At 34.3% G+C, this 141913-nt stretch overlaps 19 protein-coding genes and 2 long non-coding RNA genes across 26 annotated transcripts; 9 read left to right on the top strand and 12 right to left on the bottom strand.

Annotated features, from left to right (window-relative positions):
• The first annotated feature begins 22184 nt into the window (after positions 1 to 22184).
• Positions 22185 to 54964, top strand: LOC106624360 (transcription factor SPT20 homolog). Its single transcript, XM_014244088.3, has 4 exons — positions 22185 to 22571; positions 53279 to 53710; positions 53787 to 54120; positions 54186 to 54964. The coding sequence occupies exons 1-4, from the start codon at positions 22567 to 22569 to the stop codon at positions 54600 to 54602; spliced, it is 1188 nt and encodes a 395-aa protein (XP_014099563.1). The 5' UTR covers positions 22185 to 22566; the 3' UTR covers positions 54603 to 54964.
• On the bottom strand, positions 54773 to 55935 carry LOC106624562 (uncharacterized). Of its 2 annotated transcripts, none has more exons than XR_004976509.2 (3): positions 55768 to 55935; positions 55611 to 55700; positions 54773 to 55539 (listed from the first exon to the last, which is right to left on the bottom strand). It is a non-coding gene; the product is annotated as an uncharacterized lncRNA (long non-coding RNA). The 2 variants fall into 2 exon arrangements; XR_001331031.3 differs by having other exon boundaries at positions 55607 to 55700; positions 55768 to 55934.
• A 2726-nt stretch (positions 55936 to 58661) lies between these two features.
• On the top strand, positions 58662 to 60627 carry eIF2Bgamma (eukaryotic translation initiation factor 2B subunit gamma). Its single transcript, XM_014244037.3, has 7 exons — positions 58662 to 58914; positions 58971 to 59118; positions 59192 to 59552; positions 59611 to 59757; positions 59819 to 59995; positions 60137 to 60363; positions 60442 to 60627. The coding sequence occupies exons 1-7, from the start codon at positions 58758 to 58760 to the stop codon at positions 60605 to 60607; spliced, it is 1383 nt and encodes a 460-aa protein (XP_014099512.2). The 5' UTR covers positions 58662 to 58757; the 3' UTR covers positions 60608 to 60627.
• A 405-nt stretch (positions 60628 to 61032) lies between these two features.
• LOC106625243 (protein FAM185A) lies at positions 61033 to 62511 on the top strand. The gene is made up of 3 exons (XM_014245069.3): positions 61033 to 61722; positions 61784 to 61967; positions 62027 to 62511. The coding sequence occupies exons 1-3, from the start codon at positions 61135 to 61137 to the stop codon at positions 62383 to 62385; spliced, it is 1131 nt and encodes a 376-aa protein (XP_014100544.2). The 5' UTR covers positions 61033 to 61134; the 3' UTR covers positions 62386 to 62511.
• LOC106625259 (uncharacterized) lies at positions 62494 to 64231 on the bottom strand. Of its 2 annotated transcripts, XM_070108185.1 has the most exons (3): positions 64212 to 64231; positions 62940 to 64130; positions 62494 to 62873 (listed from the first exon to the last, which is right to left on the bottom strand). In XM_070108185.1, exons 2-3 carry the CDS (start codon positions 64092 to 64094, stop codon positions 62520 to 62522), a joined length of 1509 nt encoding a protein of 502 aa, XP_069964286.1. In that variant the 5' UTR covers positions 64095 to 64130; positions 64212 to 64231; the 3' UTR covers positions 62494 to 62519. The 2 variants fall into 2 exon arrangements, with proteins under 2 accessions (XP_069964286.1, XP_014100561.2); XM_014245086.3 differs by lacking the exon at positions 64212 to 64231 and having other exon boundaries at positions 62940 to 64189.
• Positions 64232 to 64421: 190 nt separating this feature from the next.
• On the top strand, positions 64422 to 66417 carry LOC106625023 (peptidyl-prolyl cis-trans isomerase sig-7). Its single transcript, XM_014244828.3, has 2 exons — positions 64422 to 64891; positions 65093 to 66417. Exons 1-2 carry the CDS (start codon positions 64498 to 64500, stop codon positions 66394 to 66396), a joined length of 1698 nt encoding a protein of 565 aa, XP_014100303.2. The 5' UTR covers positions 64422 to 64497; the 3' UTR covers positions 66397 to 66417.
• Positions 66387 to 67176, bottom strand: LOC106625044 (complex III assembly factor LYRM7). Its single transcript, XM_014244844.3, has 4 exons — positions 67020 to 67176; positions 66816 to 66959; positions 66682 to 66763; positions 66387 to 66626 (listed from the first exon to the last, which is right to left on the bottom strand). Exons 1-4 carry the CDS (start codon positions 67038 to 67040, stop codon positions 66484 to 66486), a joined length of 390 nt encoding a protein of 129 aa, XP_014100319.2. The 5' UTR covers positions 67041 to 67176; the 3' UTR covers positions 66387 to 66483.
• Positions 67177 to 67261: 85 nt separating this feature from the next.
• On the top strand, positions 67262 to 68732 carry LOC118679675 (uncharacterized). Of its 3 annotated transcripts, none has more exons than XM_070108187.1 (2): positions 67262 to 67506; positions 67698 to 68732. In XM_070108187.1, the coding sequence occupies exon 2, from the start codon at positions 67778 to 67780 to the stop codon at positions 68045 to 68047; it is 270 nt and encodes an 89-aa protein (XP_069964288.1). In that variant the 5' UTR covers positions 67262 to 67506; positions 67698 to 67777; the 3' UTR covers positions 68048 to 68732. The 3 variants fall into 3 exon arrangements, with proteins under 3 accessions (XP_069964288.1, XP_014100358.1, XP_014100341.1); XM_014244883.3 differs by having other exon boundaries at positions 67262 to 67431; XM_014244866.3 differs by having other exon boundaries at positions 67446 to 67563.
• On the top strand, positions 68658 to 69999 carry Mvk (Mevalonate kinase). Its single transcript, XM_070108186.1, has one exon. The coding sequence runs from the start codon at positions 68658 to 68660 to the stop codon at positions 69834 to 69836; it is 1179 nt and encodes a 392-aa protein (XP_069964287.1). The 3' UTR covers positions 69837 to 69999.
• Positions 70000 to 70007: 8 nt separating this feature from the next.
• On the bottom strand, positions 70008 to 70755 carry spt4 (Transcription elongation factor subunit spt4). Its single transcript, XM_014244855.3, has 3 exons — positions 70600 to 70755; positions 70379 to 70541; positions 70008 to 70269 (listed from the first exon to the last, which is right to left on the bottom strand). The coding sequence occupies exons 1-3, from the start codon at positions 70666 to 70668 to the stop codon at positions 70151 to 70153; spliced, it is 351 nt and encodes a 116-aa protein (XP_014100330.1). The 5' UTR covers positions 70669 to 70755; the 3' UTR covers positions 70008 to 70150.
• Positions 70756 to 71412: 657 nt separating this feature from the next.
• Positions 71413 to 74225, top strand: Nup54 (nuclear pore complex protein Nup54). Of its 2 annotated transcripts, XM_014243724.3 has the most exons (7): positions 71414 to 71660; positions 72164 to 72280; positions 72334 to 72603; positions 72671 to 73040; positions 73115 to 73676; positions 73747 to 73866; positions 73939 to 74225. In XM_014243724.3, the coding sequence occupies exons 1-7, from the start codon at positions 71606 to 71608 to the stop codon at positions 74158 to 74160; spliced, it is 1716 nt and encodes a 571-aa protein (XP_014099199.2). In that variant the 5' UTR covers positions 71414 to 71605; the 3' UTR covers positions 74161 to 74225. The 2 variants fall into 2 exon arrangements, with proteins under 2 accessions (XP_014099208.2, XP_014099199.2); XM_014243733.3 differs by lacking the exon at positions 72164 to 72280 and having other exon boundaries at positions 71413 to 71660.
• Positions 71533 to 72156, bottom strand: LOC138856988 (uncharacterized). The gene is made up of 2 exons (XR_011395968.1): positions 71892 to 72156; positions 71533 to 71835 (listed from the first exon to the last, which is right to left on the bottom strand). It is a non-coding gene; the product is annotated as an uncharacterized lncRNA (long non-coding RNA).
• Positions 74226 to 75171: 946 nt separating the features above from the next.
• Positions 75172 to 76654, top strand: LOC106624107 (uncharacterized). The gene has a single exon (XM_070108190.1). The coding sequence runs from the start codon at positions 75845 to 75847 to the stop codon at positions 76514 to 76516; it is 672 nt and encodes a 223-aa protein (XP_069964291.1). The 5' UTR covers positions 75172 to 75844; the 3' UTR covers positions 76517 to 76654.
• Positions 76514 to 78676, bottom strand: Dera (deoxyribose-phosphate aldolase). The gene is made up of 3 exons (XM_014243779.3): positions 77886 to 78676; positions 77238 to 77824; positions 76514 to 77177 (listed from the first exon to the last, which is right to left on the bottom strand). The coding sequence occupies exons 1-3, from the start codon at positions 77911 to 77913 to the stop codon at positions 76839 to 76841; spliced, it is 954 nt and encodes a 317-aa protein (XP_014099254.2). The 5' UTR covers positions 77914 to 78676; the 3' UTR covers positions 76514 to 76838.
• Positions 78677 to 78827: 151 nt separating this feature from the next.
• LOC106625125 (putative ATPase N2B) lies at positions 78828 to 81296 on the bottom strand. The gene is made up of 5 exons (XM_070108188.1): positions 80659 to 81296; positions 80149 to 80582; positions 79867 to 80038; positions 79540 to 79803; positions 78828 to 79468 (listed from the first exon to the last, which is right to left on the bottom strand). The coding sequence occupies exons 1-5, from the start codon at positions 81061 to 81063 to the stop codon at positions 79346 to 79348; spliced, it is 1398 nt and encodes a 465-aa protein (XP_069964289.1). The 5' UTR covers positions 81064 to 81296; the 3' UTR covers positions 78828 to 79345.
• A 1098-nt stretch (positions 81297 to 82394) lies between these two features.
• Positions 82395 to 85838, bottom strand: LOC106623900 (uncharacterized). The gene is made up of 3 exons (XM_070108471.1): positions 85155 to 85838; positions 83270 to 85093; positions 82395 to 83215 (listed from the first exon to the last, which is right to left on the bottom strand). The coding sequence occupies exons 2-3, from the start codon at positions 83781 to 83783 to the stop codon at positions 82395 to 82397; spliced, it is 1335 nt and encodes a 444-aa protein (XP_069964572.1). The 5' UTR covers positions 83784 to 85093; positions 85155 to 85838.
• Positions 85839 to 86200: 362 nt separating this feature from the next.
• On the top strand, positions 86201 to 87514 carry LOC106625134 (MORN repeat-containing protein 5). Its single transcript, XM_014244951.3, has one exon. It carries the CDS (start codon positions 86297 to 86299, stop codon positions 87197 to 87199), a length of 903 nt encoding a protein of 300 aa, XP_014100426.2. The 5' UTR covers positions 86201 to 86296; the 3' UTR covers positions 87200 to 87514.
• A 5494-nt stretch (positions 87515 to 93008) lies between these two features.
• On the bottom strand, positions 93009 to 94372 carry Cpr49Ah (cuticular protein 49Ah). Its single transcript, XM_014244186.3, has 2 exons — positions 94143 to 94372; positions 93009 to 93987 (listed from the first exon to the last, which is right to left on the bottom strand). The coding sequence occupies exons 1-2, from the start codon at positions 94152 to 94154 to the stop codon at positions 93418 to 93420; spliced, it is 582 nt and encodes a 193-aa protein (XP_014099661.1). The 5' UTR covers positions 94155 to 94372; the 3' UTR covers positions 93009 to 93417.
• Positions 94373 to 109756: 15384 nt separating this feature from the next.
• Cpr49Ag (Cuticular protein 49Ag) lies at positions 109757 to 112763 on the bottom strand. The gene is made up of 2 exons (XM_014244274.3): positions 112379 to 112763; positions 109757 to 110270 (listed from the first exon to the last, which is right to left on the bottom strand). Exons 1-2 carry the CDS (start codon positions 112546 to 112548, stop codon positions 110033 to 110035), a joined length of 408 nt encoding a protein of 135 aa, XP_014099749.2. The 5' UTR covers positions 112549 to 112763; the 3' UTR covers positions 109757 to 110032.
• Positions 112764 to 118222: 5459 nt separating this feature from the next.
• On the bottom strand, positions 118223 to 122045 carry Cpr49Af (Cuticular protein 49Af). Its single transcript, XM_014244198.3, has 2 exons — positions 121799 to 122045; positions 118223 to 118741 (listed from the first exon to the last, which is right to left on the bottom strand). The coding sequence occupies exons 1-2, from the start codon at positions 121909 to 121911 to the stop codon at positions 118468 to 118470; spliced, it is 387 nt and encodes a 128-aa protein (XP_014099673.1). The 5' UTR covers positions 121912 to 122045; the 3' UTR covers positions 118223 to 118467.
• A 7331-nt stretch (positions 122046 to 129376) lies between these two features.
• On the bottom strand, positions 129377 to 141629 carry Cpr49Ae (Cuticular protein 49Ae). Its single transcript, XM_014243910.3, has 3 exons — positions 141477 to 141629; positions 134344 to 134474; positions 129377 to 130857 (listed from the first exon to the last, which is right to left on the bottom strand). Exons 1-3 carry the CDS (start codon positions 141483 to 141485, stop codon positions 130590 to 130592), a joined length of 408 nt encoding a protein of 135 aa, XP_014099385.1. The 5' UTR covers positions 141486 to 141629; the 3' UTR covers positions 129377 to 130589.
• Positions 141630 to 141913: the final 284 nt, after the last annotated feature.

Consider the following 141913-nt stretch of genomic DNA (forward strand, 5'->3'; position numbering starts at 1 on the left):
CACCTTGTGACCAAAAACTGTCTAAATCGAACCAAAACTGTTCAAGCCCCTAAGTACTAAATATGTGGACCCTAGTGCCTATAGTTGATCTTCTACCGAAAATATCAGTCAATCCACAAAGAAATCTCAAACGAGTATACCATTTGACTTTGCGAGGGTATAAAATGTTCGGTTACATTCGAACTTAGCCCTTCCTTACTTGTTTTTAATACAATTTTAGCTAACGCGAAGTAAAATATAACAATAAAACTAAGTGAGCCTATGACCTATAATGCAAGTTAATAAATAACCAAATTATATTATAATTCATTCAGAATTTCGTCGAATAATGAATGTTGAACTCTTTCGCAATATTTTTAATTATACATGTTTGCCAACAAGAAGGTATTTAGTCGACTTTGATCCTTGCAAGTTGAGAGAGTTTAAAATGTTCGGTTACCCCGGAACTTAGCCCTTCCTTAGTTGTTTTATCGTTCAATCGCATAAATACCGAAATATCTACTTTAACGTCAAGTAAACGTATTTAAGTTATTTATATTATTAATCGACGTTAAAGTAGATATTTCGGTATTTGAGGTTTATTTATGCGATTGAACGATAAAGCACGGGATGGGGTACAATGGACTTATGCTACCAAACCACATTAAACTAAAATGAAATAATTCCATTATTTTATAAAAACATCTCAAATTCTGATACTTACATACATATGTATATACGGTGCAAAATCAACCAGAGGTATTCGTTGCGTTGGGTGCATGGAGCGTCGCGGCTGCATGAACAGTTTTCTTTAATTTTTGGTAGTAAGACACACTGTAGTAAGAGGAATCCACTCAACTAATTTGACCGATACGTACAGTGTAAAGTCGACCAGAAATGTAAAGATTTACGTATGTATATTTGGAGATCGTGAGTCGATTTCGTTTCTTGTTATTATTATTTTTTTTCACTTTTTGGTGGCTGGGATGAGATATAGACTAGTTTCAGACTGCTTGGATAATAATTGATTTTTTTTATTGTAAACATAGATAATCTAACAGGATTCAAAATATCGTTAAAGGCGAAGTTGACGCAGTTGGGGATTAACCAGTTATATAGTCCTCGCTCCTGTGCAGTTTTTAAATTAGTTTTTAAAGTTATTGTAACGGAGTATTTCAGCTAATGGTAGTTTTTAACATCATAAAATACTTAATCGATATGTACCATATAGGCTTATATTATAAGTATCAAAATATTGAGAATGATGAGAACTACTTCTGGAACATAGTTGAATCGATCCTTAACTTCGCCTACCATTGGACGTGAACAGCATTGTCTAGACGAAAAATATCAGTACAACGATTTTGCTCAAAATATGGTATATGAGGATTTGCGTTTTGGATTGTTCGAAATTTAGACGTAAGAAATATAATATTTTCATATTTTTCATTGAATGCACAGTTATTTTTTATAAACTTGTTACAGTACAAAGATGATTCCACCGGCCCATAAACCATACCTAAGCGTTGTTTTTTCTGGCTGATATGGTAGCACTTGAATGTCTACAGGTTGCTCTTCTTCCCAAATGCGGCAATTTTGCTTGTTTACATACCCATTAAGCCAGAAATGGGCCTCATCGCTGAACAATCTTCTGAATGAATCTTCTTGGTAATTTTCAAAAGCCCATAAAGGGAAGAGGGAAGGTCCAGCGGATTCAGTTCTTGCACAAGCTGTATGTTGTATGCTTTCAATTAAAGATCTCGACGCAAAATGCGTCAAGTCCTTCCATATGTCAGTTCGAGTTGCTGCGAACGGGGCCGAATCGACTCTCCACGGTCTTTGTGTACACTGTCAGCTATGGCCGTTATATTTTCTTCACTGCGTGCTGGAAATGGTATATTCGGTCGAATTTTATTCAATAATGAATGCAAAAATTGGTAGCAGCGAACAAGAACACAAAACGTGGCACCCGAGCACGAGCGGCACGGTCCTTTCGTCTTTTCTCGTCGTCCCGTTGCTCATAAAAAACCGGTTTTGGGCGACAAAAGAGTCAGTGTTTGAACTGGCACTTGTTATTTATTTATTTTTTTTGTTATTTATTTTATTGATACCCTAAATATACTTATAGAGGGGCCAGGATACCGTTTGCTAATTATATTATAGTTCCAAAAGTCAGTATCTTTCATATTCGAAATGGTGCCCAAGGTTGGAAAATACTCCAAAGTGATATTCCACGTTTTGGTTGAAAGAATATATGTACATATATATTTCACGGTGTATTTACTTACAAATATCTGAAAAATATAGTTAGGTTAAAAGTTAAAGGTGCTCACCAAACTTGTCCGCTAAGTTTGTGATCTTTTTTCACTAATTCGCTCAAGTTAGTTAACTACTTCGTAGCTTCGATTTATTTTATAATGATTACCGAGATACTAAAATCTGAATAGTTCTATACTAGGCACTCATTAAATTTTGTAAGCTCGAGACGACTATTTGAAAAAGTATTTTCTAGTCGCTCGGAACTTGTCGCGAAGTGGTACTATGCCTACATAACAAGGCATCCGCATAGGCTCCATCCTCTGAAATCACACCACTTGAGTCCAAATTACCTTTCGGTACTAAAAATTGCAAATGCTAAACACGTAAGTTACTTCAACTAACTGCTCATGAGTTCATTCAAGCCCCTTTCGAGCTAAATTTACTGCCTTTGGAATTCATCCACAAACAATGGCTCAAAATATGCAAACTGTTGCATGTACCCGTGTGTGTGAAATCTAACTGCACATTTAAAGCACTCAATATATATGTGTGTGCTACCGTTTATTTTAATTTTCAACATCAATGATATTTATTGTATTGTTTGAAATTACAGCTGCCAGAGCATGCAATGCCAGCGTCAGCAGCCAAACCCAACGCTGCAGCGGTCAGGCACCTATCCGCTAGCGTGTGCGCATAAGTCGTTACGGCGGACAACTAACACATTGGCTAAAAAACGCCAGTCCATTAACGCAGCTGTCAGTGGGGCCGGTAAGTAGTTAACAGAAATCAGTTCAATTTGCCGCGGCACGCAGCATTTCGGGGTGCGCTCACGCAAATGCGTCACTTGGTCCATTAATTTCAATTCAAGGCTACTACGTTTATTGTACCTATGCTACATATACATACATACATACGAGGACGGTCCGATAAGTACTTAGTTTTACAATCCCGATGACGCAGCGCAGTCGCGAGGCCACTTCCCAGTGTTTAATGCTGTTTGAACTCAATCCAAAGAAATTTTCGCTTAGTTTTCTGACCGTTCATTGAACGTAGACCCATTGACACACATTAAAGACTAAAGAAAAGTCGAAACGGTGGATTTTACTCAATAAACCTGGTCCGAGAAAGGTGAATACTCTCAATTCCCTTAATAGCCTCCGCAAAGGTTATTACTACCGTTTTCTGGGACTAACAAGGTGAGATCAACTATCTGTAGAAATGCGAACAGTATTCTACTATGACATTTTTTCTAGCTGATTCAACGCTGAAATGCAGAAAACCTGACCTGGGGCACCGACTCACACCTCCACCGTTGTCATGATCAAATTAGGCTACGATATGTTACCCTATCCGCCATGTTTTACAGATTTGGCCTTGAGCGGCTGTCGAATGGGCAATTTATTGCCGCCTCAGAGGTCTAATTTTCAGACCAGAGAATGCATTTTCAGACGGTTTAAAAAAGTTGAAGCATGTATTGGTCATGTATTTTACTAAAAAGATACTATGTTGAGAAAATACGCCATTTTAAAATGTTTGTTATTGTTTTGTAGGCGAAGTACTTATCGGACCGCCCTCATACATACTTAGTTTATGTTTGGAATTTAACTGTTTTTGTATGCATTGAAGCTAACTGAAATAAATGAAATCTTAACATTTTTAGTGGCGTTATGTATGTGAAAATGTAATATTGTTGTGTTATTTGTTTCTTCTATCGACGGCCATCACATGCTGTACGCGTCTATGTTGGGCTAAGTTCATTGTTTCACATTGTTTTATTTGCTCGTAAGTAATGTTTAACGCAACTGCATAACAATGAAGTCAAATATGTTTCTTTTTATTAGCTACATTTCATCTAAATATGTGTCTATGCATGTTTGTACATATATATTTCGCACTTGTCAGTCAGTTTGTTTCATCTGCTTTTTCTAAGCTGATAATTTGCACCCGTTAATTACTTTGCTTAACAACATACTATTTATGTAAATAATTCAGTTTCACTTTTGTCTTTAGAAACCGAAAATCCAAGCATTTAGTGCCGTTATGGACGTCTAACGGTAATTGTTTACATTCAATAATTAGGTCAATTACGTACACGCATGTATAAGATGCACAAGAACAAAAACACTTTAACCTCGGCTGTACTAAAGCTACATATGTATAATACCCTTCATAGGTGCATTTCTTATAGCATAATAGGGTATAAAAAAAACAATATCTTGATTGGTTTGGTTGGTCAGTTCGTAAGGCAGCTATATGCTATTGTAGTCCGATCCGAGCAATGCCTTCAGAGTTTATACCGTTGCCTGATACAATAATCCATGCCATATGTGAAGATATCGTATGAAATACAAAAGATTTCCTAGCAAAGACTTTATTTTAATTGTTCAGTTTGTATTGCAGCTATAAGGTATAGTCGTCCGATATCGGCGGTTCCGACAAATTAGCAGCTTTCTGGAAAGGGAAGAACGTGTGCAAAATTACAGACTAGTCTGTTGCAAAAACTGACTAGTCTGTTGCGTATATACAGACGGACGAACAGACAGGCGAACATGGCAAAATCAACTCACCTCATCATGTTAAGCATTTATACATAAATATATATTAGTGTGGAGCGAAAAAAATTTTTTTTTTTTTGCTTAGTCTGAGGGTAAAATTTGTAGATTATATAAATAGAAAATTTTTGGAATATACAATTTTTTTTTAACATCAAGAGGCTTTTGAGTTAACATTTTTTTAGACAAAAAAAATTATTTTTTGGTTTCAACTCTTCACATTTATATAAAAATTACCGAATGTTGACGGTTTTTGACTCAAAATTTAATTTAACGCTTAAGCAAAGCATGTTGTCGTTTAAGACTTATTTTTAAACCTGTTGCTACAGAGTATAATAGTTTTGTTCACCTAACGGTTGTTTGTATCACCTAAAACTAATCGAGTTAGATATAGGGTTATGTATATATAAATGATCAGGATGAAGAGACGAGTTTAAAACCGGGTGACTGTCTGTCCGACCGTCCGTCTGTCCGTCCGTCCGTGCATGCTCTAACTTGAGTAAAAATTGAGATATCTTTATGAAACTTGGTAGACATATTTCATGGTACCGTGAGACGGTTGGTATTGCAGATGTGCGTAATCGGACCACTGCCACGCCCACAAAACGCCATTAATCAAAAACAAATAAATTGCCATAACTAAGTTCCGCAATAAGATATAAGACTGTTATTTGGTACACAGGATCACATTATTGAGGAGCATCTGCAGTTAAGTTTTTTTTTTTTTAAAGTGGGCGTGGTCCCGCCTCTAATAGGTTTAATGTGCATATCTCCTAAACCGCTAATGCTATATTAACAAAATTCACTAGAAGCAAATGTTTTAGCACTTCTATTGACGGTGTGTAGTTGAAATCGGGTTGCAACTCCGCCCACTCCCCATATAACGGTACTGTTAAAAACTACTAAAAGCGCGATAAATCAAGCACTAAACACGCCAAAAACATTAAATTTTATCTCTGGGATGGTATGAGATGACTTTATAGGAACCGCGTTCAAAATTAGACATTGGGCGTGGCACAGCCCACTTTTCGCTGAAAACCCATATCTTGGGATCTGATTAACCGATTTCAACCAAATTCGGTGCATAACGTTCTTTTCATATTTCTATGTTATACTGCGAAAATTGGCGAAATCGGACTACAACCACGCCTACTTCCCATATAACACCATTTTAAATTCCATCTGATTCTTTCACTTTCCACTATGCAAATCAGGCAACAATGACTGTATCGGGATAAAACTTTGCGTGAATAATTCGATTAAAATATGCCACCTTGTGGCCAAAAATTGTCTAAATCGAACCAAATCTGTTCAAGCCCCTAAGTACTAAATATGTGGACCCCAGTGCCTATAGTTGACCTACCGAAAATATCAGTCAATCCACAAAGAAATCTCAAACGAGTATACTATTTGACTTTGCGAGAGTATAAAATGTTCGGTTACATCCGAACTTAGCCCTTCCTTACTTGTTAAGTTTATAACTTTTAATTGGCCAGAAAGAGGACTCTCCACAGCTACTAGAACACTTATCAAACATTTTTTACGAAATAAAAATTATTTTTTTTCGCTCCACCCTAATATATATATAGAGTATTACAAACTTCGTGGTAAACTTAATATACCCTGTTCAGGGTGTAATTAAATTGAACGAATAAATTAAAATAAAACCAGCCCGATTCCATTCCTGTTGGGTAAGGAATAATGACTATTCAGTAAAAACATGAACACGATAAGTCTCATTTTGTAGGATTTTAGGATTTGATATATAAAAGGGCAGAATTATATCTGCGTAATACACGGTCGAGCAAAGGACATATTCCAAATCATTCCATATATATATGACTCGTATATACAAAAATGATTCGTCACGTTGTTTGACCGGGGTAAACTTCTAAAATACTGAACCGATTTTAGTAAAATTTAGCACACTGTGTTCAGTTTGATCTTAAAAGATAAGATAGTTTATATCTCAATTTTAAATATTTTATTACTTCAAAAAATAAAAATATAATTACAACACATAGCTATGCAAGAGTATTCGTATTTTTTATATACTCACATATGTATGTATTGTATATAGATTAGACTGATTGTATAATCACGGTTAAACCTCAAGTTCAATTCATTGGATCCTTATACTGGCAATAACGTTTTGTCTTTATTTGTAAATAATATTTTCATAGCCACTGCAAAGCGCGGTCGGATAATCTAGTACATATATGATCAAAAATGCCATTAGTTACATGAGTCTTTGCGACTAATCGCGGTTTCATCCCGCACTTGTGCCTTTTTTGGATGATATTTGCTTATATACATATTATTTGTTTGTACATACTTATTAAATTTACATAATAATTCTGGATATCTTGTGATATAATTTACACACACATATGTATATATGTAGATTATCTCATTTTATTAGACTCTTTAGAGGTAAGTTTAATTATTGTTTACTTTTTATAGACCATTGGATTGGATTTTGTCTGTTAATTTTTGAGGCGTTGTTGCATATTTTGCAATCTGTCTACCCACTTGTCCATTTGTTTGCTTGTCAGACTTTCATGTCTAATGATCTGCTAGCCAAGTTTTGCTAGCCAAGATCGTGGCTGACCTCACTTGCTTCCCAACTGCGAGCTTGTAATGCTGTTATTATTTTACCGAAATAATGCACGTTCAAAGAATTTCAATGTTTATTGAAGGTTTGATAATAATAATACACAGCTTAAAAAATATGCGATTCAACATTGTATAGCTAAAATGGGCGGATCTACGTGGGAGGCCTTGAATGAAATAGAAATGAATGTGCATAGTCATATATCTTAATTTTTGGGACAAAGTTTTTATATTTGGTATCCCAAGTTTTAGCATAGGATGGAAAAGCTAATACTGCAATCTACCGTTATATACTCAGTTGCTGATTAATTGATTTCATTTTATATACTGTTTATATTTTATTTTAAGAATGTTGATCCAAATTCGCAGCTTAGATCAAAATAAAGCAAATAATGGAGTATTAGGTCAAAATAAGAAACAAACACTTAAGCAGTTCAGTAACCTTTTAGTGAAGTAGAGAAGAGTCAGGTCTTACAAATATATGATATATCTCTAATTTAGTTTGAAATGGTGTGGACAGTGGACTGTCCAAAATATTTACATATAGACAATGAAAACTCAGTACTATTGTAGTAGTCAATACGTGTTATTTATTAAATTACTTTGGGGTAGTGCGTATATTAAACAGATTCAAAAAAAACAGATACTCTTATGTTAGAACTGGCGTTAGTGAGCTGCTTCGTGGTGTACGATTGAGATTCACTATGTATAACAATTGGTTTATTGGACTTAGTGCAGCCACTTGAAGATCCTTCCAGCCTTCGATCTAAGTCAAGTGAAAAACTTAACCAAATTTTGAAAACTTAATTCAAATATTCTTCTTCTTCTTTGACAATGCAACTGTGAGTCGATCTGGGCCGAGAACACAAAACTTATACGAGGTGTGTTCAAAGGAAAAGGTGAATTTTGAATTTTTTTTGAAAAGTACTTATTTATTCATCAGTATCTATTTTGTCCCCTTGATTGCTTTCAAGCAACTTTGGAGATAATACACTCGTGCCAATACTTTTTCCAATCCTTCTGAAATGCACTTTTCGGTATGGCCATTAGCTCTTTCTTCGATTCTGACTTGATCTCATCAATTGTGGCAAAACGCTTTCCTTTCATTGGCTTCTTTAGTTTTAGAAATTGGAAAAAGTCGCAGGGAGCCAAATCTGGTGAACACGGTGGCTGAGTGAGGCATGATTACGGTTTTGCTTTTGGCTCCTGAACGATACTAATGCTACATTGCTTTTGCCCAAAATTAAGCAATTTCGAAACGAACTTCGCTGCCTCACGTTTTTTGCACAAAACATTCAAGAAAATTTAATGGCATGAGCCGATTGATATGCCAACATCCTCTGCAACTTCCTAATAGTGATTATACAATTTTCAAGAATTTCACTGTTTCGATGTTCTTTACGCTTGTTGACGTGGTCATACCTCTTGGATGCTCATCGTCATCAGCATCTTCTCGATCTTCTGTAAAGCGTTTGTATCACTTATAAACCCTTTTTTGAGACAAAGTGGACTCACCAAATACCACAGTCAACATTTCAATTGCCTTAGAGCACTTTATTCCATTTTTAACGCAAAATTTAATACATGTTCTTTGATCCATTTCTATCAAAAGTCAAAAATCGAAGAGCACACAAAAACGTGACTAACCATACAAATATATGTGTCTGATTATAACAAAACCAAAATATCGATAATCGAATGTTCACAACCCGCAAAAAAGCAAAATTCACCTTTTCCTTTGAACACACCTCGTACATCCCAAGTGTTGACTTATGCATTTGTTCCTTCAATTGAATGCTTAATAAGACAGGAGTAATAAGAGACTTTTAGAACGTAATTTTTGTTCGCAGAGAGAGAGATTTGCTTCTCATTTTGCTTACCGATCCCAAAGTAGCAACTGTTGGCAAGATTTATTCTACGCTTGTTGGTAGTTTTAAAGTTAACGCAATAGTCTGGCCATATAGAATTCTTGCTGAAATAATATGAATTAAATAAGGTAGTTCCCAAGAGGCAAAGAATATTTATTTGTGTGCGACCTACAGGTCTTACCCTCGTTCACCACAAGATCAACCGTTATTCCTTTCTTTTTCAAAGCTGAGCTGACTGAGCTGTTGTTAAGGCCTACGATGACAATGGCATCTGAGTATCCCTTTTAGTAGCATTGTTCTGTTAGAGTAGACAGGGATAATGCGGTTCAGATTAGCAGCGCGTATCACATTTTACAGCATTATATTGAAGAAGGAGCGCAAGAGAGAATCACCCTGTCTTAAACCTCGTCTGGTGTCGAAAGGCTCGAAGATGTCCTTCCCGATTTTGACGGCGCTGATTGTGGTGCTCAGCGTAATTCTGCATAACCGTATGAATTTCGCAAGAATATCAAATATAGACATGGCGTGGAATAGGCAGCTTCTGTCAGTGCTATCGAAAGTGGCTTTATAATAGACTTAAAGACGATTGGTGTTGATATCTTGTTCAAGCGTCTTCTCCAGGATTTGACGTATTGTAAAAGTCTGGTCCGGTGGATTTGCCAGATATTCCAATGCCAGGTCCAATCAGTTTATTTGAAATGTGCTTAAGTCTTCCCAATACTGTCGAAATAATCTTCTATGAAATGTTAAGAAGGTTCATCCCAGGAGAATTACTTAGGGGTCTCCTTCTTGTGCTTAGGGCAGAGTAGACTCATATTACAATCATTGGGCAGGTATTCGTCCGACCAAATCCTACTTAGCAGCTGGAAGATGCGTCTTTTCAGCTCCTCGTTAAATATTTTATATTTGCTCGCGAATAGGTTTCTTCAACTCACCTGAACACTGGGTTGATGTTGAAAAGTTTGCTCTCAAAGTATCGTCAATAAAAAAAGTTCATAGGTAATACTATTTGGTCTGTTAGCTGGGGGCTGGGCTGTCTGCCTGCCTCATAGTCTAGACATTGCCCCTTTTGAATACTACTTGTTCCAGTCGATGTAGAATGGTTCAGAACAGAATATCAAAAACTCAAAAAAGGTGCAGTCCGTTTGGGATGGAATCCACAAAATGCCAGATAGCAAAATGTTATAACTTTAGATGGGCAATACAACTGCACATGTTTTTTTTAAATAAACGTTCAAATTAAAAAAAAAAAACAAGAAAAAACGTTAACTTGCACCAAAGCTATAATACCCTTCACAAATACAAAGGCTCCTTACAAGAACTTGATTCCGATCGTTCAATTTGTAAGGCGGCTATATGATATAGTGATCTGATCTGAAAAATTTCTGCACAGAATACATTGTTGCCTTAAACAACAACTCGTGCCTAATTTCATGAAGATACCTCGTCAAATAAAAAAGTTCATACGACCTATACAATTTCTTCGAAAATTACATTATTGCCTAAGAAAATAACTCATGCCAAATTTCGTAAAGATATTACATCAAATAAAAATGTTTCCCATACAAGTACTTGATTCCGATTGTTCAATTTGTATGGCAGCTATATGCTAAAGTGAGAAAAGGACAGTTGAAAAATTTCAGATCGATAGCTTAAAAACTGAGGGACTAGTTTGCATATATACAGACAGACGGACAGACAGATCATGCTGATCATTTATGTATACAAGTATATTTTATAGGGTCTCCGATGTTTCCTTCTTGGTGTTACAAACTTCGAGTCAAACTTAATATATGTACACTGTTCAGGGTATAATGAGTACGAATATATTTATAGACCTAATAATATTATTTTTTCACATTTCTTTATTTATTAGATCTGCTTGGTCTAAGGTATTTTGCTAATACGTTGCTCTTTAGAAGGCTGGTAGATCTCTTCTTTTTAAGCGGGTGTTTACATGATTGTAGCAAGGTATTGGATAATGAATATGGATGTTACCTGAGTTTAATTTGGTTTTTTTATTCTGCTGTCCTCTGCTTCTGTCTTTACCATAGGAATACCGAAATATTTGTGAATGTTTTCATTTCGAATGAACCATGGTAAACCCGTTATCGCTCTAAGGCTTTTTGACTAGGACCCCACATTTAAATACCTTACATCCAAATCGACACTATACCAGAGCTTGTATAATAAAACTTTGTTGTCAAGGCCAATTTTGAAATTTATTTAAAAGCAGCTTTTATTTTCGCGCTAGTTATTTTGCTGGATATATGTTTCCTCCTTATGAGCCTTCTGTCCAAGTGCCTGATAAGTTACATCATTTGCTTGTGGTACTAAAATATTATTCATTTTAAACTTGACGCTCTGATGGCACATTTATTACGACATACTAGCACTGTGTTATCCGTAAAGGTAGTTGTCAATATATTATTATCTGTTGGAATATCTGCTGTATGCCAGATATATAGAGTTCGGTTTAGGACACTGCCAGCCATTATCGGCCGTTGCTCCGATATGAAATTGCTAATATAACAGTAAATTTGCTTTTTTGAATAAGACAATATTGTTTTAAAGTTATATAAAATTCCGTCGTGTTACACCTTATCGAATGCCTCGAACCGAATTGGTGTGTTGGAATTATCTTATTTTCATGGACGAAATGAGACATCTTTGTTAGTAACACCTTTTCGAATATGGCTGTGTTAAGTTTTGCCCGGGTTAGTCCATCATGATGATCTGCGACTTTTTCCATGAATTTGGATAATGCAAATATTTTTAATGAGTAGTGTTCAAAGGTTTTATATACAGTAAGACACTAGGTCACTGTCCTAAATTGTAAGTATAACAAAATATTTTATTAGTATGGCAAATGAAAACACAAAAACTTATTTGTCTTTATTCAATTTGGCATTCATTCCATTTAAATCAATATGTGCAGGCAAATTACGTTCACTTTGTTAATATAAAATAATAATGTTCATTGATCCTAATAGCTAGCACTCGTCACTTTTGATTTTTAAAAACTTTGTCGCTTTTGGTAATTTTTCGTTTGCAATTAGCTTTAATACTCCAGCGATGGTAAGAATAATAGACTGAAGGATATATGACAGTATATGCATAAGTAAAATCTTTTAATGAAATTTCAAAACCCAACATAATCGTAATTTGTTTCGCTGTTAAAAACTCATTTGTTGCGGAATGCGGATTTCGGCACTGCATATTCGGCTATACATATAAACACTAGTATGTATTAAGTCATATACCATATCTGAATGTACAACATATAAGTATCAATCAATGAGAGCTGGAAGTATTAGAATAAAAAATTCTAATTAACCTTGAGGGACGTAGAATATGTCAACTATTATATAATATAATTTGATTAAATTTGAGCTAATTTCAATTTAGAAATAGCTTTAGTGGCTGGCATTAAATATAATTTGCTTTAATTGGGTAATAAGATTTATTAGTAAATGTGTTTTTGACTGACCACATCATTAGGAATGATGTGTACATATGTTCCAGTAAGTTAAGTGCTCAGTATATTTATGAGCATGGCTATTTCACATTATAAAGTGCATTATGTTGGTCACTACAACAATATAGCACAATAATGCACAATAGTTAGTAGACATTTGACGTAATTTGGCAACTTCATAATTATTAAGACACTTAAAGCCGTCAGCAATGACACTGTGTGACGAGACGAAAGCTTAATTTATGGCAAATTTAATAGAGCATTAAGTCTAATTGGTTAAGCTGGGCATTTCATTACGAACTGCGGTTATATATGTATATATGTATATAATATTTTCATTTTGTATATTTATACTCATATGTATGGAAAGAAATAACATATGCAACTGTGGCCTTTTTGAAATCTCTTTCACTTCCTTTTACTTTTAGCAACAAATAATTTCAACACATGTATGTACAATAGATATGTACATTTGTATGTATGTATGAGCGAGTATGCTACTATTAGTGCATTAACTTTGAACGTTCACATATTTCACACAGTGACAGTGGCACTCTGGGTAATTATGACATAATTAGCCATTTTAATTGAGGCGTAGTTGGTTATGGCGTTAAGGCTAACGCGTGGTTATGGATAATGCAGCAGCAATGCAAAAATTAATAAGCTATTGCTCTTGAATGGCATATCTAAAATTATATACACGAGACAGAGTAATTTGGTGAAAGTGATATTAATGTTAGTGAGAAGCAATAGGTAGGGTGAGAATATTACATTAAATCTTTAAATACATAAACAAATGTTTTTAAACAAGTTGTAGATTGATTATTTGTTATCAATAACTCTAAGATAAGTGCTAATGTTGCAATTGAGCTCATAGCTCACAGCGAATAGATTCTATGAGAAGCTTTTTCTTGCAACCTTCTCTGCTGGAGGGCATGTGCAAACATTTTTTCTTTTATGATATATTTTCACGAAATTTGGCATGCATTGTTGTCTAAACCAACGGTATAATCTTCGAAAAAAAAAGTTATAGATTGTTTCACTATAACATATAGCTGCAGTACAGACTGAATGATCAAAATAAAGTCCATCAATTGAAAAATTTTGTATCTGACGAGATATTTTCACGAAATTTGGCATTGATTATTGTCCAAGGCAAAATCAAGTTCTTGTATGGAACTTTTTTTTAACTCCCCAAAGATCATGCAAGCAAAATTATTATAATACAGGGTGCACCAAAAAATCGTGTGTGTGTGTTTTTTATACACAGCAGTGATGAAACGCAATGTAAATTTGGTGTTATAGAGTTATTCAATTGAGAATAAAGGCCACATCTCTGGAATAAACATCTCAGAAAGTCCCTCGCTTAGGTCAATGAGCTATTGAATCAGGTTTGGTCTAAAACGTCTACTAATTTATCGCAAAAGTAATCAGTCGTTATGTATTATTATAAAAAGTATAAACGTATATAACAACTATAAATGTAGCGGCAAATAGCAGGTAATACTGCAAATTTTTCAAAATATATGGACCAAATTCATTTTTTGTTGACATAAGAACTTGGCTGTTTTTATACTTTCATATATTATCATTATATGCATTCTAGTATACAATAAAGAAGTAGATCCCATAAATTTATTTATCAATTTCCTAACGGCGATTTTTAGCCCGCTCGATATTGTAAAGACTTCCCGGGTTTCCATAACGCGCTCTTGAAAACTTCAACAAAATAGGTTCCGAAGCCAATAGGAAATATACATACAGATATATACGTACGTATAATAATTTCTTCATAACTATTACCACGTTTAAAAACCGATTCATATTCAATCGCACTGCCCGAAATACTCTGGTTCATTTTGTCAATGCAGCGCGCACTCTCACAGATATATAGGATTTTCTCCGATATTTATATATATATGTATATGTATATCACCAATTTATTATAGTATTTCCGAGTGCATGAAATGTGTTTAGTAAACATAAATATATATATTTTCTAGCGAGTTATTCGCCATTTCCCAACTGATAAAGATGATTAAACTGGACGGCTACGCTTTACACTATAACTCAACTCAATAAATATTTAAATTCATATTTAAATAAAGTGAACCCCAGTAAAGAAACAGAAAAGTTTTGAGATTTATATTTAACCCTACAACTATCGCGATTAGGTCAAAAATAAAGCTCTAACTTAATTATTTGTATTTTCAATATCTAAAGCTCTAAAGAACATATAAATTGAGTTTCATCGATCATCACATCATCGCTTTACTGGAAAATAATCGTGCAGTGAATATTAATGAACTCTTATGGTGTAACATGGAAAAAATAATAATAAAAAGAATTGAAAATCCAATAATTTAACCCTGAACGTCGAGAATAAGCAATGATAAAGTAGGTTACGCACAAACCACTCCAAGTCACTCAAAATGCTATGGTACTAGAAAAAATACAACCGAAAGAGAACGGAAGAAAAAAAAGAAGGAATAAAACACCAAAGTAAATAACAGTAATTAAGAAATAAAAAGCGACAACTTAAAAAACAAACATAATTGCTTTCCGTAGCGACATTTGTAACGGCGACATTCATTCATGACATTTCTTTCGATCCAAAAACCAAAAGCACACACGTACATGCAAATTTGGGTGCATAATGTACTAGTGCAGCAAAGACCGCGAGTCTGACGTCCAATCCACTCACACACACAGTCACGCATGAATGAGACTTGAATGATTTGTGGCTTTTGCCACAACGATGTTTGACGCGGCTAAAGTATTTTGGGAGCCAAAAGTTGGTCGAACATTCACCGCAAATACGTGTTGCTGCTTCAACGGCTGTTAACGGTTGTTTGTATCACCTAAAACTAATCGAGTTAGATATAGGATTATGTATATATATTTAAATGATCAGGAAGAGACGAATTGAAATCCGGGTGACTATCTGTCCGTCCGTCCGTCTGTCCAGGCTGTAACTTGAGTAAAAATTGATATATCTAAATGAAACTTGGTACACAAGTTTCTTGGTACCGTGAGACGGTTGGTACTGCAGATGGACGTAATCGGACCACAGCCACGCCCACAAAACGTCATTAATCAAAAACAAATAAATTGCCAAAAATAAGCTACACAATAAGATACAAGACTGATATTTGGTATACAGGATCACACTAAGGAAGGACATCTGCAGATTAAATTTGTTTTAAAATGTGGGCGTGGTCCGCCCCCTAATAGGTTTAATGTGCATATCTCCTAAACCGCTAAAGCTGTTATAACAAAATTCACTGAGAACAAATGTTTTTAGCATTTCTATCGACAGTGTGAAAATGAGTGAAAATAGTTGAAATCGGGTGACAACCCTGCCCGCTCCCCATATAACGGTACTGTTTAAAACTACTAAAAGCGCAATAAATCAAGCACTAAACACGCCAGAGACATTACATTTTATCTCTGGGATGGTATGAAATGACTTTATAGGAAGCGCGTTCAAAAATAGGTAATGGGCGTGGCACCGCCCACTTTTAGATGAAAACCCATATCTTGGGATCTGCTTAACTGATTTCAACCAAATTCAATGCATAACATTCTTCTCATATTTCTATGTTATAGTGCGAAAATGGGCGAAATCGGCCCGAACTTAGAACTTCTTTAGTTGTTCTATCTATTTTATTATTTTTATGAATATGTAATTGAAAATATCGATTTATGACAATGTCTAACTGCAGTCCTAAGCACAGACATATATGTATGTATTTGTGTATTTTTATGCACTTCTTTTGGGTGTTTTGTGTGAAAAAAACGCTGTCACTGAGCAGCTATACCTGTATGCAACATATCCATATAAGAGCATGTGCGTTCGACTTGGAAGAATTAAGGGAATGAAACAGCAAAATATTGCGTGCTATTGGAATATGAATTTGTATATATTGTATGTACATATTATTGCGTATTCTTTAAGGTGGTTCTTACAGTATCAAAATAACTACTTTTAGTACTTTTTATAACTACTTATAGGCTTCAAAATATTTTTTTGTGTTCTGGGATGGCCTTCGCGGTTTTTATGCTCTTTTTGTTACGGCACATTTTTGAGGCGCCATCCGCTAGACCGTTGGACAATTTCGACGTAATATTCATATACCCAAGTCTCGCCACCAATAATAATCCATTTGATGCACGTAGGGTCCTTAGCTGGGTTGTCAAACATCCCTTTTGCAAAAGATTCAGCTATTGTGGTACCAATCTAGGATTGACACGCTTCATAAAACATTATCCAAAATGTCTTGAGCCTATACATAAAAGATGTTGAGATCCTTTACTCATTTTGATCGGATTATAAATTTCGATACTAAATTGAGACCATCCCATTAGTTTGACTTTTTGGATAAACTAAAATTAATTACTTTCCACTATAAATAAGTTAGTTTTTGCTCTGATATGATCTAAATGACAGGTATGAATTTAAAATATATGAAAAGGATACGATATATAAAAATTCTGACATATGAAAATAACATTTTGACAGTGTCTATGGTGAATGCAAACGTCAGAAATTTTACTACTCAAGAGCTAGTTAAATTTTGAAAATAAACAAGGCTCACGCAACAAAGAAGCAACGGAACGGAAATATAAAAATAATATAAGCAGCTGACATGGAAATATTATGTTATTAATTTGAAAACAATATGCATTTAAGTGTATTATTATTTTTTCTATTCAAGAGACAAATGCTGTAGATGACTTTATTTAACTGAAAAACTACAAACTTCAATAAGAAATAAAAGTAAGGAAAAAAAAGATTTATATTTTCAGTGATCCAGGATCCATGTGATGTGTCAATAGAAAAGATTAGCAACAAAAATATAAAGGCCAACTCTGTTATAAGACACATAATAAAAGTTATCTCTTACGATAGCCTTAGGGACTTGTTAAAAGTCGGTAATAGAAGCAAAAAGTTACCGATCGATACGTAGTCAAAGATTAATGTGATATCTTCAAATATTATAGTATGGAAATGGTGTTCAGACTTATATGTTTACAACGGTTAATGATCACCCTAAAATGTATATTATCGCCTTTCAATGAATCTGTTACTGCCACTAGTTGCGATTTATAAAACGTGATTGCGATTCGCTATGATACACATGACTCCGAAATGCAACCGTGCAAGTCCATAAAATTCCTTTTATGAATCAATTGCAAATTCATAGGAAAACCAGAAAAAACGTTAGCTTTGGTTGCACGGAAGCTATAATACCCTTTACAAATACCAAAGATTCGATACAAGTATTGAATTTTAATCGGCCACTGTGTATATGTTATAGTGATATTGCCTCCGGCAAAAATCGATGCCAAATTTCGTGAAGATATCTTGCCAACTAAAAAATTTTTCCATACAAAGACTGACTTTTGATTGCTCAGTTTCTTTGGCAGCTAAATATATGCTAAAGTGGTCCGATATCGACGTTTCCGACAAATGAGCAACTTCTTTAGGAGAAAAAGAGGTGTGAAAATTTGCATACCGATATCCTAAAAAATGGGAGACTTATTCACGTATACCAAATACAAACAGACAGATGGATATGGCTAAATCGATTCAATTTGTCTTGCTGATCATTTGTATATATATTCAATAGTGTCTCCGACATTTCCTTTCAGATGTTACAAACTTCGGGGCAATCTTAATACAGCCTGTTTGGGGTATAAAAACTAAGCAAAAATCGAAATATGTAAATTGCGCTTGTATATTTTACTTTTTCACATATAAATTTCACATATATCGCACCAAATATTTTGCCAATGATAAATGCCGTCATTCAAATGAAAAAAATATATACAAATAAATATAGCATGCAACGCCCAAACGAGTAGCAACGGTCAGTGCACGCGCCACACAATAACGCGCACAACAACAACAATCAGCAGCGAGCAATGCAAGCCAGTCTCAACAGCTGTACGGCGAAGGCTGCCGATGTTTGTTACACTTGCCGTGGCAGGAGAATCTTTGTGGGATGCAATTGTAAACTAATACCGTATTCACACTCAGCGAGCAGTGCTGAAATCACGCCTCAATGAGCTGCTGAGTGAAAGTGCAATGGACAATGGTGAGCTGTGAATGTCGGCTGGTGAATTGTTGCAACAGCTGCGGCAAAAACACTCGCAGAAGCATCTTAGTGTTGCACAAGTGGACTAACAGCAAAAATTCCGGCTGCCGCACGCCTCAATGAACTGTTGTGCGCGATATAAAAGCGAAAGTAGACACCACACACGAATGGTAACGGTAACAAGAATATTATTGCCGCTTAACGCATTTGAATGTTGAGTGCAATGGACGTATAATGCCACGTCTTTGTTTTATAATATTCAAAATATATAAATTTGAATAAGAAACATGTGAATTTTCTTTTTTTATCTATTATATAACCTTTTTACTAATATTTCTCCAGATATCTATTAGTAAATCGCTCTTAACTAACAGCATATCAATATCTAATATAACCTCCACCTTCTCGCAATTACTGGTTTTAAAACGATATCTCGTTGATATTGTCGGCGCAAAATGAGCGGCACAAAAAAATACGAAAATAGCAAGTGAAGCATCAGCGCATCTTCGTGTTGCTTTGGTAGACAGCATATATTGTCTAAGCAAGTTATTGCACTATCGCCGCCGTGGGTGCCTTGGATGCCTGTAGGCAGCAACGTGGCACCATATCGCATCAAGTCAACGGAGTAGAAGCGGCGCTGCTGCCTATTTTAAATAAATACACGCTAATATATGAAATTGCTGGTATATACAATGTATGTATGTATGTATGTGAAAATGTATGGAAATACACCTTGTGCAGTAATACTGTGTAACAACAACTACGCAAGAGTCGGTAATAAAACAAATGCTCATTGCAAAAATATAAAACAAAGAATAGAAAAATGAATTCATGGAGGCAAACCACTGAAGGCTGAGAAAATCAACAAGTAAAATCTGGAAAATGAACACTCACACAGCTAAAACACATGAATGTGCCCATATTGTTGCAAATGATCAGACATCTTAAGGTTTTTAGCGCAAAACCTGTATTTTGCGCCTCCCGCAAGCACAGCGACAGCGCATCTAATAACACATTTATATGCAAATACAGTTAGTCGTTCGCTTAAATGTTGTTATTTTAACTTATTAATTGGTTTAATGGTTTACTTTAATCGCTGCGCTGTGCTCAAGAGTTCTTGCACATTTTGCTCATCAAACCAACGAGTTTGTAGCATTGAGTAATTAGCATTAAATTTATTATATTTATTTAAAAAAAAAAATGCTGAATTAACTAAACGATTATGTTTAATTGTTTTCATATGTTATTTAACATCTACGTAGATAGTATCATTATTTCTTAAGAATTATAGCCAAATGATCGTTTACGTTCTTAATTCTATAGCAAAAATATACCTTAATTTGTTCATCATAAGCGCGGCACATACTAGGAAATAGAAATAAGAAATTTAGAGATAAACCCGCCATCTTAAACTAAAGAAATTATAATCTCTGGAAGCATTAAAAGAGCATATGTTAAAGACAAACTTCCTTTATTTTTCATGCAATCAGTTTTGCATCGAATCGTCACTGAGATGAAAAATGGATTTAAACGGAGAAAATTATGGGTTAATCCGGGACAACTATCAACATCGACTGCAAAAACAGATCGATTTGGTAAGAAGGTAGTGATCTGTATTTGGTGGGATCAGAAGGGTGTGGTATTTCATGAACTTCTAAACCTGGTGAAACTGTTAATACTAATCGCTACAGATAACAAATGATCAATTTGAATCAGGCATTGATCCAAAAACGAACAGAATGAGCCAGAAGACACGGCAAAGTAATACAATGCACCTGTACACAAAGCAAAATCGGTTCAGCATACTATCAAAGTACTTTTCGTCGTATTAACCAGAATTATCCCCTTCCGATTACCATTTGTTTTCATCGATGGGCCACGCATTGGCTGAGCAGCACTTCGATTTCTACGCAGAAGTCAAAAATTGGGTGTCTGAATAATTTTCTTTAAAAGATGAACATTTTTATTGGCATGGTATCCACAATTTGCCACAAAAATTTGTAAAAAGCAATTGTGAATACTTCAAATAATTTTTTTTTTACTTTCCAATTCATTATTAGTATTTCATTTTCACAAAAAAACCATCATTTCATACCGAAATTTTGAGATTATTTGTAAGAATTATTTACTTAGTGTAATCGGCAAATCTTTAAACCCATTTATCTCGTAACACCGTTTTCATAGTATATTTCTTCGAAACGGATATATTTAGATATAGATATAGATATAGATATAGATATAGATATAGATATAGATATAGATATAGATATAGATATAGATATAGATATAGATATAGATATAGATATAGATATAGATATAGATATAGATATAGATATAGATATAGATATAGATATAGATATAGATGTACTACGCTGACTTTATCTGGTATTTATACATAGCTCGCAGAAAAGAAACAAAACACCTCAAGTCTTGCAGTATTGCTAATCTATTTACCAACCATACACATGGTAAAATTCAAAATATTAGGCAAATTCAATAATTATTTTCAAATCTCTCTTTGACGGCAGTAGAATATCGCACTCTTTTTAAACAGATAACTTTTTAACCAATTCATTAATTTTTTTTCAACTATATTAATCTCACTATTGTTAGTCACTGTACTACTAAATTGCTTAATCTAAACCAAAATTATGATTCCAATTAAATAATAACTTAATTATTTCCTTTTTCCATTGTAGCGGCTTCAAATATATCAGGTATACATATTAATTTGTATCAACATTAATTTTATTAATTTATTTGCTATAATCAGTTTTTTCCAAAATATTTTAAAAACCAAGCACGGTTCAAGGCTTTGAATTTGACATGCAATACAAATTAGAATTAGTTGAAACTAAATTATACAATATTATTAAGAACGTTAACACTTAACGTAAAAGAACCGGAACGAAATATTACAAAATAGAATCGGAAATAGGAAGCGCAATCCACACTAATATATTACTTAAGATACATAAATAACAAATATTACATATTTAAATTTTTCACATATAATTCACTTCTAACACCCGCTTATAAACGCAACTACAATTAAACCACATTAATAAAAAAGCTCCATGGGTTAAGAGCGAAACAAACATAAACCACTCAAATATTTGAGTACAACTTTTGAAGAATTTTTACAAAATCCAGCGCAAAATTTAAACACCTTCTCAAGCGCCGAACGCTGACCCGGCAACATAAAATTGCATGTAATATGCCGCAACATCGAAACTTCCACTCAAAATGCCACTCAAGAGCGCTATGATATCTTTTGCGCTTAGACCACTCGCTCTGCAATTTTACGGTATAAAATATAAGTTTTTCAAAGAAAGTAAGTCATTTAGGTATTCGAGCTCGCGCGTTGAAAACAAAAGTCCAAAACTAACGGACTACGGCATAAGCATTAACGGTTTTAGTGTACCACAAGAAACGAAGTAATCACAGTGTACTTGCATACGAATAGCATAAAGCAATCAAAGAAACAACAAAAGTGAGAATTTGGTTGTTGAAAAGTTACAAAAATTTAAAAATAAAAAACAAAAACAATAAAATAAACGTGCCTTACAATACATTTCACACAAAAACAATACGTTTTCCGGTTCTTTAAAGACCCAACAGCGCTTCAAGGAACGGAAAAGGCCAGCTCTTTAGTTCGCCTTAGTCGATACGCAGCCTTTGTTAGCCCGAAAACTTGGAATAAATCACGAACAACAATGCAGTAAGTGTGAATTATTTATGCAGTTAACAAATCTCCAGCGAAAAACAAATACAACAAATGAATGAACTAAAGAAATACACCAGTGTAGCGTCTCCTAAATAAAAGCTAAGAAAACTCCTTTGTGATTATTCTGCAAAAACACACACCCATAGAGATGGCTTGCACTGGTCTATGTGTGTGTGTGTGTGTGGCAAAACTACAATTGTGGCTTTTGATGGCGTGGTGGCAAAATCGCTATTGTGATTACGTCTTCGAAGCGCGACTTGCGACTTTGATTGTGTCTGAGGTTGTTGCAAAGTCAATTGTTGCCGCTGATTTTTGTGAGTCATGACAGACCCAAGAGCAGTTACTAATTGTCGGTTATTGTCTGCTTTTCATGGCTGCTGTGCCCTGTTGAGTTTGCACTTTTGTTGCCATATACGAGTATATTGATGCTGTTCTTATAGCTATTGTTGTTGTTGTTGCTATTAGTGGCAGTAGTTGCGTCGATGACGGTGATGTTAGCACCAGTGGCAGCTGGCAGCTTGCCTATGACCTGCACTGCCCGCCTATTTATTAAATTGGCTATCAACTCATACATACATACATACAAATATCTGGCAATCAATCTCTCAGTCAGACAGACTACATTAGTCACAAATTGCATTTTGTCTAATTTTTCACTTTCTTGGAGGCAATGTAGGTTTTTTTGTTTTAATTCAAGTGATTAGCTCAGTCAATTTGCTTTGATGATTGTTCTGAGCATATTTGCATTTAAATAACTGTTGGGTGTTATTGTATTTTTACAATTTAGCCCCAAGTAAAATTGTTTTTATTTAAATTTTATTAGGTGGGTTTATGACTAAGACTAATAAGTCAAATGTATTTCGGTTGGTAGATTTTAATAAATATTAAAATAAAATTACGTGTCTAGTCTATCAAAAATTATATTTTTATTAATAGGATATTAAGTATTTGGCTTGAAAATTCGGCCTGAATTTTGATATCGACGTGGAATTGATCCAATATTAAAATTTAATATTGTTTACGAATCGGTAAAATCCTTGCCGCTTACGTCCGCTTTGGACAACTCTCAACTCTCTTGAGCCGATTGCCGATTGGATTCATTTGTGTAATCATGTGCTCATGTTTCATCCTTCTTCCAGTGGCGCAGAAATTTGTTCTTATTGCATTTGATCCATATCAAATCATCTTTTGAAAGTCGAACATATGTATAAATCACAATTACTTGAGCTTTCCTAATGTATGAGTATTGTAGCGTCACTGCCTTTTGATGTCTTCTAAATGGAGCGCCGCACTTGTACTGGTACAGTTATGATGAAATTAAGCAAAACTGTTTGACTATTTGACCGTTGAATGTACTCATGGAGATTCGCCTTAACCTTATCAAGCGATTTTTTTTTGCAACAATTGCTTTTTTTTCAATTTTTGTATCCACTGTAAAATACCAGAGACGACATCGTTTTGAGGCCAATAACTTGAGAACGATTTGAGTAAATGTCATGAAACTTTGACTGTATTTTAGATAATATTAGTGCTCTAAAACAAGTGTATAAGAGATACATGTTTTGTTTGTGCGTCGATAGTTCGGTCAGGCCATAATTAATTTTAGCCGATACAGTCTTCTTATTATATCCTAAACAGAGTATATTAAGCTTCCCACGAAGTTTTTAACACCCAGAAAGGAACGTTGGATACCCTATAAAATATATACGTAAATGATCAGCGGGACGAACTGAGCTGATTTAGCTATGTACGTCTGTCTATATATATTATTGCGATATGAAATCTATGAAATTTCGCAAATGTCTTTTTGTCTCCAAGAAGCTGCTCATTTTTCGGAACCGCCACTATAGCATATACCATAAATAAGTGGCATACAAACTAAACGATCAAAATTAAGTTCTTGCTAAGAAAACTTTTGTCCAAAAAAACGCTATATATATATTTGAAGAAAGTTTCCAAATCGAATTACTATAGCAAATAGCAAATCTGTTAAAATGAGACATTAATATTAGAACTTGCTTATTTTTGGATACGCAGTCAACAATTTAAGCATCCAATAATGCACCACTTTTGTTTAGGAAGTCTGCTGTTTAAAATCGAATACAAAACATTGAATCAAGAAAAATCATTTTAACACCCTCATCAATGTTTTTCGCGGAGTCCTCCTTTACCAACTGGCCGTCGTTTTGGGGAACTGATCGATATAAAAAATTGTGATTATAGTAGGAATACGGATTAGAAGTCATAAAAGATATAACGCGGTTACAAACACCTAATTAGTAAAATAAATTGGGGCAATTCAAACAGCAACGTGAAAACTGTATTATAAGAGTACATAATTTTCGAATGCGTAATCTTCTATGATGAGATTAAAAATGTATATTTGATTGAAAAGCATTTGATTGACTGCTTTCAGCTTGATTAGCTTAAAATGCTTTTCCATACAAATGCAATAATTATACCCAAGGGGAGACTGCACCAATTTAATAACACTTATTCTTAAATATTATTTCGCTTAATAGCTTTCGTTCCACTTCCATTGTGTAAAATTAATACAGCTATTGAATGAGTAGTGATTTTCAAATTCAATATTTCTTCCCATTCGTTCTCCATACATTAAAACCACAAAGCTTTAATTTACTGAATAACTGAGATTTATTGAAAAAATATTGAAATTCACTGAAAGAGCACCAACAATAACCTCGTACCCTTACACGTACTGGGGTCCAGGTAATGGGTTACTCATTCTTGCGCACTTATTTTGGCTAGCAACCAAAATGTGGCTGCACCCGATAAAAGAAAAGAAAAAATATGATTGTTGGTATGTGTTGATATCAATTTATAAACGACCTTCAATTTGATGCCAAATATGCGTGCAAAAAGTGTTGGGTCATAACCGTTTGTTTTTATTTGTTATTGCATTGTAAATTGGGTTAAACATTTGTGCACGTATAATAGCGCTTACACAAACAATGATAGACACTTTGTCGATTATAACGGAAAATAAATTGTTGTAAAGTGTTTACGCTTATGGAGCCGTAATATGCAATATAACTTGTATATTGAGCAATATTTTGTAATATATTTTAATGCTTATTTTTGTTTATGTATTTTTGTGTAATATATTTGTTAGTTTTTGTATATTTTTGCACATTTTTTTGCAATTTGCTTTTATTTTTGCCACTATGCGCGCTTTACCTACTAGTCAAAAAATAATTTAAAGGAAATATTTTTTAACAATTTAAAGAACAATTTCGTCTTTGTTATATAATTCTTAGTTAACTGTTTATTAATGCCAAGATGTGTAGTACACAATTTTTAATCTAAAATGTGTGCGCATTCAATTAATTTCATAACGTTGCCGAAGTGAAGTTATTCCATTTTCCATTCGACTGCGGTCAAGGTAAATCGTGTTCGCCTTTTGAAAAGTTGTTTTTACCGATTACCGATTAAATTGTATGCCACAATATTGATTATAAAAATATGTAATATTAAAGTGAATATATTAATTTTGTAATGGTATAGTTTAAATTAGTATTATAAAAGGTGTGAACATTATATCGATTTAAAAAAAGAATTCACTTTTATGTAAAAATGATTCTAACCGTTAGGCCTTTTAAGTTTAAAGAACGCAGATTTGCCTTGACTCTAAATTTAGTTAAGCAATAAAAGGGTATTTAGAGTACTCACGTGTCGGAAAACCAGTCGTTTTATTCTTGTGCCGAATAACCAAACGTAATATGTCATATATCGCAAGGAAGAAAAGCCGCAGTCCACGTCTAATCCAAGCAAGAAATACTTAGCTTTATCAAAACAATTATATTAACGAAATACCAATAAATTCTTAATTGATAACCTTATAATAATTATGTATGTTAGAAATTCAGTCAAATCTGGGGAGTAGTTAATTAGTGCTTACTTGGAACTCACTTGAACTTGCGCTCATGTACTTGTGCAACCTCCCTTCTAAAAACCTCCCTGCTAAACGGTATCACCATTGACAGGCGGTACAAAGTTTGTCACGTCATCTGTTGACACACCATATAAAGTTCACTTTGTTTAAATAATTATAATACTAGTTATGTAAGTATGTAAAGCAACAACACAAATCAGTGAGTTCAAAATTCTTTCACCGCTGGCTTTCGACTGTAACTGAGCTGAATAAAAAATTTATCATATCCTCAGCCACATTAAGGTGGTAAAATTTGATGTGACAATTTTACGCCCCTATTATGTAGGTCTATTGTCGCAAGTATAGTAGCCGCTCGGCAACCATTATCTGCTACGAAGAGTATCACAAGCAACAGAGTCAAGTCAGGCGACATTTTTTACATATGATGTATTACCACCATCCCTTGTTATGGTATACTGAAACGTCAAATTAAGACAACTTTTCGAAATCACTTGCCAACAGTATATATATTTTTTTATTTGTTCCCAAATGTTAATGATTAAATAACTAAAACTTATTTTCATAACATTTTACCTGATAAATGTTTTTCATGAATTTTCAATGTCCATACATGAAAAGACATATGATGGATGATGGAATTAATAGGTATTTAAATTTCAGAAATGGTAAGGATAAGATAATAGCTAATAATAGTCAATTTAAAATAGATATGAGCATATTGACTTATGATTTCTGTGGTCGTCATGATTTTCCATTTCTTTCTGACTCATTTTTCACTGGCGAATTCTGGTACAAATGTTGTACGCATTTACACGTATATAATAAATTTTCACACAAATAATACGAATTCAAAACTATTGACATTGACACCGACAACTATACACCAGTTGCCTTACATAATAGGGGTATTGAAATTGGAAAAATACTTTATTTTGAATTTTACTAGAATTTATTAATAACCTGTGTAAACTCTTTACAAAGAACAAAAAACAAAAACCACTTTACGAGCCCATTTTCAAACGAATATTTTTTCATTTATGAAATTGGGTTGTACCACAAACTTTACTACTACTGAGATAACATGGCTAATGAATAGTCAAACTAAAAGCAAAATTTCGTATTTGCGTTTACTTTTGACTTATTTTTCAGAGTGTTACATATAATTTGTATTAAATAACAGTAGCGTGGAAAAAGTGGAGCAATAAATATTTGCAGACCACTGGCTAATCACCAACGTGCGGTATGACATGTGTTATGCTTTTTGGTGATAATTAACACAATCCTCATGCCGCCATAGTCATTAGCAACATCAATAACTCTCAAAGAAAAATATTTACTCTGAATTTTTTTATTTTCGGATTAATTATAAAATTTTTCCGAAGGCATATTTCGCAACGGCGCACTATTTTACGCAGTATTCGGCCCGAGTAGGCCAGCATCAACGGTAATATAATATGAAAGGTTTATATAATAAATTTTTTGCAGAAGTAGCCAATATGTGGCATAAGTTGGAGGCATTAAAACGACATACTTGCGCGCAGCTAACACATTATTCGAAAAATGGTAATAAAAGGCAATTGTGGCAACCAAGTCACGCCTCAAATGCTTGTAGAGCCTATATAGACAATCATATATGAATAGAGCCAAGGAGCAAATTATAGGTAACTATGTGCAAGCATCGACGCGCTGCGTAAGCTTGACAGTTTTCAATTGAAAGTGATCACTTGCGTTCACGCAACGCTTGAGCTCAATTTCGTTGCTCTGATGCCGTAAAGTTGTCTTTCAAATCCTGCTTATGTGCGTATGCGCAACTGTATGGATAGAAGTACATATATATTAATAAGAAACCGCTTGCAACATTACAGCCATTGCTACGTGCATATTTATGTACTTGTAAACGGGTATGTGTGTGTTTGAAAGACGATTTAAGATAAGTGCCGCACGTATTGGCTTGTGATACACAATTAATATCCATACACATTCCTATAAATATTGGGGTACATACCCAGTGGTAAAGTGAACTTCTTTCATGATTTTATAGTTTGTAAATATTTTAACTAGCATTTATCAAACGATTTCATCTTCAACTTAGTAATATCAGTTATAATTAATCAATTTCGGCCTAGTTTGATGCTCCAATGCATAAACTTTTTTAATTTTTACAACAAATTCTCTGGTTATAAGATTATCAAAAGTGGTTATTTCTTACAAATGTTAAATCTTATTTGGTGTTATTTCTTCCTAGTGCCGATGCTTAAATACCGCTTTCATCTGCATTGACCACTGATTCGTGGGAAGGGTTATTATTTATTGAGTCATAAGACATTTGTAGAGATAAGTTGGAGGCCTACTCTATTCTATTTCATTTTTTATACAATAGTACAAACCGAGACTTTGGAACTCTATATACGCTGATATGGCCTTTACGTTATATAGAAACATCAATAAGATAATTTTGATGATTCTTTAAAACCAAAATTAGATGTTTCGAAAGTTCCTTATACTGGACGACTACTGTACTTACATTTGTATTGACTCCACATCTTTCGACTGGTACATTGTGAGTTCAAGCCACAGTTTAGACACCATTTAAATTTTTAGGAAACTATGACCCAATTATTTGAGTGATTTTCTTACTTGAAGATAAAATAATGTGTCATAGGCAAACGAAAACTTGAAGTACCTTTCATTTATCTTGAAAAGTTAAAATTGGTACCACCAATGAGAGAAATAACTGTACTAAGTACCCACACAATTATTTTCATCATTTAGAAGTTATAATTTCAGAGCTATACTTGTTGAACAACTTTGAAATGAAAAAGAGCTACTGTTAGCAAAGCCCATGTTGGCTTTAACTGTTACTATGGTCAGAAAATATGTAGATTACTAATTTATCTCTCAAAAATCAATCTAAGAAAACACGGGAAACATCAATAAGATAAACTTCTTATCACCTATTTTAGTGACCTATATTTGCTAAGAAATCGTAAATTAGAAAAGAGTTTGCGTAATCCTTCATGCATTCTAGATTCATCTTCACAAAACTAAAAAAAAGCTCACACAAAAGCTAAAAACAATTTACTATAATTATTTAGGCTGAAAACTGGCACTAACAGCTCAAATCGCACTAGTACTAAACCAAAAGTAGACTAAACCGTTAATTTTTTCTCTGCTGGGTACAACTTATTTGTAAATCTTAGCGCCGTAATTTATTTACAAACTGTTGTTGTTGTGAGTGTTGCGCAGCATTTTTGCAGACATGCGTAACACAGCGCCACCGCCTATTCAACTTTTCGGCTTTTTGTTTTGACTTGCAATGAGACGGATCACATTTAACCTAAGCGCTGAGGCATTGTCACAGCCCCTTAAAGTGGTTTCAGCTCACTCTTGGTTCAACCGATGCATTTATATGCAAGTGCCAGTCGCCATTCACCACCTGTCAAGTGTGGAAGTATGTGTGTATGTATGCGTGTGTGTGCACCGCATTGCCTCTCGGCGCTGCTTTGATTTTCTTTCCATTTATGTTCGGGTACTCACCCCCCTGCCCCGCCCGCTGTAGTGATTGAGCACGCACTTGTGGTGGCTAAAATTTCAATGCAACATAATATTGTGACTTGATTTCATGCAACACATGCGTGGCTAACATAACAAGCTATGAACATGTGAAAGACAATGCGCAAGGTAAACAAAACCCGGGCAATTGGAAGAAATATGGCGAAAAAGAGAAAGAGTCGTCATGCAACTGGCAAATCTAGCAATTCAAATGCAATTTGCCTTTTTTATACAAACATTTTCAACAATTACGGTTTTGTTTTTTCATTTATATTTATGCACACTAAATGTTATTTTGCAGTCTCATGGCTGTTTTCTGTGGCTTTTCGAAAGGCGTTTTCAAGTTTAATTTTTGCTTACTGTTGTTTTTTCTTTTTTTGAGGAGTTTATATAGTTAATTGTTGCACTGCTGTTATGCCTGGTGTAAATTCCTTGTCTCATTTGGCAGCAATGAGATGGCCCCAATTTTGTTACTTTTAATTTTTATTTTACAGACTAATCACTCGCCACAAATTATATATAGTGCTGCCATCTAACATATGTATTGAAAAGTACATTGTTGTATTTGTGTTAATGTGCCAGTAAACTCCTTTGCCATTTTTGGCCTCCACAAATTTTTTGACCTGAAAAATATGGTATATTTTGCTATGTAAAAACTCATAAAGCCTCTTTTACAATTATAAGTAATATAATAAGCAATAATTGGAAGCGCCATAAATATAACAAAATTTGTTAAATATGATTAATAATTTTAAAAGTTGTTTATATGTATATACAAGTATACCTACAAAGTGTGAAATCATATTCCCGGAGCATTAACTGTAAGTACTTGTGAAACTCAAAATAGCTTTTAATTAATAATAGTTTGCTGGAGATAATTCCAATACAATACACGACTCGAAAAAGTCGTCAGAAGTTTTTTTATATTTATGGATTTTAGTTATTTAAATTCAATTTTATTACTCAATTATTTTGTCGACATGCCGATTCATCACGCAATGATTTTATTTGAGTGAAAGGCATAAAATACAAAATTGTTTGGATTTATATCCAGACAAGCAAGGAACTGCTTGACTACTACTTGCTGAAAAACCCAATAAAACACTTTTATAGGCGTGAATTATATTTCCGGATATACCTTATGTTACAATATTCTGGAATTCAGAACTACTAAGATAATATAACCATGAAGACAGAATGGTGGATCAAAAAGGCAAGTTTGATATACTTTTTTGAAAGAGAGTTTGAAGAAAGCGAAGTAGAAAGTTTTATAGATTCTATTGAATTCTTTATAAGCTTACTTTTTCCGATAAATCCATGAGGAAAACGCCTTTAAGAAGTGTTAACAAAACAGTTAAAGTAGGCAGGGCAATAAAAAACTACACATACAATGTCGACGACGCAAGAAGAAAGCAAAATAAGATCTGCTAGATAAAAGATTAAAATAATAAACATACGTCTTAAATAGAGGGAATTATCTATTAATTTCTCATAAAAACGGTGAACACCTTTTGAACGTATTTAAGGGGCACACCTAATGTGTCAGCCTAAGAGGCGGCTTTTGTGAAATAAAAAAACAACTACTGGACCAAAAATATGTATTTTAATAATACACAGCAAAATTTTTTAAGAACAAAATTCATTTTTTTTTCGAGTTACACACGATTTCCAATGGCGGTAAAAAGGCTCCTCCACTGCTAGAGTGATTTTGAATATCACCGTGGATGAAACCAAAAAAAAGTATTTTACGGAAGATATTGTCTGTACGCTAATGTACAGAAAAATAACAAAAATTCAGTTTTGTCCTGCTAAAATTCGATTTTGGATCAGATAAAAAAACTGGTAGGTCATTGTATGGCAAATTATATACAAAACATGCAGAAAAAAATTGATAGTGTTTGGATCTTTGAGTAAATTTGAATAAATTTCCGAGTAAATTTGAATGAAAATATATTATATAATTAAAAATAACTTATTATATTTCGTCAAATTAAGCATTGTCCAATTACTTTCGACGGAGGAGAAAGATAGTAAAAGAGTGTTGTACCTTACGAGTGTTGTTTTAATTACTGGAAAGCATTTCAAGATTTTAAGTTGGCAGTCCGAGTTTTTAAAATATTTTCTCAATTCTCCTGTTCGGGATTCTTGGGATTAACATTTTATTTTTTTCTATTTCAATATACCAGATTTTCATTTTTAAGTTTTAGCCTGATTTTTGGAATAAAAAGTTTATTTTTAACTTTTCCATCCGATATTTCGGATTAGGAATTTTAAAAGATTCAATTATCTTCTTAATGCAAGATTTGCAACCCTTTCCAGTATTTGCAACTCTTTCCAGTCCAAATTTACTTCCAAACCATGCATTTAGTATTATTAATTTCATTTTTATCCATTTTTCATAATAGCTGCCATTAGTTTTCAATTTAAAATCTCTTTTTGTATTATTATTATATAGTAATATTGCAGGAATTCTTGTTAAGGTCATACAGAAATAAAATAAAAACCAATCACCACACCAAATAAGTTTTGATTGTCAGCTTTGTTATTGTTTTATTTCTGCCGTGGCCATAAAAAAATCAAAGCAACTGCCAATCATAAATATTAGGCACAACCACGCCGCTCAAATGGTGTTAAGCACCTTCAACATATGAAAATAAACATTTTAAATACATTGCTTCTCTCTTAGCTAATTATTCACATAAATATGTATGTACTGGTACTTGCAGTTACACATATGAGTACCAGTACTTACATACTTAAGTGAATTCATGATGTACGTGAAGTTTAATCGAAACAACTTGAAAAGCTTTTGATTTTTAAATTAGCTCTTATAGCTAATCCGCGAATATTCCCACGGCTGAAAGCTTTACATCAAAGTGTGAATGTGTATATGCACTTATAATAAGTAGGTATATAACATGTTTCTGTATTCTAAAAGTTGATGAGAAAATTCATATAAAGCAATCATTATTATTTTGCTACTTTACGAGCTGAGAATTGCTGCCGCAGCTGCTGATACATAAGAAATTAGTTGCAAAGCCAAATGTGCAAAATGTAATTATGAAGAATTTACTAATACTTAGAGATTGCAATGTACTTATGAATGTTTGCAAATAGTTTTTTTTGTGTTGAATTGTTTTTTTTTTTGTTAGATTTTGGCGCGAGTAGGATAACTAATTGACTAATTTGAAAGTAGGTCGGTGGCCAAGAAAATGGGATATGATTGCCTAATGGGTTGCTGTAGAGAAAACCATATATATATATATATATGAATATAAAGGGTTTTCCAATAAGAGTAAGTAACATCATTTAAATGGTAACCACAACTTCTTTTGCAGGAACGAATTTGATGAACCCAAATTTTTAAGTTCTTTTTCCACTAAATCAAGTGGTATGTCGTGAATAGCACTTTCAATATAGACTTCTAAAGCTTGAAGAACGTCTGGCTTATTGCTAAAGACCAATGACTTCAAATAACCCCACCAGAAGTAGTCTAATGGTGTTAAATCGCAAATTCCAAGGCAAAATCAGCAAATTCACTATGTTTACGGTGGTCAAAGTGCTTTAGTTCTTGAGTGAGAAAAATTTTATTCGGATGCAAGCCCAAATCCTTTCTCAAAATCCGCCAGGTTGTGGTTTAAGACAGTCCCAATTCTTGAGAACGTCTTGGAATAGACTAATTGCGGTCTTCAACAACACTCACGACTCAGTGAAAGCAATGGTTTACCCACAAGGTCATGAGAGCGATAGCAAAATATAAAAAAAAATACAAAATTGCTTAGAAAATTATATATTGACATAAAAAAATGTCAGAAATATGTATATTCAGAATATAGGAGGCAAGCATGAAAAAATGTATAAATTTGTATATACATATATCTTTATTTATTTAATATTGTTTGCATAATTTTTTTTATAATTATTTGCCACAGTCGAGTACAGGAAAATAAAAGAAGATAATTCAAGCATTAAGAAAAAAGTTGTAATTATATTTATGCACTAAGATAAGAGAGTTAGGTTTAAATAAAATGAGATATTACTCTAGTAAATTGTTTAAACTCTTTAAAAACTGAAAGGTGTGTTATGTAATAAATAATCTGTTAATATTTTTTTAATCCCAATGGAGCAATGATCTTGTTTTCAACATATAATCGTTTATACACACATATTAGCAGACGTCAACACAGTTTAATGTGCAATCAGCTAGTCAATTATTTCAAGTTCGTTGCTTAAGTCTTTTGTTCACGCTTAATGATTATGTTAATACATACTTATTTTTTTATAAACTTGTAAACAATTAGCGCGGCTTAACACATCTAAATATCTAATTTTTTTAATTAAAGTAGTAAAATGAAAATATTACAAGCTTAAAAGCATTACGCACGCTTTATTTAAGACAGCATACATGCTAGCATGACAAATCAAATGAACTTGAAAAGAGGGAGAGGTTGCATATACTTACATATGCATATAAAAAACACTATATACTTTTATTTTAGAAAATATTTTAAAATAGTATTATCAATTTTCGTAATTTCAGTAATTCTACTATTAAACTTGACGAAAGTAGGGGAGATTTCAATAAAGAAGTAGTTAGATATTTAATTGTTAACGCCATTTTACAATTACAAACTGAATTTAAAAATATTTTAAAATTGTATCGTAGCTTTACAACAGAAATTATTGTAACAAAATAAATAACGGTTGATAAATATAATTATTTTCTTTGACGTTAAATGGCAATTATTATGCGTATTAGACTCCAGCTTGAAACTTTTCAGATAGAAATTACTATGTTTACGTTGAAATTCCAATTTTAAATTATGAAGAAATCACATAATAGTAATATAATAATTTTATTTCTTTGACATTGCTTTAAATGCATATAAACGAAAATTATTGTTATAGCAAGACAAGAATGAATAGGATGGGGTTATAACAATGTGCGTTTTCATATAGCGGTAGTGTTTAAAACGTACAAATCGGTGGAAAAGATATTATAGTTGTATAATTATATAGTAGTTTGTCTTATAATATTGGGCGTATAACCTTATATTTTTATGGTTTTTTTAAATTTACACGTTTATTCACAAAAAACATGTACAGTAGTATTATTGAAAGAATTGCTTATCTGAAACTACAATATTTGAATATCTTTCGGGAAATTTTTGAATTCCATCTGCGACGGGTTGGCGGCCAAGAATGAATCAAGCCCATTTTTGATACAATCTGCGGATGTGAACCGCATTCCGAAGAGGGTGTTCTGCATTGACCGAAACAAGTTGTAGTCAGAAAGGGAAGATCTAGGTTGTAGGACGGGTGTGCCAAAACTTCCCAGGTTGTTTTTCGAATATTTTTTTACCCAGAGGCGGCCCGAGAAAATTTAATGCCCTAGATGAACCCCAAATTTGACCCCCCTTCTAAGCCTATTTTGCTTTAACAACAAAATTTATAACTTTTGAAAGTTTATGTTCGTTGAAATATATTTTTTCTGATAGGATAAAATGTTTATGTTACTATGGAAATTTTTGTCCGAAAACGCAAAAAAAACCACTATCGATTCGCTTTTTTTATTTCATTTACCCATTATTTCGTAGAAGTAGCTATTTAGTGGGTTAATTTTTTGCAGTTTTTGAGAAAATTTACCATAGTAATGTATATAATGTTTATACTACCAGTAAGAAGAAAATTCAATAATAAAAAAGCCTACTGACTTTTTAACAAAGTTTTATATTTTGACGTGAGAATTTTTAATTGAAAAGGATTTTTTTCGATGTTAGGTCAAAAAACCGTAAAATTTGGTTCTATATTTTCTATAAATTTGGCTATTTCACTTTTTTCTTAAAGTTTTGTCGGAAATCGGGATAAACCGTTTTTAACCTCTATAAACTTAACCACGCCCTTCCCCTGATTTTTCCGACCTCAGATCGCTCATTAATTATTTTTTTCTTCATGGTTGTTATTTTATCTTTCATTTCCGGTGGGTTTCATCCTACTATGATATTTTTTGTTTGCAAAAATAATCTACCCTGATCTACTGTTTTAAGCAATTTTTCTGCCAATTACTTGTACTTCCTTTAATACAAGTACAACTGATGCATCTAAATTCGTCAATCCACCGAGAATTGATAACGTTTCTAACATTTCATTGTTCAAAATGGCTGTTAATGTAAAAGACAATGCAGTATCAATAACGCCAAATTATAAATTAATTTTTAAATTTTCTTTGGCATCGCAAATTGGCTTATAATTGAACTGTTTTTTCTAGTTTCTCAAGCGAACTGGTGTTGTGTCTGGTTCGAATCATCGACGCATAGCAGCGTACACCATGCAACAACAACCACTGGTTGCTACTATTTACGGATTAATCAATACTCCGGTTGTTGTTTATAATTTGTATTAGAATGCGGAAGTATGAAATATGATTTTTGTATATTATATACGAATGAAATAAATAAAGTAATTTTGTAAATTATTTTATATATTATTTGAATAAAATATAAAAAGTAAATAAACAAAAAAATTAAATATGTAAAAAAAAAATGCCAAATTGCCGCCCTAGGCATCATGAATATTCCGCTTTGCGATTGATTTGACTTCTTTTTGTAGCGTTCAAGCAGCAATTCTGGCATATAAAATCGTCTCCCAACTTTGGCTCCATTCAATATGTAGCCGGCTGCTTTTAAACGTTTTGAAATGGCTGTTTTAGTGACTACCAAAAATTCTGCGAGGTTTTCTTGTGTTTGGCAACATTCTTCATCGAGCAATGCCTCCAGTTTCTCATCTCATTGAATGAGTAAAATATTAAAAACAAGTAAGGAAGGGCTAAGTTCGGATGTAACCGAACATTTTATACTCTCGCAAAGTCAAATGGTATACTCGTTTGAGATTTCTTTGTGGATTGACTGATATTTTCGGTAGAAGGTCAACTATAGGCACTGGGGTCCACATATTTAGTACTTAGGGGTTTGAACAGTTTTGGTTCGATTTAGACAATTTTTGGCCGCAAGGTGGCATACTTTAATTGCATTATTCAGTTTTACCCCGATATAATTATTGTTACCTGATTTGCATAGTGGAAAGTGAAAGAATCAGATGGAATTTAAAATGGTGTTATATGGGAAATAGGCGTGGGAGTAGTCCGATTTCACCCATTTTCGCACTATGACATAGAAACATGAAAAGAACGTTATGCACCAAATTTGGTTGAAATCGGTTTAGGAGATCTCAAGATATGGGTTTTCACCTAAAAGTGGGCGGTGCCACGCCCACTGACTAATTTTGAACGCGGTTCCTATAAAGCCAATTTATACCATCTCAGAGATAAAATTTAATGTCTCTGGCGTGTTTAGTGCTTGATTTATCGCGCTTTTAGTAGTTTTTAACAGTACCGTTATATGGGGAGTGGGCGAAGTTGCCACCCGATTTCAACTATTTTCACACATAGAAGTGCTAAAAACATTTGCTTCTAGTGAATTTTGTTATTATAGCATTAGGGGTTTAGGAGATATGCACATTAAACCTATTAGAGGCGGGACCACGCCCACTTTTTAAAAAAAGTTTTAACTGCAGATGCCCCTCCTTAATGTGATCCTGTGTACCAAATAACAGTCTTGTATATTATTGCGGAGCTTAGTTATGGCAAGTTATTTGTTTTTGACTAATGGCGTTTTGTGGGCGTGGCAGTGGTCCGATTACGCCCATCTGCAATACCAACCGTCTCACGGTACCAAGAAACATGTCTACCAAGTTTCATAAAGATATCTCAATTTTTACTCAAGTTAGAGCTTGCACGGACGGACGGACGGACGGACGGACAGACAGTCACCCGGATTTCAACTCGTCTCCTCATCCTGATCATTTATATATACATAACCCTATATCTAACTCGATTAGTTTTGGGTGATACAAACAACCGTTAGGTGAACAAAACTATTATACTCTGTAGCAACAGGTTGCGAGAGTATAAAAAGATGCAAAAGGGCCATAGTTTTCAAACGCATGTTCTGAATAGTGGAACACTGGTATAATAACCAAGTTACGCCATCTCTTGAAAACCCGCATTATTATAGTTATAGACCCGATAATTCTATTGGCGTTTCACCATTACTACTTTCATATAATGACATTTTGAATATCGACCCCTTGTTTAATTTGTCAATAGAAAAATATATTGAGACTAAAACTAATATCCTGATCATATATAAAGCACTATTATTTAAAAACTAAGTGTATAGGGTTACTATACCTTACCGTAACCTCTTTTTTAGTCTTGCTTGTTTTGATCAAAATACGTCTAACCCAAATTTTTCTATACTCGCTTTGGCAACAATAATTTCACAAATAGTACTCACATGAGATTCTTAATGAAGTTTTTAACAATATCAACATATTTATAAAAGGCAACAGTCCGTTCTAACTTATTCTCTACCTTTTGCCATTGAAATTTGGTCTTATACAAAGTACATACTCGATTTAAACATTTCATATTTGCTTTTATTTCTCCCAACTAATATCAATATATATATTATATATATAAGCAATTATTTTAAATAAAACGACTTTATTTTGTTAAGAAAATATTTCAAATTCATTCAAAAAATGTTAAATTATTTATTCTAATCTGAAACTGAACCTGCCTAAGTTTTGCTTTTTGAATGAGACTTAAAAACATTGAAGTAAACTCAAACTTTGCTATGAAGTATTTATACAAATATAAAAAATTGATGACATTATGTAATATTATGCGTACTTAAGTTAACTCAAAGTTATTGCCAATCATTTACCCCCCACAATAATGTCATTTATCTCATCTCAATTCACCAATTGTGTAACGACAAACTTAAACTCTTGAGTTTACCGCATGGACGAAACAAACTAAGTATCTGTTACATTTATATGCAACACAGGCATGTAAACACATACGTAGGCATAATGCTAGAAATGATAGCGAACACGTAACTTGCGAAACACAAGGAAGTATCAAGTTGATATGATAAACTGCCAGACCGCAGTGGTAAACCCACACCGAAAATCTAAAGCAAAAGCCACCAGCAACACAATGTCCAACTTTTATAGAAAATGAATCTAAGACACCACTATTAATGCAGCTAAGATCACTTGTTTCGCAAATTGTTAAACACATACATACATACAAATATGCATTCGCTGCTTTTGCCATTCAACGGCGTCAATGGTGAGTGATGTAATTACGCTTTGCAGTCGCAATTTTCACTTAACCCACATTTCTATTACGCTTCTATTTTAGAGCGACGAAAAGTCAAATGCAAAATGCAGACATTATTGTCGACGCCGATGGCACCGCCTATTAAAAAGCGCTAATGCAAATTTACATACATTTTTGATACATCATAAATTAGTATGCATACATTAGTTACGCATAGGAGCGCATAATAATTCATAGGAGTGCATAGGAACGCCTATTATCGCACAAGAGCACATAGTAACACATAGAAACACATAGGAGCGCATTTGTGCGCAAATCGCTTTATTTAGTAATGTAAGCCATTGCATTATTGATGGCCGGTCTGCGCTTCGATCGCTGTTGCGGTGACGCACATTATGTGGTTCACTAGGAAATGCATGTGGCACACTCGGCTGGCAAAGAAACTCAAAGCAAACAGCAAAATTTATAAAACGAAAACATAAAACGGCAGAAAACAAAAACCAAAATGTTGCAAGCGAAAATCACGTCAGCATTCCGATTACGGCAACACATCGGTGTGCTGTTGTTGCTTGCAACTTCCAACTTACACTCACATGTCACACTCTCAAGCATAACACATGCACTTTCTTTGGTGTTCAGCCCATTTACCGTTGCTGCAGCGATGCGATTGTGGTCAAGCGGGTTTTTTCGCCCATTCTGCATGCAATCCCCAGCGATTTTGGCTAAACTTAGTGACTCGTTTGCCGTCCAGATTGGCAAAATCGCAATGGCTGCTTTTAATTAACCCAGTAATGACAAACTCATTGACGTCAGCGCAGCGAAAAATAACACAGTTTCAACCACTAGTTGAGTGGCGTTGTGTGCATTACAACATTTTGTCCAGCAAAAATTAAAAAAGAAAAACAAAACTCACAATAAATTGTCTGCCATAAATTATGCACATCAAGCTTCATTTATTGATTTATAACAAATAAATATGTATAAATATGTAAGCAGCCGCATATATAATTATAAAGCGCTAGTTATTATTGCTGTTGCATACGGCGCAGTTGTATTCGAATGTATACAATTTCCTTAATGATTTTTGTTGTTGCTGTTGTGCGCTTGCGCGCTTGATTTTTCAATTGCGCCGCGTACATTTGACCTTTTACTTTGACTGCCAAATGCGTCGAGCGGCGTTGCAAAGGTGAAGCATGGTGCATCTTCACAAACAATGCGAGACGTTTGAAATTTCAAGCAAATATATATATATATAGCTATGTGTAAAATGCGCAGCTAAACATGGATGATTTATTTAATTTTAATTTTTTTAAATACACCCAGCTGGGATTTGCTTCCTTAAATAGTAATATGGCATATTGAGAACAGTTTTTTTCGAAAACGTTTAAAATGCATATTTTGCACTACGTTTTCGATTTGAGATTATTGGAATCATTTTTTATCAGTTATAATATAATAAATATTTCCTTATAATTACAAGGTATTCTTTTTCGTAGGATTCCAAATTTGGTGTTACATTCTCTATTGCTTAAAATATGAAATTTAATGGTTTCTGCTAATTTAATGAGATAATACGTGTTCGCGGATATTTTTTCTTTAAATATACGATCTATCAAACCTCTTCGGGATTCTCCCTAATCACATACTTTTTAATATCAAACCTCGGTTTCAACTGCTAATTTCTAGTTATTTTATTTATTATTTACATAATTAACCTACTTACCAAACGAACTCCGATATACGAGTAAAAAAATAGTATTTATACAGGCAAACTTTTTCAAATTAATTTAATTCTTGATTCTTTAAGTGCTGTGAAAATAAAAAAAATAAAAATCGTTTATTTTTCATATTCCGATAAGCTATACCTTTAAAAATCATATATATATTTAAATATATGTCATATCACAAATATATTTAAATATACATACAGTTTATTTTTAATTCGCAAAAATCGCTTTTTTTGGCTGTCATATTAGGTACGCCTCTTAATTAGTTATAAGGACTATAGTTTATGAAAATGAGAAAAGTGCAAAAAAATTTCATTTTCAGCATAATTTAATATATTTACTATAAAAAATATTGAAACCAATTAAAAATTTGGCAATTTTACATAAAATTCGGCCGATGTAAAAATATTTCTAAATATAAAATTTTATACAACTCTCTATCAAACAAATGTGTATATAATTAATTGAAATTTTTTTATTATAGAACACTAATTTACAATTTTTTAAAGCGTTATAATATTTTGAAACAAATAATCAATTTAAAATCTTAGTTTTGTGTTTCAATTACTTAGTTAAAAGCATAATTAACTTAATATATAAAAACTTAATTAATTAACTGATATATAAAAAAAATTGAATTAACACTTGAATAATATTTTTTTTTTTGTAATCCCCAGAATGTAAATTAAAAATAATTTTTAACTTTTTATTCACAATTACCAAATTTAAAAATAAAAAAATTTTAATCCTGAATACAGGAATTAAAAATAAAAAATTCATGCCAACAGTAAATAAGGGCTAAGTTCAGGTGTAACCAAACATTTCATACATACAAGGATCTAAGGCGGTGGAATACATTCAGGTATTATTTTAAAGGCCATAGACTCCTAAACATAACATCAATGGGAGCATAGAAATGGAAGGGCTGATTGCATTAAGTTTTCGCCCAATTTCATCCATTTTAGGCACAAAGATACACTGTTATTAGAAAAATACGCTTTAATAGGAATAAAGTCAACTAGAAGTTCGAAATTCTTTATATTAGGTATATGGATGGAAGTATTAACCCGATTCAACCCATTAGTGACACAAGGGTATATTATAATCAAAAACACATTTTTTCCGAATTTCAATTATATATATATATAATCTCACACATTGACCGATATTTTCGACAGACATAGGCTCTAAGGTCCACATTTCCGGTATCTTGCAGCCTGAATAGATATGATCCGAATTTGACAATTTTTAGACCTGAGATGGCATACCTTAAAGGAAATATTCGTGCAAATTTGTATCCCGAAAGTGAAAACACTAGATGAAATTTAAAGTTGTATATATTGAATGTAGGCGTGGTTACTGTCAGATTGTGCCTATTTTCATAAGGTATATTTTCATGTACCGAATTTGGTTGAGATCGGTGGAGTAGGTTCGGAGATATGTTGTTTCACCTAAATGTGGACAATGCCACGCACATTGTTCAATTTTAATACCTGCTCCTATAAAGCCCTTTTGTGACATCTCGGTTATAAACTTAAATGTCTCTGAAGCATAGTTATTGATTTATCGCAGTTTTAGTAGTTTTTAACATTTCCCGATATATTTATAATATTCCAGTTTGCCAATTTATGCCTTCAACAGGAATCAGTGAATTGTGCATAGATACATACATATATTTATCGATAAGTGATTATCGATCAGTTAGCGTGGTTCTCTTCTAATCCTGGGCATTTTAGAAATTAACTACGATATACTTATATATATCCACATTTAATACATAGAAAAAAACACCTTGTTAGTTTCTCTTTGGACTTCTGAAAAAGTTGCTTTATTTCTATACAAAGCAAGCTAAAACAAAATACTCTGGACTCAGCAAAACATGCTTGTCTTTCAATAACTGGAGCTATATTTTCATAGCAAGTTGGAGCAGGAACTCTCTTCGATCCTGGAATTTAAATAGCATATATTCGCAAATTAACTTTCTCAGTGCAACAAAAACAACCTGTTAACATTAGCGCCGTTATTATCGAGCGCTCCCTTCCCACCCGCAAACCTGAGCTTCATGAAAGTAAAAGTTGCATTAACAAGTCATAAGTATCGTAGCGTTGCCGCCTCTGCAAACTTTCTTTTCGCTCTCGTGTTAGCGGCGGTTTTGTTACAAATTTGACTATTTTTATTTGCATGTTTGCATGTAATGGGTTCAATTACGTATTACGCCGTTAAAGCAGCAATAGTAAATCGTAACAATGCAGTGTTTTACGTCAACTTGCAGCTTTTTACCCGATTGGCTACCAGTTTTGGATTACAACATTCGTCAGCTCAGGCATACTTATTGATTAACATGCTGTCTCGGTCAATGAACGTCCGCTTAACGTCGAGTAATACTCGTATTTAAATACATAAATAGATTAATATATATTTTAACTGTATACTCACCCAGACTTTATGTTGCTGGTAATAATTATGTGTATTTAACTGGCGGTCAAAGACATTGATATCCGCGGACAACTTTTGTTGTTGCTACAATTCTTATTAATTTTACCGTTGCATAGCTTAATAATTTAACATTTAACTAAATAAGCGATTAAAGTCGTAAATATAAGTAAGTCAAATTTAATTTAATTTTGAATGAATTAAAATTTAACTGATAATTGCTTGTTGAAGAGCTTCTGATAAAAATATATTAAATATCTTGTGCATTTTCAACAGCATTAATTTCCAATAAATTTATTTTTATGATCTAACGATATATAAAGTAAATTTAAGAAAAAACAATTAGGCTATTCACATCAGCTCTTTTCTGCATTTTTTTCTAACTAAAAGGTCTCCCAAATGCGTTAGAAACTTCTGAAGAAGACAATACAAAAAATAAATTTCGAGACCACGTTCGTTTTTTGTCATTTAATATCTATCTTCATAGTAGGCTAGCCTCAGAGCACTTTTAGTAATATTTTTCATAGTTACGAAATAAATACTATTTCTAATAAATTCTACTCCGTGATACGTACTTATGCATATAGTCATAATTTCTCCTAGTAGTATTCAGCACGTGGCACGAGCCCGGCAACTCGAGTCGGACAATTTTCTGCATTCTCTTTCATATCACATTTTCAAATTCTTGTACGCTTCATTTTCGCTAATTATTATCCGTGTTCATCCTTTTCTAAAATGTTTCTATTATATTTTCATATTACATACAAAAAATAGATAATAAACTTCAAATTTCTCAACATATTGCAAATATTCGTTTGGAACCGAGCGCGATTGCAACCATGGAAATAACTTACAATGAAAATAAATGCCGAGTTTCGTAGCAGTGAACTGTTAAGGCTAAGTTATGCATACATGTCATAGCATTGTCATATGTTACATGAGTACTGTCACATAAAGAACCTGTTTAATAGGTTTTGCATGTATTCGATTACGGAATGCAGGGCATAAAATAGAAGTCTGTTGAACTTAAATTTCTATGCTACGTGACATTTCATATCCTTGATCTCTCTTTTCTCTCATTGCGTTTGTTGTGGCACTTCATTTTGATAATCCACATTTGCGTGCTCTCACAAACATTAAAAAACAAACGTGTTATGTATGCATATCTGGGCCTTTACAAACAAGAATACAAAGCGTGTTACCCGAGCACGATTCGGTGACCTTGTTTGGGCGGCAAAAGTCTTCGTGTGTGAACTCAGTCTAAATTTTCAAAATATCAGTTAACATATGTATGTACAGATCAAGCGAACAACCAAATTATTGAATAATCAAACATAATTGAAATGTAAATACTTATTTCTAAGATGAGGTATTGCAGTGATTTTTTGAAATCAAAAAATTTGTATTTACAATTTTTTTACCAAAATTGCCAACAGAGTGAGATTTTTAGAAGATATTATATATTTCAGTTTCTCAAAGTGAGACCTCAGGGTTAAGTACCTTGTTATAGCCCCTACCATGTTGCTCAATTTTTCTTTCTTTTGGCTTTTGCTCACTATCCACAGAATCACAAAGTAATTTTCGGGTACACACTGTTGTGGTGGTATTTCAAGACTTGAAGTCACCCTCCACTATCCATTGCTTCAAGCAACGTTTGAAGAAGCTGAAAGGTAATGGATGCAATTTAACTGTTGACCGAAGCCATATTGTTGGGAATATAGTTCGCTGGGTAAACAAGTAAATATTTTACATAATATAATGAAAGTTTTAACGTCGGCTGGATAACTTCATACTAGTGTACCATAAATGATGACATCGTTGAAAGTTTATTTAAAATAATATTACATTCAGGCATTTCATTGTCAGAACCAAATTTTTGTAAAAATAACCCGGAGAACATTGCCAATGAATAACCGATAGTTGGCCTGCAGGGTATTTTTAAGAAAATGCAGTTCACTGAGATTCTAACCACAATCGCTTTACATTATTAGTGATGACTAATTGAAAGTTGTATTTGAAATAGGTAATAAATTTGATAAGTAACAGGTCACTTTTTACACCGTCTAGTGGCGTTAATATGTTACCATAGAAAAATTGTCTCCTTTGGAGAAACGAAAATTCTTTCGATATTTCTCAAACGATATTGCATAACCTAAAACTGACTATTTGGACCGACTTTTGTATCAAAACTATCTTTCGGAAATATTTTTTCAAACATTCTCTGGTCGTCTGATGCCAGTTTATGGTGCCGAAATCATCGCTTTATACTTGTAGCTCAATATGCTCGAAAATGCGCATCAAAAAAACTAACTTCTAAGTCAAATTCATTAAAAATATAGCCCAATTAAATTGTAAAGGACCAAATGAAAAGAAAATATCTCGAATATAAAATACGAGTATTTTTTACTTTTCAAAGTTAATTAGTGTTTTCTTAAAAGATGACACACCCTGTATAGCGTCAATTTCTATATTCACCTATTTTTTTGCTGGCAGATGTGCGAATATGCGTTATAGTCGGTCAACTTTTTAACGTCCCACAAAAAAATTATAAGCAGCGACACTTTTTACACGTTTAAACATTATCTTCCATAGTTTCTAATTTACAACCACTAATACGCATTTTACGCTTACAGCTATATTAATAAACGCCCACAAGTTCGCTGCTGAAATCTTTAGTAAAATGCAAAACTTTAGAACTATGGCGCATATTGCAACACATTTCTCGCACATTTCTCGCACATATGTGGCATATGTACGTATGTATGTACACACACTTTAAACTAAACAGCAAACTTTATGCAGCCATAAATCTCGAAACGCTGAACTCACACAGCGCACTTGTTGTCGTAAATCTCAACATCTTTACAACTCAGTTGATGAGCTTATATTTGGCGTATAAATAAGCGGTATTGCCTCGCATTCCCAAGCCAAACGTATGTTCCAATATGAACCGTAAATTTTTCACACCATAGAGCACTGCCATCATCATTTCAATTTGCGCACTTCACACACACACACACACATGGATACACACCAACTGAATGCGCGACTGCTGTCTGGAAGTCTTCAGCCCACACTTCAGAGCTTTACTAAAGCGCGAGTATGTTTGTAGATAAGCATAAAGTATAGGAATAAACACATGTGGATATTTTAACATCTTCTCATACATGCATTTACATATATTTGTTGGGTAGTCAGTCTCATGTTGCACCTTCCGCTCTGAAATAAAGTTGAAAACGTGACAAAAAGTAAAAAACAAGTCATAAAACTATGTCAAACAGTTATTGTCTGTTATAAAATCCATATGCATATTTATAGGGTGTTTTTAAAGATGTAAAGTTGTTAACAGTTTTGCTCTATATAAGTTTGCAAAATATAAGTCTTTTGAAATCCTTCGGTCTAATTTTGTAACATTTGTTCCAGCATGAGCAGCCTTATCTCGGCAATAACGCAGCGAATGTTGATTTTCGGTTCAAAGACCTTTGATGTAACGTCGAACACAAATTCTTATATGGAAAACTGTTTTATTGTATTTGACGAGGTAGTATCTTCACGAAATTTGGTATATATTATTTTGTAAGGCATCGCTACAATCTCCGGACATATTCTTCAGATCGAAACCCTATAGCATAAAAAAAGCACCTGGTTAGGGTAGTATAGCTACGGTACAGTAATTTTTTCTTGTTTTTTTAATTTTTATTTAATTGCCCATTAAGGCAGTTATCTTTCTCATGGCTCAAGCTAAACACGAGTTTCATAAAAAAAATTTTCGATTTGTTTATGTTTTTTGACAAGTTAAGTCTTTCTAAGTGGGTTTACTTAATTATCATAGATCACTTGATACGAACTTATCTCATTTCTTCTCAAAAACGCGTTCTCTGATTGCTTAAGTTGGGTCTACAATAATGTCAAATCAGAGAACTTTAAACTTCTGGTATTACAAAAGCCGAGATGTCAAAAATAAATCCGGTAAAGCTGACAAAGTCAGTGCGAAATTTAATTGCAAGAAATAATACAACTATAAGTGGCAAATCGGTTATACTCTTTCATATATTTTAAGTAGTATATATGAGTGGTAAAAGTCTGAATACTTGGTAAGGCGCTAAGCTTAATAGTAGTGGAACTTGCGAAATATCAAGGGTAATTTTTAAAAGGCACTATCTAATTATTTTTTGCCAGTGACACAAGAAATAAAAAATCAAATTTAACAGCTCGCTCAAGAAATTTAGTGTTTCGTAACATAGGATTTAGGAAAATGTACTAAGAATGTGAGTAAATGTTAAACACATGAGTTTACTTTGACAGCTATCCCTCTAGAAAATCTATACCTCCTAAAAAAACATCCTTTATATACATATATGCAGTTGAATGTAGCTAAGCAACCGAAATTCGTAACAGTACATGTACAGAATTTATTGTTTATATATGCACACATGGAATGTAGATAGATATTGAAAACCACATTTAGCCCTCGCGCAACTACAGTCTTCGCCGTTTTCTACTCTCAATGTGCGCTCATTCATATGATGGTAGCCTCTTCAATTATATGCTAGGTGTGTGTGTGTATGCATGAACCCAATTGGCAGTGAAGCTCTAATGTGGCACAACGTGTGCAAGAGCGTCTAGCTGTGCCAGTGTCACTTCCCACTTTTCACTAGACACTGCAAACTACTGCACCACAACGCCAACAACGTTTTCGATTACATAATCATATCGACGACCGCTTGAATCCTACTCAACGTGAAGTTATCATGTTTACTTGTATCTTTACTTTTTACTTACTTCTTGCTTTTTCTATTTGGTTTTCGTGTTTAGCTTTCTGAAGATGTTTAAGTGTTTGGTATGCTCGTTTTGGCGCATCTTCTGTGTATTCGTCATTCCTTTTCGACTTGTTCCCCTGCCAATCTAACTGCCTGCTGAAGCTCCAAAGTTCGCAAGCGTAAATTTTCCCGCGTACTTTTTTTACTCGTATTGTTTTCGTATTTTTCGTATGTGTACGTGCTTTACAATATGTACTGTGATGCTTAAAAATAAGCAAAACATTCATGTATATCGTTATTTTTATTCACGTACATATGCACTTAAACTTTATTAAATAATTTCGTATGTGTGCAATTCAATTGTTACTTTAGTTGTTGTTCGGCGCATTTTCGAAATTTTCCCATATCATAAAGTAGTTTCATTGATTGCATGGTATTGTATGGGTTGCAAGTATAAATAAAGCAGATGATGCTCTTCAAGCCAGGATGAAGTTTACGAATGCTTCAAGAAAGTTATATACAAATGGAAGTCAGTATTTACAGTGGCTTATAGTTAGATAAGACAGATTTTGTTTTTTATTTGAGCTTAAAACCATTAATTCAAAATCTAATCTATACAATTTTGCATTAATTTGTGACACGGTGAGACCGTGGGTTGTAAGCTCCCGTGGCACCCGCTTTGTCGCATACCCAAAATATTCAAATATGATACATGCAGCAGGTTCTTTTGATATTCAGGGATATTGTGGAATTCAAGACAGATTTCCATAGTTGTCAGAATTGCAAACCAATTCTGATTTTCAATGGCGTCAACGAATGTGATTGGATTTTCGTCTTTTCGAACATATGCAAAACTAATATTCGAATCAGCTGTTTACTATTGTGACAAAACTTCCATATGAATAAATTTGGAAGCGTTTGATACACATATTTGAAATACCTAATAAAGTCAACTAAAGTTTACAAGGAGTTCCGTTATTTTAGCTCCTCTTTTATTGGAAGAAAAAAGCAACGAAAAAATTAAAAGTAAGATACTTGTATTAAAAGATCACAGTAATCCACTTAATGCACCAGGGGAATTGCATGTGAAATTTGGCTTGCATTTACTTGTATGTTTGTAAACATGCTTACTTTACAGATTTATATCAAATTATCGACTTAATAAAGATGCATTTGGGTGTTAAATTATGTTTATTAGTTTTGTAAATCCTCTTAAAATATCCATAAACTCAATAAGTATGACATTTTGTGTTTTCTTATGTTTTCCTCTATAGAAATAACGATAAATTAGATTGTAACAATAATATAAATTATTTTCTTAACTTACATTTCAAATCTGTCAGCGAAGATCTCTCTCCAAAACCGCTACAATTTCTGTTTCGAACGACAAAACAATAATCTGAATGTCTGAATTCACGACACCTACTACATTTTTTTATCGGTCTCAATTCGGATTCTATCAACAACTATCACATACTAAACACCCCTGATTGTTAGAGTGTCGTCTGTTTAGATTAACTGCATTAACTTTACAGTCATACAAAAGCATTTCGTAGCTTTTTTTGATATTTTCCTGTATAAAATCAAACCACTAACCAATGGTTATTTCGGCTAGCGTGAAGCCCGGATAGCCTTCATTCAACTACTTTTAGGGTACCATTAACACCCGAATTTTCGTGTCATACAGTTTTATCAAAATAACGAAACTAGTGCCAACAAAATACAAAATCTCACATACTACACAGTTATGAAATACGAGACTTTTAAAGATTAGAACAAAATTTTCAATTCAAGTAGTACTTTTTTCTGTTACTGACATTCTGAAAGTCTGGCTGGTTTATGTGATGTCAAATTGTTTTTCAGACAAGTGGTTTTCAAGAAGAAATAAAAATGAAATAAAATTAATTTAATGTTATGACCAAGTATTTAGCTTATTGCATAAATATAAGGGGAGACCAAATTTGTTACCACTTTTTGCAGCAATTAGGTCCATATGTCCATATCCTCAATTGTCAATGGCGTCAATTGTCTCGGGCTTATCTGCGTAGATAAGTGACTTCATATAACCCCACAAAATATAGTTTAGTAGTGTTAAGTCGCTCGATCTTTGAGGCCACGCCACAGGCACACGACGCGAGATAATGCGCACACCAAAAGTTTCCTTCAATAAATTTATTGTTTCGTTGACTGTATATCTTCATTTTTAAAGAAATATGCACCATATCACCCATTCTAACAAAAGTGAGTTTCATCGCTTGAAAAGAATTTGTTTGATGAAAATGGGGTTTGGCGGCCATCTCGTTTTGACCCTCTTCACCGAACGTGCGATAAGCTTGATGATCGTTCGGCTACAATTCTTGCACGAGTTGAATTTTATAAGCTCGCAAACCAAAATCTTTTTGCAAAGTTTTCCATAAAGTGGATACTCCGCTCCACATTCACTAAAATAGCATGTCGTACATTAACGACTTTCTTCGCCGAAAAAATTTATAAAATTTAGGTTAAAATAAATGTATGTAGATTTCTCTTGTACATATCTATTTCTCCATTTTGTGCGTATGCAGTCTGATATTTTAATGGTCTATATTATAAAATACTCGACTACGAAGCGTTTTAAATTAATCAGTGATATTATAACCAGACCATAAACGACCACTCCGTATAATAATTTTTGAAAGTCTTGCTCCCGTACTCTAGCTAATTAATACTTCGAATTTCATTTGGCAGCACAATGTATTTAAAATGAATGTCCATTAGACATGTTGCACAAGTTCAACATAACAATAACCCTAACCACGCCCTAAAAACAAATTTGCATTTGAATTATATTTTTCTCTTTTGTGATATATTCACTGTCATAAGCCATCATAACTTTCTTTTACTGCATGAAATAAACAAATGAAATTTGTATGCACGACATATTTTCTGGTATACCTAGTATCCACAAATAAGTGGAATCTATTAAAATTGCTAACCTAAGTAGCTGTATAGGTGGAATATGTGACTGTCGACGGTTCAGTTGTGGACTCGAAAGCGGATCGAAACAATTTTTGCCAAACATTTTAGAATTTCGAAATATTTTTCCGACCTGAAAAATCTTCTGATGAAAATTCAGCAGTTATTCTTAGGTGACTTCGAATATGTGGATATAAAAAAGCCACCAAATCGATTTCGAACAAGAAAAAACGTTAACTTCGGTTGCGTCGAAGCTATAATACAAAAACAAAGGCCCCTTACAAGAACTTGATTCCGAACGTTCAATTTGTATGACAGCTATATGATATAGTGATCTGATCTGACCAATTTCTGTGGAGAATAATTTGTTGCCTTAAGCAATAACTCGTGCCTAATTTCGTGAAGATATCTCGTCAAATAAAAAATGTTCCATGCAAGCACTTTACTCCGATCGTTCAGTTAATATGGCAGCTATATGCTATAGTCATCCGATCCATACAATTTCTTCGGAGATTAGATTAATGCTTTAAATAATAATACATGCCAAATTTCGTGAAGATACCTCGTCAAATTAAAGAGTTTTCCATACAAGCACTTCATTCCGATTGTTCAGTTTGTATAGCAGCTATATGCTATAGTCATCCGATCTGAATAATTTCTTCGGAGATTACATTGTTGCCTTAACTAATAATCCGTGCCAAATTTCGTGAAGATACCTCGTCAAATGAAACAGTTTTCCATACAAGCACTTGATTCCGATTGTTCAGTTTGTATGGCAGCTATATGCTATAGTGATCCGATATCGGCGGTTCCGACAAATGAGCAGCTTCTTTGTGAGAAAAGTACAGGTGCAAAATTTCAGATCGATATCTCAAAAACTGAGGGACTAGTTCGCGTATATACAGACGGACGGACAGACGGACGGACAGACAGACGGACATGGCTAAATCAACTCAGCTCGTCACGGTGATCATTTATATATATACTTTATATGGTCTCCGACGTTTCCTTCTGGGTGTTACAAACTTCGTGGCAAAATTAATATACCCTGTTCAGGGTATAAAAAGACTGCACCAGGCATCTATCTGACGGTTAACAAAAGATATTTACGTTTAAGATTATGAACAACTGATTATATGATAAATTTGTATTATAAATTATTTGAGTGGTGAGTCGCAATTTTAGATGTTTTATGTACTATTGCCATCCCTTATAACAGTATATTGATATGTCAAATGTGTTAATTATGGGGTATGAATACGTTGAATATATTTGAAAAAATATGTATACTTTATTTTTCAACTACAGCGTGTTATAAAAATAACGAACTTTTTGGATATAGAATACAATGCACAATATATCATCTTTGAAAGTTATTATTTATACAAAATAGGTAGCATTGGACTCAATACAATGTTTGGAACGATCAGCTAACGTGTGCACAGGTTTCTTATGTCATTTATAGGAATGTTCTTGAGCCCGTCTTTAAATGGCTGGGATATCATCATAAAATACTTCCTACGTGTTGGTTTTCAGTTTTTGGAAATACCAAATAGTCATATGGTGGTAGATCAAATAAATACAGAGGGTGGTTGTTGAGAGAACTCCGTTATTACATTAAAAGCTGTTTCACTTTTTTGGTCTTCATTTAATTTATGTAGTATGTAGTTTCAGTTAAAATTTCCAAATAGTGATTTTACTCGTATTTTATCCCTCAGCTAACATTCTCGTAGTGAAATTTGCATCGGCACCAGCAATTTCACGGACTTTTTACACCAATTCATAACAGTTATTAGCTTCTGGACAACCTGGCCTTTAATCGTCATTTAAATCCTCACGACCATTTTTAAATCGTGTAAACCACGTAAAAACTTGAGTACGACTCATGCAATCATCAAAATACATTCTTTTAATAAATTCGTATATCTTAGCGATTTCTTTTTAAAACTTTAAAAGGGGGCCACAAATTCAAAACAAATTTTATAGTTATATTAAAAAAAAAAAATTTCTTTACTTCTTCGATTTATTATTTTATCTACAAGTATGTATGTATAGTTCATTTATTTTTCGTTGTTATTCAACATACATTAGTGTACTAAATTGTTTATTGGTTATATTTGTTTTTTAACCAAACACAATTTTCATTGTTCTGATTTTTTATTTACCAATTTTAGCTTACGACTTATTCTGCTAGTCTCCGCGACATGCTTATTGGGCAGCGCGTACTCTGCTGCCAGCAGTGACGTGCTTGCCTCAGCTACTACCGCCAAACCGCAAGGCTTCGCTGCACGCTCCATTGAAGCGACCGATGAGGAGGATGAATTTGAATCACAAGCGCAGACGCATTTAGCTTACCGACAACAACAGCAGCCACAACAAATACAACAACGTCAATTGTACGACTATAGTCAGTCAGAGGAAGATCAGGAGGAGGCGCCACGACAAATCTATCAAAATCGAAATGTGAAACAGCAGAGTAATTACCTGAAGCAGAATAAAAAACCAACCAGCGAGGAGGAAAGTGAAGAGGAGGTAGAAGAGGAGCCGGACCGATTGTCACAACTGTTGGCTAAGTCATCGTTCAATTGCAACACAAAAAACTCTGGGTTGGTTTTTTTTTTTAGATTTTTGAAATAAATTTAATATTTTCATTCATAACTATTCTGTTTGCCGCTTCTGCAGCTATTACGCCGACGAGTCTCTCAACTGTGAAGTATTCCATTACTGCCAAGACAACCAACGCCATTCCTGGATCTGTCCGGAGGGCTTTACCTTTCATCAAATCCACCTCATCTGTATGCCGCCATCGCATGACAATATCTGTCAGCAATCGTCAAAATATCACATCGTCAACGATTACCTCTACAAACCAATCAATCTTCAGGAACACCAAAGTAAACCAAACGTAACCCTGCGCTACTCAGAACGTTACTACCCCGAGAACTACTATGAAAACGAGCGTTACGAAGATGAAGAGGAGGCGCCACGTCAACGTGTCAATTATCAGCGTCAACCTGTGAGTATCCAAAAAAATTAATCTAATTAAATTATTATAATAAAATATATTTTTTACATAACCAGGTTCAAGTGGGTTTCCAGCAGCAGCAGCAGCAACAACCTATCTACCAACAACCCCGCCAACAAGTGCAACAGGTGCGCCATCAACCCGTCCATCAACAGTCACAGCCTCAACAGCAGCAAACAACCGCTTACCGCAAACCAGTTGCCGCCGCAACAACGACTCAGCCACAGCAGCAACAACAGCACCCCATTCAACAACGGCCCATCGCACAAACGATTGCACCACTAGTTACACCGAGCCCTTACAGATTCTTCACGGCTGCATCTCCTCTGCAACATGCCGTGCCACAGCCACAAGTATACCGTACACCAGAGGAGATTAACATTTCACTGTTACAGCGTCGCCCACAACTCTTCGTCGCCACCTCGACGCCGCGGTACTATGAGGACGATTACTTATACGAACGTAGAAAGTAAAGTTGACAAATTAAAGTCGAACTCGCTACCTTTCTATTCAACTGTAGTTTCTCCACACTCTTGCTTACGGTAATGCTATCATATTTATCTTGTACAGTAATTGCAATCTGAATTGTATTCAAAGCGCAAATCTAACACTTCGATCCTAATCTAGCTTTAAACATTAAGTCTAACGAATTGTAAACAATTTTTATTTTTACTCCTTCTTAGTTATTTACTGTTATAACATCTATGTATGTATATGCATGTATATAACGAATTCGAAAGTCGTCCCAAAAATCGAATTATATGTGTACCTTAATATGAATGGTTATTTGTACTTTTGTAAACATAAATTAAATTAAATATGTAAAAATACTAAACTTGTGTAATTGTTCTGGGCAATGCAATGGATTTGTATTGATAACAAGCGGACACGTCAGCGGATTTTAGAAACCTGGAAAAGGGTCAGTAAATGATTCGGTTCTTGGTTTGAGAAGGGTAATTGCAAAATATTGTCAATACTTGGATGCTGGTGAATTTTCTTCTATCTTTTTCTTCGATTGCGAGTGTCAAAAATTGGTTTAACAAACATTAACGAAAAAGGCTAACAACATTTTGTGTTGGCAGATCGCCAATTAAGCAAGATAACTGAGAGAGTAGGAATATTGGTCTGAAAATACCGCGTCAACATTATCCTGTTTCAAATATTAGGCAGAGGAAAACTTTCGGCTTGATGTATGCCGCACGTGCAAAGGTGGGACCACTTTAAAACATTGTTTAACATTATTTAAGCGCAAGGGTTTTTGTGTCGTTTTGTGACTGGTACACAGCAAAGACTAAGAAATAGTCCTGTCAGTGAACTTCACTCGGTTAGTTGTGATGTCGAAAACTTCAGTAGCCGGGCAGTCATTTTAATCGAATAAGGAGGTTATCGCCATCACGGAGGTGAAGACTTCTAGAAAGCGTTTTTTCAGAAATAAATCATCGTTTTTCTTTAGTATGCAAATACTGTCGGTACATACTTACACATATATGTACTCTGCATGAGGAGCAGTTTCTCGCCTGATACGTTCATCGAAATGGGCCAAATGCGTAAGTGAGTTTCAAGCCACATATCTTAGCCGTAAAAATGTTCAAAAATACTCGGTTAATGAATGTTACTGTCAAGTACTTATTACATTACCTTGCTTCACAACTTCACGCCAGCCTCCACCCATTTTGCAGCACTGCATGGGGTCTTTTACTATTTTTTGTCAAATATTATAGTCCCTGAGAACGACACTAAAGTCTAAGGTTTGCGATGTCTTTTCATTCAATATATTCGATTTCGATTCAACATATGTAAATGCCGTTCTTTGAGCGTTTACGTTTATGTGTCATTACAACGAGGTTATTTCATTACACAGAGTACTACTCGTGGCGGCTAATATAATATATAAATATATATGATAATATGTCGAACAAGGATTCTGAAAGGATTCTGACACCGTTGTTTCATTACCATAGTTGATGACTTTTTCTTTTTGGCATGCTGTTCTTAGCTGAGGCTAATATGGCTACATTTTAGTTGAGGGCTGTTATGGCTGGCGCTCTCTGAAACGCTGGGTTTCTCTCACTTGATAATAAAACTAACAAGTACTCCTTGAGATTATTGCGTTTGCTATCCCTTTGCGTCATAAACGCCCAGATAGTTCTTCGCTTAAATCAAAAACCATCCAGACGATCCTCGTAGCGTTAGACTTGCCAAAAGCCTTTGACACTGTCTATCACACAATGCTACTTGACATAGAACAATCCACGCTCCCTCCAGGCCTGAAGAAGTGGCCCGCAACCACCTGAGCGGTTGGCAATCATCCGTACTGTTTCAAGGTCAAAACTCCAAATTAAGAAGAATTATACTGGTGTTTTGGACAAAGAAGTACAGACTGAATCTTAACATTACAATCGATGCCGTAAAAATTCCGAAAAATGTTGTTTGCAACATACATACATGGCAATTGGCCTCCGGGTCATAAACTACTCCGCACTGATATGGTCAAATGGATGTAGTGAAACGCAGACGAAGATGCTTCAGACGTGTCAGAATACTGCACTTCGGACTACTACAGGATGTCTTTCGATGTCTGCGGTTGAACATTTGCACTGCGATGCCCGCATGCTTCCGGTTAAGGAGCTTCTCTCCAAGCAGTTTCTGCTATGATGTGTTCGAAGAAACCATCTTTGCAGTCGTCTGCTTGAAGCGGAGCACCCTTCTAGGAACAACAATAGGTCCTTTTCTTAATTACGTCGACGATATTGAACAGTACGCCGACCAGACTTCGGACGTAACTACAACCACAGTGGAGCCATTAACAGTGAATGACGTACTTGGAGTCAAACCACCACACATTAAAGACGAAGAACTCGAGCTGCCACGAAAATCCAGAGTAACCCTTGCGCAAATTCAATCCCGACACACCAAATATATGTTCAGCGTGCAACGAGTACCCACATGACTCTAGCCACCTCTTTGCATACCCAGCGAACCCCACTCATATAGCACCGTTCTCCCTATGGTCCGACACCTTTGAAATAGCACGTTTCCTGCACCTACCTTTTGAAGTCATGACAACCCGAACCTTACCACCCAAACGAGGATTAAATCTCCACTACAATAACAACAACCATTCGGGTCAGCAATTTCCACTGATCAGTAATCATTAACCTCTCGCCACAAGTACTTTGACATCTTGGCTGAGGGAAGGGCTCGTGTGGTAACGTCTACATTAGATAATAGATAACTTCACCTCAGCTTAAGGGGACACGAGAAGGTGACTAATGTTTTTGTTCAATTTTGTGTATAATGAAATGTGTCCAGTATAAAATTTCCACAGGTTTTCGGGGATGAAATGGGTATAGGCGAATAGAGGAGATCCTCCAGATCAAGAATAGCCGTGGGAAACTTATAGTTTTAGAGAAAATTTCAACTATTTAAAGTACGCATTTTTTCGATTTTTAACAAATGATACACTTATTTTTTTCACTTTTATATTCACTAATTCGTTTATACACATTTATTTTACATTAGGTAAATGCAGTGCAAAAATAGTTTAATTCAATATTTAAATTATTGCTAAATTCTATTACAGGAATCCAAAAATAAAAATAATAAACTATTAGAGAGCATTGAAATTAAGGATTATGTTATACCCTCTATGACAATGTTACTTTTTCTTGTAGAAATTCTTTTTGCATTGGCGGCCTTCGGTTGCGCTTAAAAAAAAAATAACCCTGGTCGGTCCAACACCGGGGTGTACCAAGGTCTTTTTGCGTTAAACTCCTTTTTGCGTTGCCGGCCTTCGTCCACGCTTCAAAAAAATAACCCTGGTCGGTCCAAACCCTCGTGGTGTACCAAATTTTTTTTGCGCAGAACTTCTTTCTGGCCAGGTTAACATCGGGGTTTATCAAGTGAAGGAAACTAAAAAAATTATTAGTGCCCATCAACAATTATGTTTCCTGTATTTAGGGTATAATCTCTCTTTTTATTTTATTTTTCTTCGTTTGCAAAATATATTAGTATGGCAACACTGGCTATTTGACATTTACAACACTTTTGTTATTGTCAAAATTAATAAAATTGAAAAATGATTTAAATATTGAAATACAGCTATTTTTGCATCATATAATATAAAATAAATGTCTGGATATAAAAATGAAAAATATAAGGGTATAATTCATACAAAATCGAAAAAATACGGACTTTAAATAGTTGAAATTTTCTACTTTAAACGTAAATATCTCAAAAACTATAAGTTTCTCACTGCTATATCTATTTATATATTCTTGATCCCTTGAATCTCCTCTATCCGCCCATACTAACTTTATTTCCAAAAGCCTAGGTATAAAATACTAAAGCCGATCCAATCTTTGGCTAATTCCAATTTCTCTATTTTTCTTAATTAGAAATATATTTCATAGTAACATCTCGTTGGAAACAATCTAACGTTAATACTATAGTACTTAAAATGAACACACCTAATATTGAATTATCAAACCACCTTAACATCCTAATTTTGTTAAGTCAAGTGATAACAGATGATTTTGACAGTTTGATATTTTGGCTATTTAGCATTTGGCAAAAGCGATCATTAAATCGAGTTTATAATTCGGTAATAGAAAACTTATAAAATTACCATGGTTACACAAGAATTTCAAGCTGTGGTCCTAGCGGCTGGCCGAGGTTCACGTCTGCCTGAAGTGTTGACTGATTCGCCGAAATGCCTGTTGCCAATCGGTCCATACCCATTATTATGGTACCCATTGAATATGCTCCAACAGCATAACTTTCAAGGTAAAATATATGCGAATATTTTTATTTTAATTATTATTGTTGTTTTGTTTTAAAAGATGTAATTGTTGTGGTTCTGGAAAATGAGCGTTCGGAAATACAACAAGCACTAGAACGAACTCCACTAAAGATAAAAATTGACTTTGTGGCTATTGATAATGACAGCGATTTTGGCACCGCCGACAGCTTGCGGATAATACACGATAAGTAAGTAATATAGGGGAAATAGTTAAGTACAACTTAAAATTACTGACTTATAAAAACATTTTTTTTTTTGCAGAATTAAGTCTGATTTTTTGGTGTTATCTTGCGACATTGTATCAAACGTAAGTTTGTATCCCCTAATAAACAAATTTCGCCAGCACGATGCTGCCTTGACAGCCTTACTATTCAAAAGTGGATTTGAGTCGGATGTTACGTTGCCCGGACCGAAATCAAAACATAAACCTGAACGTGATCTTATCGGTATTCATCCTGATTCTAATCGCTTGCTATTTCTTGCTTCAACAAGCGATTTTGAAGAAGTAATGAGCGTAAACGCTCATTTGTTGCGAAAGAATGGAAAAATAACGATATTCTCTAGGTTGGTAGATTCTCATATATATGTAATGAAAAAATGGACAATTGATTTCCTTCTTAAGGTAAGTTTATCGGTAATGGTCTTATGAACAATTAAAATTAAAATTCAAATATTTATAGAAAGAAAACTTTTCAACACTTAAAGGCGAATTCTTACCGTATATCATTAAAAAGCAAATGTCTAAAAAACCGGGGAGTTCAGCTGCCGCCCCAGATATGCAATCGGAAGTGGGAGTTACAATAAAATTAGAAAATGATATATTTCATGTCAGTGTGCCACTTTAACTACAACACGCATATTTTAATTCAGCATTATTATTTCTTTCAGTATGCTTCGCACACACATCTAGAACAACGTATACAGAAAGCTACACTCTTTAACGATTCTCGAATCAAGGAGCCATACAATGGTGATTTAATTCGCTGTTATGCTGTTGTGGCACCTAAAGAGAGTATTGGTGTGCGTGTGAATACTACCCTAAGCTTTTTCGCAATTAATCAAAAGGTAAAATAGAAAATAATTATTTTGTATTAATTTAATAATATAAAATTTACATTTATCTGTTCCAACAAAAAACAAACTTAATCTAAAAATTACATTTATCTTTTTATAATAACCGGTATAAACTCTGTGATTCCTTTTTAGATTTTCAATATTTGGCCACAATTTTTCAACGATCAGGAACACTTGCTAATTTCATCAAATGCTGTCATAAACTCAACTCAAATGAAGGAAATCGCAGTCGGAGATAGTGCGAAATTGTCAGAGAAAACATCACTTAATTTTAGTGTTTTTGGTGCTAATTGCACAATCAATCCGAAAAATATTATAAACAAATCTATTATAATGACAAGCGCTATTATAGAGGAAGGGTGAGTTTCCATTTCATGAAACTAATTCCATATACTCTTATATTTATTTACATATATTTATTATTTTTTGCCATTTAGTTGTAATATTGAGAATAGCATCGTTGGAAGCAGAGCTGTAGTTAAACGCGGGTGCGTACTGAAAAACTGCTTAATTGGACCAAGTTACGCAGTAGAAGAGGGTACGAAGAGAGAAAATCAACATTTAACAAATGCTGATGGATTTATGGAGATTGATATACAATAAAAATGAGACTTTCTATGTAATGAATACTATTTTTTATTAATTCCTCAATGTATATAATTTTTACGAAGACTTGCAGTAGTAAAACAAATCACATCTGCAGTAGAAGTGCTATACATATATGCAAAACTGTGTACAGTATTCATCTTTTGTTGGTAGTTATTGATGAAACTTAAATTTTACAACAATTTTTTTTTTACCAGCCTATCTAACTTTAAATGACAAGTAGCTTATTTGAGCTTTTTTTTATTTATTAGTGACCAAAAAAAACCGTTTTATATCTTTCGAATGTATGGTTAGAAAGAAAGAAGAAGAAAAAAAGAAAAACTGCATAATGAGAATAATATGGGATTAGCTTTCACCTGTCAAATATTTATTTTTGTTTTGTTGACCAAATTCTATATTCTACTTTCTTTTCCTCTTTATTCTATAATTTCAATAAACAAACGTTTCTTTTTATTGAATAGCAGCTGATTAGACGTTAGTGATTTTAACTATTTAAATAGGTTCTTTTATCCATTCAATAGGAAATGCTGTTGATTCATCGGCTGTCGCCGCTAATGCGAACCACTAAAGTCCGATTGTATGGCAACAAATACATAAAACCAAATAAAATGAGTAATATGTTGTCAGGAAATCCACCCAGTAAACAAGTGCATCAGGAAACTATGCGCTACATTTATCCATTTGCGCGAATTAATGTACGCTCCGACATTTATTTGCAAGTTAAGGCTGCCGACGTGCATGAGTACCCGGATGCCAATGTGCTAATCGCCGAATTGCATGGTGGACACGCTCGTAATTGTCCTGTTAACATGCACGTTGATGTGAGTGAAGATGAAAGGCTAGTAAATATTGCAATAAATAAAACTGCAAACGCCTTTGATTTCCATTGCAATCTGGAAATACCCATTCGCGCGGATTTGCATATTGAGGGTCTTGATAGCGTTACAGTGCGGAATATCTTCAGTTCAGAAATTACAGTTCGAGCGCAAAAAAATATAGACACCAAAGAGTTACGAGCAGATAATATAACTCTAGACAGTGCTGGTGGAAATATATCTTGCAAAGGTATGCTCTTGGGCAAAGTTACAGTGGTGGAGACAAAGGAGTTAGGAGTAGGTGAACCGAATAATAAAAAAATGTGAATAATAATTTAAATATATTATAATGTTTTAGAATATTTCATTTGAGAAGTTGCAGGGTGATCAGTTAAGCTGTAAGACAGATGCTGGTAGCATCTCTACAAACTCCTGCTATGTGGAAGAGTCCAAATTTGTAACCAATACCGGTTCTTTACAATTAAAAAATGTCCACAAAAGAACTGAAGTGGATGTTCAAAAAAGTGGAGAACTCAATATGAGTAAGTTATACTCTTTACTTATAAAAGCGCAATCTAAAGTTTAACTACTGCTCTTCCAGCTGGTGTTCATGGTAATCTTACGGTGCGCACCAACGGTGGAAAATTAAATCTGCAGCTCTCCGAATTGGCTGGAGAAAACGTTGTTAAGGCAAACGGAATCGAACAAGCTGTTATTAACATTTCCGAGTGTATTGAAGAACAGTCCAACATTGAAGTTACATCCCGTGCCGTAGTACTTGATGGTTCACTTTCGCATTTAAAGGATTGTGTGATTAACAAAGATACACTTTTTCGCAACCCAAAAACTACAAATGCGTTAAGCAATTTGATTGTAAATAGTACTGGCGCAGTTAAACTTGGCAAGCTATCTTGGATGGAGTCCCTACGCGGGCAACTAAACAAATCAGGACAGAAATAGTCAGAAAATAATTATATAGAAAACAGTAAATATATGATGATACTCCACAATTTTAGTGATGTATAGTAAGTTAAGTTGTTCATTAAATTAGTAACATATAGCACCGGCTTAATCAATTCTGAATAATGAGATTTTTATTGCTGTAAATTTTCTAGTACATTTCGTATTTTTAAATAGCATCGCTTTGATGGTTGATTATTATCGCCAATGCTAAGGGTACTTTGCAAATTCCTCATATTGTCGTCAAGATTTTCTTTCAAAGCATTTTCCAACTGTTGATCAGTAGCAGCATTAATCACACGAACTATCATATTGAGTATTGTTAGGTAACCGGTTTCAAAATTAAATTCATCGTCCTTAAATGCAATATCTTCAAAATCATTTCCCGGTGGTGTCTTTCGTGCAAGCCTCTCATTTTCCAATCTTAATAAATTCCAAATACTAATTGTATATATCAGGCATCTTTCATCAAAAGGGTCTCCTAGGGACTAAATAATTTTGCATATTAGGTATTTTACGTACAAGTATATTAAATTTAAGTTTCTTAAACAAACCTCAAAGATGTCATTGATGCTTTCCAAAAGATCTTGTTCCTGATTGGTCAAGTGCTCTATATACTTAGGATTGCATAGAGGCTCGAGAATACAACCTAAGCAGTCCATTAGTGACTCAATATGTGGAAAATAACTATTTTGTGACAGGTTATCATACTGCGTTAATATACAGTGTATGTTGAGGAAAATCTGCATTAAATTGTGCGTACTCTGTGTAAGCACAATCGTGCTTTCGACATCACCGTTATCATCATCATGAATTTCATGCAACTCCGCATTATCTCGCCTCGGTAATAGCGCTAGGAAAGCTTCTGTAGTGGCTTTTATTAAAGATGCATTGACAAATAACTGCTCAAATGTTGGCAATAACACTGTATTATCAGAATCGTCATCATAATTATTTTTAGGTACTTTTTGATTAGGTTCAATAAGGGCAAATTTTGCTAGTATCGCATTTAGAGTTTCGATTGTTTGACGAAGAAGTTGCTCGTTTATGGAATTACTTAATATAAATATAATATTTTTAATGAAATCGGGACAAAGGGATATATGTTGATACCAATGCAAAGCAGTGCCACGATCTGCATGTATTAGCACAACAGAAAATAGTCGAGTGAGTTGAAGAAGTGTTGGTGAATCGGAGCAATTGGTTAAATCTAGAAGCGTTTGAACCAGCGATGTATCATTAACAAGTGCATCACGAGATTCTTTAAAATTACACATGTTTCCCAATATGCCTACCAATATTTCAACTAATCGTTTATCATTTGTTGCAAATATGCAATCGGCAAAGAGTTCCAATACATTATGCTCCAGTAGCAGTTGCACAACATCCTCTTCAATTGTCATATCCCAAATTGTACACAGGTCATTTTCAAAACTATCATTTTCGGAAAGCTCTTTTTCCAATTTGGTCAGTTTCAGCAACGTCGAAAGCACAAAACGTTCACTGTACAATGTAGTACCAATAGCATCGCCGCGTATAACTGCTAAGTCCGCTTCAATATGATCACTACAATCAGGATGTACAGAAAGGTTGCAAGTCTCACCCTTGATTGAATTATGATTGTTTTCGGGTTGATTCACTAAACCATCTTGGACTTGTATTTTTTTCGAAAGTGTTAGCGAACTTTCAATTGTATTATCTTTTTCCATTTATAAGCTTTTATGTGTTTTATTTATTTATTTTTTCTAAAAACAAATGAAATTTAAATGTTTTGTTATTATGATAGTTTTGTTGTTTTGATATGAAAATTATGGTCTATGGATTACCCTGTTTGTAAATTGCACTGTCTTATTGTTCGCCATAAACCATACGTAATAATCTTAAATTAAACCTTTTTAGAATGGTCTTTGGAATATTTTAAGACTGAATTTTTAATGGTTTAATAATTTTTTTTAACTAAAATTAAACTAAATTAAAGTTAAAATTACAAAAATATTTTTTGTACACCTTGTGTTTCGTTCCTCACAATGTCTTGCATATTATCAACGTTGATATTATGTTTACTTACATTGTGATTCGTTGATTGCTCAAAAACCTAGAAATTAATGAAAAATGTCTGTTGTAATAGAAACCACAGTAGGCGATATAACTGTTGATCTATTTGTGGATGAGCGCCCGATTTCGTGTCTTAACTTCATTAAGCTGTGTAAATTTAAATACTACAATTATAATCTTTTCCACACAATTGAACGTGGATTTATTGCACAGACCGGTGATCCTACTGGCGTAGGCAATGGCGGTAATTCTATTTGGGGTGAAGTTGATGGTCTTGATAAAAGATTTTTTGAAGCTGAAACCATACCAAAGATTTATCACTCTTCAGCCGGTCTCTTGTCGCTCGTTTCTGCAGGCAAAAATTTAATCGGATCTCAATTCTTTTTCACTTTAGCGCCAAATTTATCTTCATTAGATGGTATACATTGTGTTATTGGCGAAGTTGTAGAGGGTAAGAAATAGATAGTATGTCTATATTTTAAGTGGTTTTGTTATTTACATTTTAAAAATGTTATTGAACCTTCCGTGGACATATTCCATTGTAAATCTTCACCTTCTTGTTAACATAACGCAAAATTAGAATTTCAAATATGAAATAAATGAATGAATGAACAAATTAAAATACTTACATACAACATTTATCCTATTTCAGGACATGAAACACTTCGAAAAATTAATGAGGCCATTGTCGATGACAACTTTCGACCTTATCAAGATATTCGCATAACTCATACAGTTATTTTAGAAGATCCTTTCCCAGATCCAAGTAACTTTTTATTACCAAGTCGTTCTCCATCTCCTACACCACAACGTTTGCAAAATGGTCGTATTGCTGCAGATGAAGATATTGACGATACAGACGGGAAAACTGTCGAAGAATGGCAAGAGATGCTTGCGGAGCGGGAAGCAAAAGCGCGAGCAACTATCCTGGAGATAGTTGGAGATTTACCTGATGCAGAAATGGCACCACCTGAGAATGTGCTTTTCGTTTGCAAATTAAATCCAGTCACTACTGACGACGATTTAGAAATTATTTTTAGCCGTTTTGGAAAAGTAAAAAATTGTGAAGTAATTCGAGATAAAAAATCAGGCGACTCACTTCAATATGCATTTGTTGAGTTCGAAGATCAGAAATCTTGTGAAGCAGCTTATTTTAAAATGGACAATGTTCTAATTGACGACCGTCGGATTCATGTTGACTTTTCACAATCTGTTGCAAAAGTGAAATGGCATGGAAAGGGCCGCGGGGTGGAAGGTTCCTTGAAACGAAGTGAATTTGACAACTTACGGGAACCCAACAAAAAACATAGAATGGATGATTGCGATCGAAAAGAGGCTGGTCGAGAGCGTTCAAAGAGAAATAATTCAATAGAGCGCAGATTGGCCCGAGAAGAACGCCATCGTGTACAAAGGGAAAAGGATGAAAGACGAGAAAATAGTTACAGATATGAGCGAGAAAATAGTTCACACCGAAGGAAAAGCCGATATTATGAAAATGTAGAACGTGAACAGGGACCGTCACGAGATCGTTATAGGCGATCACGTAGCCGTAGTGGGGGGCGATCTAAAAGATATTATCCAGTTAGAGAACGACACGATAGGTATATCGAATCAAAGAACTATAAACATCATTTCGAAAAATCTAAGCAGCGAGAATATTCAGATCACAAAAGTAGTGGAAAGCAATTAGACAGAAAACGACAAAATGAAAAGAATGAAAATGGTTCTAGAAAACCAAAAGCAAAATCGGAGCGAAGAAGAAAAGATAGCACATCCTCAAGTTCTGACAGCGAAAGCTCAAGTAATGAGTCATCTAGTATGGATACTGGAAGTAGCAGTGATATTTCTAGTGACACATCTGACGATAGAAAACGGCAAAGACAAAAAAATAAAATAGTGAAAAAGAAAAAAACTAACAGCGAGTCACACCAAAGTAAAAGCAGATATAGGAAATAATACAGTTATTAATTACTATTATATATTGTTATTATTTTCACATGGATTTTAAAGATAACTAGGTTTCGATACTTGGGATTTATTGATTCAGTTTTTAGAAGGGCTTTGCCCTCCACAACAGCCGCCCATAGAATTTCCTTTACGATTTCGGGAGGTTGGCTTCTCAATTATAGCATCTGGATTGAAAACAACGTTGTCCAATCGTGTCGTTTCTTCCGTGATACGTAATTCTAAAAATTTAAAATTTTTAGCATTTTTTGTTTTGTAGTTAATGTGTAATCTTACTATATACTCCTTCTTTTTCCTGAACGGCTTGTATAACACTTGTGCGCAGTTCATTGTCAACGTCATGGGCCAGTTGTATCATCTAAGATATAGAAGTGTACACTTAATGATAGAATAAAATTGCGTTTTCACACCTTTTTTATTTCCTCCTCATTTTTTTCGTTTTGATTTTTCCGAAACTGGTCATTTATTTCTTTACGCCCGGCTTTCAACGTAAGCTCGTCTCCTTGGAACACGAATTGCCTTGTGCGATGTAATTTCTTAAACGCTCTTAAGGCCTATTGACAACGTATAATTTTGTTACTTTTAGCATTGTTTTCTAAAATATATTCACTTACTTCTCGTCGAAGTTGCGACATATTATAATTTCAACTAAAAATTTATATTTATATAAACTTAATTTAACACTTCATCCTTGTTAACACCACACTTGACTTAAGTAAATACATCTGCGTATCAGCTGATAACACAGGGTGTTGTTTAAAATACGTTTAGTATAGAAACATTTATTTTGTGGCGATTTTAGGTTTTTTTCAAAAGAAAATATACCTATGTTATACATAATCTTAATCAAATTTTCATCTTTAAAGTTAAATCATAATCGTCCAAGAAGACTTTGTTCATTGTTTGTTTGCTGACTTGAACTAAAATTTTCTATAAAAAGGTATCAATTTCGAGTCTCGATTCACAGCTGTCTGACAATTTTTCGGTAAAAAAAAGTTCCTGCCCACGGCGCGCAATAAACGGAAGGTAAATGTGATAAAAAAAACCAAATAACCTGAAATATTAGTTTCGTTTGCTCATTGTAGTCAATTGTAAATGTTGGTACGTATATGCCTGCACAGATTTTTGCATAAATTTGTAAGACAGCAAAGGCTGTAGGTAATTTCTATTCAAGCATAGAACTGCTGCATTAATAACTACTTATATACAAACATATGTAATATTTATATACCAACATACGGCCTGTTTATATAAATATGATGAGAAATAATAAAATACACTCGTTTGGTTAGTCTTTCAGGTAACTACCGATACCAAACTCGTAACAGTTGCGAGAAGTTTAAGCCAATTTGTTGCTTGAACTGAAATTAAAATGAGTAAATATACGTCAAAGTATTTGGAAAACAAACTAGCGGATAAATTGGGAGCGTTATACGTAAATGCGATCGACGAATCAGACGGCTGTGGTGGTAAATTCAGTGTGACTATTGTTTCGGAGGCATTCCGTGGTAAGACATTGCTGCAGAAACATCGTTTAGTGAATAGTGCTCTAGCAGAGGAACTAAAGGAAATTCACGCATTCTCTCAAAAATCATACACACCCGAAGAGTGGGAAAAAGTGCAACAGAGTTTGAAGCGCTAATGAAAATGTATTATTTTTATCAGAGCTCTATATGTTTTTTATCTAAATGATCTTATAATAACTACTCAGCGAGAAACAGTAGTAAAAAGCAAGTAATTTTATTAAGCTCAAACTTTGTTGGAAAAACAAAACCAGCGAATATTGATTAAAGCTAAAAAACCGGAAATCATCTACATAAGTATATACTGCGCAGAAAGTGAAAGTATATTAAACAACTACATACATAAATCTATATATACCAGTTAAACGTAGGTAAGACAGCGCATGCGCACATAATTCAAGAGTTGTGTAATTTCAACTAAAACGTTTAAAAATATAAATAAAATCTCTAGAAGAAAGCAACTGTAATTCGTTGAAAACCGAAACGCAATGATAACCGATCTACGAACTAAAAGTCAAGTGACCTTATTTGCGTAAAATACGACTACAAAGTATTACTCAACACAATTCTAATTTGTTTGAGACGTGGCGAGTTCAGCTCCTTATGTATTCGTGTGCGTAAACAAGATAGCTGTTCGTTTTCGATTTCTATTTAAATTTTTCTGTGCTGACGGAGCAAGTAAACAGCGTACATAAATTAAAAATCGATCTAAACAATAGCCGGCGAACCATGAACAAGTTTCAAATTATTGCGCCGGGTAAAGTAATTCTCCACGGTGAGCATGCAGTCGTTTATAAAAAACCTGCTCTAGCTGCCGCTGTCGGACTTTCAACGAAATTACTATTCTACCCACAACCAGAAAGTGATGTCGCTATTTTTAATTTGGAATCGTTGAATTGCACCTTTGAGATTCAATTGTCACAATTTAATGATTTCATTAAAGGTTTTCGTGAGAAATACCCGGAGAGTAAGCTTGATTGTTCCGCAAAACTACTTGAGGATGTACGCGCTGTTATTGCAAAACAATTCGATGGCAGCACCAACAATTCCCCAAAACAGCAGCAATCACGGAAAACATTTTTATCCATATACTATTTACTCGCTGGAGCAGTTCTGGCAGCGCCGAGTGAACTTACTTTAAAATCTGGATTTAAAATTCAGATTGATACCGAATTAAATATAGGCTCTGGTTTGGGCAGTTCTGCATCATTCGGTGCCACATTAGCAGCGGCATTTCTACTTATCACCGGTCATTTCGATGAAAAATCATACCTTAAATTGGAAAATCGAGCACTTATCTCTCAGTGGGCTTTTGAATCGGAACGCATTATGCATGGGACGCCATCCGGCGTTGATAATACCGTAGTGACCTACGGCGGCATGTTAAGGTTCGTTAAAGGCCAAGCATTTCAGTCACTTAACATTCAGCGACCACTCAATATAATGTTGGTAGATAGTCGTGTTAATCGCAGTACCGCAGATATAGTTGCTAAGGTACGGCACCTGTGGGAAACATTTCCAAAAGTAATTGATTCCATTTGGGACGCTTGCGAAGAGATAGTAGCAGATGCCATACCACTGTATGAAAGCTTTGGTAATGCTAAGGATGATAGTGTAAAGTTTGAAAAACTGGAGCGTTTGTTCCAAATTAACAATGATCTGCTTAAAGCTATCGGTGTGACACATCCAAAATTGGAGCAAATATTCGCCATCGCTTTTAAACGTGGTTTCTTTAGTAAGATAACAGGTGCGGGAGCGGGTGGTTTCGCTGTTGTGCTATTGCCTGAAAATTATGAGAGTAACGAAGTTTATTGGAAGTTGAAAGAGGAATTAGAGTCCGCGGGTTTTGGAGTGCAATCTACTACAGCTGGAGGCGAAGGATTACGTATTAAGGATTTGGAGGACTAGTTTTTTAAAAATTTTACCACTAATAACTTAAATTTTTGTTAATTGCCGGTTTTGACATAATCGTATAAATGATTTTCTTGTAAAAAATTGAAAACGTAAAATGATGTTAACAATGTAATAACGTAGAATAGGATCAAATAAACTTATTTCTATGATTTTAGAATTATTAAGTTTAATTATAAATTGCACGCATTTGATTTTATTTTTTTTTATAATTATGCATGATTCTGCACAAAGCTTTGTTTATTAAAATGCTAATATAATAAATGTAAAAATGTCGATAATTTAATGTATTTTAAAAATTAAATTAGGAGTTAACGTTGGCTTGTATCCCTTGATCTGTAGGGTATACCACGGCTTTTCATTTCCCGCAGAGTTGCTTGAGGAAGATTACCTGATACAGATATGGCATATACACCACGCGTGAAACGTCCTGAAAATTAACAGAATATTAGCATATTTATGTTTAGTTAATTACACATTTTTTTAATTTAACAACCAAAAAAGAAATCTTAGGTAATAATAATGAAGTACGAACATACCGATTCGTTGCCATTTCGCTACCCAAGAATCTTCTGGGCTCATCAATGCAATAATGCCATCGAAGTTGTTGCTCGTGTGATCATATACATTGTCTTTATTGTTCTTCATGCGAAGAAATTCATCACAATTATCACATCCATCACATTCGAACTGATCGAAACTCTAGAATTAAAAGAAATTCAAGTAATAATATGGATGTAATTATCTTGCAAGAACCTACTTTTACAAGTGAACACACTAAGCAAGCGCGCAGTCCTCGTAAATCCTTTGGTATTGTATCGAAAGACATCGTTAGTTTTATATTTCAAGTTTTGAGATTATTAAACTTAGATATGTCTAAAACACCTTCTTAAATTAACTTTTTAGGACACCGTTTGTGCAATAAACAAAAAATGTATTTAAGATTGGGAATTAAAAACAAGAATGAATTCGCTTTGATGAAAAAACTGTTTCGACAGTTTTTAAGTGTCAATTAAAAATAAAGTTGCCACACCTTTTTTTGACGAAATATATTTATATAAACAAAAAATTTGGCTTAGATAAAATTTAAAGTATGTTTTTATTAGGAAATAACATGTCAAATGAGAGATTTACAAAAATTTACTTATAGAGAAATATTTTTACTAATGTTCACATTTTATCTTAATACAAAGGTCTTACTTCGGTGAATTTTACAGCTCCTTATCTAGATAACGTCAAAAATATGTTTTATGGATAATAGATATACTTTTTTTGTGCTTTAGAAATTTAAATAAGATTTCTCTCTTCGCCTAATCTCTGGTATATAATTCTCTGGCATATAATTAAAATAATTGTTTTCGTACATTATATATTTTTTTGAGTTATCCGTATTCTTTTTTGATTTATATAAAAATTCAGTTAATTTTTGGCAACTTATTAAGAAAAATATGATACATTTTTGGTATATTTTATTTTGTAACTTTTAAATAAATTATATTAGCAAAGATTAAATGGCAACGTTAGTAATACCTTAAAAGAAACATTGAAAATGAATTTCTTTCGTGACGAAATTAGTGTTAGTTGTCAAATTTTGTCTATCGTTCTGCTGCTGCCAATAATATTTTGTACAAAAATAAACAATTAAGCATGGAATACTTGTATTAATAATATCTAAATTTTCGTAATCCCGATATAAAATTTATAAACATTGCATTGTGGTTTTTATTTCAAATACAAAAGCATAAAAATTTACATATTGTGACAAAATGTCATTCTTCAGCGGAAACACTTCGTTGGGTGCTACAAGCACGCCGGCTAAACGTAAGTTTATTAAGGAATCACGTTAAACCTTATAATGTGAAATTATATACAGAATTTTTTTTATCGATGTTAATCAGCTTTTCGCAGATGCTTTAGTGTCTGATCCTTAAATGTGGGCAGCAGTAATCGCTTCGCGTCGTCTAGGCTATTACTTCGCACATCTTTTAATGATGTCCTTAAAATAAATTACTTTGTTCAATTAAGTTTATAAACAAAAGTAACAAATAAGACCTCTTGATATGTAGTATAAAAACTACATAAATAGCCAGCAAGAGCAGTAATATCAAAACAGCAGCGAACATATTGCACTATTTCGTCATTCATATAATTCGTTCAAAGTTTAATAATGTACTAAATGTGGTGTAAATGCTAGCTCTGTAATATTAACTGATAAGAAGCCTAACGATATCAGACGAAGTTTAATTTTATTCTAATTTGTAATCAAAGCTTAATCTGTGGTATACATGCCTTGCTTTTTATTAATCTCACCTATTTCTGAATAGCTGGTGGGTTATTTTCTACATTTGGTACTGGTTCTGCTACAGCAGCGCCAGCTTTCGGCAGCACTGCTACATCAACAACAGCCCCTACTTTTGGAACATCAGCTTTTGGTGCCACTGGTAAATTTCACTAGTTCTATAAAAATATTACAAATAAAAAATTTTACGCGTAGGGTTTGGAACTGCGGCTACTTCATCTGCGCCATCGCTTTTTGGCGGTACATCAACTTCTACCAATGCGACGGGCTTTGGCGGTTTTGGCACTGCAACATCTGCAGCACCTTCTTTTGGTGGTTTTGGAACTACTGCTGCTACTAGTGCTCCCGGTTTTGGAGGATTCGGTGCAACATCGACAACTTCAACAGCTCCAGCTTTTGGAGGTTTTGGTACACAAACTAATGCTTTTGGAGGTTTCGGTACCGGTGCCAGTGCGTTTGGTTCAAGTAAATTTAAATAAAATATATTACAAAATTCTTTGTGATTGACTATGTTATATTTTTTCTTTTCTAGCATTCGGAAAACCCGCTGCTACGACTGTTACACCTGGATTTGGTGGTTTTAGTGGGGCCACTAATTTCATGATGGGACAGCCGCAGCAGCAAGTTCCCCAACTATCGCCAGATGAAGCTTTTGCACAGTCGATTTTTAATGTATCCATTTACGGTGATGAGCGTGACACCATTATAGCAAAATGGAATTACTTACAAGCAATGTGGGGAACTGGGAAATCTTTTTATTCTCAAAATGCAGTACCTGTGGAAATTACTCCACAAAACTATCTCTGTCGATTCAAAGCAATGGGTTATAGTCGACTGCCTGGAAAAGATAATAAAATGGGATTAGTCGCGTTAAATTTTAACAAACCGTTGGCTGATGTTAAGTAAGAAAAACTATAAGCTGGGAATGCATCGCGAATTATTAACTTATATTACTATTGTACTTGTATTTTTATAGGGCTCAACAGCAGCAAATAGTTTCCTCTTTAAATGGTATATTTGGCAATAAACCAAATCTTGCTATAAATATCGAATCTAGTAAAGAATACGAAGAGAAAAAGTGTCAAATAGTGATATATGTTGAAGAACGTCCGCAAATGTCGCCAAACGAAACTAAGCGTATACTTGCCACCGATGTTTCTAATTATCTGAATCAGGCGAACGTCAAAGCACAATTAGCTAATCTAGGTATTGGCGAGGTACTGGCATTGGTATTACCCGACGAGGATCAACTGAAGGAGTATCTAGAAAATCCACCAAAGGGAGTTGATCCACGTATGTGGCGACAAGCTAAATTAGATAATCCCGATAAAACGAAATTTATACCAGTGCCAATGATTGGTTTCAATGATCTGAAATGGCGCACAAAGTGTCAGGAGAGCGAAACCGAAACACATGCACTTTACTTGAAGAAAGTGGAGAAGGACTTAGCTGAGTTGAGACAACGTCACGTGGCAGCAACAGCAAAGATAATGGAACACAAGCGAAAGTTGGCAGAATTAAGTCACAATATATTAAAAGTAATATTCATGTTGTATTTTAATTAGTAACTTGCTTATCGCTTAATTTTTTTATTCCTTTATTTTTAAGATAATTGTGAAACAAGAGTGTACACGCAAAATCGGACTGGCGTTGACGCCAGAGGAGGAAGCGCTACGAACAAAGTTGGAGAATATGCAAGCTTTAGTTTCAGCACCGACACAATTCAAGGCATGTACTTTTTTGTTGTGCTCTGTCCTCTTTATATATTTTATTTTAATTTTTAAAATTTCAATTTTAAAGGGACGTCTCAGCGAATTGTTATCACAGATGCGTATGCAACGTAATCAGTATGCGTTCACCGGTGGAAGTGAATATGCTATAGATAAAGATAGTGAAGAGGAAATGAAAACATTTTTAGCCATGCAGCAGAAGGCAATGGAGGTGCTGACCGATACTGTGACAAAGGACTTGAAATCATTAAAAATCATCCTAGAAGGTATGCCGGAATTAGTACGTGTTTAATAGCACACAATGTAAAATTAAACAGTTTTTACTAAATATACATATTTGAAGTAAGTAAAATAAAATTTGAAAAGTTTTGTTGAAATTTTGCGGTAATGAAATCGAAAACTAGATATATAGATAGAGGAGATTTTGCAATAGTAAATAAAAAACAAAGCTTGATGGAATTCAGTCAGGGTGGCTAAATTTCTAAAGCATGATTTTATAGACTTTTGTTTTTATTAGCAATTTTATTCTACTATTTTCGTAATCAGAATTGGTTTTTAAGGACAACGACTAAATAATTTACACTTATATACATAAATGCAAAAGTGGGCATAGTTTTTTTTGTAAAATTTAAATATTTCCTGCTTCAGCGCAGCTAACACGTCTTAATTGCAATGATGGTTAAAATAGCTTTGAACTTGTATTGAGATGCGAACAAGTTCAAAAATATTGCTGCAGCATTGATGACTGCAGGTGTTAGATGTCGTCACACCGCTGATGTTTATTACGGCAAAAGAAAAACACAGCTTCGTGAGCATGTCAACGTACTCATGCGAACTCGTGTGAGGAAATTTTTTGAACAGAAATTTTTATACTGAAATTACTGACCACATTTTGTTGTAAATGATAACTGTTAAAATCGGTTGCACAGCTTATTTCTTGCTTTTGTGTGTGTGAATAATCAAATATATGTACACGCTTTAGTCGCAACTTTATTCATAGCATTGCATGTCCATGTACATATATCCAATTAAGTGTGTACATATGTATGCAATGTTGTATGACTTGTTTTTCTGCATCGACTAGCGCCAGTCAAACAATTGCAGTTTAGTTTTGTTTCGTGTACAAATACTCGACAATAAGGTCCAGTTTTCACAAGCTTTTTCGTCGCTGGGTTTTGTTGTATTCGATGGCAAATTATGCTGGTGTTACATTAACATCATTACGATTACTTGTTAAATTAATTGATGTTGCATGGGAGTAGTTGGCGTACCACCTTTTATAAAATGAATAGTTTTTAGTGTATTTTTCTATGTTTTTATGTTGTTTGTATACTTTCTGTCTCACAACAGTTATGTGATTTAAATTACACTTTAAAAACTGTTCACAGAAAGCTATGCAATCAACGGTGCGGAGCTCCACTTCAATGTGGGTAGGAACGCGCTATTTACTAGATTTCCCGGTTTGTTTGTGGACGGGTTTGAAACGAAATTGAGTTACTCGCGCTGCAGACGACTTCCGAGCTTCCGTTTATGGTCGTTGTAGCAAACATTAGGCACACATATTCATATACTCACACATGTGGCTAACTACCCCAATTGCTTTCTTTTCTGTTGCGAAGCTTTTGCTATGATATAAATGGCATTGTGCACCAACTGGAGGTTTATTTAACGCTTTGACGTCAATGTGCATTACGAGTTACCAAGCACAAAATTGCTACGAACATAATATTTAATTTCCTTTAAAAGGTGCAAACGCATTGAAAATGGCTAGAAGTGCGTTTTATGTGAGTGTGATCTTCTTAGAATTGTATGTGCATCAGGTGTCTTTAAGATTTTCCATTTAGTTCTTATGGTTAGCTGTGCTTAGTATCGCCGCAACAGCACCTTCGACACATATTGACCGAGCAAGGCCATCGCAAGTGGGAAAAAGTGTCGCTACAATTACACCCAAATATTCAGCGGAGGATTTGCAATTAATGCAACCACATTATATCACACTTGAAGATTTCGAGTCATTGCTTCGTCGGGCTGGTGAACTCTTTCGACCGAATGCGTATCTCGTAGATGATATCACAACAACTTCGGCACAACAGCATCATGAAACAAAGCCTGCCGTTACGCCTGCGAGCGTGTCCGCTCCCTATCAGCAAATTCAAGCGCCTGCAGTGCAGCCGTTTAACTTCTACATGCCACTATTCGATTATGAACACGGTAAATTGGATATGAAAAGTAAACAAATGGAGTATATTGTTCCACCACCTGCACCCAGCAAGGGGGCCGATCCAATTAATTACTACGCCGCAAAACCAAAAAAGTTACCGAAAAAATTTAACGCGGGCACTAAACAAGTTAACTTAAAATGGTTAAATACTTTCGAAAAGGAAGCTTTAACCGATGTTAACGGCCAGTTGCCAAAAGCAGTTTATTTAGTCAATGATGAACGTAACCGTATTAATTTTGATGACTCTTTCTTTGGCGTTGACATGCAAGTTAAAATTCCAAATAACCAACCACACAAGGAAGACCCCAACTATAGTGCGGGTGCACGACCACAAGATGAATTTCTTAACCAGGGCGAAGATGGTGGTGAGGATGATTTGATGGCAGCCGCCGCGGGGCAGATGGAAGAAACCGTTACACATGTCTAGTATAAATATTTAGTCTTAATTTATTGGTTACACTTTTTCTATTTATGTACATATGCATACATATTTTTATATGCTGTAAATATTACCTAAGAGTGTTTGTGAGATCTTATAGCTAATAAAATCTGTGAAATCCGCAAACCTTTGAGTTAACTTGATTTTGAAGGTAACTATAAACAGATTACTACATTCTCGTGTTGTAGAATTTTCTATCCTAATAGATATAAGATACGACTTTATATACGTGCATATGTATAAAAATTAGTCGCTCATATATTTAATAATTTTTTTTTTAATATAAAATTGCTCAATATCAAAATGTTTATTAATCGGAACCACTTTGCGAATTGGTGATATGCCCGTTAACAGTTTCTACTATTTTATCTAATAAACCAGATGCACCAAAGCGAAAAAGACTGGGTTGCAACCAACGTGGACCTAAAGTTTCTTTTACGAGAGTTAGCCATGCAATCGCATCGGGCACAGTGCGTACACCACCGGCTGGTTTTAGACCAACTAGAATGCCCTTTCGGCGTTCGAATTCTTGAATAGCATATATCATAGCCAAACCAGCTGGTAGAGTGGCATTAACAGCTTCCTTTCCAGTAGATGTTTTTATAAAATCAGCTCCAGCTAGCATACAGGCAATGGACGCTTTGTAAACCTGTGTAAATAATTGTAAACTATTAATAATATTGAATAATATGGAAGAAGTAGTGTTTACGTTCTCCATGTTGCCAAGTTCACCGATAGCGAGTATGGTTTTCAAATGCGCTTCTTCGCCGCAAGCCTTTCGCATTTCGCACACTTCACTGTAAACACCTCTCCAATCACCCACAAGTGCTAATTGACGATTGATTACGATGTCAATCTCGGTGGCTCCGGACTCCATAGCAAATTGGATTTCGTTTAAGCGGGTGTCCAAGCCATACTGCCCAGCCGGAAAACCTGTTGCCACAGATGCTATTGGTATTTCATTGTACTTATTTAATTGCTTCAATTTGGCTGCTGCATTCGCGACACGAGCTGGATATACACATACGGCAGCAGTGTGTAAATGCGGCAGAAGTGCCGGTTCAACTCCAAGTACTAACAAAACATGCTCTGGTATAGGAAATGCAGCACGCTGGCAAAGACTTCGCACGTTTGCTGCCGTATCATCGCCTCCCAACGTTGTCGATTCCGTTAAAGTTAACGCTTTTAATGCCCAAACTACCTGATTAAGACCTGTTACACTGCCTCGTTTGGAAATTTCTACAGCGATTTTCTCCAATTGGCGATTTGATATTGCACAATCCAGAAGAGAGGCATCTAAAATTGTTAATCAATTAATTATTTTTCAAAATAATATTCACTTACACCTTGTACATACCAAAGGGTAAAATTTTATTAACTTTCATATTTAATTTTTCGTCGGATATAAACACGAATTGATAACAAATTGGTCGTGTGCGACAATTGATAAACAATTCCCATTGGAATCTGGAAAAAGTCAGCTGTCATTTGTGCATGCTACATCGGGTAATATATAGTTTTAGTGCATATAATTTGGTATGTATATCAGTATCAGTATTAATCATCTATATCGTTTATAGTATAATCACAATTTTGTACTTTTCGTTGGAGTCAAAAATTATTGAAGTAAACCATTGTTTTAAATTTTTCTATGATATACGTTCTCTGGTTATAGGTAACCAGGGGCGCCATCTAGGTGTTGACGTAGGCACTTATTTTGAATTTTTGAAGAGTTATAGTTCCGGTACGGTGCAGGAAGTGCATAACAAAAAATTATATAATTCAAATTCGATTATAACATTAAAAAGTTGTTATCAGAAACTAGACTATGGTCCGCAGTCCTATAACCACGTTAGGCCAATGTACAATGATCTGATATTCTGTCTATTGTAAACAGTTTATATTAAATGGGGAAATAATTTTAGAACAATTTTGTTCCAAGAGTTGAAAGAAATAGTTACGCCGTGTGCATGTCCGACATACGTTGATATTCTAGACAATGTACGAGTCGTACAAACTTTTTACTGATGAAAGCTGTATAGTGGGTATGATGGACATTTGTACTCTGAACAGGGTATATTAAATCCGCCACGAAGATCTATGTCTGACTGTATACACGCGAACTAGTCAGCTTTTGAGATATCACTTTGAACTTTTGCACGCGTCCTTTTCTCCTTAGGAAGCTGCTCATTTGTCGGAACCGATATCGGACCACTATAGCACATAGCTGCCATACAAACGGAGAAAATATTTTAAAAATTATTGAAATTAGTTTCACAAATTAATTGCTGGAGTAAAGTTGCATTTTGAAATAAAAAATTTATATCTTGTGCTCGATATTTGTAAGCTACATGTCATATTGCTTTTTTTTTAACATTGTTACGACTTCCATGATTAGTATATATTGTCTAGTTTATAACTAGTTGTTAAACATTTTGCTTCATAATACTACTATTAAACTTTGCTTGACAGAATAATAATTTTAAGTCCCAAAATATCGATGAAAATACTCAAAATATTTCATGTTTGTATAACATTTTTTGAAAGCACAATAATATATATATATGAAGCATTATCTAGTTAAAGTTAACTTAAGACAGTAAACTAATTTTTTATAAGAGTACACAGGACATATAATTTTGAGTTTGTTGAAAAAACTTTTAACCCTTGCGTACTTTTTTTGTTTTGCATAAGAGTTGTGGTCGACAAATTTTGTACAAATTTGTTTACATGCTTTGCGATTTTTATAATAAATTTAAGTTAAGTACAAATGAACACTGTCCAAATTGCATGTTGGGCGAACGGTATACAAAACTTTTAACGGTGTTTAGCCCATTGTTCCCAATATTCCTTCTTTTGCATTTCAAACAACCGAGAAATTGTGCGGTCAAAAGCGAAAGCTTCTTCGTCCCCTGTGAAATAGTTAGCCGCTGACTCATTCTAAAATGTGTGCGAAGAGAAAACATGTAATTTAAAGAATTTAGTTAAAAACAAAATCAATAATTACGCACAGAACCCTGTTTAATGTTTAAATCATCCATTAACGTTCGCTCAGAGTCCGCCAGTCCAGTGGGCTTGTCTGTGATGTCAAAAAGTACATCAAGTGGTGTTTCGGCTGAGATAACCACGCGTACGCGATTATCATAAAGCGTATCGATAAGTGTAATAAATCGTCGCATTTGAGATTTAATGAATAAATTCATTTTAGGTACGTCTCGTATCAGCACTGTATGGAAAAGTTGTGCAATTTGTAGATAATCACTACCTGCCAGTGGCTAGAGAAAACAAATGATGATATGAAATAGAGTTCAAATATTTTATGCATTTTTTGAACTTACACGATCACAAAGCTCTTCAAAAGTGCTGTCTAAAACACGGCCGCAAGTTTTCTGGAAAGTCAGATCTCGTCCAAAATGTGTTATGGTACGCGGACGCACAATATCGTTTTCCTGAGTACATAGAATTTTGAACATTCGTTCCATTTCGGCGTTAGCATTTGTTTTTGACTTACTATAATGAAAAATTATAATAAAAAAAATTAAATATTGTAAATAGCTTGAATAATACTGAAGCTGTTTTCAGATTTTGAATAATAATTTTCAGTGTTTATATGTACGTACACGAAATAATTTGTATCACCCGATTGAGCAATGCGGCGGTAGTCAATGCCGCTATTCAGTTCGCTAACTTTACAGCGAAATTGTAATATATCGATAAAGGGCAAAAAATTGCTACGTTGCAATCCATTTTTGTACAATTCTTGGGGATGACGATTACTTGTCGCCACCATAACAAGACCGTCATTGAAAAGATGCGTGAAGAGGCGTTTAAGTATCATAGCATCTGCTATATCAGTTACTTGGAATTCATCGAAACAAATGAGCCATGATTCAGATAGTATTTGGTCTGCTACTGGACGTGTTGGGTCATATGGTGTTGGATTTTCCGTGTTAAATGCTCTATCACTTGGTCCACGTTGCTGTTTAGTTGCGTGTATCCGTTTGTGAACGTCCGTCATGAATGAATTGAAATGGACTCTTTGCTTTTGTTGTATCTATTGTGGAAAATAACATAAGTAAATTATACCTACTTGGAAAAGTTTAATAGAAATTTAGAAAGTGTAAACATACATCTGTACAAGCATCAAAAAACATATCCATGAGTGTAGTTTTTCCGCCGCCAACACTGCCGAAAATATATAGTCCTTGTGGAATCTCGGAACCGACATTTAGCTCAACGCCATTTCTGTTTCTGTCACCTCTAAACAGAGAGCCAAAAAAACCACCACCACCACCCCTACTTCTATCAACTGGTTTATAATTCTGGAGACTGCTGTAAAGTGCTTCTAAACGCTCCGTCGTTGCCTTTTGCTCCTTATCCGGTAACAATTCCTTGTTGGCAACGCGTCTATTGTAAACAGACAACGGGCTTATATATCGTATTTGTGAGTGGCATTGTGGCTGTAGTGCCAGGAGCAATTGTTCACAATCAGCCCAAAGCTTTAAACGTGTATTCACGCATACCGTTTTTAACATCTTACACAAAAGTTCTGCAATAGTTACGCTCCGCACGCAATGGTTAAAATACAGTAAATTTAAATAGCACCGAAAGTTAATTTGCTTAAAATTTTAATTGAAACTACTTTGTCATCTTATCATTGTTATGTAAAAGTTTTGCCAACGTTTGCGTGCGTGTGACAAGATCAAGTGCGAGGCCAGAAAAAAATTCCAATCCGTAGCGACGAGCGCTAATTTTGGTGCCAAAAGATATACCAGTTCAGCTGACAATCAGCTCAGCTGTTAATCAGCTGTTTTGCACCTGTGTCGAGTGGGTTTGCTGTGCAGCGTTAAGTGTTTGGGTAAAACAAAATTTAAATATTTTGAAAAAGTATTTTATTCTATAGATATATTATATATAACATTTTAAAAGTATACAATAGCTATTGTATTATTGTATACATATTTCTGTAAAACTTTTTTAATTTCTAAATGCTGTGTGGCTTTACTAGTCAAATGAGGTTGAAAAATAAATACTTTAAATTAAAAAAAAAACTACAACATGCTTAGGATATAAAAAGGTTAGTTTACCCTAAACTTCCTAAACAAAGTAAAAAAAATTGTACAAGATAAAAACTAAAAACTTGGTTATTTGAATTTTTCACATAAATTTTCAGTTTATGCGAAAAAGGTGTCAATACAAATGTTGTGGATCTTCTCATTAACTACAGCTGTGTCATATAACTTTTTTCTAAGAGACTCGTAATTTCGCCGGATATTGAGCTAAACCGTTTTTACGCTCTCCTCTTCCTCTTTCCCACCTCAGATCGACCGTAAATTATTTTTCCTACTATGCTTTTGTTTTGTTTTTTTGGTGTATGATGCACAAAAGTTTTTGATACTTTTAGAAATAGTTTAATTCTATTAAATATAATGAATGGAATATTATTACGTAATTTAGCGAACAATGTTAAATTTCCACCAATAAATATAATAATAAATATACATTTTAGTCATTTAGGATTTAAGGTTAGACCAGTAAATAGTGGGTATCAGTGTATGCATCCGGTCATGATTGCGAATACCGCTCCCATAGATAGTACGTAGGCAAAGTGTGCTACTACATAGTATGCGTCGTGTAGGATGATATCTACAGAAGAATTAGCTGTTATTCCTCCTACTGTAAATACGAATGGTCTATATCTACAAGAACAAGTATATTACAAAAGAGAGTACCTAATTATAAAATGAGTTGAATAGGGCTATCAACTCATAAAAATGGCTTAACCCCTATCGTTGAAAGAAGAACCTAACATATATATAATTAACTAATTTAGTCTATTTATAAAAAACACTTATATATTTCTTTTTCAAGAATATTTCAGCTTTAGAAAATTTAATATTATCAAACTCGATATCATTACAAAATTCCAATTCAACATATTTGACGCATTTATGGCTTCGTATTCTGTAAAATTCTCTAGTTTCGCTATTGCACCTTTCGGTTTAGGGGTGCCCGTATGCCGCGTGGGGGTAGGTGGTAGCGGGAAGCAATATATCCGTTCCACTTCCAGTACCTCTACCTGGTTTAACTGCTCAAGTACGGTAAGAGGTACACAAATAGTGGGGTTCTCGACAGAGCTTTGTTTCTCGTATGGTACACCAACTTTCGTTATGTTGAGCGAAATCTGCGGTAACAGCGAATTCGGCAAGTTTAAACCATTCAATGATTCTCTCATTTCATCAGAATTGGCAGCAGAAAGTCTATTACTTATAGTAGGTGTAAAGTTCTGCTTGCTGTTCTTTTCCACAGAAACAATGAAATCTGTTGGCCACACCTTACTAGCACCTAATGTCAAGTTTTCCGTTTCCACTTCCGCCGCACTCTCAGTTTCAATGCCGACTTCCTGAGTAGTATCTACACTTTGTTGCTGCCATATGGATTTTTTGGGTTTGTGTGTGTATGCTGCAATTCCTCCAAACGATTCATTTATCTGTTTCGCCATATCCAGGAGCTTCGGGTCTGACATATTGACGTTGATGAACTTATTCGGCCCTGTGGTGGTATGAGGTGCGCGGGTTCCGGCAACCCGCCTACTTCCATTTTTCAGAAACAATGTTACATCACTATCCTCTGTTGGCGCGTTTACGATCGGATGCTGAATACCGAGTTTTTCGAATGCTGTAGGAGCTGTAAAATTATATAATTGTAGTTTCGAAGCAATTTGTGTTGTGTGCCACTCACGTTGTTCTTTACGATTTTGAACTTCTGGTGCTGTTGTAGTAGCAGGTCTGGTGGGCGTTTGCATTTCATTAGGTCCCAATGGCCGTTCTGGCTTCCAAGTACCATACACAATCGACTCCAGCAATGGTCCCTCGAGGTTTTGCTCTTGCGGCGCCGCATCCATGCGATCTTGCAGCACGACAAGTGGCGGCTGCGCCAGTGGTGTCGGCGGTGGCATTGTAATGCGGTGAGTTGGCGCGTTGGCAGCACCAACTATTGGTTTCCAGCCGTCGAACGGACTACTAGGTGCCGGGGTTGCAAAGGGTAGAAGCATTGGTCTGAAGGGTGGCGCTTGTGGCCGGAAGCCTTTTGGCAAAGCTATAGCCATGCGCGCCGCGTCGGTCTCCGTGGAACCACTGTTTCTGCTCCTTGGTGGATAATCCGCTGCGTTCACTGCTTGTGTCTCACAACAGTATGTGACAACTAACAGGGTGTGCAAAAAATAGTAGTTTTTGTTTTTTAAAAATTCACACATATTCTTTATTTTGTAAGTGCTTGGGAAGGGTTGATCACTTAAATGTTAAATGCTATTAGTTGCAGGCCTGTACTCCACAAAAACGAAGAAGGTAGTGCTCTGCATTGACATGTATTTGGGTCTGCTGCTGTTTTCTGTTTATTGTTCACTGTGCCACTTTTTCGAATAGAAATTCAAATAACCTCTTGACCGTTAGCTTTTCTATTAAATCGTGCAATGCTTTTGTTTGACGCGCCGCCTTTGTATACACTTTTTTATCTTGTTTCGTATTGTTGTTTTCTTGTTGGCTACGCTTCTTCTAACGGCTGTCAACGTACTGACATGCTGGCTTTATGCTTTGTTGTAATGCTTTGGTCGCAGAAGCGTCATAATTTACCACGAGCGGTCATAAATAACAAATCGCTATGTTTCGCACAATCTACCTGCAACAACAAACCGATGTGTACGTGTAATTATTACATATATGTATGTATATAGGTGTGAATTTTAATGTTGTCTATTCTCCGCCCGATTCTTTGGTGTTCTCCGCGTATGTTGTATGGACCGTACCGTTTCGCTTAAGCTGACCAACTGAAGCGCGTCCATAATTTGGCCCAACATCGATGCTGGCGGTGCTCTGTGATGGCCGCCTCATACGTTGGTTTTGCTTCTAAGCCGCGTTATTGAATTCTTAAGCACATATATACATACCTAAGTAAATGCTTTTGTTATAACAATGTTTTTTACTAGCAAATTAATTATTTACCAGCACGAAGAAGTTTCGCGGTGGTTTTTTCACTTTTCACAATTTCTAATTCATAATTTCTTTTATTATATATTAGGTGTGTACGTTGGACTAAGGCGAATGCTTTGTGTGAAGCGTTTCTATAAGTATATCATTGGAGTACATGGGCTTGACGTGGTTGAATTCGTCATATCTATAGCTAAAGTGGCCTTTGTGACACACATTAAAGGTAAAAATATGATTAAGAACTTAAGTGTGAAGTTTTCGTTTTATTTGTCAACGAAAATCGGCCAAGTTGCTCGATTTTGTGTCTATTTATAATGCCAAGAGGCATAAGAATACGTATACTTCAACTGCTCGTCACCACCAATTCTCTTTATATCATTTTCGTGATTGAAGCACATTATTCCAGTCGTGTATAATATAATTGAACAGAAGCACAAAATTGATCTTATGATAATATCTTTTCACTGTCGCTATGAGCTTCTAAGAGGTTTTGACCGACCCCTCAATAGCTCTTCAGCCGTTTCTTACCTCCGTCCTCAGCAGATCTCCCTCTATCATTCCCAATTGAAATTATTGAAAGCTGGAGTGTGTGCATACATTCAGACTTTTAATCATAATCAACGGATTCGCTTTATGCTTACTGCTTTTTCCATTTTGTGGACCTTTATCGTATCATTTTGGGTCTATAATTATACTCGTTCGTTTTTTTTTTAATTTTGATGTTCATTTATTGCTCATCTGCTTGTGTGACAACTAAATACTCTACGATTTCTTCTTGTGTTGGCACCATTATTCATCGAGTAATGCTCCCAGTTCTTCGTCTTCGAACTTTTTTATCCGCCCAGAATGTTCTTCGTCTTACAAGCCAAAACCACTAACTTTTCGCACGTTCGCTACAGCATATTCACCATAAACTTCCACCAAAATTCGATAAATTTCGGCCATATATACTACAAGTCTTGAAACTTACAGACAGCGAAAAATTAAAATAATTTTTTTGAGCATAGGCTTCAATTATTCGATGCTTTCATGCGATATTTAGTATCTTAATTCTTGGATGGTTGTTCAGCACGTAGAATAAGCTTTTGATACACGTTCTCTCTCGACTTCCATCGCATGTTTAAATAGTAATCGGCTATAAATCACCAAGCGAGCAAGTGAATTCGAGACCCACACCAAGGCGAAATTGCAATTCAATGTCTTGGATTTGAAGCATGTAGAAGAGGTATCTTCATAAATTACACAAAGATCGAGAGTTGCCAATTCGCTTTTCTCATTCTTACAGGAAGATGTGCCGTTCTTAAAATCTTCTTTTAATAAAATGAATGATAAAAAAAACATGAAAAGAAAAGAATCCACAAAATGATTTTTGTCACCGTGAAACAAAGTAGATCGAAAGCCATTCGCAAATAGAAAACAGTAACAAAATTGTAGGAGTGGGTTTCGAACTACTTCTGCATTCACAGTGCTCCCCTGATCTGGTCTCCAGTTTCTTTTATATACTCTTAGACTTTTAGAGAATGGTCACCGAAAGGAATTTAGCGGCATTCATATAGTGATCTCCAAGAGCGATAAGGTGGAGTTACAACAATGAATTTGAAACATTTGTTTCGAACAATGCCACATGGATGTCTCCACAACAAAACATTCAATTTGCTATAATTTATTCAAGCAACATTTTTGTACGATTGTCAAACGAAATCAAAATCTTATACATTAAGAAGAAAACAATTCTGACTTATACTTTTTTATATTTTTGGGTTTTCATTATTTTGCTTCGGAAATGCAAAAGGGTCTTACATTCATTACGGGCAGTCAATTTCTTGGTAGTTACAACAATGCGATACATTGTATGGAGGGGTATGGAAAGTATATGTATCCAGATGGCAGTCAATACAGAGGAAGTTTTAAAAAAGGGAAATTTCACGGTATCGGAGAGATCACTTTAACTAAACCATTCAATTTTAAATTTGTTGGCGAATTTGACGACGGAAAATTGATAAAGTTGCAGGAAATGACATATCATGATGGACTGCACTTAAATGCCAAATTTAAAGATAAAAAATTAAATTTCGACGAATGGAAATATTGTACAGAGGAAGATCGACGCACTTCTTGGGAAATTATCAACGGTTTGGGACCAAGCGGGCAGCATACGATCATGACTAATCTCGAACCGGGCACATATGATGTCGGTGGTGGTATCTACAAAGAGAATACTGGTTGGGTAGTACGAATTCCGCCACCATTCTTTTCGGTGAAATTTTTATCATGTAATAAAGAAAGAGAATGGATCCAAAAGAATTGTCGCAAAGGTCCCTGGGACAGAGACGTTAATTATCCATTGGTGGAACCCATACCTGAAATTGGCAAAAAAATTATCAATGCCAATATCAAAGAACTGCATATACTACATAGTTGTGCTTGTGATACAAGGTACGAACATAAAACTCGTGCCGAGAAATCGTCGGAAGGTGATGAAAGTGCACCCACAGACTTTCCGACATCGAAATCCAGTAGTCTATCGAGTTTTTGTGATGAATTAATAAAGATCGATCTTCGCGAAATGTGCTACAACGAGGAAAGAACACTGAAATATGCTTTACCTGATAGAAGGTCGAAAATATATTTCTCTTTGCCCAATCAATTTTTTACGTCTCCACCTAATGATTTTACAAATGCTTAAATAAATACTTTAATCCCATTTTATACATTATCAAATTCAATGCAAGTTGCATTTCTCTAAAGATCTCTTATGGCTAAATATGTATGTGTGTACGTTTTCCTGCATAAATTTTCGTAGAGTAATAATTATTAGCAAGTATATTATTTGTACATATACATATGTATGGCGTTGTAATGCAAAAAGAAAACTTAATATTACCTACATATAGGCAGAATAATAGCTCATACCATTGTATATATATTTTTTATCGATAACTTGACATATACGCAGCACAATAAAAAATATCATTTAAAGAGTTTTGCATCTCATATAAAATTTGTTTTAAAATTATTAACGAAGACATTTAATACACTTATGTATATACAAATCTATATATATAAATATACATACCGACGAGTGCGGTTTGATAAGTACTTAGCCTCACTGCCCGCAATTATCACAAGAGAATTTTAATATCGTTTAGTACTTTCTGGTATTCGGACTCGGTAAAGGCTTCGGATCGGATCCCTAGTTTTAGTTTTAGGAAAATGGAAAAATCTATACTGGTCGGTGATTCGATTTTTATTTTTGCAAAGGAAATTGAATATGAAAATCAAAGGATCCTATACACAGTTACTCTTTTCCTTAGATGGCGACCGTAAAAAATTGATTGCAGCGTGGTCGCACGTCGGATTTTGATGAGTCACGGCTGAGTCGGTTGGTATCTTAAAAGACCGCGTGGATAACACCCTGCATAAAATATTGAGCAGGCTGTCGGAGCAATGGGTCTCAGTCCGGACAACAAGCGCAGTGCAGTGCTCGATATTGTTTAAGCGCAATTCGAAGGGTTTTCTACCGTTTCATGACCGTTGCCGAAACAAGGATTCACTTGTACACACCGGAGGCCCACTGACAGACAAAACATATGTCTGCCCTCAGCGAATCTGTTCCAAAAAAGGCAAGGCCTGTCCTCGGCCGGAAATATGATGGCCAAGGACACAGTGCTTGGATGGAATAAGTGCTTCTTTACAACGTACCAATAAGAAACGTGTCTACTTAATTTCATTAAAATATCACACATTTTGACCAACCTAAATGGTTTAAAGTCAGGTGGAAAGACGGAAATCATTATATGGATGGGCTGACTGCATTCATTTTTGACATTGATCAGGTATACTTGACAGGTATACTTCAAAACATATTTTTAAACAATTTTATAAATATATACACATAAACATATAGATGGAGTAAAGTCAGCCGGATGATTCAAAATATTAAATATCAGTTATATGGGGGCTAAGGAAAGTGTTTGCCCGATTTTATCCATTTTAGGCACAAAGGTATACTCTCTCAATTGCATTTAAATAACTCCCACATTGGCCGACATATGGTATGTGGTATAAAGTCAACTGTTAGTTCGAAAATCTTTATATTAGGTATATGAAGGCTAAGGAAAGTATTGCCACGACCCATTTTTGACACAAATGTATTTTATTATCAAAGAAACATTTTCTCCGAATTTCAATTGTATATCTCAGATTAAACGATATTTTCGGGAAAAAGTCAGCAATACCTTAGCAGTATGTGAGGGCTTGAATAGTTTTATTCAAAATTTGACAATTTTTAACCTTTAGATGGCATGCGTCAGTGACACTATTTGTGCAAAGTTTTATCTGAATATATTCATAGGTTCTTGGTTTTAGGTAGTGTACTGGAAAGTGAAAGAATCATATGGAATTTAAAATGTGCTATATGAGAAGTAGGTCTAACATAAGATCATCAGGATAATGTTATGTACCGAATTTGGTTGAAATTGGTCGAGTAGGTCGGGATGTATGTAATTTCCTGGGTGTAAAATTTAATTATTGATTTATCACGCTTTTAGTAGTTTTTAACATAACCGTTGTAGGAAGAGGGCGGGGTTATAATCCGATTTCATTCATTTTCACATTTTTGGTAGGGACTTTTAACGGAATTGTCTTAAGCGTATTGGATTATTGTCCCCTAATTAGAAGATATGTACATTAAACTTAATAGAGGGCGAGGCCACAACCATTTTTTTTAAGTTTTGATCCTACAGTTGCCCATTGCTATTATAGTCCGCTGTAGCAAACTACAGTTTTATATCTTAATTTAGTGTTTAGCAATTTATAGGTTTTTGATTAATGGTGTTTGATACTATCGCCACTATGGAATCCTACTTTGCCGACCTCCAGAAAATATATATGTTTAATGCCGGAAAAATCGCCGTTTTCCCACAATTTGCATTTTTCATTTGTAGTCAGTACTTATCGGAACGCACTAGTCTGTCTTATGTTGCCATTGGATAGAGTATGCCAATGCAATTTGTGCGATTATGCAACATACAGTTACATTAGTAGAGTGCGCGAACATACATATGTAATGTCGGCCTTAGCATCGAGATAGCTTCTTTTTTTATTTTTCTACATATCTTATGTGCTTCTATGCTTTGCAAATATGTAGTATTGGTATTGTAGATATGCAAGCAATGAAGAGTAACATATTGGCATAACATAAAGCTCAATGCTTCGATTTGATGTTTGGCAGCTGTTGTCTTTGGATATTCGGTTTAGAAATGATTTAGTTTATGTTAGCAAACATTTCTAGAGAATCTGTTGTAAACTCATGTTTGATCATTTTATCAGATTTCATCTGACTTTCTATGAAAAATTAAAAGTGTGTTGACCTTTACTAAAAATTGTCCTATGATAGATAAGATCTACGTGATCCTTTGAAATTGCCTGAGTCATTCCTTAACGTAGACGTTAACGTTTGCGGTGCGAAATTCAGCAAAAAGTTAAAAATCATTATATTGATGCCAGAGAAGGGATGGATTGGTTACATTTACCATTGGTTTTTTTTTTAATTGTTTTAATAAAGGTGTCTAAGCCCACTAGAATAACGAAAATCATTATAAGTACTACATGGGGGATACTTTCCCATTTTAACCAACAAGCTGAAGTATATCCAAGCTTATACCTTCATTTAATTCTGCCAAAATATCTTCCATATAAAAAATCATTGTATTAAGAATATATAAATAATCATATTTTGTATATGGGGGTTTAAAAAGTTCACATCTCGAAGGCATTATTAAACAACGTTCTATATTTGTTGATTGATTTATATATTATAAAGTAAAAGCGTATATATTTTTAATGTGTTTCCTCAGTGAGTTATTAAACTTTGAATAGTAAGATGGACGGTTATTATCTTATTTTATAAATTTTTAAATTTTGTTATGAAATGGTTAATGAAATGTTTCTTGCTAGCTGTTAACCAAGTTTAAACCAATATAGCTTTAGTAGTTTGAGAAATACATTCATCAGACCTTTTAGAGTTCGCCTTCTTTTCTACAACTTTTTATCCATACGTGCCACTTCTTGGTGTTATCGTGTGTCATTAGTGTTAGTTTCGTAGCCTTATTAGTGATTTAGTTATAGCTGTTTATAATTTTTGTCCTAACGCAATTGTGTGGGCGTGGCAATAATTCGATTGCACTCATCGGCAATATGGACCTCTTCATAGCGCCGAGGAACACGTGTATCAAGTTATCTCAATGTTTACTCAAGTTATCGCCTTCACGGTCTGACCACTCGGAATTCAACTCGTCGTGTCATCCTGATCATTAATATATATGTAACGGGTGATCCAAGTAGAGGTACTTTTTTCAATATCCTTTTTTTTGACCGACGCGTGAGTCGTAACAAGCAAAATTGCCGCATTTGGGACAAAGAGCAACCTCAAGATATTTAAAAGCTGCCATTTCATCCAGAAAAAACACCGCTTTGGTATGGTTTATGGGCCGGTGGAACCATCGTTTCAGGTCTGGGAGCAAAACATGACGCGTGTCTTTCGCCAATTACCAGTCGAAATGCTCGAACGAGTCATTGAAAATTGGACTCAACGGATGGATGATCTGAGACGTAGTCGCGGCCAACATTTGAAAGAGAAAATCTTCAAAAAATAAATGCCAAAGGATGTTCTTTTGAATGATAATAAAAATTCTCCATTAAATTTGAATTTTCTGTGTTTTCTTCTTTAAAAAAGGTAGGGAACCTTGAAATGGATCACCCTTAATATAAACCTATATCTACTTCTATTAGTTTTAGATGTTACAAAAAACCATTAAATAAACAAATATATTTCTCTGTGCAATATTTTGAGAGTATAATAAATGAATAAGAAACAAAAATAATTAAAATAAATTTCGTTCAGCAGTGGTAGAACCTCAAATTTGATTACACTAAACAGTGAGCATATGAATGTTTGTGTACTTTTGGAAACGTGCTCTTCGAGTTTACTTATTGCACTTTCGGCTTTGCTCAGGGACTTGTATCATCAACAGGTTCGTTATGTTAGTATGTATAGCACGTTTGTTTGTAGGTATACTTACAGATAATTCCATAGAAGGATAGCTCTCAAACCACAGGTTAACGTAAACATATGTGTTTGACACTAATTTAAAGCAACCTAGGGTAAGTAACGGTACTTCCAATTGACCACTAATGGTCAATTCTGGAAAGAATGGAACAAAATTGTACACACACTAAAGTATTTATAAGAAACGTTCAATAAGCCGAAGACTCTGCTCACTACTACTATATGCTTTAAAAGTTCAAACCAAAATGTGTACCTATAAAATACTCATTTTTATTAGAATCAAAAAAGGAATAGACGAATTGTTTGAGCTACTTATGACTTGCTTATTAAAATAGGCTCTAATTCAAACAAATAAAAATGTCTGTATAGCTATACGTTGTTACCAAAAAACTTGCCTAAATGAAAAACTTTTAAGTGCCGCCCGGAACGGTTTGGTGAATGAGACCAAAAAGAGATGGCCACCGACCCCGATTTTCACAAGAAATTATGTTCAACGATGAAGCTCACTTTGGTTGAATTGGAACGTAACAACAATTATCGCTTTTGGAGTGATGATAATTCACCAACCATTGTTGAGACGCCGTTATATCCTCAAAAAGTCACTGTTTTTTGTGCTCCATGGGCAAAGTATGATGCGTATACAGCCAATGAGGAAATCTATAGAGCCATGAATGCCTAAATTAGGGGATGTTGAGGTGGACGACCTTTACTTCCAACAAGATGGCGCACATGCCATACAGCCAACGAAATAATCAACTTATTGAAGGAAACCTTGGTGAGCGCATTATTTCACGTCGTGACCTTGTGACGTGGCCCGAGACGATTGACGCCTAGGAAGAGAATATTCGGCGCATTATTGCTAATATCTCGGCTGGAATTTATTCCAATCAGCCAGAATCATAAAACATAATGGCAAACCCCTATCTTTAAAATAAAGATAGCCATATTCTTGGCGAGGATCTTACTTGAAAAGCGATGAAGACGAATATGAAAATAGGCTCAATAACAATGCTTCAGTATTTCAAACACTAAAATGCACTGAGTAACTGATAAAGTAAACGTCATTTTTAAAACTGTTGGACAACAATGGTTGTAGGTTATGAATGTCTGTTGCATTGTTGCCCAATAGTTTGGATGACTGTGAAAGGTTACTTATGTCCAGAAGTATTCTTGTCTAACAGTTTTAAAGATGGTCTTTGAAAATAATTTACTTTAATATATATTTTCAAATAATGATTGTTCCTAAAAGTGACTGAAAAACTCATAATATTCTCCGCATTATATTGTATTATGGATGTAGATAAAGTCCTATACTGCATTTGTCAGTATTCGAATAAGAAAAACAATTGCGATACCTTTATTTTGAAAGGAATTTTTTTAGTATTTCTATGTAATTGAAACGAAATTTATACATATATACAATATATACTTTGTAAACAATCTTCACTTTTATTCATATAGACTATTCTTCATTATTCTTTAGTTATTTAGGTACAAGTAATATGAGTACATGTTTTATGCATTATTATACATGTATGATTTTTAAAAAAATATTATTAAATTTTATTTTCCAAAATTTCTAATTTTATGTAAACCACACCGCGAATATTTTATATATCCGAATTCTTACGATTTTTCTTGATATATGTATGTATTCAAAGTTTCACATTCCAAATTTTTCTTTAAGTTAATGCCACCGATCCACTCGCAGCAAATCACAGTCTTTGTTCTTTATAAAAGCGCCACAACCGCTTACGAATTTCGTTATAAATTTAAATATCTTAAAACCGATTTTTAGCTCGCACAATAAAACAATAGATTTGCGACTGGCACACTTAAGCATTTTCCAATGGCCCTATATATTGACCATTCTTATTTGCCAAACGACGCTCTTCCAGTTTCCTGGCAAAATCAGGATCGCTCTTAGCACGCTGCTCCAGACGTTCCTGTTGCAATTTTATACCTGCATAGATCTGATCCAAACCCTTTTGTATTTCGTCCGGTATGGCGGGTGGTGTGGGTATGTGATCGCCAGTCGCGCGAAAACCATTCTCATCGGCAGTATACTGTACGTTAACGACATCACCCTCGGGCGATTGGTAAGAGTATTGACCATGCTGCACTAGCACGCCATTGGGGTTTGTTTCTGAGAAATCCTTCAGAAAACCGGTCTCTTCATGCACGATATTATTACCGGTTTCATATTCGGTCTTATAGCTGCCATCTTCACTTTGTTCTTTATTATACTTGAGTATCGGTATCCAAGTGGTGCTTTCGCGGTGCTGATCCCGATGATCGGAAACCTTTTCGTCGCGCGGTATGTTATTTTGGTTCGGGTGACCGTGATGATGTTGCGACTGACAGGATGTGACTGCAAGGAATAGGCCAATGGCGCACATCAACAACTAATGGCGAATGGGGAGGAGGCGAATGAACGAAGAAGAAAAAGTAAATGAAAAATTAAATATAGTTTTTCAAAACCTCGGAAAAAAATTATTTGAATTTAGAGTTTGCAACATATTTTAAATTATTTCTTCGTGTTTGCTTTTAAACGACTTACAAATGTGTTCATTTTCTGTAAATACTTTTAGAATCAGAAAGGAAGTATATAAAACGGGAAGAGGATGTGAGTTTCTTTCCTCGTCTTCACGATTTTTCTAAATTTATACTAAAATTTCTTGTTAGTAATCACGTTCTCAACACCTAAGCTGCGCGTATGTTTTCAAAACGTGAATTTTCGAAATTTTCGAGTGAGTGAAAGCGGGTTTGAAAAAAGACTGCGCACCAGCGGGCCCTATGTAAGCTATTTATAGCAGCGTGATTGAGACTCCTAAAGTCGAGCGCATACACCAACACACGAATAGCGACACTCATTCATCGGCCGCCACGCACACACCTGCACTTTGCTGTGCAGCGCGTTGGCTGAGCTTTTAGCTTTTAAGCATTGTATGCATCGTCTGCCCGCCTTTTTTGTTAGTTTCTTTGAATGCAATTTTGGCGCGTATTGGTAGCTATACTCACAAACACACACACACACATATATATATATATATACATACATATGCATATTTGCTTTACTTGCTGCAGATTATTTTTTGCTGCAGATTTATTCATTGGCGCTTCGCTTTGTTGCTGGTCGACTGCAATTCATCGTTATCGCGGCGCAGCCAAATGAAGTATGCAGTTGGTAATTGTTGTTTGGCCGTCGCATCCATTTTTAAGAGCAAAACGATAGTTGTCGTTGGATTTAGGAGCTGATTACAGAATATTTAGGAGTTGTTTTATGGTAACAGAAAATTTTATTCGATATTTTTTTTATAAAAAATATTGATTCAGACAATTTTACAATATTGATTTTTTTTCAAAAATAATGATTCAAAAAGTATATGTCAGACCCAACCGGTCCACGCTCCAAAATCGGAACTTTAATTCAAATTCGGACGAATTTACAATATTAAAAATATGTTAAAGGGAAAACCATTTCCATTTATTTAACTTACTTACAAATTGATTTCGAAAATGATAAACATTATCCGAACTTTAAAAACAAAAATACCGAGTACCATAAAGAACTCAAAACTACACAGAACACGAAAGAACTTAAGAATATTAAGAAAAATTCACACAAACTTACTTAATTACTTCGTACACATATGAATATATTTTTATGTGTATCCATTTAATTTAATTTTTTAAAGGAAAAAAAAAGTAAAACTCGATCGAGCCGCGGAGCTAGCCTCTAATGTATTAGCAGGCAATTCCAGGGTTAACATCTACTCGCACAGCCATGCAGCAGGCAAGCGAATAATTTCGTTTCGCATATCGGCCAAGTGTCTTCGGTAGCAGAATGGCAGTGGAGAATGCCGCCAGGAACAAGGGACTTTCCACGGGGGGCCAGGTCACATAGGCATCGAGGGCAATGAGATAGTGAACAAAATTACTAAGGATAGTGTATAGATGTCACGTGACCGACATTGTCTATGGGACGATTTGGACAGTAGAATGGAAAGAAAGATTTAAACGCGATGAAATGATCTACTGGGATGCAAAACTGCAAAAGTCATATATAAAGTGGTAGATCAGAGAAATACAAAGTTCCCTCCGGTACTCGATAGAAGGGACTGTATGAACATGATTGAAATACTCACTGGTCACACTCTGGTGGAGACGGACATCTGCAGAATGGGGCTGACGGATCGAGAAGATTATAGGAAATGCCACGGTATTAAATACCGGAAGAGGTATCGTTAGATAGGCCACAGAGCCTGTTGAAATTTGCGTCAAGCGCAGGCATCTTAGAGGATGACTAATTCTCATGGACACTCCATCTGGTATCGCTAAGTACCAACACTGGTCTATGCGTGGCTCATCAGCTTACCAGACTAACCTAACCTAACCTAATAATCTGTAAAAATCAGGTTTAAAGGTGAGACATTTAATAAATACTAAGTGAGAGGCTCCAGGGTCCGATACAAATATTTACATTTTTAAAGCTCTTTTAATTCAGACCCAACGCAGTGTATATCGACCGGATAAAATTTGTTATAGCAACCTCCTTATATTTACCGCTTCACTTCGTAATCTGACTTTTAACATATCGCCAAATGCTGGCGGTCGATCGTTCGTTCATTCGACCGTCTGGTGTCTCTATCGGTGTATGGTATGTATCCAACATGTGAGAGTCTTCTGTTGATTGACCGGCTGTGCATCGGTGTAATGCCGTTATTTTTTCGCGAACAAGAGTGAAACTGGTCTTTTGTTTGTTTTTTTATACAAAATTTTTGCTTTTGAAACAGCAACTAGTTGTGGCAAAGTGGATGCCATCTATGTTGAACCAAATTAACTGCATTACAAGTACGTGTGCATGTGCTTTGCAGCTTTTTAAGCTTTTCACACAATTATCAACACATACATATATGTACATACATACATGAGTGTACGACTGTGAATAAGGTGGTGTGCGAATGCAAGCGTAATGAAGAAGATGCTGCATTACTGAGCAGATACTTGTGCAAGTACATGTGAATATATAAGCAAACATACATGTGCACATGAGTGCAGATACACATGCATGCATGCAAAATTGCAGATGTTGAATGTTGAGATGTTTTAATTTATTTGATTTCGCAGGCCGCTTTAAGGTGCGGGTAGCCTACGCTGTTGTCGGCTTTTGCAATAGTTTCTTTTCAATAATTCTTATTTTAGTTTTAAATTTTGCAAGCAACTAGTTGAAAAAATAACAAAAATGAAGAAATAAAATATGTTGCAGTTTTGGAAAAAAATCACACCGCCGTTTTTCAGTTGACATCGAATGCATAACTTAGGCGGATTTCGGTGTGGCTCACCATTGAAGATTAATTTATGATTATACGAATATTTTTATACTTAAAAATTAGAGGAAACGAATTATACGAATAAAAACTTGCATAAATAACAAAAAACCCATCAATTAGTTATTTTCATAGCTAACTCAGTGATTTGCATTTTTAATGCCATCAAAGCCTTGCTAATTTTTGGGCTTTTTATGTCAGAGGTGCTGCGCTTTTGATTGACAAACGACAACTTGAGCACCGATGACTTGAGCACCACTTTTGTTGACCATTGCGATAATTGCTTTTGGTGCAAAACAGGGTGCATTGACACTTTTTGATTGATGTTGGTATCGTAAAGTTACAGTTAGGCAGGGTTACATACGATTATAATGAAATACAAAATCATCTCTTACTTAAATGTAACTTAAGAAGTTATTTATTTAATTTAACTTTAAAAATACAAATTATTAAATGAAATACGGACTTTATGATCTAAGCATGGCAAGGTTCAAATAAATAGTATTGATTTCGTAAATAACAGCTGAACTTTTGCTTGGGACATTAAATGCTTCACACCTTTATATCATAATTTTTTTCATAAATATTCTTCGAAAACATCTCGACCTCATTTATAAAATATATGCGAGAGGGTTATTTTTCTTTTTTTTTATCAAAAGAGTCGAGTGTAAAAATAATTAATTAAAATATCCCATAGAAATTTTTCGCAAGGACTATGGAAAGGCAGCAATCTCTCCTTGTTAAATTCTTGTTTGAAAACATATGATGAAATTAAATTTGAGTCAATATTTGAAAATGTCAAAAATAATACACATAAAAGCTATTTTCAGAAAAAACTAATCTAAAATAATCATCTTAATAAAACTAAATCAAACAAAATATTAGGTTTAGTAAAAAAATGCATTATTTTTCCAATAGATGTCTCTAATAACCTGTATCTCGAGTTGTTTACGAATAGTGGTGTTAAATAGATAAGATTTCTAAAATAGCAACTCAGACAAGTGGCTTAATATATAAATAGTGCAAACGGTGGCTAAGCCAGAATTAACGGTCAGGATGGTTTTGCTATGTGTTCGGTAGGATTGGAAAGGAATCATCTATTATGAGCTGCTCCTTCACGGCTTAACCCTTCTTCCGGATCTGTATTGTCAGTAATTAGACCGTCTGAAGTTAGTAATCGCCCATAAGTGGCCAGCTTTGACCAATAGGAGAGGAATTGTACTCCATCAGGCAAACGCCAGGGCGCACACATCGATAGGGACTCACCAGAAGATCTGAGAGCTTTGTTGGGATAATCTTATGCATTCTCCTTATATCTTAGACCTGGCGTCTAGTTATTAATATCTGTTGCTGTTCATTGCGTATAATTGTGCTGGTGAAAAATTCGTCTCAAGAGAAGCTTATGAGAATCGACTGTCCCAGTGTTTTGCCAAAGGGAACAAAGGTTTCTATGGGAATAGAATTATAAAAGAACTTTCAAAATGCCAATAGTTTATCAAATAAAACGTTGCATATTTCACCTAAATCTGACAGTTCTAACTATGGTAAATAAAACCTTTAATTCAATGCAAAAATATTGGTTTTGTCTACTCTCCTCAACGACAACTTATTTAGACAATATTTACTAAGATTTAAAAAAAGAAAAGACAAAAATACATTTACTAAAGTATAAGGTATTCAAGCCATTATTCAATTTTCCCTGGAAGCTGGAGTGTCGAAGCATTCAGGTCAGCTTCACGTAACACTTTAAACGCATTTTTCTCGAATCATATTTTTTTAAATCGTAACGCACTTAAACTTTTTTCTGTAGCTTCCCGTAATTTTATCTAGTAATTTGCGCAAGTTTTTTTATACAAATTTTAGAGGTAATTTTACTTTATCAACCATTCTAATGTAGATTAAATCCTACTTTTTCGGGTTTCAGAAAACACGAGTTCCTAGATTCATCACCATTTTTTTATCAAAATGTCTTTATGCATAAATGTCAATATAAACTTTTTTTAGGGCTCTAGATTGGCCTAATCACTTAAATTCCAAATAAATTAACTGTGATGTTTAAATATAACGACATGCCATTCTCTTCCTTTTTCCCACCTTTTGTAGCGCGTTTTGAACCAAATTAAAGCTTTTCAACATTGTTTTGAATTGTTTTCCACTTAGAAGTGTTTGAGTGACACAGTTACTTGAGAAGCCAAACAATTATTTGATATCAACACAAAAAGGAACAATAAAGCAATGGATGGAGATGTAAACAAATTTGTAAAAATTCATATACATATTCGTACATAATCGAATACTTGTGTACTTTCAAGGTCTCTTTGGTCATTTGACGCATGAACGGCTGAGTATGTTGTATGTTCATATCTGTTTACATACTTGTACGAGTATGTACAAATATATGCATGTACTCATAAGTATTTGTATTTGTTCGATGCAACCATGTCAATTGTTTCCTCATCTTATTACTTTATTGAGATCTTGTTTACTTTCTTTCAAGATTTCTATCTACAAACTTTCAATTTAAACTTACCAATTGTTTTCAAATCAAGCATCGAGCGATTATGTCATTAACACTTAATTGTGCATGTAATTAAAAAAATTGTATTTGAACACGTTATGCTAATTTATTATATACCTTAGCTTACAGTACTAAGTGAATCTGTGGTCTTACTGAATGCACCTTTGGTCTCACTGCTGGAAATTCAACATCTCCCAAGCTGGAATTTACAGTAACTGTTTAAGTTTTATCAATTTCAACGGAGTCTATAAAGAGGGATGTTTCATGGAAGTGAAAACCAAATCGATCACATTGTAATATATGAAAAGCCTGTACTCAGTGTTTTAGAATCTTAATATTCATATAAGTTGAGAATCTAGTACCGGCTTTAAATGGTCCATTTAAAATATGAAGAACACTTTGTTCCGTAAAAATTGGATATCAAGGGAAATTTCGTTTCTTTAAGTTGCAAATACGACAGGTAAACAAGAAAGCTCGAAGTATTTGTCGCTCGAAAAAGAAAGATGCTAAGGTACGAGAGTGAAAAGAGCTTGAAGCCTTGGAGCCTGGTCCAGGATTGGCTGCAACTCCTGCTTTATGCCACCTGAGTTGTCCAAATCAAGGATGCCTCCAGCGGATGTCGAATTAGACATTAGGGAATAATAGGTGAGCCCTACTACCTACACTCAACGTATGAGTATTGGAGTGGGTCCATTTCCGGCACTACAACATCCTCTTTTGTGGCGCCGTCACGACGAATATCTCTCTAAGTTCCGTTTCAAATTCCATGTTCTGTTTGTCAGAATACTGAGGATAGATGCGTGGACCTCCGCCGCCCTCGCTATGGCAAAAATTTAAGCTTTTAGAATTTTTTAGTTATCCTCCTGAAATGGTCATGATCTTAGCTCTCATCTCCCTTTTAGTAACCCTGAGAGTTCGAAGTTATTTCCTTGAAAGGTGTTTTGTTTTTGGGGTGTGCCTCACTGATCTGAGGACGGTTTCATCTGTCATTAGTTGCTGTTTACGCGTTGTGCGTCTCACGACGTCGAAAAGATTTCAAATTCTTCCTTTGGGGTTCTACTACTACTGTACTGTTTGAGAAACTTTTTTGTTCGTCTATGAGATGAATTGGGTTTTATAAAATAACTGCGCCTGCCGAGGTTGAAGTTATGGGTGAATTTCCACTGATGTTTGGGCCACCTGGAACATTTGTTGTCACCTTCGCTCATGATATTTGGTTTGCAATTTTACCTCAAGATAAGATATTCATCTTTAGACGTTTAGACGGTAATGTTTGTTTCAACCTCTTACTTCCCTATCCTATCCTCTTCTTTTACAACACAGACTGGAACCAGCTATGGCACTATTATTTCCAAGGAAGTACATACATATGTATATGAATGATATATAAACTTTTTAAGTTTAAGTGGTTTAGGGATATGTATAGATTGAATTAGCTCCCTTTACTGATTTTACTGGTATTCTGTAATTTATGAGTGGGTCAAAATTCACATACAGCAAAAAATAGATCGGAAACTTGTGAAAAGTTTACAACTTTCAAAAGTTGTCATTCCCTTCCAAATAATCTTTTGCATTCTCTCAGGAAATAACCAAAAAAACTTCCATGTGTGACAAAAGAAGACAAAATCCATTTAAAAGTTTCATTTTCGTAATCATGGTAAAAGCGAAAAATATTATGCAATACTCGTACATGATTTTCGGTATTACCCAGCGAATCCCAGATGTTATTTAGGGCAAATGTGAATAAAGACGCGCGCGCGCACATTGAACTCAACCGCTATACCAAAGCAGCTCGTGCGGTTGCAACGGGGACGCGGTCAGCTTGAGCATGGGTAAGCATCCAAAGCGGCGGGCAGATATACAAATCCAGTTATCATACTGCCAGTCAGTTGAGTGAGTCAGCAAAGATTGCAAGGCATTTTTAATACTGTTATTACTTTTGCTTTCATTCGTGTAACGGGTACTTGGCTGCTGCAATTTGTTTGGTGTGGCCGGTTGCTCGCTCAAGTCTTTGGTTAGGGTGCGGAAGATGCTCGTTAACATACACAGACATCTGGTGGATAGACATGAACAATACACTAGTAAATATATATATAGTATCTACAGCTTGTACAATTTATAAGTGTATTAGCAAGTAATTGGTGTAGTATTGACCACATTTGGTTTTGAAAAACAAGGCAATTTTTATAAACATAAGCCCGAGAGGAGTTGAGGATATTTGGTTACCCCACGTCAGTTGCACATTTGCAAAGGGTCTTCAACCAGTTTAGCCTGTTCATCGTCGTTTTTTCAGTAAACAATTCAAACTTGAAAGCTTTCCTGACTCTTCTTTGCTCGCTGCAGCTCAGTAACGGTGGGTTGAGCGGCGATAGGTAGTAGCTTATTTACCAATAATAGTACTAAAAAGTCAGTAGTATTTCATTACAATCGAATTTTCAACATGTGTTTAATCAAATTAAAGCGTACAGATGATTAATCTACAGCTTTCTGTTTTTAAAGAGATGTAAAAGAATTTCGGGAAACATAAAAATACTGATCATTTACATTTTAAATTGCATTACTTAATTTCGATTACGACTAATTACGCGTATAATTGGCAACTTTCCTTAATGTTACTTATCTCCATCTTGCCTTACACTTTACACATTTTTTCATTTATAAAAATAGTTATAGTTTTTTAACATGTGATTGTGTAGAGCTATGAATTATGACCAAGCTCATTACTTAACACTGACAGTCAAATAAATGAGAGCTTTGTAGTTTCTGTCAAAAAATATGTATTACGTAATGCAGAAAGTAATGTGAATATTTGCGAAACAGAATGAAAAACTTGAGCTCCGAATAAAAAAAAAACATAACTTTACCAAGATAACTGACAATATAACTGACGGGACGGACATTCTCAAATTTGATATTTGGAGGCTAGGTGAGATATATATATGCATATCAGCTAGATATGCTAACATAGGTATATTGTATATTGCTTTCATTTACTTATATCTGGGTTACAGTAAATTAGAATTCAAAATCGAGTGCACACATTGTAACTGTAAATGCTCGTAATTACTAACAGCTAACTAGAAGGGTCAGTTGAATTTAAAATTCTATTAACATTTTTAATGCGTGTATGTATTTTTCCAAAGGTAGTTACTACACCCTATATAAGTGTATACGTGCATCTTGTACCTAGGCACCAACTACTATTCGAAAATAAAAATCATTTTCAGACCTTACAACCACTTTGGGGGCATAGCATTTTCCACTTCATACCATGCGAGTCAACAATCTGTAGACGCGGCAGTTAGCATAGGAAGTTGTCTATGAATCTAGGTTAACAAGCCTTCTGCCGATTGCATTGTAAACACATATATATATATGTGTCTGTGTATTTATAGCCTGCAAGTGCATTTATTTTATTTTTCCTAATCCAAACGATTTGTTAAGTGTGTTGCCTTTTTGGCGTTGCATGAATGTCTTGTGAACGAAAAAAGAGCTAAACTCCATATAATGCCGTCGAGGCTGTTGAAGCTCAGCGCATAGCAGACGTCTCACGTTTGACATTTGTTGTGTTACAGCGCTGCGGTGACGCCGCTCGCCGATTTGAGGCGTTGCCAGCTTACGGTATGCCATTATATGCGTCTCGGTCGCAAATTCACTTATTTATTTCTGATTGTTTTTTATGCTTTTACAAATGCTTGTGTGCTTAGCTGGATTCTCCTCTCTTGCTCTTGTGCAACAATGGTGAAGAGGCCGCGTAAGATGTATGACAACATGAAAAGCTTTGTTCTGTTTGTTTTTTTATTTTGATTAAATAAAACTTTACTTCGAATGCATTTTACTTTCAATGCAATCGCAGTAAAATAAATAACTTACGTGGTTGATTTGCCGCGCTTAGTATTCGCAGTCTAAAGTGATATATAGAATACGGTGTAGGATTTTGTTTTAGTAAGATAATTTTGCAATTGACACCTACAATTAAATTCGAAAATATATACCTATGTTCTATGTCGGTAGTATCTTAAGAATTCAAATTCGATTAATAATATTCAAGTTATGTCATCGTGGCATTGTTCGAAAAAAGAAAAGAATAAATACAGATTCTTCCTTAGCCCTCATAAAGCCAGTATCAAATTTTTCGTTCTTCCGGTTGATTTTATAGTGTAAATATCGGTGAATATAAGATATATCTTACTGAAAGGAAGTGCATATATTTTTGTGATATCAAAACAAGTTTAGACCTTTACTGTTAAAATCCTGTAGATCAAATTTCGAACCATTCCGCCGTATATGTCATGATTTTAATTCTCATGCCAGCACATTTGACTTATCTGACTCACTTTTTAAAATTAAAAAGACTTTATTGTCACTCTCGATAGCATCAAGCTGCCTCGTTGTCATATTCGTATATAGTGGAATCGGTGAAAACTGAAAAGCTGATGAGCTCACAAGAGAAGGACCAATGTCCCGATTACATCAGATTGGGTTCGAGCTGGGTCTCCGCTGTCCTCTTGCTTTCTAGCGCTGGACCTCTGGTCTTGGCGTGAATTCAGCAGGTACCGATCAATAGCTACCTCCTGTGCAACTGCGATATCCTTGTGGCTTAGTGCAAGAAATCTACTGAACTACTTGTACTTAAGGTTAAGGATATAGTCCGATAGGCATGCATATCTCAGCAGTAATATCTTCCGAAATGATATCAGCCATCTCAACAAATTTGTGATAGGCTGAAAGCGTTTTGTAAATTTTTTAGGGCTTTTTCGATCATTACTAGGGAGTATTTAGGTATCATAATGGGTCGGGGTTCTTCGATGTCCAAGTGGGATTCGGTTTTGGATCGATCTTTTAACTTAACTTAACCTAACCTGACTAATGGTACTAAGAAATACACCTCATTTATTTACAGGTTGTAAAGTTGACTTTATGGACGCATATAAAAAAGCTGACGAGCTGAATCGATTTAGCCATGTCTGTTTGTCTGTCCGTCCGTATATATTCGAATTAGTGCTTTGGTTTTTGAGATATCAATCTGAAATTTTACACACGTGCTTCTCTCTTCAAGAAGATGTTCATTTGTCGGAACTGCCGATATCGGACCACTATAGCATATAGCTGTCATACAAACTGAAAGACAAAAATCATTTCTTTGTATAGTAAACTTTTTTATTTGACATGATATCTTCAAGAAATTTGGCATCGATTATTATACAAAGAAAAAGTATAATCTTCGAAGAAATTGTGCAGATCGGACCACTATATCATATAGCTGAAACTTTTGTATTTATGAAGGGTATTATAGTTTCGATGCAACGGAAGTTAAGGTTGTTTCTTGTTTTTTTAATATTTTTGTTAAAATTTCCCACTCAGTTTTTGAAAATTCGTATATTCGTTTCATACACCGAAATTATGGGCCTACCCTTTCAATTTTGCTAAGATTGAGAATGAAATCAAAAAATTCTAATCTGTTTTAATTTTAAATATTCACAAGACAGATTGAATGTCCTGTTTTTCATATGTTTTGAAGTCTTGAATAAGGCCATTGTGTGATTATAATTAATTATAATAATTAAATTTCGTTCGACTTTTCAAAGTGGTTAGCGGAATGAGCGAAGTCTTTTTCTTATTCCCTGGATATTATTATTATTTTTTAATTCAAACTCAGCAAATTGTCCTAGAAATTTATCCGATTCCAAATATAATAAAATTGCGAAATGTGCTTTTATTTTTATTTCTGAGTCAGTCGAACATTCTACAAAGACGCACCCGCGTAACGACTAGAACCATATTTCAACTTGCAGCCAGATGCGCTATCGCAAAGCCCACGCCATCATAAGAACCACAGTCATACAAAATAGAGCGTTACTTTTGAATAAACCAACGACTGTATATACATACTTCTATGCAAATGGCGACAACTTCCACGAATTGAGATTTTTGTCATGCAGCCAAACGCACCGCCACTCAGCCACTTGTCCGCCAACCCATCTCAGCTAGCAGCTTAAGAACTCTATGCTCGAAATCACGCAATTCCATTTCCATTTAATTAAGCCAGAGAAATATGCAAAACAGCTTGCTGCTTCAAAAGTTGTTGCACCTTTTGGTCTTTTCCTTCTGTTGGTGTCTTGCCGCAGACGCCACCATTTCCACCAACAAAAAAGACAACTTCTGAGCCGCCGTAGTTGCCGTCTCAAGCTTTTGCTGCATTTCATATAAATCAATGTGAGATATCAAACAGTTGACACATGTTTGTACATGCTTCCACATACAGATATGAAGGTGTGTTACTTCTTGGCTTTGCTATTGCTAGCCTAGTGACTTGAAAGTGCTCATCAAATCTACCGTTTGATAGTAGGTAAGCAGATTACTAGTCAAGGGCTGTTGCGGAATGCTGGTCACGTGCACGAATCGAAGCAGAAATGCTCGTAAATGTCACATGAAAATTGCATACGAAGTGGCGCAATCACGTTGACGATGAGCATGTGCAGACAGCACACACACTCGCACCCATGCATTTCTTAGAATGGCTGAGAACAAATACCTGATCAAATAGTAGACAATTCTTGTTTCGACTCGCATTCTTTTAAGCACCGGTTGAATTGCCCGTTTGCTGTTTGGTGCTAGGCGTTGCCGGCAGATCCACCTGCCGTACAGTGGCGGTCGTTGGACTTATAATGGTGTGCCAATGTGTTTTTATAACATACTGATGTGTGTCAGTATTTGTAAAGTTTAATTTTATTATTTTGTACAGTTTCTTAATTTGGCTTTTGCTATTTATGTATCTAATATAAAGTTATGCTGCTTTGTAGCGTTTCTGTAGTGCTTGAGGTTTTGTTTTATTTAAATCAAAGCATTGCATACATTTAGGATGACTTTGTTTGTAGCAAATGTCTGTTCGGTGCACTTTACAGTCAGGCTTTACAGTTAACACTTGGAAACAAAAACAATGTTTATAAGTAAAATTTTTAATGATAATAATAATAATAATAATAATAATAATGATAATAGCAGAATAGAAAATACTATCAAATTCTAATAAAATATGTTAAACACCAAATATTGTAATTTTGAATTAGAAATTTTGTTACATTTTTCTAGAGTAATAAATATAAAATGTGCAAATTTGGTTGTTAAATTCTTACAACGTTCTTTTATTCTATATCTATTAAATTACAGCAGTCTTTTCGATTTGCATCAGTTGTTTGTTCGATTCGTCACTCTCTATAGTATGACCCCATAGGGTTGCTTTTAAAAATGTGGTTTTCATGAAGAAATAAAACGGGTTTGCCGTTATTTTTAAAATGATTTCGGGCAAGTTTCCGCCGCAGCTGACTCGATTAAATTCAGACCGAGAGTGGTGTTAAATCGCACGAGCACACCAAAGAGTTACTTTTGATTTTGGATGTAACGGTGTCTTAGCAACAGTTTATAGATTATAAAAACTCCAAATGCGAAACTTTTGTTTATTAACGTACCCATTCAATCAAAAGTGAGCTTCATCGTTGAACAAAATTTTCTTGTGATAATCGGGATCGGTGGCCATCTCGTTTCGGCTGCATTCACAGAACGTGCGCCTTGCTTGGTGGTCGTTTGGCTTCAATTATTGAACAAGTTGGATTTTGTAAGCCCGCAAACCAAGATCCTTCGACAAAATATTTTATAAAGTGGATGGGCATAGCTCCAATCGTTGCAGTCGATTGGGGATGGACACCTTCGGGTCTTCTCTGATACTCTGCTCTACAACACCAATATCGTCTTCGGTGCATACTGTACGACATCTCTGAGGATGTGAATTACACACTAGACTAAACGTGGTGGGAAACAGTTCCATGGTTCCTCGAATTACCGACTCTGCAAGCGATTATGTTGACCGAGTATTGGACGCAGCACGCGATGCGTTGCGCAAACCGAACCATTATTTTGGTAATAAATTTGCACGATTTGCAAACAATGTTCCGAATTAAGTGTATTTATTATAAAATGGCAAACTAAACTGAGTATAAATCAAGTAACAGTAGCCAAAACGACCAACTCGGAAAAATGTATTGCCTCATTGAAAACCACATGTCTAAAAACACCCTTTATAAATGATTAGGGTGACGAGCTGAGCCGATTTAGACATGGCCGGCTATCTGTCTGTATATACATAAACTAGGACCTTAGTTTTTGAAATATCGATATGAAAAGTTGCACATTTCTTTCCTCCTCAATAAGCTGCTCATTTGTCGGAACCGCAGATATCGGACCACTATACAAACTGATCAATTGATATCAAGTTTTTGAATGAGAAAATTTTTTCTTTGACAAATTGTGTATTGGATGACTATAGCACTTAGGTTTCACACAAATTGACCGATGAAAATCAGGTTCTCTTGTGGAAACTTCTTGGATTGTGAAGGGTGTTATATCTTCAGTGCAAACGAAGTTAATGTTTTTTTCTGGTTCATTTTTCTATACTATGAATAATTTCTATTCTATTATATGACTTAAAAGAAAACACTACCCTCGTGGAACGAAATCTTCCACTTCAGTAACTTCTATATACCAATTATAACTCACTTCGGTATATTAAGTTTGCAATGAAGTTTATAACACCCAGAAGAAAGTAAATATATAGCTCATTTGTCAGCATCGCCGATATCGGACCAATGTATCATAAAGCTACTATACAAACTGAATAATCAAAATCAAGATTCATTTCCTTTTATCCACTTTTTGCTATAAGTAATGGATCTGTGAAGTTTATTACAGCTTCAGTACAGGCGAAGTTAAAGTATTCCTTGTTTTTATTGATAATGGGATGGTATGAAATTCAGCTGTCAGTAGGCGGGACATCACATATTATCAATTTAACTCTGTTGAACTCAAAATATAAAATAATACGAATAACCATCATCTACGTTGATATTTTGTATCAACCACAACAAATTGAGCATGCGCGTGTTCAACACTGAGTGACAGCGAAGCTGGCACGCGTTGTTATTAATAAGTCCATCATAGAAGTAAGTTAAGTAAATCATCATAAGGTCTCATTAAAGTGCAATAAACTATATTTGACACCTCAAAACTATAACATGAAGCCTCGAAATCTTATACTGTTATTCACCTGTATATGTGTGTGTATTTTGTATTATGCGCTGATGCTTCCAATGGCATATGACATATCAATGACGCGATATGGGCGAGCCAACTGAAGTAGTAAAATAAATAAACCACAAGTGCTAAAAATCCCATTTGGACGAAACCCCAAGTCGCCCAAAGCCACATAACCTATAAATGTATGCAAACATATTTACATACAAATATATTTATACACATATTTACATAATATTATTTAACAGTACATGCGCATGTTCATTGAATTTATTAAATGGCGCGATCATTGTCAACATTATCACTATATTTACATACTGACACACTTGCTAGTAGCTTTGGCCTTTTACGTATAGTGATGACAAAATGACAACAAAAACAAATCACATATGCACGCGAGCTATTTAAAAGTAATTTGGTAAGTGAGCGTCGCACTTATCAATGGAATGCCGGTGTAGCGATTAAGGCATAAACCCGAGTAATCGTTTAATAAACATGCATATGTACGTACATATGTACATATGTACATATACAATATATTTGTATTATTGTAAATATTTATTAATATTTTTTATACTGTTTATTGTTTTTGCATGGTACTACAAGGACAGTTTTTGATGGCAATTTAATAGTTATCCAAAAATATAAATTCGAGGAAATTTTTGAGTGAAGCTGCTAGTGCTTCACACACCTACATATTTATATTATTATAATCAAGGTTTAAAAAATTAACATATACTTGTCTTTATTCGAGTTATTTTATCTTCTGGTTATTTTATCTTGTAGTACTCGGAATTTAAAAATTTTTTTACTTATGTATAAAGTGTGTACTCATATCTTTTCTCCTTAAGCAAATTCGAGGTACTTTTAAACCCTATATACTTGTATGTACTATGAGGTATATATAATTTTCTGTAGCAAATGAGCTCTCCACCACACCCACAGGCCTGGCCCTTCTACTTTATACGAAAATTATTACTCCCTTTACTAAAAAACTTCCTCTGACTAAATACCTAACATTTTATTTTTAGCAGTTTCAAAAGAAAAAAAAATTATATATAAACAATTTTTTTAATATCTGATCCCAATATTTGACAAGCGATTTTTGTCAAAACTAAAGTCTCCTTGGTAATCAAACGAAATTACCTGAAATTCAAAAGAAAAATTAATATATTTTTTAAACTTCCCTGTTTAGTTATTCGTTTTCGTTTCAAATTAAAACTACAACACATACGAGTATACATTTTTAAATTCAAACTTTATTTATTCACATAATTTTATTTATCATTAAATGGCAGTATTATCGTCTCATTATTTATTTACTTAAAGTTATGCAACTATTGACTTATGGTTTATTAACCTTTTCGTTTCTAATTAACTTAGCTAAATGTAATACTTATTGTTTACAACTTATTTCATTACTTCCGCTTTTATTTGTGCATTACTTGCTTAGTTTCTGTTTTTATTACTTTTAGTTTTTAAGCAAATAATTATCGTTCAAAGTATTTCCTGGCTTTAAGCTGGCGGCACTGGCAAGTGATCGCCCTGTGGTTGGAAGCCATTCTCATCGGCTACATAGCGCAGTGTGATGATGTTGCCCTCGGGATCGGAGTATGAGTACAAACCGGTCTGCACCAAAACCAACTCTTCGTGTTCCTCAATCACCTGACCATCGGTGGATTCCTGTTTTGGCACAACGATTTTCTTCAGATATCCAGCATTTTCGACTTTAATGCCATTGGAGGTCTCGTAACTAGACGTGAGAGGAAAGAAGTAAAAGTTGAATGTTATATATAAATTTACACATAGCAATGTCTTTATGTAAGACTTCTATAAATTTTGTTCGAACATCACCAGCCGAATGATTTTTCAATAGTACTTGTAACAGACTAATTTTAAAAGTCTTGTTTTATTTCACTATTATTATTTTGAACTTTTTACTTGTAATTTATTGGTTTTATAAGAAGTAAGCTCGAAAAAAAAAGTTCTGAATAGAGGGAAGGTATTGAGTATATTAGTTATAGTTTTAAAGCGCTAGCAAAGAGAGGGAAAACTTTTATTACTAGTCAAGTTCAGAAAACTTTGTAAATGAATATGAAAAGCCGTTGTGCGAATATTATTATTCTTAGTGCTAATAACTTTGCTAAAGCTTTCATAAATGACGTACTTCTTTTGTGTTCTGAACCAATTTTAAAAGCGGTACTTCTTTTTATATAATGTCATTTGTGTTTTTTCTTCTATTTATGGTTTTTAGGGGCTAGTGTCTTGATTTAAGATCTACAAAGGGAAGAGCTAGGTTGTTTTTAAAGCAGTACACTTGTATGGCAAACCTACTGCTTAATAGGGGTCTATTTTGATTTCAAAATCAAATATTTTGATTAGTGCGGGTCCAGAATTTCTTTCTAGGTTTTCTTTTCAAAATATTTTTAATATTGAGGTTGCTTCGTAAATTATTTTGAATTTTAATTAAAATCTCCGATTTGGAAGGGGATCCTCCGCGTGGAATCGCTACTGATTTTAATGTAGCAGAGTACTGGGGTTGAACCTTTGTCTTATGAATTGGTACTGCTCACCTCAAAGCACCAAACCAAGACTGTCTTTGAATTAAATTTCTTTATAGAAATTAAATATGTATAAGTGATTATTAAATTATATATATGTTAGTGAAAAACTATTTTATTAGAGATTTAATTAACGCTAGAGCTTATTACCTAATTATTAAATATACATCTTTTTTCATACAAAAATTAATATTTAAAGAAAACTTTTTCTAAAATATAAAAAATATAAATTCTAAGTGTTATTGCATATTACTAATGGATCAAAGAAGAGTTTTTTGACAATGCCATTTTTTCCGAAAAAACTTATAAAAAATTCGAAAAAAAATTGATTTCAAGTATTTTAGAAAAAATACCCAGATTTGAGAAATTTTTTAATATATATATGTACATATACCCAAAATTGCCCTTTTTTAAGAAAATATTTATGTGTAAATACATAAAGAATTGTAATCATGCTTATTAATTTACGCGATATATTTTGTTTTAATTTACACAGTTACTCGAACATTTGTGGTACAAATTGTGATTTATAATAGAGTTATAGAAAGTTAATAGATTTTTAAGTTTTGCAAAATACCTAACTTAGCTTAAGTCGACTTTTGCTGTTGTAAAATATTATCACAGACATATTTGCTAATAAAATAATGAGGGAATTAGTTAACCAAATAATTATGGAATGTTAGGCTAGTTTTCAAGTTTTCTAGAGCTGAAGTAAGACTAAATCGAATAAATAAAATTTTTAGAATTAATAAATTTAATTTTTCAAAGAGCTACAAAAATACTGACACATTTGTAAATATGTATTCATTTCACGAAATTGAAAAAAATATCAATAATTAAGCCGACGCATTGTTTAAAATTTTTTAGTCAGAATTTAGTGCAATACAATGTTAGCATTTTTTTATATATTTATTTATTTGTAATTTATCAATTTAATTCAATTGTTTATATTTTGAGAATATTAATCAATGTTTGAAATGTAATTACTTTTTTGGTATTCAAAACTTGATTATATGGTATATATTATTGTTAGTATTAAAATAATTTCAATTCTTCTAAGAGCTGTCAAAAAAAGTTTAAGTTAATTGTATTAGGGAATGTTAAGCTTTTTTATAGCACAAAAAGCAATAAATTAAAATTGGAATTTTGAGAAATAAGATTGTTGTTTTCAATCTTCAGAGAAAAATTTTTGTGTGCTATAATAAAATGCAATTCAAGAAATTGTGCCTCTAAAATGATTTCAATTCTTTTAAATTTTATGGTCATAACATTCGTCAACCATTTAAGAAATCACACACACCTGTTGTTATAGCTACCATCTGGATTGGTGACATCGACTTGTTTGAGTATTGTGGCCGGTGTTGTTGTTATGGTAACTGCGGCACGCGCAGCGGATTCCTCCTCAGCAGGACGCGCCAAGACAATAGCAAATAGAACCGCCGACAACAAAACGCTGGCAAACTTGTACATTTTTACAATATATTGTATATATATTTTTTTATTTCGCTAAAAGTTTCAGCGCGAAGAACACTTCGTTTCGATAGTTTAAATGCGAAAATTTAACTTTCTGTAATTTACTTTCACAACTGAGTTGATGATATCCTTTTGTTCCGTGTGACGGTGAGCAAATTTGGTAATCCACTTGAATGTCGGAAATGCTATTTAACAACTGGCTGATAGGTACTTAACAGCAGCGCCTTTTTATATACGAAAAGTTTCTTGAAGAATCGCCATAATGCTTGTGAAGTACAGCGAAGAATCGCGGTGAATAATGAGAAAAAATAGCGAAAAAAGCGAAGCGGACTCCAATTACCGGCAATGCGTACTGTATGTATGTATGTACTTACGAGTATTATATGTATATGTAGTGGTGTGGGTGACTGCGTGCGTGAGTGCCGGTGAGACAAGGGAAAGATGGGCGCGATAGATAAGAGATATGATGACTACCACTACCACGAGAGACAAATCTAAAATGTGTATTAGCATGTGTGTGTGGATGTGTGTAAATGGCACTAACCGCAAAGGTAAATATTCGCGAACAGCAAATAAATTTTATTTATGTTTGCTTGTGTGGCAAAATAGTACTGTACTCGCGAACATGTACGAAAGCTCAGCACAATTTACACAATTTAAATAATTTAGTTTATTTTTGTTTTCCTTAACTTTATTTCGATCGCGCTGTTTTCTGTGAACTACTCCATTTTCGAACGAAAGTGTTGAAAACTCAGAAATGATGAGTAACCCTAGGCTCAATTACAATAACAATCATGAACATACAAATTGTGATTAGTCGAAATTGTGTTCGTCATTCACCCGATAAAGTGATGAAATTTCTTTTGTTTCGATTGTTATTATAAAGTCCATCGTTTGCTGGACTTACGAAAATGCGTTACGTGCATAAATGTTGATTAAACAACCGTTGTTCAATTCATTAAATAGTTTTTGATAAAAGGCTGGCCTGCCTGAATTGGCTTCAGTTCGGAAGCAAGCATATGATTTGCTATTTTTTGGGTGGAATAAGCCGTCAAGGTGTTTCCTATGTATGGTATTGATAAATAACAGTGCTTGATTATATTACGTAAATTAGATGATCTGCGCTATTGTATACCGTTTTCAGAATGTGGGTCATAAGTGTACAATTTTCATTATTTTCAATTTGCAAAAGAGCAGTTTATAATTTGTTTCATATGAATATGTATGTAGTATGTTTTCAATTACACACAAGACGATACGATTACAGAAAAATCTGTTTTTTTTTTAATTGTATATTTTAATAAAATATCTTTTTTATTGATTTGGCCACTTCTTAATTTAGAGATTTTAAAAATATATTAGTGTTAATATACAGATACCAATTTTTTCCCACACAAATTTTTAAGAACTTAACCCATAAAGATTTTTCTTCATTTCGCTTTTAATATATATTTTCATTGGTTTTACTTTTTTCTTGGTAATGGTTACATAAGTTTATCTCCGTTTATATCAATTTATTAACTGTTTTAAATATTCCACTTATAGCGAGTTATTTTTCAAGAACACGATACCTAGAACACAAACCGAAAGGTGGAAAGGCATAAGGTTAATAAAGAAACGATTTATCTATATGGAGTCCCAACGCAATAAAGAACAAGAAAAAATGTTAATTTCGGTTGCACAGAAGCAAGAATATTCTTCACCAATAAAAAAATATAACATACAAGAAGTTTATTCTGATCGTTCAGTTTGTATGGCAGCTACACATGTGCTATAGTAGTCTGACATCGGCGGTTCCGATAAATAAGCAGCTTCTTGGATAGAATAAGATGTGTGTAAAATTTTAGAGCGATAACTCAAGAACTAAGAGGCTTTGCGTATATACAGACAGACGGACGGACGGACAGACAGAGGGACATGGCTCAATCGAATCAGCTCGTCATGCTAATCGTTTATATAAATATATATTTTATAGAGTCTGCGACGGTATAAGAATGGTATTGAAATGTTGGAAAATTTTTATAATAAGCCCTCGATGGTAACTATGTTGAATAATAAAGTCAAATACTTAGTAAAAGTACTTTTCTTTAAAACGATGTGAACATTTCGTCACACCATGTCGTATATCAATTCGTTAAACCTGGAAAGAGGGTTGCATTTTAACATTTAAATATTTTGTTTTGTTTTGTAATCCCAAAAATCTTAATTAAAAATAATTTTAAAATTTCTAATCACAAATGAAAAATGAAAAATAAAATGTGGGTGTCGAAAGGTATTCTTCTACGTATCACCATTAATTTACGTCTATGCACTGTCCTCTGTCACTTCCAAATATAGCGCTAATACAAAATATTAATTTTTAAATGACAAGAATTCTATAGTGATATGTATGTATATGTATGTAAATAATGCAAAACAATTTTTCAATGTTGTCAATTAGCAATTTACTTCAAATATCAGCTACATATATATATTTTATATAATATTTATATATAAGCTGGAAGCTGTATGCGTGTGGGATATTCCTCGGACGTCAACTCTACTCGCGCAATCAAGAAAAAACGGTTTATTAGGTGAAAAAATTATGAATTCTTTACTAATTGGATATGTAAATCACTTTCGCTTTCAACCTCATACCTTAACCCTTATGTACCATATATATGCAATTAAATATATAACAGCTATAAATCAGAGAATGTTTGTAAGTGACTGCAACAGTCATTACGTACTAAAGAATCGTTTCGAAACTGAAGCAGATGCGTCAAAAATAAATATAAACATCACAATTATAGCACTAACACTCATAGATGCATATTGCGGTAGTAAATACTGTAGTTTAAATAGAGTAGCACGAATTCGACGACGCACTCGCCAACTGACCGATCGCTTGTTTAAATGTCTGCCACATGCTCGAGAGTTATACTAAATTGATTAGCGTATAGTTTTTTGTTATTTGTTTTTACAAAAATTAGCACTTAGAGCTTCGACTAAAACGATATAACAATATTTGTTGCTGTTACTACATTTAACATATATATATATATATATACTTGTATGTATAAAAGCATGTGCGAAAGATTCAAATGTTGACGCCTAGGTCCCATTAGTTTTACAATCGTGGCATATACTCGTATTAGCCAAGTTAAACTCACTTATTACCATCATAATTTTTAGTTAACTTCTCTATACACTTAAAATATAGTTAGATATATATATATATCTATATATGTATATCTATATATGTATATATAAAAGCATGTGCGTAGAGTATTTGATGCAGAAATTATGCATACAATGCAGTGCAATCGGCTATTGGTAGTTCATAATTGATTATTAACGTTAACATTTTTAAATTAAAATTATTGCTAATATTAATGATCTAGAGCGCTAAAAAATATGTATGAGTATATATCGATACAAATAACGATATTAATAACAAATGAAAAACGAAAACTTAGCAGAACACTCATTTTTTTCTTTCTATTGTTTATCTTAGATATATAGAAGTTTTGATCTCAGGTATACCCAAAAAATCCAATTTGTTTCAAATATTTTCTTTTTTTCGTTAACTTTGAGGTAATTTTATATTGCTTCTCTCATAGAAATCCTCGTCCCTATTGGCGAAAAACTTGGACAGTCCATTTTCACAAGCTTCTCTTTAGGCAAATGTTTTACGAGCAAAATTACTCGTCATAGTCAGAAAAAGGTAGTAATCACTTGGTTTCAGGTCCGAACTATAAAGTGGATGTATAAGAATCGCCCAACCAAACTCCCGGAGCTTCTGGCGAGTCACTATCGATGAGTGTGTCCTGTTGTTGTCCTGATAAAGCACCATTCTTCTCTTAACCACTTGTTGGCGATTACTGCCTTGAGACAGTACAGGTTCGATTTAAGAGTTTGGCTGTAAGGAAGCAGCTCGAACCTTTCGCCGGTTTCCTGCAATTCGATCACGGTCCAATTTTTATCACCACTAACCAATATTGGTTCGATTTTGTTGCGATTTAGCAACAATTTTTAGATTGAAGTTCAGTCAATGAGGCGTTTTTTTGTTAACTCGTTTTGCACATACACATCGAGCTTCTTTTTATATCCAGCCATATTTAAATGGTTCCAAACAGTCTTTTTGTAATGCTTAGCTTCTTGGCAATCGGAACAGTGCTTAAGTATTCCGATTATTTTATCGAGAGCGTGGTGCCTCTTTGAGGTTAAAATTACCGGAACAGAGTGAAATGTAAGATGTCCATATTCCCTTGTAACTGAACATTGCTGATAGGTATGTATTGGATAAGCTAAATTGTCAAAGTTGCAGCAGGAAGATGGCGTGGAAATATCTACACACTTTCTTCTCCATTGTCTAGATTTCGATAGACATCAAATATGTGACATGTGATTATAAAGCGCCAGTATTATTAGTGGGATCCTATCTATAGCAAATTGTGAGTCATTTACGAAAGTCGCTAAAAAGGACGAGAAAAGTCAGAGAAGTTTGTTTACGTTGCCAACAATACCGAAATTTTATTATTATCAAATGCATTCTCATTTTGTTGGCTAAATAAATTTAGAGCAGGTGCAACTAATTTGTTCGTTGATTATTGAAGGCAGCATGAAAACCAAGACTTTTGTTTAATATCCAATAGAAATTTACCGCTGAACTAACAGCATAGTACTGAACCAGGCAGATTTTTGGCCGAAAATAATAGGCACATCATTTGTAAATGTGAAATTCCGGCACTCTATACCAGCGCGCCCCCCCTGTAATTATGTTCAAGGGCAGAGTTTTTTACTAATAATCTTCTGAGAAAAGGTGGAATCAATTATAACATTGTTCGTCAGATACGGGAGTTACGGAAGATTATTAGTAAAAAAAAGTGCAGCTTTCTTAATAAACAAACTGAAATACATTTTAATAGAATATTGGTCTATTCAGGTCTACTTGAAGTGTGTTCCACGCTGTGTTAACACAATAAAGTTTTTTTAAGGAAAATTAACACATAATCGAAAATCTTTCCCTAAAATTTTCATACAATTTCTTTCATAACCTCAAATTATGGAATTTCTCCATCAAATACATATTTTCGCTGAACTTCATATATGTAAATGAAGGTGTGCGTGTGTTCCAATTGAGGTGTTTAGCATTTGACGCATTATGTAAGTTGTCAACGAACGTGGCTAAGTACATTTAATGCTCTCAAATCTAACGCTTTGATTTGGTTATACTTTATTCAAGTCACGTTATGATTATGGAAAAAACTGCTGACTTGATGACAAAAGATTTGCAAGTTTATAGTCGTTTTATTGTTCTGCCGCTAACGGTTAAAGAAAGCAAATAAAGGCGAAGTCGGGCGAAAAAAAGCAAAAAAAAACTATGAAAGCAAAATCAAATTTAAATGTTTGCGATTTGCGGTAGAAACTTGCACCCGGTTAGGGCTGAAAGCAAATAAATTTATATGAAATACAAAAATATGCTATGAATGCACGTCTCAATACATACCATATGCAACATATAATATGTATATGTACCGATATGAGTGTATGCAAATATTGAACCAATATTTATGCTTGGTGTGTTTTGATATTGTTTTGGGTGAATAAACTTTGAACACACAGCTTGCATACACCCAACCGCCAGTGTTGTTGTTTATAAATTACTAAGTAAAATAGGTTCCGCGTATTTAGTTTAAATATTTATTTTATTTATTTCTTACAGAAATTTCGTAATCGCGCATTTTATTATAAATCTTTACACATAATATATAAAAATAAACAAACAATTGCCTTTAACATAGCTTTTAGAAATCAGTCCAAAATATATTTTCTTCTACTTATTTAGCGCATTGCATCGCAAAGATCACAGTTCTCTTCATTTCAATTAGTTTCAGTTCATTCCCGCTCGCATGTGTCACCATCTTGCTTGTTTTAGTGTTTTTTCGCCGCCGCTTCTGGGTTATAGGGATGTTCTTCCAAATACTTCAAAGTCTTCAACACTGATTCGGGCACTGGTGGTGGTGTTGGCAAGTGTTCGCCTACCGGCTGGTAGCCGTTCTCATCGGCGATATATGAGACCAGGTATTCCTTGCCGTCATCGGCGACAAAAGCAAATTTGCCCTCAATCGATTCGCCGTCATGCTCTGCATCCACCTTCTTCAAAACGCCGTCTTGTGAGGCTTTCGAGCCATCGCCGAGCTCGTAACTGTGAGAAACAGAGTAGAGAAACGAAAGATGATATAAAATAATTAACTATGTTATTTACAGAGCGTTTATTAATAGAGCGGAGCTAAACTGAGCTGAACAAAATCAAATCAAAGAGGGAATCAATTAAATAAGCTTTCATTTCGTATGTAATTTATGAGATGTTCATTGTGCGAAATGTTCTTGTTAACAGAGCTCGAAACAAGTGGTTATCTGAGGCGTTTGTGTGCATTTCAATTTGCCAACACCTTTGGGGTGGAGAGAAAAAAATGCGTGATGTTCCTTCGTACGTGGAATGTGATCTAATTTTTTATGGAGATGGTGCTTGATTTGATGGGAAGATGTGTATATAAGTAGTTTATAGGAGAAATGTTGCGTTGAGGTGCTGGTGCTCATAATTTAAATGTACTTTTTAATAAAATTTTTGCGGATATTTTATGGTTCAGTGTCCAGATAATATATTCTAAGCATATATTAATTTTTGGAGTTATTTTTTTAAGTGATTGCCTGTTCTTCATCAGCAATAAATAAGAGTGTTTCGTGACTTGAAATCGGAATCTATAATCTAATATAAAAGTTATATGTGTTCATCTTATAATCGTGTTGCAAATTTGACTTTACTAATAAGAGAATATGACGAAAATAAGGTGAATACTGGGTCTACAAGGTGCGTTCCAAAGTAAACAGGACTTTAAAAAAAAACAGAACAAATGGTTTTATCGACAAAATCAATTAATTTTATTCAAAATAGTATCCTTCTGCTTTAATACAGCTTTTTGCACGGTCCAAAAACATGTCGAACGAGTGTTTTAGCTCGTTGCCCGGTACGGGGAGTGGTTGATTGTTAAAATGTGATTTTTGGTCAAATAATCGGCCACAAGCGTCGATCGATGAGACGGCGCATTATCGTGCAACAAACGCCAACTTCCATCTTCGCGATATTCCGGCCGAACACGTCAAATACGGCGCACCAAACACTTTAAAATTCCAAGGTAGAATACCGCACTAACGATTTGGCCGGGTGGAACAAATTCTTTGTGGACAATACCCTCCAGGCCCGATTTTTTGGGTTTCGGCTCATTTCTCATTTATGTCCTCACGACCACTTTGAAAACGTTAAAACCACTCGTGCAGTCTGCTACGGGATAGGCAATCATCGCCATAAACTTGTTTTATCAATTGAAACGTTTCGGTAAAAGTTTTACCAATTTTAAAACAAAATTTAATGTTGGCTCTTTATTCGAAGCTCATTATCGCACCGATGACAAAAAGATACTGACACTTAAAACGCAATAGCTTCACTTTCAATAGATGAAATGTCATGAAATTTTTACTGGAAGTCGATAAAGGATAGCAGATTCTAACGCACTAGTCGACATATAGATGTCGCCACTAGAGTTTCCTTTGTTACTTTTTTACTATTTACTTTAGAACGCACCTTGTATATCTATATTCGTTCGGGGTTCGACAAGACTGGGCGTAACTTGAATACTATTCAATGTCTCAGTATGACGAACGTGAAAGGGTATTTTGGTAGTTTATCATCAATTCTTTAATATGGAGAAAATCTCAACCAAAGGTCATCGTATTTTGGTTGAAGTTTATGGTGAATATGCTCTATATGAGCGAAGGTGTTAAAAGTGGTTTGTACGATTTAAAAGTGGTGAATTTGGCTTGGAAGATGAAAAACGTCCTGGGCGGTCAAATAAATTGGAAGATGAGGAAATGGAAGTAATAATCGATAAAGATTGTTGCCAAAGAAAATAAGAGCACGCAGAATCTTTAAGAGTCACTCATGCAGATATGAAAACGTTGAAAAGCAGCAAAATCAAGGAAATTGGGTGCCATATGAATTGAAGTCAAAAAACGCTGAAAAACTATTTCACATGTCCGAAATACTGCTTAAACACTATGAAAAGAAATCGGTTTCGCGCCAGAATGTGAATGATGATGAAGGTTGGATTCATTACGGCAAAACAAAAGCAAAAAATTATATGGGGAACTTGGCCAACTAGCGAAATCAACGGTAAAGTCGAATATCTATGACGCCAAGGTAGTGCTCTGCATTTGGTGAGATCAAAAGAGAGTGCTTTATTATGAGCTTCTACAACCGAGTGAAAGCATTAATAGGAAACGCTTCCGATAATAACTCGTCAAATTGAAGCGATCGATTGCAGAAAAATGCCAGGAATGTGGGACTATACAAGTGGTAATAATTTTCCTGCATTATGCTCGGGCACATGTTGCAAGGCTGGTTTAAAACTAATTGGAAAACAGCGGCTGGGAAGTTTAGCCTCACTCGGCTTATAACCGAGATTTTGCTTCCTTTTTTACAATTTGTTTCGGTTAACATCAGCACAGGGTATCAAAAATTGCCCGGACTCATTCTTGGCTGCCAAGCTGGCGGAGCTCGTTTCGGATGAAATCTTCAAATGCCAGAAGATGGGAAAATATTATTGCTTCAGATGGCCAATACTTTCAATAATACAATTGCACACATTTCTTTAAAAAAATGTACAAATTTATAAAAAATCCTCACGAATATAGTTATAAACCCAGTTCGAAGCAAAATTATTTTTTTCGTATCGAAAAAAGCATATATCCGTGTTTAGTAACTACAAAACTGTACATCATCATGCAATATAGGAATAAATTAGAAAGATCAAATAGTTTTTGTAACTTCATTTCGTAGTTAATTTATGATTAGTTTTTAATAACATATATACATGAGACTGAATAATTAATTGGAATAATGGTTTGATTGTAGAAATTGAAATAAGTAATGATTCCAAAAGCTTTAATTTATCCACTTTTCTATATCCAAAAATTCTTATAAAGTCCTGTCAGTTTTTTAGTATAATGTATTATAGAAATCTCACACTTCACTCAGACACTCTCTCAGTGCCGAATATATTGTTTTTCATTGTTTTTAACCAGATGTCAATTTCTTCAATATGTCAATTTTATGCATCCCTGTTTGATTTATTAGTGATGCCGTATTTCACAACATATTCACCACGCTCATTATTTAACTTTCACATTGCTACTTAATGCTTACTGGTAGTGAAATTTTCCATCATATTCCACCATGGCTTCATTGGAGATCAATTTCACTTCTTCCTTTGCTAGCGCCGAGGCAAAGCACAAACATACGACAAATAATAATTTCATTTCAATTTTTGACTAGAAATTCACACAAACAATATGAAATTATGACAAAAGAACGACGGAAACCAATAACAAAACTACTAGCACTGAATTGAGATTAAGCAGAGAAGTTCACCTAAAAACGCGACACGCTAAATGACAAGCTCCATGCACTAATGACAGACTTTTATACGTGCGTCAATGCCATCATCCAGCAGCAGCAGCAGTCGCCACCGCCGCACAGATCACTTCGAGATTCCTGATGACAAAATAGCAAAAACAACACGAAAACAGTCATAATAAATGCTTAAAAAAACAAAAAAAAAGATACTTTTAAAATTCAGCGACTATTCAATGTCGACGAAAATAAACACATTTTTTAGTTGTATTAAATAAAGTCGTATGTTTATAATAAATAATATTGAACTTGTTTTTCGCTGCAAGAATTTCATGCTTACACATATGCAAATGTTGATATAGGTATGTGAATCGCATAAGCATGCCATGTAGGAAAAATTTGTGGTAGTCACTTTGGTTACCAACAAGCCATTCTGGTTTGAAGAGAACCTCTGTTTGTTAAAAAATGTTTTTTTTATCTCTTTAACGGAATAAAATTAACATTTACTACTGAGTTTTTTTTTGCGTTGGAAATGAGAAGTTATTTACCAATGGGCGACGATGTTCGCTTCTGTAATGCAAGTTATTTCCTCTGATTATTTAAGTCTTTTTTTTTGGAATCAACCGGACGAATAGAAGGGTTATGTGAATAATAATATCCCGATAGGTGGCGCCCAGGTCGATTTATTACTTAAAAAAGTGTTTATAGTCTGAGTTGACTAATTTTTGAAAAGTATACCTACTGGTGGTAGAAAGAACTTGTGCGAATTAGAAGAACAACTGGCCCCATGATTAAAAATCTTGGTTGCTTTCCCGATTAATACTGATTTCTATCAATTACGCCAAAGGGAGAAAAAGTTGTTATACTCTTGTAACATGTTGCCACATAGTGTAATAGTTCTGTTCACCTAACGGTTGTTTGTATCAGCTAAAACTAATCGAGTTAGATATAGGTTTATTTATATATAAATCATCAGGATGAAGAAACGAGTTGAAGTCCGGGTGACTGTCAGTTCGTCCGTCCGTCCGTCTGTGCAACCTGTAACTTAAGTAAAAACTAAGATATCTTGATGAAACTTTGTGCACATGTTACTGGGAACCGTAAGACAGTTTTGCATTAATCCTGTACCCGCCCTCTAATGTATATATCTTTTAAGCCGCTAAACCTATAATAATCAAATTCAGACTGGGCAAATATTTTTAGCCCCCTACCAACAGCAGGAAAATGGGTGTAATCAAAAAATAACCTCGCCTACTCCCCACATGACGGTGCTGCAAAATAAATGCGTCAGAGAAAAAAAAATCTTACACCCGGGATGGTGCAAAAGGGTTTTTTAGAACCGCTGAAAAAATTGGACTTTATGCGTGGCAGCGCCCACATTTAGGTGAAAACCCATATCTCGGGATCTACTATACAGATTTTAATCAAATTGGACATTAACATATACTAATATTTTTATGTTACAGTATGAAAATTTAACTAAATCGGACTACAACCACGCCTACTTCCCATATAACACAATTTTAAATTCCATTTGATATTTTCACTTTCCAGTTTACAAATAAAGCACAAAGTAATATAATAAGATACTTGCACGAATAGTTCACTTGAAGTGTGCCACCTTGTGACCATAAATTATGCAAATCGAACCAAAGCTGTTCAAGCCCCTAGGTACCGAATATGTGGATCTCAGTGCTTATAGTTGACCTTTTACCGAAAATATTGGTAATGTATTAGATATATAATTGAAATTCGGGGAAAATTGTTTTAATAGTATGTCTGATTGTCATGGGTTGAATCGGTCATATAACGGATAAAATTGGGCGAAAACTTGACCAATATCAGGATTTCCGAACCAACAGACTTTACTCCACATGATTGGTGACGGTATGTGAGGTACCTTAATGAAACCCTGGGAACATTTTATTAGTTGTTGGCATGTTAGTAGTATGTGGTATAGGCAAAAATTTATAAAATCGGGTCAATACTACCCCCAACTCCCATATACTACTTATACATATTTTTGTTATTCTAATAAGTATGCCGAATATGTCGGTCACTTCTGTATATGTTCACGATTATACCTGAGCAATGTCAAAATCAATCCAATCAGTCCGTCCCATAATTCCCCATATTATGATTTTCGTCTTGCTATTTGACTTTAAATCATTCAGTGTGGTCAAAATGTAATATTTTAATGAAATTAAATGGACAAGTTTTCTTAAAAATAATGTGGTTTAGCGCTGAATTAGAATGGAATTGTTCTATACCTCGGTCTAAATCTCATGTTTTTAATCTAATAAAATTCGATCCACACGAACTCAATATACAATATTAAATTTAGCCTCTTAAATCGAGTGATTTTCACTACATATGTATGTATATCTCATTTGAAAGTGTTTTTAATATAATTTTAGCTGACACGAACTAAAATATAGCAATAAAACTAATTCTAAGATAATGGCCTTCAATAGAAGTCAAGAAGATTACAAATATATAAATAATATAATAAATACATATAAATTAATATGTTAAATTTTTATATTTTCATGCGTCCGCAATTCTTAAGCAGAATAATATTTTGGAAACTTCAAGGGTCGTAGTAAGTGGCTAATGAAAGATTTCGTTCGCAGGGATTTTGACAGACGGTATATTCTTCAATTGTGATACGGTATTGATACAGATGGGAATTAAGCGGATCTTGATGTAATATTTTCAACACTATATACAACATCTAGGAAATATGATAGCCAATTTATACTGATCCTTGGGTTACTGCTCATAGAGGGCAACTGAATGTAGTCATTTATTCATATTATTCATAAGGATTCACTGAAATTTTACATGTCTTTATTTATGTAAATATCAATCAAATATTTTTTGAGACTCTCACAAACTGTAGTTCAATGGATACAAATTCGGTCTTCCAGACGGCCAAACACAGCCACTGCTGGGTGTGCCTTTTGCCTTGTGTGCTGGAGCGGAATCTTACTGGAAGATCCAATGTTCGCCATCGAAGAGAGTATTGCTAATCTGCTTTATCACGCCTTCTAAAATATTCTCTGATATACTTTTCCCCAGTTTTAGCCCCTTAGTCACAGAAGAGAAGAGGTGTACCGTCTTTACAGGAGACACCCCACTGAACCCTTACAGCAGCTACGAGTATGGTTACCACGTTGAACCCTTGAAATAATATTTTTTTATGTCTTTGGAAGTTGATGTGTAGATTTTGTCGTTTTGCTTATTAAAAACTTCTTCAACAGTGAAAATTTGTTCATCTGTAAAAATCATACTTTCGTGGCCATTGACCGCGTGCCACTGAAGAAGCCGCTTGCATCTGTTGAGCCTAACTTGTTTCAAGCGCGTTGTCAGAAGAGGATCAGTTGACTGCTGATAGGCTTTCCTATGGTAGAGGTGGTAGAGGCTAAGGAAATTATTTAGCCGATTCAACCCATTTCTGACATACAGGCATACTATTATCAGAAAAAGATTCTCTCCGAATTTCTAAAGTATATCTCACAGCGAACTCATCCATTTTCACAGAGTAGGTATTGATGTCAAAATGATTTGCCTAGAGCGAATTTTATTATTATAGCTTGAGTGGTTTAGGAGATATGTACTTAAAAATATATATTTCAGCCATAGATGTCCCTGCTAAATGCAATTCGTTGTACTAAATAACAGTCTTGTATCTTATTGTAGAACTATAGTTTAACCGATTCAATGTCGTTATAAATAATCTTGAATTTTTCAAAATTATATTAGCTATGTTTTTTAGTTATTTCACTATGTGAGAGATTATAATACAATATTAGTATTTTAGATACTAATTGTCAATGCTAGCTGTGTTCGACTCACCCAAACATGGAGGATGGCGAATCGAACATTCATCTAAACTGGCGTGGTAGAACGATATAAAATGAAAAGAAGTTAATAAAGAATTCCAAATGCGATAAGTGTATATTTTTCTTAAAAAGAGTACAGAACTCAAAGATAGCTTCATATTTTCTACAGGGCAGCTATAAAAAAAGTAATTAGCATAAGAGGAATTTAATATAATCAGAATGTGAATTTATTTTTGGGGGAAATTTGAATTCCAGCAATGCGTCAAAATAGAAGCTTCCAGTGGAAGCGCCAGCAACAAATTACAGCGAAACCTTTGTAATTGTATTGTCGAAAATTATTGGCAGAGAGAGACATATGTGTGTGTGCGTGCGTGTTCAAACTACTTTTGTATAAAGCAACATCAGATAAGGCTTAAGTTTAGAAATCAGTTTATCATCGTCGCTATTTATATTTTTATTATTTAGATGGATTAAAAATCATAAAGTGATAGACCAAAACTAAAAGCTTTTATATTGTTAATGCTTTTGACACTTAATTTGTTGTTTATTTGTCGGAGAAGCAAATTTTGACAATTTGCATATAAATTAGATTTTAGCTAATACATACTTGTATTATATATCCATTTTTCCTTACGAATATTAGGTGGTTGCTTGACCAGTTGTTGTTGCAGTTTTTAGTTTTCAAATAACAACATGCTGGTAATCGTAATATGATAATAAATTTTGAAACATACAGTTAACTTCACAGAACATTTACGGAAAATGGCTTTATTTGACTATCGCCTTAATATGGTGACATTCAATTTATATTAAATTGCTCAATTTGATTGAAAGTGAATGCGTCTCAAGTGTGTAGATAATTTAATTTTTAGCACAACTTGTTTGGTCTATTTTGGCTAGAATCAGTTTAGAACTTCTTCATTCGAATACGGAAGGTTTCATTATATTCGCATGAAATTTCCAGGATTTATTTATTTTAAACTGATTTTACTTTAGTGGCAACCGTGGGAAGTTATCTACTTCGATTAATTATAGTTTTAAGGCTTTTTCGGGGAAGTAGAGTTTAATGGCTAAAGAACGGTACATGTATCTTACTATATTTTTAATATAAGAAAAGATAGTTTTTGCGAAATATCGAACACGTATCTATGTGTGTTTATCTTCAACAAATTCCTTTCATTTAAAATGAAAATTTCCTTAATTTGATTTTTTATTTGGAAACTATAATCATCCCTCGCCTTGGCCTTGTCTTGTTACCGAGCAACCTTGGTACCATTAGAGTGTCTTCGGTGGACGGATAGCGGCTCTGAGTGTGAACCCAATTAGCATGAAAAAGCAACAAACTCCAGGGTGGGAGTGCTGCTCTTAGGGGGATGAAACCGTCGGCAGTGAAAGGACTGCTACTCCAGTCGTACGTAGTTCAGCGTTAGGCCCAATTAGGAACAGTAGGTCGGAGGATGTCGGTAGAAACCTGCCGGCAGGCGACGTTTTAAGGCCTTCATATGCGGTGGAATCGCTAGCACTAGAAACTTCTGCTATACTCATGAGGGGCTCTATTGGGGCCGCCGCTTAGCAATCAAAACCGTTGAGCGCTACAGGGACAAGCATGCTGAACAGGTGTCTGAGCAGCATGTTAACACATTCGAGTGGGCCAAGTGGGTACTGAGTGAATGTGAAAATGATAGGTTAAGACCGGACGCGACTGCTACTAAACCTGCGGTTCGTTGGTCCGAAATGAGTTAACGGTATTTCCTATTCCTAATTTCAACAACGCGTATATGGTGATGGCACTGCTTACCACTAACGCGGTGAATGCTTAGCACCAATGCTAACCCCTAAGTGCGTCGAAGTCTTCAGCTCACCGTGTAAAGTTACATTGGAGAGCTCCTACTCTGAAGACATCCATCCATCCATCTCTGGTGAACAATGGAACACTCAGGGCATCCAAAAGACGTTTAATCAACAAGGCCCACAGGAGTGAATTAACTGACGATTGGGTGTTATATAAAACGGGACTCGTAATATATAACTCTGAGATAAGAAAGTCCAAAGGACTTGGTGGAAAAGCTCCTACAAAAAGTAGAGGGCTCTCATGAGTCTTTTAGGTTCAGGCGTATTCTTGAAAAGAACCCCATCTCCGTGGGTTATCTTAAGGATGCAAATAAAAATGGGCCCTGAGCTTGAGGCTTACTTTCTGAGAAATACATCGATTGGAGAGGCACCTCTCGGAGTGCTGCAAGAGGATTACGCAGCCTTTGTCGACCTTCCGGATAAATAAAACATGACATGAATAAAACATGACTTGGGCGATCAACTCGTTCAAACCAGTCAAGTCCACGGGACTGGATGGCATAATACCAGCGTTGCTGCATCAGACTGTTAAGATGTCATGCAACTGGATGATATCCGTCTTTGCGAGCTGCATGGCACTGAGATATATTCCGGAGGCCTGGAAGCGAGTCAGAGTTACATTCATCCCGAGCGCTGGAAAAAGCTCTCACGTTACGGCCAAGTACTTTAGACCAACAAGCCTTCCCTATTTCTTGCTGAAAACGTTTGAGAGGCTGATTAACTGGCTTATTAGCGGACGTATTATCAGGAGTGCGACACGCTTATTGGTAGGTAGTGGATACTGCTCTGCATTATATCGTGTCAGGGCTTGAACCATAAGGTTTAAAGAATTAGCTGTTGGTACCTTCCTAGAATAGATATATAGGGAGCTTTCAATTAAGTTTTGCCGGAAGAAATCGTAACGGAATAGGCTTGCGCACGTGCTCGGCGAAATGTGAGTAGGGGCACCCCACCAGGTGGATTTCTTTCTCCTCTTCAATTGATCTTGGTCGTCAACGACCTGCTGAAAAAACTCGGCGATAATGGCTGCAGGGTGATTGCCTAAGCAGACGATTTGCGCTCATGGTCAAAGAAAAGTTCTTGAGTACCGTGTACGAGTTAACGCTCAGCGTCTTAGCTTATCAGGCAACCAGGAGCTGATATTTGATCACTATAGCGTATAGCTGTTATACAAACTGAACGATCGGAATTAAGTGCTTGGATGGAAAACCTTTTCATGTTGTGGCGATATCTTTACGAAATTTGACATAGGTTATTGGTTAAGGCAATGGTAGAAAAAGGAGAAATTGTTTAGATCGGATCATTATAGCATACAGCTGCCATACCAATTGGCTCCTCTTCTTGTTAGGAACATTTTCTGTTTGTGAAAAGTTTCATAGCTTTGGTGCAACCAAAGTGACCGTTTTTTCTTGTTTAAATTAATCTTTTGTTGATGGCGTTGTTTTATAGCAATTTATTGCAGGTTTTTTTTTGTAGTTTTGCATCAATTTTCTCATCGTAGGCAAGAAGTTGATTCAAAAAATGTGACATGAAAAATATGTTATTTCAGTATCGCTTTTGAATTTTAAAAATTCTGAAACTTCTTCTAATTTCGTAATTAATAATCATTTAAATACCTTAAATTTTTAATTGTGAGCAAACAATAACCCTCAAATATTATATATAGTAAAAGACATTTTTAATTTTTAAAGAATCTTTAATTCTTCGTTTGCATTTCTTAGTTCATTACACAGATTTGCATAACATTTGCGTATAAAATATACATACATTTAAGAGAAATGTAAATAATCGTTCATATTATGTACTTTACATATGATACAACAACATTATCTTGATTTATACACTAAATTTCCGTACTTTTCTTGAATAAAATATTTAGTAATTTTTTTGTTAACAAAACTTGCATTTTCTTTACGTATTTCCTTTATATAAAAAAGCAACAATATCACAAGGGTCCGAAGCGATAAAGTTCCGGCGACTACAAAAACAATTAAGAACAGCGGAAGAGAGAAAGTCGATAGTGATTAACTAAGTGAGAGTAATTGAGAACTCAAGGGATATGTGCGAAATTAGAGAGATTGTGCTGTGAAAGTGCAAAAAGGACAGCAAAAGAGTAAATTTTGAAGAGAGCGTAGAGCATGCTGGTGATATGTTGTATTTGTATTAAACTTTTAGTAATATTGTGGTTGACTTTCGTAGTGCAGTGAAATGCTGAGTATCATTGTAGGCATAGCTAAGGCGTGTAGGATGCGGTGCACACAACGGAAGTTGAAGCAAACTGAAGTGGAGTGAGTATTTTTTACATTTGCTAAGAGTAGTGGGAGTAGTGAGCAAATGCCAGTTGATAACTACTATATTATTAATATATTTTTTATGTGTTTTGTTTTGTATATTTGATTATTATAGTTTTTTGTTTATTATATTTAACGGTTCATTCAGTCAGTGTACTTAGTAGTTTATTCGAAGCTTTTCTTTACATACATTTGCACATTAGCTCGCTACACAGTGCTTCAACTCACGCGTGCTATGTTGCAAGATTTCTTTTTCCATACCCTTTGTGTGTGCATAACGCGTCTTTGTATGTGTGTGTGTGTGTTTGTAATTGAATTTTTTAATTTTTATACGTATGAGCAACGTGTCCACATTCATCCCTAAGTAAGGGCTTGTCTAAGTATTTACATATTTGAGGCTTTTTAGTATAGTACAGCAATCATTTCGAAGGATTATCATGGCAAAGAAGATATTGATAAGGATATTAGAGGAATGGATTTTTAGAATAGTTGTGTTGTCACATTATTGCAGTGTGTGTATGTGTGCAGTGCGAAAGAAAATCTTTTTGTGCTTTTCGCTTTTCTTTCGCATGCCACTATCGCTTGCGGTTGAAATGCTTAACGACGCTTCGCTGGGGGCAAGCTGAGCAAGTAGTCGAGTGCCCTCTGGATTGCTGGTGGGATTGGTGGTGGTGTGGGCAGATGATCGCCTTGTGGCTGGAAGCCATTCTCATCGTCGGCAGCATAGTTGAGCGTGATCAGATTGCCCTCTGGCGAGGTGTAGCTGACAGAGCCGCGCGCAATGATCACATCGCTGGTGTCCGGTGAGGTGGCCTTCTTCAGGGTGCCGGTCTCCTCGCCCTTAATTCCGTTAGAGGTTTCATAGCTGGCAGAAAGAGTAGTTATTGTGAGAAAGAGAAGGTAAGTAAGTATCACTTTGGTAAAAGAATATTAATATTAAAAACTAAATATTTTATAAAGATATACAATACAAAAATTGTTCGACAAGTAGCCTAATTTTGAAATCATATTGTTGTTTAATTGTTTTAAATTCTCCACGCCTTTGCCGTAAACACATTGCAAAGGCTTTTCGTAAGCGTTCGCATATGCTCAAAACAGGTAGTTGAGATTTCTGCTCGCTTTGTCTATTCCAGAAACAGAAAGCAGAAACATGACACTGCGCAGCGGCAGGAACAGGTATTTTTTCGGAATTTCGCATTGATTTAATTAAATTATATTAAATTTTGTCAACTTAAGTGTAGCGCAATAACAAACAAAATTAATAAATTGACATTGGGAGATTTGCGGTATCACCTGCTTGGCGACATCGGCCGGCGACAACGATGATCACGTAAAAGGCGCTATAAAATTTGACTGTCTCAATTCCATCGAAGTTGAATTAACGAGTGAGTCGTAAAATTATTAGAAATGTGCTTTAAAGAAAGTTGAGCTATAAAAAATGTTCTAATGTAATTTATTTGTATTTTATGGAATGTTGTTTTGAAATTCACAGCTTCTATTTTTAATATTTGTAAAACGGTTTAATAATTCGGGCAAAACAAAAAAATAGAACTTAAAAAAAAGAAGAAAGAAAGACTAGTATAAAAAAATAGCAAGAATATTTTCATTACTGGAATGTCTAATATAAACAGATTAATACGGCAACATATTTCGGCCGAATAAATTAACTTGTTGAAGATACCATTGGAATAATGAAATTAGAGCGTTACTAAGGTCTCTAGAAAACTATTAAAATAAAATGGAAAGCTTTTCTAAAAAAACGCCCCCCTGAAAGCTGAAGTCAATCTTATGTATGAAATGAGAAGTCTCTTCCAATATTTCATCACTTGTTCATCTAATATCGGCATATAGAGGTGCATCCCTTATTATATAACCAAGTCGAAACCGTTAGTTATTGTTCTTCTTGGAAAAATTTGGACTCTCATAAATTATATTTATAATATAGAAAGCCGAAAAATGACAAAGATAATGTTATATCTAGCTAACAAGTAAGTGAGTCACAATGTATCACTCGCTAAGCGTCCCAATTTTCGAAAAGCGGTGAACTAATAAAAAATATATTGAGTTCCTTTAAAAGAGGTTAAATTTGTACTTTTTGGATAAATTTTTGGTAAAAAATTTTAATTCTATATTTGGAAAAGTTTGTGTGGGTCAGAAATGTTAAAAAAATTTATAATGTTAAATTTTTGGTCTAAATACTATTCTAATAGAATCTTTTACAAAAATATTTCCTAGATTTCTCAGGAAAAAAAAACAATAATAATAAGTCATTAAGGCAGGGGAAAGTAATATTAGAGGTGTGGTCAGAAAAAGGGTGTATAGGGTGTATAATATATATTTAACCCTGAACTGCGTATATTAAACTTGAAATGAAGTTTGTAATAACCAGAAGGAAATGTCACATAGCCTATAAAAAATATGTATAAATAATCAGCATGAAAAGCTGAGTCGATTTAGCCATGTCCGTCCGTTTGTCTATGTGTCTGTATATAGGCGAATAGTATCTCAGTTTTGAAGATATTGACCTGAAATTTTGCTCAAGTCCTTTTCTTCAAGAAGCTGCTTATTTGTTGGAATCACCAATATTGGACCACTTAAGTATACAGGTGTCATACAAACTGAACGATCGGAATCAAGTGCTGGTATGGAAAAATTTGGACGAGATATCTTCAAGAAATTTTCAATGGATAACTGCCCAAGGCATCGGTAAAATTTACGAAGAAATTAGCATATAGCTAAAATAAAAACTAAATTATCGGAATGATCTTTTAAAGAGATATCTTCTAGAAATTTGGCATGGGTTATTGTTTAATGCAATGGTGCAATCTTCGAAAAAATTGTTCAGATCGGATCACTAAAGCATATCGCTGCCATACAAACGGACCTATCTAAATTAAATTCTTGTAAGAAATCATTTGTATTTGTGAAGGATATTATAGATTCGGCGGAACCGAAGTAAACGATTTTTCTGGTTTTGATTAAATTTAATTCAATAATTATTTTTGTATTTAATTTTCTTTTATTAACTTGAAATTCGACATTAATTTTTATCATCTTTTAGTCTGCGCTTAAAACAAACAAGTTAATGTGAAGCTGAATATCAAGAAACATGCAGAACAACGCAAACAAAGATAAGATAGTTTTAAATTAGCTTAAAACACTTGCTAGTATATTAAAAATTGTTTATTACGTTGAAAAGAAAACCGGAAAAATGTTGCTTTTAAAAGCTAGTGTCTGGCAGATATTTATTTATTAAAAGTATCAAATGTTGTATTGAATTTTGATGCTAAACCTCTGCTCAGAATAGACAAACTTGTAAAATCAGTATAAATCTACCACTTTATAGGTCAACTAGTGCCTATTTAGCTATTTAGCTATTTAGCTATTTATTTTCGTAACTAATAGCACAAGCAGAATTAATATATTGAAAATAGAATAGCCGTGGATTATTAAAAAACTATGTAAATTATGTGTTGTTCTTGTGACGTAAAAAGAATGTTGTGCGTTGTTAGAATTTTTTAATAAACTGCAATGTTGTGCTTAATGCCGCTCCTTCACTGAATACTACTATAGTTGATGGAACAACAAAAAAAAATCTGAACTTCAACTTGTTTTGCACTCGTAAACTCAGCTACAATTATTTTGAATTCATAAAATGGCGTCAAAATACACATGTGTTTGTTTATGTCAAGCTGCAACTATTAAATTAAAGATTTAGCAGTTAAGTATAGAAAATATTGCAGATAAATTAGCGTTTCATTGTATAAGCCAAACTTGTGTGGCTGCGTATTTGTGTTAACGGGCGTTGAGTAATTTATAAATTTATATGGTCGGCATTAGAATACTGACTATGCTAGTAAAATTGTCAAATATTTATTAAAAATGGAGGAAAGCCAAACTAAACGCTTTGTTTCACGGAAATCTAGTTTACCTTTAAAGTTTAACCTTCCACTCTAAGTTCTTCCTTCTAAATGAATTCTGACAGCTTAAACGATTTATGAGGCAAATCATTAAAATTTTGCATTTAAAATCTTTTAAAAGTTTTATAAGCTTTACTTGTTGAAAAATAACTTAAGCCAAGCTGATAGAAGCGCGCTCCAACGCTAAATATTTTCTGATTTAATTTTTTTTATTATGAAAATTATAAATTTTTATGCAATATGCATATTTTGCACATTTAAATTCCTAAATTCGTAATTCCAGTAGTTAGTTAGTGTCATAACTGCTTATATCAAGCATTGCCGGCCTGATTGCTTGCACATGTTCGTGTCTTAAGTCTTTTGTTTTGAAGTAAACAATAAATATGCTCGCGCCGCAAAGTATGCAACGCTTTTGGCGCTTCTCTACTCACTTGTAGTTGTAAGAGCCGTCTGGTTCAATATTCGATTCTTGACTAACAATTGATGCACCTGCCTCACCCTGCGCTTGTGGTGCAGCAAACACTGCGGATGCGGCGCAGCCGATCAAAAGTAATGTGATTTGCTGGAAGTAAAAGAATTGAAGAACTTTTATTGGTTATGTATATAAAATAAAAGTATTCTTATAGATAATAATGCTGATTTTGAATAATTTAAAAATTATTAGAAATTGGTTAATTAAATAGAAAATATTGTAGTTATGACAATGATTGTTTGGATGTGAAAGATTGCGCTATAAGCAGCGAATTTCCTTCTTAATAAAATGCGAAAATGTGATTCAGAGACATTTTTTACTGATATGATATAACCATATACCACTGAACCGTAGTAAAAATCTTTATTCCTAGTCTATAACTTATTTATAGCTGACAAGATGTACATATAGTAACCAGCAGTACTTCATGTGGGGATTTGAAGTTTAAAAAAAAAAAAAAATTGGTTTACCAAGAAATTTATTAGTTGTTGTTGATGTTTCAAATTACTTTATAGTTACATTTCATTTTACTGTTATTGATTGCAAACAAAAATATTATTATATAATAATAATCAACAGAATACAAAGGCAAGTTCATTTGGGATTTTTCGAAAAAATTTGAACATTGCTCGTATAAACGTTTTACTATTGTAATTTTGAATAGAATTTGAATTTTTAACGAATTTTCCATAAAACTTTCTGCAATTCCTTAATTTAAGTGTATATTAATTTAAATTGAAATGTGTAGTTTATTGCCCCAATTGATTGGATTTTTCTTCATAGAAAAATGTGAGGTAATTTGCAGGGAAAAATGTGTGCACGTATATATGTTTGTATATATGTATGTATACATCAGTACTATCATTTTACAATAACTTGAAAATGCACGTTTTTCATTAAAGCTCAAATCAATTTTTAATTAAGTGTGCTTCTAATAGTGGATATGAAAGTAAATGTTGGTTACTGATGGCAGAAGACGGCCATAATGCAATCAAAAGATAGTGCTCTAATAAGAAACATGGTGTTTTTAGTATTATTTGCAGATAATATTTTAGAGCAAACAATTAACTTTTATAGTTAAATGTTTCTACATAAATAGATTTAGCAATCAGATTGCAAAGGGTAACTGGAAAATACTGGATATAGGGATACTGTGATAAACTGGACAGTTTTGCCGAAAGCCGAAAGTGCAGAGAAAAATCGTTGCGTTGGCTTTAAGCAGAGAAAATGGTAGATTTGGTCCTTTTTAAGAATCTTCGGTTGAATAAAAATTTATTTATTTTTATTTTTAATTTATTGGAATATAATATTTGATAAATTTAGCATGATGATGTGATACTAATTAAATATAATAATAATAATAAAATTCAGCGATTAGCTTAGATTTGGAATTATTGTCTACTTAATAGCCGAAATACATATTTGTATTCTTATATTAATATCTTGAACAGGGTATATCAAGTTTGCCATGAGGTTTGTAACACCCAGAAGGAAACGTCGGAGGCCTTACAAAATGACATATAAATGATCAGCGCGATCTTCACAAAATTTTCATAGATTACTTTTTGTAGATGGATTATTGTTATGGTCGGATCACTATGTAAAACTATTTTATTTATGAAGGGTATTATAGTTTCGGTGCAATAAAATTAACATTTTTCCTTGTTTACATTCAAAAAGCTAAATTGGGCTACATATGGTGACTGGTAAAAGTATTTTTTTTTTTGTTTTGGATAGAATATTTTGAAGTTAAAGTCATCAAATTAAGAAGGCCTTGCCAAACTGCAAAATTTCGAAAAATGCATTTCTCTGCATTGTAGACTCTTTCATAATGTGTGAGAATAACCAGAATATTAAACAATCCCTAACAGCAAACTCCCAATTGTCTGAATGAATTTTAATTAACTACATAATTAATTTTGAGTTATCTAAACTTTTCGTCATACACACACACACATATTGCAATCAAAACAATCTCCACCCTTAATTATGACGGCATAACAAATCACCAACTATTATTGCACAATCGACGGTAGTTCAATAGTTAATCAATATTTTTTCTATTTTACAGTTTTCAACATTTTCCAGTTGTATTTATGTGGCGGTTTTCGTAACACAGTTGCCATCGTGCAAACATTGATTTATTTAAGTGCCAACAACAACCCACAATTACAACTTCTCAAATCGACAGCGACTTGACAGCTCATTGCGATGCCATTTTGAACACCTTTATTTATGAACAAAATCTTCTCCTCACTTATTTGCACTTATATGCAATTGCATATTGATAATGAGCACAAGTGTGAGTACTCATAGGCAGAGTGTAGTATTTGTTTTAGTGTTTTTATATACAGACATATCAATTTTTTATTTTCCGGCTTTCAATGGGCAACAGCAAATCGCATAGTGAGCTTAATTACAGCAATTTGTTTGTTGTTGAATTTTTTGTTGTTGGCGGTATTTTAAAGGGCGTACTTGTCGTGCGGATATTTCAATTTAAGCCGCGCATATAATTTGCATTAGTAAGCGCATTATTTACTCGAGAAGAAAAGCCCTACCGGCTTCAAGCTTTGGAGGCTTTGCCAATTTTTGCATTTTTAATTGTGTGTGTATTTAGCGCTCTTTTAAGCTTTTTTTTTTATTATTTTATAGCATTATCTGCCTGCTGAGTGCCCATTCACAGCGGCTATTGTTGCGGGAAATGCCATTCGAACTCCAAGTGTCTTGCAATTGTTGCCTATAAGTGCGAAAACTTGTTGTTTTTGTTGCGCAAGTCTTGCATGCAAACATTTATATTCTTTAGCAGATTTTTCTAGAGTCTTTGCACATTTTTATTCGTTGCATTCTTACAAATTAAATTATTGCGCAAGTTTCATATAGAATCAAGTGCATAAATTAAAAATTAAGCAAGCACTTGTTCGTGTGCCGTTGTTGCATTGTTTGGATAAGCAACGACCGAAAAATGTTTAAATATCTGCACAAAATATTTGGTGAATAATGTCGTTGTGTTCAAGCTGCGCCCACAAAAAGGTCCAGCACATGTGACGGCGTTGCCACTGCGGCAATGACAAGCAACGCTTCGAAGCACCATATACATGCATAAGTGTGAGCTAATTTTTTACCATTTTTTTTTAAATCTTTTATGGTTGTTGCTTATTTTTTGCGACGTGTCTGGGTTGATATTTCACGAATAACCACACGCAAACTTGTCTGAGAACAATGTTTGTTAAATATATGAAGACATGTAATATACAAGTATATGTATATATATATGCATATATACACGCTCAAATATATATAGATTTCATTGTTTTAGTATAGTCAGCGCACAACGGTGCCATCCTCTGTCATTCAGCTCCTCTTCAGTGGCTCTGCGCCGCCTGCCAGTAAACTACTCAGCCACGGCGCGGTGACTCTTGCCACCAGGCGCTGCTGCCGCGCTGATTTTTATTCGCTATTTCAGTCACTAATCGCTGCTTTTAGCAGGAAAATTGTGACAAAATTGCCCCCGTTGAAAGCGCCTGTTGTGCGCGCCGGCGCATTTGACCTTTTCACAGACTTTAGTGGTATGCCAATTGCCGGTGGATTGGCTGGCGCACCAAGCTGTAAGTTCACCTCCGCGCCTTAAACGCTCGCAATCAGATAATTGAGCAACATTTAATTGTTGTCGTAATGTGATGAGTGTGGCAATAAGCTCGGAGGCTCCTACCGGGGTTGGCACTTCTGCTGCCATTGTTGTACAGCAGAAGAAGAAGAAGATGCCACTAACGCCAGCATTTAGCTTAATTTGACTTAAGTGCGGCTGTAGTTGTGTCCAATTTTCTTGATTTCATTTTAATTGTTTTCGACCAGCACAGCGCTCGATAATATATACTTTTTGAAAGCTTCATTTCCTTATCGTATATAAAGCTGCTGGTTGTGGCAAAGACGTTAATGCTACGACCACTATTAAATGTTTGAATTTGATATCTGCGTCTACTTTACTTGTCTACGTTACTTTTGCCTTTTGCTGTGGGCGTTCGTGTTCACAGTTCATAAATTTTACTGTTTTTATATTTTGTATTTTTCATTTATTTCTTGTCTGACTTGCTTCACCAAATGACCCCACGCTTTGTGGCATATATTATCTTGAACTATGGTCTTGTGGCTGTTGTACAAAAATAATTCTTATTTGAAGTGTCAAATAAACCTGATGGGGTAAGTTTATTTGACATTTAGCTTTGGTTATTTTTCAACTGTTATTTGTGTTTTTTTAACTTTATATAACTTTGTTTTTTTTAATTTTTGTTTTGACTAAACGCTTAGTTTTTCTAATGCTTTTTTATACAAGTTTTGGTATTAAATAAATCATTTTACAGGCCTTTCAATATATTATTTTCAAATACGCATTGCTAAACCAATAAACAATGAAAGATAAATAAATTAGTAATGAAATTAGAAAAGAGACCTCAAGTTTAGCAAGAGAGGGGTAGTCGTGCCTTTCCAACCAATAATGTTTGATAAGCAATGCTACATTTATTCACAGCATATTATAAAATACTCGCTATATATTCAGAATGAAATATTAGTATTATTTTTAAATTAAATTTTAGTACATATAAATAATATAGTTAAGAAATCGGAATTTTATCACATGATAGAAACTTTTTCGAAGCATCTAAAATGAATATAAAACGGAAGGTAAGGCCTCAATGGCTCCTATATTAAAAATACATTTCTGGTTATTTTAAATTTTAAATAATTTCGAACTTCACGCAAACTCAAACACATAAGTTGTCTTGAAGGATTTTATGAGCCTTGATAGCAAAACAAAGCAAGAAAAATTAATGATAACTGACTTTCTTGAGTATTGAAAAATGAAGATCTGCCATTGCAATCATCGCTTGCATAGTTCCTTCCTTCAAAATTTGGACGGAGTCGCCGCGTTTCTCATAAAATTTATACTACTTTTAACATAGAAATTGTTAGTTATTCAATTGTCTTTTGAATAATTTAATTGACCGATTTTAATTTTATTAAATCACAACTTTTAGTAAATAAGTAATTAAAGAGGTTGAGTACTAATTTGGCGAGAGCGTCCTAAGAAAAAATTAAATACTGCAACTGAAATATCAAAAAGGACAAAACCACAAAAAAAAATTAAAATTTAAATAATTATACAACAATTATTAAAGTATATTTATTGTGTATAAATTTATATTTTTATATGTTAGATTATAATTTTCTTACATAATTTAGAAACGTGATAAAGCAATTCTAAGCAAGCAGGTATGTATCTTAGCGCGATCAATCTGACCAATAGTTAATTATTTTATCTTTTAACTAAGTGCTTGCAGTTGAAAAATAATAAATTCTAAAGTTTTATTATCATAAATTATTTAAGCGTGGCAATTCATATATTTGATGACTACCATAAGGGCGTTGGGAAATTAGAATGATATTGTTTCTTTTCTTGTTTTCAACTATAAAGTGTAAATTTTAAAATAATTATAAGAAATATTTGTTGTAATAATTATAATAAATTAGAATATTTACGCTACGAATATGAATTTTTTGCGCTTTTTCAATTTAATTATTTTGCTAATAACAATAAATTATTAAATACTCGCCCCATTGATGTCGTAGAAATAGTCGAAAGTTTAATCCGTTTTAGTAATTTTGAGAACTGTAGACAAACAGTTTACTTAATTAAAAAACAAAAACAATAATTTAAAACCTTTTTAGCTATAAATTGTTTTTTTTCTTTAATCGCCTAATTTAGTTGAAATTATGCAATTAGAACACGAGCATTTAACTGTTACTCTTTTCGTTCGTAATAAATGTGATTAGGTTTAGTTTAGTAAATGTCTCTTGATTTACAATTAATATTTTACTAAAAATTTAACTTATTAGGAATCTTTTTGAATTTGACAAGTTTTTTTAAGGCCGGATTACGCGGTTACAATACCAACCCAAAAAATATCTTAAACAAGTCATAATCGGTATATAATATATAATATGTGCTGTTGGTGATTGTATCATCTACATGATCACTTTGATGATCTCCCACCCTATTCTGTTGAACTTTAACGGGTTTGAGATTGAAAGTATTGGTGAATATCTAAATTTTTCAACATGACGATTGTCAATTTCCTTGAACTTAATTAAACATACATAAAAATTTTCCAATTACATAAATATTATTCACATATGAAAAATACATCCCTAATAGTTCAACTAATGTGCGTTATCAAAAACCAAATCTTTGTTTTTTGTAGTTACCCTTCAGAACAAATTAACTCGATTTTGGTGAATTCTGACATTTTGTAGTATAAATTGATATACATATAAAAATTTTGAAACCCCGCAAAGCAAACTCTTTGAATAGCACCATAAATGGTTATAGCGATAAAGTTAATTATCAATTGAGTTAAGTTTTTACATAGTAGAAGATTAGGAAAAAAAATATTTTTGAGTGCTTATTAGTTTGGCCTACAAAGTATTTGGTAAATAAACTACCAGAGCTGATTACTTGAAAAGCCATGAATGTTTTATTACTTCAACTGTGGTATGTATATTTCACTATTACCATCATGTCGATCATTCGTCTAATAAAAAAATTTAAATCGCGGTTGAATGAATCTTAATCTACATATATATAATATGAAATTATTATTCATCATCTATGTTATAAAGTGTTTCAATTATCTTAACAAATTTTTTCTATTCGATGAATATTAAATCTTTTAAAGCTTAATGAATAGAGTAACATTCACAATTTTATGTGAAGATCGCCGGTCCTTAAGACAGTAACTGCTTAAAAAACTTTGTTTACAAACGAATATGAACACTGATGCAAAAAAAAATCGTTTATTAGTTGCAATGGATTTCCAATATTGTAAAGGAGAATCCTCTTTGCTAATGAAACAAAATAAACGATTTGTTCCTTAGAGGATCTGAGCGTTAAACTTTAAGTTTCAGAGCTTCCTTGAACGATTTGTACACTTTTTATAATCAGTTAACAAAGTGGAAATTCACTTGCAAATTGATTTTCGAGTATTCATATATATTTTACTTCAAAAGCTTATCGCTTATCGCTTAATCGCCACTTACAATTTTCATTTTGTCACAAATTTTTGTCAACACTTGAACACTGTAACGTTATCCTTCGACGCACTGCGTTTGTTTGTAACTAGCTGTCTAACGGTGCAAGAACCCTGCTGTTGCTTGTGGTTAATTGCACAAATGCTTTGTTAATGATCTCATAGCTGGCTGGTGGCGATATTTATACGCGCATGCGATGAGATGCAACCGGGATGAGTTGAGTTTTAGCTGAGATAAGCTAAACTATTTGCGCTGCACATGGAGTGTGGAGAGGTAAGAAGCAGCGCCAGTATGACAACCGACAATAGCGACAGCGGCAACAATACACAACCAACAACAACACACCCATTGTACTCGCAAATAACTGAATGGGAAACATTGCTAGAAGAGGCATCAGCTCAGATGTTGCCAATGGTGGCGATGAAGTCGCTGCGATATGGTGCTGT

This window comes from Bactrocera oleae, chromosome 4 (assembly GCF_042242935.1).
Source record: "Bactrocera oleae isolate idBacOlea1 chromosome 4, idBacOlea1, whole genome shotgun sequence".
Lineage (NCBI taxonomy): Eukaryota > Metazoa > Arthropoda > Insecta > Diptera > Tephritidae > Bactrocera > Bactrocera oleae.

What these genes read in the sequence shown, in the direction of transcription:
- Cpr49Af (XM_014244198.3), bottom strand. Translation starts at nt 121,911, where the DNA reads ATGAAATTATTATTTGTCGTATGTTTGTGCTTTGCCTCGGCGCTAGCA. An exon ending in GATGGAAAATTTCACTACCA is followed by an intron (nt 118,742 to 121,798) that starts GTAAGCATTAAG and finishes TGTTTCTCACAG; the next exon opens with TTACGAGCTCGGCGATGGCT.
- LOC106625023 (XM_014244828.3), top strand. Translation starts at nt 64,498, where the DNA reads ATGTCTGTTGTAATAGAAACCACAGTAGGCGATATAACTGTTGATCTA. An exon ending in TATTGGCGAAGTTGTAGAGG is followed by an intron (nt 64,892 to 65,092) that starts GTAAGAAATAGA and finishes ATCCTATTTCAG; the next exon opens with GACATGAAACACTTCGAAAA.
- LOC106623900 (XM_070108471.1), bottom strand. Translation starts at nt 83,783, where the DNA reads ATGTGTGAATTTTTAAAAAACAAAAACTACTATTTTTTGCACACCCTG. An exon ending in TCAAAATCGTAAAGAACAAC is followed by an intron (nt 83,216 to 83,269) that starts GTGAGTGGCACA and finishes ATAATTTTACAG; the next exon opens with CTCCTACAGCATTCGAAAAA.
- LOC106625259 (XM_070108185.1), bottom strand. Translation starts at nt 64,094, where the DNA reads ATGGAAAAAGATAATACAATTGAAAGTTCGCTAACACTTTCGAAAAAA. An exon ending in GCATCAATGACATCTTTGAG is followed by an intron (nt 62,874 to 62,939) that starts GTTTGTTTAAGA and finishes AAAATTATTTAG; the next exon opens with TCCCTAGGAGACCCTTTTGA.
- Cpr49Ae (XM_014243910.3), bottom strand. An exon ending in GACGGCTCTTACAACTACAA is followed by an intron (nt 130,858 to 134,343) that starts GTGAGTAGAGAA and finishes TCTTTCTGCCAG; the next exon opens with CTATGAAACCTCTAACGGAA.
- LOC106625134 (XM_014244951.3), top strand. Translation starts at nt 86,297, where the DNA reads ATGCAAAAGGGTCTTACATTCATTACGGGCAGTCAATTTCTTGGTAGT.
- Nup54 (XM_014243724.3), top strand. Translation starts at nt 71,606, where the DNA reads ATGTCATTCTTCAGCGGAAACACTTCGTTGGGTGCTACAAGCACGCCG. An exon ending in AAACCGTTGGCTGATGTTAA is followed by an intron (nt 73,041 to 73,114) that starts GTAAGAAAAACT and finishes GTATTTTTATAG; the next exon opens with GGCTCAACAGCAGCAAATAG. An exon ending in CAGCACCGACACAATTCAAG is followed by an intron (nt 73,867 to 73,938) that starts GCATGTACTTTT and finishes TCAATTTTAAAG; the next exon opens with GGACGTCTCAGCGAATTGTT.
- Dera (XM_014243779.3), bottom strand. Translation starts at nt 77,913, where the DNA reads ATGAAAGTTAATAAAATTTTACCCTTTG. An exon ending in TAATAAAATTTTACCCTTTG is followed by an intron (nt 77,825 to 77,885) that starts GTATGTACAAGG and finishes TAACAATTTTAG; the next exon opens with ATGCCTCTCTTCTGGATTGT. An exon ending in AACTTGGCAACATGGAGAAC is followed by an intron (nt 77,178 to 77,237) that starts GTAAACACTACT and finishes TTATTTACACAG; the next exon opens with GTTTACAAAGCGTCCATTGC.
- LOC118679675 (XM_070108187.1), top strand. Translation starts at nt 67,778, where the DNA reads ATGAGTAAATATACGTCAAAGTATTTGGAAAACAAACTAGCGGATAAA.
- Cpr49Ag (XM_014244274.3), bottom strand. Translation starts at nt 112,548, where the DNA reads ATGTACAAGTTTGCCAGCGTTTTGTTGTCGGCGGTTCTATTTGCTATT. An exon ending in GATGGTAGCTATAACAACAG is followed by an intron (nt 110,271 to 112,378) that starts GTGTGTGTGATT and finishes TCTCACGTCTAG; the next exon opens with TTACGAGACCTCCAATGGCA.
- LOC106625243 (XM_014245069.3), top strand. Translation starts at nt 61,135, where the DNA reads ATGCTGTTGATTCATCGGCTGTCGCCGCTAATGCGAACCACTAAAGTC. An exon ending in TGGAGACAAAGGAGTTAGGA is followed by an intron (nt 61,723 to 61,783) that starts GTAGGTGAACCG and finishes ATAATGTTTTAG; the next exon opens with AATATTTCATTTGAGAAGTT. An exon ending in AAGTGGAGAACTCAATATGA is followed by an intron (nt 61,968 to 62,026) that starts GTAAGTTATACT and finishes CTGCTCTTCCAG; the next exon opens with CTGGTGTTCATGGTAATCTT.
- spt4 (XM_014244855.3), bottom strand. Translation starts at nt 70,668, where the DNA reads ATGTCTTTCGATACAATACCAAAGGATTTACGAGGACTGCGCGCTTGC. An exon ending in TAGTGTGTTCACTTGTAAAA is followed by an intron (nt 70,542 to 70,599) that starts GTAGGTTCTTGC and finishes TTTTAATTCTAG; the next exon opens with AGTTTCGATCAGTTCGAATG. An exon ending in AGCGAAATGGCAACGAATCG is followed by an intron (nt 70,270 to 70,378) that starts GTATGTTCGTAC and finishes GTTAATTTTCAG; the next exon opens with GACGTTTCACGCGTGGTGTA.
- LOC106624360 (XM_014244088.3), top strand. An exon ending in TGCAACACAAAAAACTCTGG is followed by an intron (nt 53,711 to 53,786) that starts GTTGGTTTTTTT and finishes CCGCTTCTGCAG; the next exon opens with CTATTACGCCGACGAGTCTC. An exon ending in TCAATTATCAGCGTCAACCT is followed by an intron (nt 54,121 to 54,185) that starts GTGAGTATCCAA and finishes TTACATAACCAG; the next exon opens with GTTCAAGTGGGTTTCCAGCA.
- LOC106625044 (XM_014244844.3), bottom strand. Translation starts at nt 67,040, where the DNA reads ATGTCGCAACTTCGACGAGAA. An exon ending in TGTCGCAACTTCGACGAGAA is followed by an intron (nt 66,960 to 67,019) that starts GTAAGTGAATAT and finishes CGTTGTCAATAG; the next exon opens with GCCTTAAGAGCGTTTAAGAA. An exon ending in ATGAGGAGGAAATAAAAAAG is followed by an intron (nt 66,764 to 66,815) that starts GTGTGAAAACGC and finishes TCTATATCTTAG; the next exon opens with ATGATACAACTGGCCCATGA.
- LOC106625125 (XM_070108188.1), bottom strand. Translation starts at nt 81,063, where the DNA reads ATGTTAAAAACGGTATGCGTGAATACACGTTTAAAGCTTTGGGCTGAT. An exon ending in TTTTTGATGCTTGTACAGAT is followed by an intron (nt 80,583 to 80,658) that starts GTATGTTTACAC and finishes TTTCCACAATAG; the next exon opens with ATACAACAAAAGCAAAGAGT. An exon ending in TTGAAGAGCTTTGTGATCGT is followed by an intron (nt 79,804 to 79,866) that starts GTAAGTTCAAAA and finishes TGTTTTCTCTAG; the next exon opens with CCACTGGCAGGTAGTGATTA.
- LOC106624107 (XM_070108190.1), top strand. Translation starts at nt 75,845, where the DNA reads ATGCAACCACATTATATCACACTTGAAGATTTCGAGTCATTGCTTCGT.
- eIF2Bgamma (XM_014244037.3), top strand. Translation starts at nt 58,758, where the DNA reads ATGGTTACACAAGAATTTCAAGCTGTGGTCCTAGCGGCTGGCCGAGGT. An exon ending in TTGCGGATAATACACGATAA is followed by an intron (nt 59,119 to 59,191) that starts GTAAGTAATATA and finishes TTTTTTTTGCAG; the next exon opens with AATTAAGTCTGATTTTTTGG. An exon ending in AGCGCTATTATAGAGGAAGG is followed by an intron (nt 60,364 to 60,441) that starts GTGAGTTTCCAT and finishes TTTGCCATTTAG; the next exon opens with TTGTAATATTGAGAATAGCA.
- Mvk (XM_070108186.1), top strand. Translation starts at nt 68,658, where the DNA reads ATGAACAAGTTTCAAATTATTGCGCCGGGTAAAGTAATTCTCCACGGT.